Genomic DNA, 129,277 nt, shown 5'->3' on the forward strand with positions numbered 1-129,277 from the left:
TTAATCAGAAAAGCATCCTATGAATTTTAAATCCATCTCTGTTATTTCCTACTGGACATAGTGTACCTCAAAGCTTGACAAGGTGATGATCCCAGCCCCCAAACAGATGGTTTTTCGAAAGTTTCCACAGATCTTCTCTCCTAAGGAATCTTTAGAACCCTGCAGGACTTGTAACAAATCTCTTCATACATATGAAAAGGAAGATGTTCATTCTGAATTCTTCTTAGCTCTGGCACATAAACAACTCTTTGCTACATCTTGCCTTGTGATGTGTTATCAGAGATACATCTGGTGCTGTAAGATTGTCTTTAAAGTTGAACTTAGCCCTACTTGGGGAAGCTTACAAAATTCCCTGTGCCCATTTCTCCCCAGATACTGGGCTTCTAAATTACCTGTGCTGATACAGAGCAGCACCAGTGTGTTCACAATCCGCCCTTCTTCCATTTTTTATTTCTCTGGATGTTGTTCAAGCTGCTGCAGGTGCACTTATTCCAAGTTTATGCCTTTCCCCCTCCAGCCAGTGTGCATGTGTGTTGCTTTTTAAAATTGCAGATAATGGATTTTTAATGAGATTGCACTTCCTTTTTGCACTGTGACTTAAAGAGGGGAGGGGCCAAGTGAAGAGAAACATGCAGCAAACTTTGCACATTCCAATACCGAAGCTGATTTTAGAAAATGTCCATATTAAACCGGAAGGCATGTGGAGCAGAGCACATGGTGAGGTCAACTCAGAGAACAACAAAACAAGAGAAGGTAAAATTCAGTCAGCCCAGCCCTACTGTGCAACTACTCTATTCTGAACTTAAAAATGGAAAGCATAATGCTGGTGGTGAGCAAAAGAGGCTTAAAGACTGTCTCAAGGCAAATCTTTAAAAATGTAGTATAAACACAGACAATTGGGAAACACTGACCTGCGAGCGCTCCAGTTGGTGTCATGGGCCTTGAAAGGTGTCATGGGAGAAACGTGATGAGAGGAAGGCACACTTGGCAAATCCACACCGTGTTCAACTCTCGCCCGGAAACCAATGTCCCCACTGTGGAAGGATGTGTGGATCCAGAATTGGCCTCCACAGTCACTTACGGACTCATTGTTAAAACCGTGTTTATGGAAGACAATCTTACTTGGCTACGAGTGATCGCCAAAGAAGAAGAAGAAGACGACTGGGTGGGGGTATTTTTCTGCATTAACAATTCTATTTTCACTAGTGCCTAAAGCATGATTCTATATCCTCATTATTCACCTTGTTGAGAACCACCTGGTTAACAGGATGGATCTGGTACCAATTTGGGCTATGCTCCCAGGCATCAGTTTGGTAATGGTTTGAATTGTTGCAATTAAGGCCAAAAGGGTTGGTGGGGCTAAGTACAAGCTGAATAGTGACTAGTATAACATAATCTCTACAAGGACAGTTGTCTCCTACCCAGGCATAACAATTCTTGACAAGGAATGGGGGAGAAAATTGGTTTGGTTGCATTTTAAATGCAATTTGCACTTCCTGACACAATAAACAAACTGAAATACAACTATCATTTGAAATGTACACTTCTCGGAACTTTGCAGAACAGCTCTCCCATGAAAAACTAAGCACAAAACTGCTAACGGTAGGAGAAAGTGTGTATAAAAATCCATATATCAGTGAAAATCACATCTATCACATATATCATTATATTAGGCAAAACTGCATAGAAATGTTTTTAATAGAAGTTACGTGCACTAAAGTGCAGACAAAATTTAATCAGGATTTTTAAAAAAACAACAACTACAACAAAAACAAATTTAAGATTGGAAAAAAGAGAAACTTAAATTTGACTGAATCATCTCTCTACTCTCTTTCTCAACTATCCAGGGCTGATGGAGTGCCTGTGTTTCCAAAAGACTAAAATTAATTTCTCACTGCTTTATGACCTACCCTCAGTGGTGGAGGAAGGGGGGGGTTCAGGGGTGCAGGCTGCCCTGGGGGGGTGACAAAATGACAAAAATGTGAGTTTGGAAAAAAATGGGCTGAACTTTTTAGTTCAGTCAACAAAAATAATGAAACGCGGCTGGCGCTGGGTACCACACCGCGGGGGCCGGCAATTACCGCAGGGCCTGCAGTGTGGCTGAGCCACACTGGCGTCTCTCCTGGGAGTAACATGGTGGCTTGGGCACCTGCGGGCTCCGCGCAGCCTGAATTGCCGGTGTGGGGCTTGTGCCTGCCCACTGCCCCTCACTCAGCCGCCCTACAGCTGAGGGGAAGGCGGCGGAGAGGCTCCACGCAGCGCGCCCCACCCCCATGGGCGGCTCGCCCTGCCCCCGGCTGCAGGACGCACAAGCCGCACCAGGAACCCGATCACCTAGCTACGCCACTGCCTGCCCTGCTTGGACCACTGGCAGGTCAGTAGTGAGAGGGGTGTTTCCATGGAGGGCCAGCTCAGGCCTGGTCACATGGCTTGCTAATTTAAGGCAAGTGACATGGTCACAGTCCCCTTGGCACATGTAGGGGTGGGTGGGTGTTTATAGAAAAGCCAAGATCAGAACAGGAGTCCATCTTGGGTGCCAAGGCATGACCCTAACAAGGGAGGTGGTAAGAGACAATATGTTCCAAGCAGTGCCGCTAACTAGGATTTTGAGAGCCAACAAGGATGTGATATTTTTTACATTGTGCAAGGCCATGGGGGGCAGACTTTAAGCTTTTGTCCCTGCTGCAGTCCCAGTCTGAGTCATAGGCAGGGCACACCAACTATTTGCAATGAAAGGAAAGCTTTCATTGTGGGTGCAGTTTGCTTTTCTGTGTACCTCAGGTATTTATATTTGGGTAATAGGCAGTGTTCTCCAAAGCTCGTTTCACAATAGGAATGTGTCCATAGGGGGCAGAGGACTTGAATGCAACCTGAGAAGATGCTGCGGACAGTGGCGTAGCGTGGGGGGTGCAGGGGGGCCGGCCGCACCGGGCACAACATCTGGGGGTTAGGGTTAGGGGGCGCAAATCCACGGGTTAGGGGGCGCAAATTACTTGCCTTGCCCCGGGTGCTGACAACCCACGCTACACTACTGGCTGCGGACAGTTCCGGTTCCAACCATGTAGCCCCAGTGATGGTGACATTTGCCAGGCCCAAGTACACCCTTTGCTGTTTCTCCTGCTTCTGATGAAAGTTGCAAAGTACAAGAAGGGTCCCCATTTGGTCTACCAGTAAATCCAGGTCACAAGAAAAGGAAAAGGGAATGTTGATGCTTTGCTTCTAGTCCATGCCCTTCCATCGGCTATCCTTCCTCAAGGGTAGGGAGGGAGACACCTGGCTGATTGTGCTGCAAACATGCACAGGCTATCTGCTGCCTGTGGCTTCAGTCACTTGTGCTCTTCTTACTTGTGCTCAAGGCTGGATGTTTTTCTGCCAGCCAAATTCTCATTTTCTCATCTTGTCTAGAAATAAGAGGGATTTAATTCCAGTGGGACAGAACTCTTGTCTCCTATCCCTTTCTCTGTTCAATCCAATAGTGAAGGACCTCCAGCCAACAGGCCTCTCCATTTGAACAAACCACACCCACCTGCCAATCACCTGTCATTGTATCATGTGAGGTGCAGGACAATTAAAGGGATCTCTCATCACCAGTCTAAGCGACACAGCAGTAAGTTTGGAGATAAGCCCCCTCTGAGAGTAAACTACAGCCGAGGGATCTCCTATCATTGGAATTTCCTGGACATAGCCAATATTCAGCCCTCAATCGCTGAAATGTCCAGGAAAATCTCAACAACTTTGGCAAAGCAAAGCACAACAACTTTGTGAAATATGGCAACCCTATGCTAAGTGCCACAGAACTAACATCAGATACAACCCCTCTGCCTGCTCTTTAATAGCAAAAGGGCTGCCTTCTTCCCCACTCCTACTCCAGTACTGGTTTGAGGGTGAGTGTAAATGCTTACTTTTACTCTCAGAGCAGGCAGAATGATCTCCTAACCCTGAGCTTATTGTTGAGCACCACAGCACTAAGATCTTTGAGCAGGCAGAGTTCATCTTAGTGCTGTGGCACGTAGTACTAAAATGGGGAGATAAAATCCCTCTTCTTCTTCTTCAGTTCTTTCAGGCCACTTCCATTCCAGCACTGGAATAGATATGCTAGAAATGTTGTGTGTGTGTGTGTGTGTGTGTGTGCGCGCGCGCGCGCGCGCGCCTGCCAAACTGGTGCGAGAGGGCATATGTATGTGTGTGTAACTGGATGTATGTATGCATGACAGAGACAGGGCAAGTGTCCCTGACATCTGGTGCATGTATCTCTAACAATGAGAAGGGTTTTTTTCTTTTTTTTCTTTTTGTGGGGAGCTATTGTTGTTTCTTTTGCCCCAGACACCATTGGAATCCAGCCTCCAGATGGCTGGGCAACTTCTAAATGCTGGCTTTGGGCTGAAATAGTCTCCTCACCCCTGCTGATGACAGGTTAGGGGCTGAAGGCGCAAATATTAATAAACTGAAAGTTTAAATTTTTCGCCTTACATGTATATGGACCATGTTGTTCTTTATGGCTCTGGTCTACTCATTAATCTTGATTTGGAGCCTTGTGTTTTCTGCAAGTTATATTTTGTTTTCTTTACTTCCATCATTAAAAGAAAACCAGAAAAAATCTCCCTCCAATTTTAAAAATATTAAGCTATCTTCAAGATCGTTTCAATTCAATAGTATACATAAGTATATTTGCAAACCTTTTCTGATATATGTGTTATAGCATAAATCTTATAACAAAAAGCAACAGGAAAAAATGGAGATCAGAATTCATACATGGTATAATTCTGCTAAAGCAAAAGGGAGTAAAACAAGGGATTAATTTGGCTTTTGTTTTGTGCCAAGACGGCACATTCATGCTCACTAATGCTAAATGAGCTTACAAAAATCCTTTTCGTCTCTGAAGTGGAATCTTTCCCCCACTGTGTCTGAATCCAATGCATTTGCTTTCTGAGGCCCACAGAACCAATTTTATGTTCGTGCCTGAAAACCTCTGCCTCAACCAGATTAACAGAATAAAAAGAAAATCCTCTGTGGGTTGAAGGCCAATTGCCAAACACTTTTTACCATGAAAGCTATAGCTGTAAAGTTTAAAAGAGTTCACTTCCTATTCTAGAGAGAAGGATTTCAGTTGTTGTTGTTGTTGTTGTTGTTGTTGTTATTATTATTATTATTATTATTATTATTATTATTATTATTATTAAAATTTATATACTTCCCTCCTTACAAAGATCACAGAACAGTTTACAGGTTTTATAAAATTATAGGTTTATTAAATTTATTGCTTTGCAGTTACAAAAAAAAGTCTTCAAGCAATTTACAACCAAAGTTAGAAAATGCAATAATAAAATCACATAAACAGTATTAAAACAGATTTAACATTATAATATAGTGCACTGAGGAACAATGACAAGGTTGGCGTCCCTGGGGAGAGCGTTCCTGTTGTTGCCACACTCTGGACTTCGGGAAAGGCATTCTTAAGTACCGTAGTTCTGAGGCAGACAAGAGTTTTGTCTCTTTGGAGTTTGTGAAAGGAGTGTGGCCATCTTTGTCCTCACAAATATTCACAGATTATTTCAGATCTCCATGGAATGGGGCTCTTTGTAAAACCCAGCTCAGAGAGTGCGCTGGCATGGAATTAAGTAGACTTAGAGATGTCTAGCCAATATACACACAGTTCTGCACACATTGTTTAATTCACTGCACACACATTTGTTTAACTCAGCCACTTCCTTCAAAAGAAAGACCCACCGTCAGCACATTATCTTTTGGTATATACTGGCGTCCCTGAAAGAGCACAATCCACTTTTTCTGTTGTCACACAGTGACTAAAAATGTGAGTGGTAAGTTGGGAAGTAGCCACCAGTTCAAGTCTCACTTCAGCCACACCTACGAAGAAAGTGGCGAAGACAATTGTTTTCAGTTGGATTCCTGCCTGTTGCCGGGATTGGAATAACAACACACTCTATTATTCAAACACATCTTCCCATATACATACAAATGCAAGACAGGCATCACTCAGCCCCTGTTATAGGATATTTAGTGCAGCATCACAGTCCTGGGTGTGGTAGGGGAGGAAAAGGGAAGGCAAGCTGCACAACACCAGTGTCTGCAGCATGGGAGTAAGGGGGGAAAGTGGTGGTTTAAGGTTTCATAAGACGACAGAGGTTGCAAAGAATTGTAGAGTTGGAAGGAAACCCAAGGGTCACCCAGTCCAACTGTCACGGTCCGGTTCACAGGTGATTGAAGTCCCGGCTGGGGACGTTGGGACGTGGGATGGGAGCGGGAACGGGAGTCCAGAAGCCAGGAGTCAGGAAGCCAAGGGTCCGAGGGTCCGAGGGTCAGGAGGCAAGGAGTCATGAAGTCAGGGGTCCGAGGATCAAGAAGCCAGGAGCCAAACGCAGCAAGTCAGGGAACGTGTTGTTGTGGCCAAGAGCCGAAGGGAAATGCTGACCTTATATCCCTTCCCAGCTCTTGCCACCAAGTGCTGTGAGTTACCAGTCAGCCTCACCTGTGCGGCTGCACCTTGCCTCTTCAGAACAAACTTAGGAAGGCCCCAGTCCTGCAAAGTTCTGTTGGTCACAGGGCCTGGCTCCTGCACACACACTTGACACAAACACCTGCAATGCAGGAATCCTACCATCCCTGGATGGGCTCAAACCACCAATCTTTTGGTTAACAGCCGGGTGCACTGACCCATTGCACCACAGCTCAGACTTCACCAGTGCCTCAACTGTCAGGATGCTGTCAGCATCTCCCAGCGGGTTGCCCAGGAAAGTATAAAGACAAGGAAAAGTTTCTTACTGTCCTTTTTTATTTCAGTCTTTACGGAGGCTATAGAACCCAGCCTCTTGAATAATGGCATCGTCCCGAGTGACTATCCACCCCCTTCTCTCCCACTTCCTCATCCGTCACTTCTGTGGGTGCTGCTACGTGCCCTCTGTCTTTGAGCTCTTGGCTCTCCTACTTTTAAGGCTCGCCGGGTTCTGGGAGATAGAGGCTCTGGAATGCTTTTTAAAGCCAACATGTCAGCTTGGTGTTGTTCTGGCTCTCCCATGATTTCCCAACTTTCCCCCTCATCTGCCTCTGAGCTGCGACCTCCCTCAACCCCCTGTTGTAAATCTATATTGTCTTCTTCTTCCTCCCCCCTGGAAGGGTCAGGCTGGGGAGGCAGTCTCCACCATTCCGCCTCTGCCCAGTCCCTGACATCAACCCAGCCTGCTCCAGCAGTAGGAAGACTGGTGTCAAGAGGGCAGGCTTTGCCCATGCACCGTTGCTAGAAACCTGGTGAGCTGTTGATGGGATAAAGAGTCTTAGTCCTCCATGCTGAGCAGTGGGAGTGAAGGCCACACTGGGGAGGAGTCACAAAAATGGGGCTGGCAAGGGAGTGGGCGGGGCTTTGGAAAAGAGGCTGGTGGGTTGGCTAGAGGGGTCCTGCATCGAGCCCATGGGCTGGAGGTTCCCCAGCCAACAGATAAGGTAGAGCAATCAATGGACAACAATCCTCTTTCTACTCCTGCAACTGGGGATAGAAGGAAAAGCACCATGTGCATGTAAGGAAAGAGAACATTGATTCTGTAAAGTATCACTGCTAAATGGATGACCTTTCCTTCATCATTATGTTAAAACTATGCCATAGCTGAATGACAGTAGCAAAACTATCATTACTCCATACAACCGCTAGGCCTGCTACAAGGCTGACACCTACGGCTTTTTTTCAGCCAGAACTCACTGGAATTTAGTTCTGGCATCTCTCAGGTGGGTGCCATTGCCATTATAAGAGAACAAGGGAGGTATTCATGGTGAGTTCCAGCACTTCTTTTTCTGGAGAAATAGCACTGTTGACACCCAGCCTCTGTAGCGCCTCCTTCTCTGCTAACATAGTTGAAATCCTGTCCTACGGTGGGTTTTATGGAAGGAGTGACAATCTAACCTAGGTTAGTAGGAAGTCAGTGTAGGGAATATCTTGGGGATGTTTGATTGGTGAACACTATGACTTCTTCAAACAACTAGTCAAGTACAGGAGCTGGTACAAGGCCTTCTGCTAGAGCAGGCTTCCTCAACCTTGTCCCTCCAGATGTTTTTGGCCTACAACTCCCATGACCCCTAGCTAGCAGGACCAGTGGTCAGGGATGATGGGAATTGTAGTCTCAAAACATCTGGAGGGCCGAGGTTGAGGAAGCCTGTGCTAAAAGAACCTGGAGCAAGCAGTGGCTAACTTTAATGTGGCAAAGGAGAACAAAATAATAAGATTTGGCTTGCACAATATGTGGACAAACAAGACACTGTTTCTTTTTTGTTTACGTAGGGTTTCACTATGGAGGCAGTACAATAAATTGCCCTGTCTAGTTAACAGGATATGGTACTCAAGTGTTAGGGAAAAGTGTGTACAACTCCATTAATACATTGGCATTCATACTAAGATTCCAACAAACATAGCATGCTTAAATGTTTTTTTAGTACTGGGTGGTTTTGATCTATGAACCACACAAAAGAAATGAATTCAGCTGTGACTGTGTCAGTTTTGTAAGGATGAATATTTGCAGTTCCATCTATGCAAGGAATCTGCCATCATGTGGCTTCTGAAAGGGAGAACAAAGCAATTTTGGGGAGTTCTTTTGAGAGAATGTGTGCAAAGAATAGTAATATGGTGAGCAAGGATTTTAAAAAAATAATAAGATGGGTAAAGTCAGAGATGTTCCCGAGGAGAGTGAAGAATAAGGTTATAAAAGGATATGAACTGCACAGCACACCATGTCGAGAGCTAAATGAAATACCAAGTTTTTGTAGATAACAATTCGAATTGCAGACCCCCTTGTGTCATTTCTTTTCTGAGTGTTTGAGTTTAAATTAAATGGCTGGGAATAATAGGATTTGTTATAAGAATACCCCAAGGACATCCTTTTCTTAACAAAGTTTTCAAAATGATGCTTGATCTCTTTGTGACTCCCAGCTTTCATTTTTGACAGTGAATGTTGGAGAGGTGAAATCCTGATTATTGTAAGTCATACAACATGAATTGATGTGCAGCACTCGGGGGGGGGGGGAACATTCTCCTGGGATAAGCTGTGTGTTAATGGGTAGGAGTGCAATAGTTTCAAAATCCAGTAATACAATTTGCCACTGATCTGCTGTAATAATAATAATAATAATAATAATAATAATAATAATAATAATAATAATAAAGGTTGCTCCAGACTTCTTATATCTGCCAGTGCAGGATTGGGACAGAACCTAGATGAAACACTGAGGCCAAAGGTATATTGTCCATCCTCTCTCCCCCTCCCCCTGCCCTGTCAGAGGTGGATTTAGGGCAGTGGCCTGGTTCCACAGGGCGTCACAACTATGACGTAGTGAATTGAGCAGAACAGAAGGTGGGAGGCAGAGGAGTGCCAAATTTGGAGCTCACACAGGGCACTACTGAAATCTGAAAGACCAAAGTCTGCCCCTGGCCATGTTCCCCATAGACCTCTCTTCTTCTTCCCTCTGCTCCAGCTAGTCTTCTGGAAAAGACAGAGAATGGGATTTATATTAGAATTAGTCTCTGTTTAAAAGTCTCTAACAAAGGCGATCCCGCCAAGTTCTAAGAGAGCCTGTCAGGAAATTCTTCCTAATGTTTAGTCTACATTGGAGGTGAACAGTGGATTGGGACAAATCTCAAACCAAACCAGGCTGCTTCAGATAGATGGAGGACTTGTTGGGAAGCAGGATCTCTCCTGAACCAAAGTTGGGCTCTCCAAAGCAATGTGGGATGATTCAAAGATTCAGCTGTGAGTTGTTCAACAACTGTGCAGACAGTGGGTGTGCAACAATTGAAACATTTCTCCCCAGACTTCCCATATAAGAAAAAATGCCATTGGGTGGGCTGGGGTGGAGAGCTTGTTTGTTCCTGACAAGTCCAGCTTCCACTCAGAATGATTTTACCTGGGCTCTCAAATCACAGTGCTTTGGGAAAATGATGCTAATGCAACACTTTGCTCTTTTCTTTGCTAGTTCTGGGAGTGGTGCTTGCTTGGAAAGGCAGATGACAGCCAGGTACCGTGACAGAATGGAGAGGGCTGGGACAAGGAAGCAGTCTGAGTAAGCAGCCATGGTAGGATCCCATCCGTTTAGAGAAGCTCCTTAGCAGAGCAAGGACAGCATCACATGTGGAGGCACATAGAGGAGGAGGAGCAAGGAGGGAGAAACAGGCGGTTGTGTCTGGGCTAAATGACTGCTGGGGTGTCAGTGGAAGGCCTGCGGGGGAGATCTGACTTCCCCCTTTTCCAGACATCAATCTCTAGCTTCGTGTTTCAACCATCCTCCCCTGGGACATTGTGCTCACCTCTCACAAGAGGGATGCTCAGAGAGCTAGGATCTTCCTGCCTTTCCTAGTGGTTGCTATGGGTACCACATCTCCTCTTGCTGAAAATGCTACACCTGACTAATCAAACTCTGTCTTCTAGGTACTGTACCACCATTTAAAATCCTGAAACTCGCGTGGTTGTACCCCTTATACTTTGCATATACAGTGGTACCTCTAGTTACGAACTTAATTCCTTCTGGAGGTCCGTTCTTAACCCGAAACTGTTCTTAACTAGAGGCGTGCTTTCGCTAATGGGGCCTCTTGCTGCTGCTGTGCCACTGGCACACAATTTCCGTTCTCATCCTGGGGCAAAGTTCTCAGATCGGGGTAACTCTTCCAGGTTGGCGGAGTTTGTAACCTGAAACGTTTGTAACCTGAGGTGTTTGTAACTCGAGGTACCACTGTACCTTACTCTTTTCACCTTTTCTATGCAAAGAATATGACATTTCATTCTTTGGGAGCATCATTAAAATTCTTTGCTTCTTACGTTGCTTCCTTCATAAACATCCAAATCATAAATTCACAAATACAGTGGTACCTTGGTTCCCGAATGGCTTAGTTGACAAACAAATCGGCTCCCGAATGCCACAAAGCCGGAAGTAAGTGTCCCTGTTTGCGAACGTTTTTCAGAAGCCGAATGTCCCTTTCAGCTGTTGGCATTGTTTCCAGGGCCAGTCAGCCAATCAGAAGCTGCGCCTTGGTTTTCGAATGCTTTGGAAGTCGAACAGACATCCAGAACGGATTGAGTTTGAGAACCAAGGTACCACTGTACAGACTAGCTTTGTACAAATAATGCCTTGCTACTTGTATTGTTCCTAGATACATTAACCCTTCAGTCTCCCACCTCTCTTTTATCAGTACAACACATATTAATTGAAGGCTGTTGCTTAAACCCCCTTCCCCTGAACCCCCCCCAGTCACTTACCACAGACAAAACCCTCTTCCTGGACCTACCATCTTCCCTCCCTCCCATAGTTCCAATGATTCCTCCAAATGCACCCTCTTGCTAATCACCAACACTACAAATGTCCTCTTTACCCCAAGGCACTTCCCCTTGCCCTCTTCCCAGTTCCTCCTCCTTTCCAGCTTCTCCCATGTCATCACAGCCCTAAAACCATCTCTTCACTCCCTCACACAACTCCCTCCCTCCCATTGGGCCCCTCATTCCTCCAGGCACCACCACCTTAACTACCAGGCATTTCCATGGGCCCCTGCCCCAACTCCTGCCCCGTCACCCAGAGGACAGAGACGGTCCCACTCAGAAAGCTTGGCACCTGACAGCTTTGGTGTTGAATTGCTTATACCTGCACACATGCTTCTTAATATGGTAGGGTGGCCCCTCTTGCTCCACTGAGGGGAGGGGAAGAGAGATTGTAAGTTTTGATCATCATTTTGATGTCTCTAATGTCATCAGAACCATCACCATCAGAACTATCCCCTCGCCAAGCCATTTTTGTGCTTGAGGCAGAAAATCAAAATGGCAACCCCTCCAACTAATTAATATGGGTCAGAATCTACTGGGAATACCTCTTGCCACATTGAAATTAGTGGGAACTGCCCGTGCTCTTACACAACCCCAGTAGATTTCAGTGAGGTTACGCTTCACTGGGTTAGATCTGTCTGTCACTCTCTCATCTTTTAATGGAATCCTAAACCTGCCTCAGGGCAGGACTGCTTCTGTCCCAGACTGGGGGGAAATGTGCTGGATAAGCTGTTCTTCAGATTGCTAAGTGCCTCTGAATGAACATGGGCCTTTATTCCATTGTTGCCATACCATACACTGCAAAAAGAATTTGGTTCAAGCTCTCAGGCAAAAGCTTTCAGCCTGAAAGACACTTGGTGTTGATGCTGCTGCTTCCCTGGATCTCAGTATTAAAATAACTTATACTTTTCTCTCTCTTTTTTTGCAAAATTGACATATTGGTTTGAAGTATTGCAGATCTCTAGGCTTACATTATATGTATCTTTTTAAATTTAAATTGCCATCTGGTATGCCAACAGGAAAAATAACTAGGTGCTATACAATGGATGAACAGAAGTGTAATACCAATTAAGACATTTAACTAAGCTGTAATACTGTGCTATGCATGCCAAGAACTGAGGATATTGATACAGATATTAATCAAGGTTAAAAGCTCAGTACCTACTAAATCAAACCTGAACAGATTATGGCCCCTTTGGAGAAATTTATACAGATCTAAGCTACTTATTTTATGCAGTTAAAATTCATGAATATAAAGCCTCCACTTTTCTGTTTCATATGAAGCTATTGCAATTGAAGAAATTATTTTATGACCTTCTAGCAACAGTAGTACATTTCAAGCTGATCTCATCTCAGGTTTTACTCTGCATAAAAAAGGGAGACATTTGCAGGGGTTTATTATTACAATGCTACTGTGAATTTATAATTCAGTCTTTGCTAATGCACAACTCTCTACTTGGAATTATATACTTACAGTGTTTGCTTATAGCCGATAGACCTATGTGCCACAGCAGGGACTTAGTCCACAAAAAGTCAGACATCACCAATTGTAAGCAATTGAAAGTCACAAATTAACTAAGTTCAGTTTATTCAATGAGAGGTGTGACAATAGCCCTGTTTGATTATTCTTAATCCCCCACCCATGTGAGAGAGAATGGGGTCAAGCATAAAAACTCTGTCCCTGTCACCATCACTGTCTAATAACTTGGAGGGTGAACATCTGTAGCAGGGAGCACCCTACACTTACAGAAGCTCCCTGTACAATTTAGAATGCTGTAGGGTTCTAAACTACACAGAAAACATCCATGAGTGCAGGGGCTCCTTGCTTCAATTCATGGAAGAGGATGGCAGGTGGAAGTTAGCACACTCATACCTGCTCACATAGAATCATAGAACCCTAGAGTTGGAAGGGACCATAACGGCAATGCAAGACTATTTCACCCAAGGTGGGGCTCAAACCCACAACCCTCAGGACTCCCAGGGGTGACTGGGTTCTTGGAAGGGGGAGACCATGTCCTGAAGAGCATAGTATCAAGGTTGGCTATGCGGGATCACAATATCAGGACCCTGGACAGTGGTGATCTGAAACTTCCAGTGATCTGTTGTCTCATCTGCATGTTCGCTCTTCTGGACCTCCTGTTATCATCTCAAGAAGCTGTTTCTTAAAGGCTCACTGCCTGGTTCTGCAGCCACTGGGTCCTAAAGTATGGGTGAGGTGAAGACTGCATCTGGGGGTGGCGTGTCCTCTTAGTCTGAGGTATCAGATACAGCTACAACCTCTGACCTGGAAGGTCCTGAAGTTAGGGGCAACGGCTCCCCATGTGATGCTTCCTCCCCATCTGAGTTTTCCTTTGAGTCATGGAGAATGGCTGAGGCCAAAGAACATGACAAGTCCCTGTCAATAACCCTCTTTGGATGTTAAGCTCCAGAGTAAGGAAATTGTGTGAAGGAGATGGATGAGCATGGTGACTCCGCCCATCATCATTTCTGTCATCTTCAACTCACAGAAGCTGTGGTTGGAGACCTCCTGTATCTTTGGAGATTCCCAGCCCAGGAAAGTGTTTGCATTCTGTTTGGCTACAATACCTATAAGATGGAAATATGAAGTTGGCTGATGGTGTGCAGCCTTGCATAGCCCTTTCCAATTTGAATCTCATGGCACTTCCATTGTCATTAATAGCCTAAAGGCAAAATAATGACCTTTCAGTTCCTCAAACGCATGCATGCCTACACACATGGCCATGTTCACATTTCACCCCAATAGTTAATCAACTAATGCTTTAGTTGATTAATCTCCTACTTACATAATTTAAGTCTTGTGCCCTAGTAATTCATTGAAATCATGATTATTATCCTTAGAAGTCGTGGTAGTAGTTGCAGTAGTATTCCTAACCATCCAAAGACCTCTCCATCTCCCCAGTTCAGTCTGGTACTGAGTGGTGGGGCATTGTTGCAACTGGGAGAGAAGGGAGGTGGGACATACGTTGTACAGTGTATAGGCACATATCATGCCAGGCATGCAGAAGAGGTGGTGCTGTGCCATCAACCCCCTCCCAGTTTGGATTTCTGGCACCTGGGATGTGGTGCTTCAGAAACAGTCAAAGGATGGGGGGGCATTTTTCTCAAGTCCCTTGATTTAATTTATTGGGTCTACTCAGAAGATATGGGATTTGTATGAGTGGCATAAGGCAAAGTCTTAGGGGGTGGGTAGCCTTCAACACCTCAATACAATGGGACAAAAAGAGCCAAACCCACAGCTGCAATTTATGACACTGGCTTAGCCAGTTCAGGGAAACAGCTAATAGTGGTCACATCTTGACTAATCCCACAACACATCTTGTTCCCATAGACCCATGGGGCAGCGGGTTCAAAACTTGTTTTGTTGAGAGCATGGTTTTGGGGGCTTACTGAGTGCTGGTGTCAGTTTTGCCATGAGTGGAAGCCCTCATTAACGAGAATGTGGCAAGGGGGATGGGTCAGGAAACCTTATTGAAATTTTCTACTCACTGGAAGCATCATGTTCCTTTCAAGCTGAAATTTATCTGTGTGAAAATTTCACATGTGGTTTTCACATTCTGCATCAAGGGCTCTCCAGGGCAACTTTGAGACAATCTTAAATCTGCTATAGGGACTGGAGCAGGTGGCTAATGACAAATTTGATAAGGACATTTGGGAAGGCAGAGTCCTGGGACTGTTTCTGTCTCTTCCTTTGCCAACTTTGTGGGTATATCTGTTGGGCGCTGCGCCCAAAAAAGCACAAGGGCAGCCTAATTCACCATCTCTCATACCTCCATGGGGACCCTATCAATGATGCTATCCCTTATGCCTCTTTTGACAGCTTCATCCAGATGGTTTGGCCCGATTTCTTATGGGTAAAGGCAACATCAAGTTGGCTCTCTGTTTCCTCCTGATCCATTGAGAAGTCTTTGACCTGTTAGGCTTTGCCTTTCAATGTCGTTTTTACATCACTTGGGGCCCACCCATTGGGTTAATCATTTGAATGTTGCGGTTCTATTCTGGAATGGGCTACACATTGCCACATTAATTATAAACAGATTTAATTCATGGCACCACCTCTAAGACATCATTAAGTCCTTCTGGGAGACCTTCTTCCTCTGTATTCTGGCAGGTCTGCTCCCTGCCTCTCAGGCCTTTCCCACCTGGCCTGATTGAGCAGGGCCCTGACTGACTCCAGCTACATGAAGCTGAGGTGGCCAAACAGACCCTTGTTTAGAGGGTTTTGTTGGGGGATTCTGCTGCTCTTTTTATTGCTCTGTCTAAAATGTTTTTAATTGTTTTTTACTGCTTTTGACTTGTGTGCTTTTAATTTTGAGTTTTTTGTTGTTTTTAAATTAAGGGACATAGGATGTGCCTGGGAAGAGAGGAGCCGTTGAGAGCAGTTAGTAACTGTGCCATGTGCCAGACTCTTCTCCAGTCTGTGGTTATCCTATCTGCCAGTTGTGAATGTCACATTGGCTCAGAGTAAGACCTCCTTCATTGTGGATGTGGCGGCCAAACTGGTCTGTATCACTGAGAGCTGGGTGGGTGAGCAGGGTAGAGTTGGTCTCACCCAGCTGTGCCCACTTGGGTACTTGGTGAAGGCAGCCCTGTTTAGGGAAGTTTTTTAATGACTGATGTTTTAATGTATTTTTAATCTCCTGTTGGAAGGTGCTCAGAGTGGCTGGGGAAACCCAGCCAGATGGGTGGGGTATAAGTAATAAATTAGTCGGGGAGGGGGTGGTGTTGCTGTGGTCTGTGGATATTATCCCTCTCTCTAGCTCTATGCCCAGTTGTGGGGTGGATCTAGAGGTAAGCAACCGCAGGTCCCCCGAAACCAACATGAGCTGCCCCCTAAGCACAACATGCATACATTTAGAAGAAATTCTGTCCAGAGTTTGTGCATATAAAAAGTAGGATCCTTGCTTGCATAGAGAAAGCCCATGACATGCTAATATACAAGTTGTATGCGAGCAAGCTCTGTGGCTGGCCTCACACTGAAAACAGGGAGGTTAGGAGTGTGACCCACTGCTGTGATGCTACGTCTGTTGGTCAACTGAACAGTACAAATGTAATCTGCTACAGCAAGATCTCATCCTATGTGCGGATTGTGTTCCTGGCTACCGTGTGTCTAAGAAAATCTCACAAAGCCATAATAACCCCCAGAACAGTCCCATGTGATTATCCCCAGCTCTCTGTAGCTGGTAGGAGCAGCCTCTCCCTCCCGCACCCTGCCCCCCGCCCCCCACCCTGCATGCAAGGGTTTTATTTTACAAGTTCATTCACACAAATAATATTCTTGCAAATATTCAAATTAAAACAAGATTCTTCCGAATCTTAGGACTTCCCTCCCCCCCCTCCGTGGGTTCTTTAAATACCTTTGTCAACTGCATATTATAAATTCATCCAAATTTCAGTCCTCCATTATATCCAAAGTCTTTGTGACATTGCAAGAGTTATTTAAAGCATGCCAAAGAGTTCAAGTGTTTACAGTGTTATTTTAGATACAGTCTATATTTGTCCCATTCTATACTGAAGTTTTGATCTATCTATCTATCTATCTATCTATCTATCTATCTATCTATCATCTATCTATCTATCTATCTATCTATCTATCTATCTATCTGTCTGTCCAGTAGCACCTTAGAGACCAACTAAGTTTGGTTGGTCTCTAAGGTGCTACTGGACATATACACATATATTGACTCCGTCAGATCAACATGGCTACCTACCTGACTTTGCTATAGTTCAGTGTCCACATACCTGTGAATAAGCCCTTTTCAAATAGGATTTACTTTTGAATAAACGTGTGCTATAAGAATCGTATGGTGGAGCAGAGCCGCTAGTCCAGCACCTGCCAACCCAACAGTGGCCATGTACGGGGTGGGTTTTGCTTTTCCTTTTCCTTTTCCTTTTCCAATAAATACTGTTTCAATGTGTCAATAAAAGCAAAGTGTTTTATCAGGAATATCGGGCGGTAACAAGAAATGATGATAGAATGTTAAAACTAGGAGAATCTTATATCATGGGACGGGTGGGTATTCTCATGAGCCTAATCCCTGCTCCTTGCACTGGAAGCCAAATCGCAGATGGGAAAATTTATATTTGATTGTAATATACCATATAATAAAAAGAAAACTCAAACATTTGTGGCATATTAAAATTCTGTATCTTTGCTTTCCTTGACTGCAATGTGATTCACTAAATCACCTATAAACACTCTGATAAAAATTTAATTAATTTCCAAAGACCAGACCAAAGCACTTGTCTGGTCTCCTTATAAATATTAATCAACACTGGTGATTCTTAAATCCCAGAATAAACACTGATTCCTTTAATCCAACTGTGTACCTGAATTACACATTCCCTCCTAAAAAACAACTCGGTACAATTAAATCCTGCTACTAATTAAATTTGGTACAATTAAAAATAGAATGAAATGCAATCACTACTTCCACAGAACAATGCACAGTTCAAAAAGATGAAAAATATTTTCAGTGAGGGCACTTAACTGGGGTTTTTTGTTGTTGTTTTTTTATGAAGATACTTCTCTCAGAAGAAAGAGATAGGCCCCAAAGGGGCAATGAAAATTATTTATTTGGCAAAGGCTCTTGTTTAGAGGCAACAGGTTGAACCCAAATGATAGCTCAAGCAGTCCTCTAAACATCTCAGAAATGTTTTTTTCAATACATTGAGGAAGGAGATGAAAGCTAGAATGTTTCCTTCTTCTAATAAAGCTCTGAGGGAGAGCTACCAAGAGCTGATTTGCATTTAACACTGAAGACTTTTAGGAGAAAAGTTGAGGGTTTTTATGGTGGCAGAATCAGCAATGTGTTTAAGGTATATTTCATGCCAGTTTCTCTGCCAGACTCAGACCACATCTTCTGTATTTAGTTATAATCCGGAGGTCACTATAACTAATGGTATTCCAGTTTGGTAGCAGTGTTTGTGGCACATTTACTTGGCCTCATGTGTACGGCCATCTTTAGCTACTATCAGCATGCTGGCGAGTCAGACAAGAGAGAAAAACTGGGAGGAGGAAATCAAGGTTTCTCGTGGGAAAGTGCTCTGAAAAACATGACAGTCGTGGCGGCTGCTGCTCTTTGAAAGGCAGGAGGCAGCAAACATCAGACTTTTGTATCCTTCCTTGGTTCTTTAGGTCTCTAAGCAGCTACAGCCATCTGCTTCCCACATGAGCACATATAACGTGGTCAAACGCTTAGGAATGAAGTGAAAATGCCCACTGTGCCAATTTCATTTATACTAGTTCATGAGCATTATGCTTTACTTCTCAAAATCTGCTAACTGAAGGAAATCATTTAAGGGTGGATTGACACTCGTGGGTTCGACACACAGGCACCCCTAAACTCGGCCCTCCAGATGTTTTGGGACTACAATTCCCATCATCCCTGACCACTGGTCCTGTTAGCTAGGGAAGAGGGAAGTTGTAGTCCCAAAACATCTGGAGGGCTGAGTTTGGGGATGCCTGGTTTAACATTAAGGAAGGGTTAAGGAATGGTTTTGATAATGTATGACATCCTATTTTTAATGCTCATTATGCGTTATTAAAATGTGACACCAAAGGGCACAGGAGAGCAATCAGAGATAGCCATTTGATGGGGGGGGGGAAACAAGGTAAAAAATGCTTTAATTAAAAAGTATGTCCTGTGATGTTTTATCTAATATCATTCTAATAGTGTTAAACAGGTCAGTGTAGATGCAGCCTAAGTCTTTTGTCAGCAACTAGAAGAACTGTCAGCTACTCAGATTTTATTAAGAAGGGTTTTTGACTATAAAAAATCCAAACACTGAGACTGCTTCCAGCCATCAAATGTGCAAAGTTCAGAACCAGTTTTGTGGCCATGAGCTTCTGTTTTCAAGGGCACACTAACACAACACTTACGGAACCATTTTGCTGAAAGGGATATGGCAAGAAGCCAGCTGTCCTGTGGCAGATTCAGGACACCTGTCAGTGGACTCAAGGAAATGGTTACGTAACAGCGCTGTTTATTATAAAAAAGGGAGGAAACGAACAATAGCATGGAACAAAAACAAGAGGTGAAAGCCATTTTGTAAGGAGAATAAAAGGGCAGGAATGAAAAGAAACTCCAACCTTTACGATTTTCTAAGCTATCAAAGTTAATTTGCTAGTTTCTTTTGAAAGAAGAAAGAGAGCTTTTAAAAAAAATTCTAGGGACTTAATGCCAAAAAGGAAAATCAACTCTTTTTGCATTTTAAGAACATTTAATTACCTAAAGTGAGACAAAATGTTCCACTTCTTAGACTTAAAAAGTTTCCCCAGCAGGCCCATAAGTCCTTAAATATACCAGAAAGTGAACCATCTATAGTCCACCATGACACTTTTGCACCTGTCTGAGTGTCACATTCCAAAGACATAGAATAATAGAGTGGGAAGGAACCCCCCAAGGGCCATCTAGTCCAACCCCCCTGCAGGTGTGGGAATGAGTTCACTGTCCACCAATAGCTCAGCTGTTTAGAGCCTGGTGCTGACAATGCCAGGGTTGCAGGTTCAATCCTCATAAGCGACAGCTGCATATTCCTGAATTGGAGGGGGTTGGACTAGATGACCCTCAGGGTCCCTTCCAACTCTAGAATTCTATTATTTTAAGCTGCGAATATGAACATACCCTAAATCCGTGGGGAAACGTAGCAAGACAAAAGAGACTCCTTTTAGGACTGAATGCTGGCATAGGCAAGAGTGAGCAAGGAAACAAAAGGACAAGGTTTCCATTGTCCTGATAAAAATTTCCCTGTTCCTTTCTCCATTCTCCTTTCTTCTTTTGCCTGCTCGTTTATGACCACTCCCATTGCCTCTTTATTTCAACTACTTCTGCATATTAAAATACGGAATACCATTATGCTGATGCCAAAGTACAGCAAAATTCTAGAGGGCAAGAAGTGGCAGAATAGAAGACTCCAAGCTCATATAATAGCAGCACTGATGAAGAATATTTAAATTCAGATAATGTGCGCTAGCAGTTCCAGGCCTTTTTGCTTCACATGCAATAATTAATAAGTTTCTTTGTTCCTTTCTCCCTCTGTTTGTCTGCTTTTAGGGAACTAGAGGCAGACAAAAGCTGTCATCTGCCATCACCACTTAAACCCCCTTTTTCATCATGGCAGAAAGATCACAGGGCTAACCCTTAGCCCTAAGCGTTGTCTTTGAACAAAGTTAAAAACAAGGAATTATTACAGGCCGTTATATATTTAGATGTGTGTTAGTTATTACTATGCAGAGGAGTTTCCCTTAAGTTTATTCACTCTCCGTGGTCTCCTGTGGCTGCATGTCCACTTGCTTTTAGCAGCAGAAGGAAAGGCCAGCCGCATTCACATATATGCCAAACTGAAAGGTCCCATTTTCAAAGTTGCTGCATCCCTGGACTTCTAAAGCAAATTCTGAGGAAGATACTCATTAGTGGACCAATCTAGCACCAGGCTCCCTGTTTGCTGTTGTACAATTTTTTCCTCAGAGACAAATAGGTGGGGAGGGGGGTGGGGAGGGTATAAGATTGGAACAGGTAGAAATAGTATCTTGGGAACTGGCATGCCAGCAGAAGCAGACTTAGTAGCAGTCTCGTCCATGTCCATTTGGTATAAAATTGAGCACAGAAGTGCCTACAGAACTGTTCAGATTGAGTAAATGAGTGAGCAAATATGGCTGACTTTGTGTTGCTTTTATTTTTGAGGTTGTGGTATTTGTTGGGATATTCCATTCTCTCCCCACCCTGTGTGTGTGTGTGTGTCTGTCTGTCTCTCTCCACACACACACACACACACACACACACATTTCTAGAAAAAGAGATGCTGAAACTCACCATGAACACCTCCCTTGCTCTCTCGTAATGGCAATGGCACCCACCTGAGTTCTGGCAAGTTCTGACTGAAAAAAGCTCTCTCTGTGTGTGTGTGTGTCTATGGTTGTCATTGCACACCCGCTGGAAGATTTGTGGTGCTGGAAGTTGTGTCGTCTGTATGCATAGAACTGTAGAGTTGGAAGAGATCCAGAGGTTTATCTAATCTAACCCCCTGCGATGCAGGAATCTCAAGCATCCCTGAGTTGAGGAAAAAGAAGAGGAAATGGAGCACTTGAAAGGGGTTGCAAAATGTGAGGGGAATAACAGGGGTTGGCAAGTGGAGCCAGCAGGAATGCAGCCACAGGTACTGCACTGTCCATATAAGAGAAGAGAAAAAGCACTGGGTCTAGTGGAATTGGGTAAACAAACTTTTTGGGCATTCAACCTCTTAAACAAACTTTTTGGGCATTCACACTGAGAGCCAGTGTGGTGTAGTGGTTCAGAGCGGTAGTCTCGTAATCTGGTGAACCGGGTTCGCTTCCCCGCTCCTCCACCTGCAGCTGCTGGGTGACCTTGGGCCAGTCACACTTCTCTGAAGTCTCTCAGCCCCACTCACCTCACAGAGTGTTTGTTGTGGGAGAGGAAGGGAAAGGAGAATGTCAGCCGCTTTGAGACTCCTTTGGGTAGTGATAAAGCGGAATATCAAATCCAAACTCCTCTTCTTCTTCTTAATTGTTTCCAGTAATGTTTTGCTGACTGGCTTTGCCACCAACCTCTCTGTTCCTCTGGCATTTACAGCATATAGATACAGTTATGTGCTTTCTATTTATTCTGTTCATTATCACTGGAGTGATGTACCACCTGACCATACTTCACAGCTGCTTGCCCTTGTCATCAATATCAGAATCATTGATATCACATTTACCATTCAGTATATATAATACAAGTGGTAAGAAGGGTTTCACCACACATCAGGTAAAATTATTTGGCAATATGGGTGATAAATAAAAATATAATTCCATGTGTGTTTCTAATTCTGGAAACCAAGTTTTACAAGGAACGGTTAAAGGAGTTGGGCATGGGTAGCCTGGAAAAGAGGAGAGTGAGAGGAGATACGATAGCCATCTTCAAATATCTAAAGGGCTGCCCCAAGGAAGAGGGAACAAGCTTGTTTTCTCCTGCTCTGGAGGGTAGACCCCAAACCAATGGATTCAAGTTGCAAGAAAGGAGATGATGATGATGATGATGATAATTTTATTTATACCCCGCGCTCCCTAGCCAAGACCGGGCTCAGGGCAGCTAGCACCAGGTATAAAAACAATTGATTAAAATACAACTTAAAAACAATATTAAAATACATTAAAATGCAGCCTCATTTCAGAAGAAACTCAGATCAAAAACTTTTTGAGGATGAAAATGTCAAATCTTCACCAATGCCAACTATACAGACTGGTCCTACATGGGCCAGAAACAAGCCAGGGAAGTCCCCAAATGGGAGTTCCATCACAGAAGGAGAAAGGAGAAAGGAAATTCCAACTCAACACTGAGAATGGACTCCCTTGGGAAGTTGTGGCCTCTCCTTCCTTGGAGGTTTTTAAGCAGAGGTTGGATGGTCATCTGTCATGGATGCTTAATTGGGATTCCTGAATTGTAGAGAGTTGGACTAGATGACTCTTGGGTCCCTTCCAACTCTACAATTCAGTTATTCCATTTCAGCTTTTTCTATAGCCCTCCTGTGGCCCTTACTAAATAGTTAAGGAAGGTCTTATGCCTCCATTATATTAGCACTGGCAAAGAAGCAGTTGGACTTGGTAGAATCATGAATTGTGGATTACAAGTGGTATAGCCACAGCAACCAGTAGAGGCCCCCTGACCTGCCTTTCTTAATTACAACGAAGCTGGAAGATTTAGGAGAGATGCAAGATAAGAGAAAGACCTTCTTCACGCAGCACCTAGTCCATCTATGAAACTTGCTCCCCCAGGAGGCAGGGCTGGCTACCCATTAGGATGGCTTTAATGGAGGGCTAGAGAAATTCACGGAAGGGAGGGGTGTCGATGACTCCCAGCCCTGATGGCAGAAATGCTTCTGAATGCCAGTTGTTGGAAACCACAAGAAGGGAGGATGCTTTTCTGCTCATGTTCTGCTCCCTGGGTTCCCTTGAGGGCATCTGGTGGGCCACTGTGAGAACAGGAGGCTGGACTAGAGGGGTCACCGGCCTGGTCCAGCAGGACAATTCTTGTGTTATTACAAGTCCAGCAGGTGGACTCATCAGCCTATCAGCTTCCTTGTGCAACTCAACATGGAACAGAATGGGAACAAAAGTGGAATGAGCTTCCTCTGCCTGTCACTCACTCTGGCCATGCCAATTGTGAGTCTCCCTGCCTTCCATCCTACCAGTCTCAATGAGCGTCAGCCAGCACTACAAGCAGCCAAATTAAATGGATACACACACATCCTTTCTGACACTGATTTTCCATTGCTGGCCCCGTCATTCTTTGCATTGCCTCCTTGGAACTCTCCGCCATGAGGAGGAGCTTCCTCCATTACTTCCTTTCCGCCTTAGGCAGTCCTCCCTTGAGCAGAGAACTCTGCTTTGGTGGAAGCTGGGTGCACCTAGCTGTGTGCACAAAGGTGCAATTGCATCAGGCCCATATTATTTTAAAGCCATCGCTTGCAACAACGCCTGTAATGATATGTCATTTGAATAATTTGCATGGATAATTTGCACTCTATATTAATTTGAACTCTATACATTATCCCCCTGGCAGAATCAAAGCTCCAGTACATTATCTGAAACTGAGGTGGAATATAGACCTATTTTATTAGCTGAATATATTTGCCCTTCATTTTATGTTCTCATTTCAAATCTCCTTTTTGGAAATTTGAAAGCATAGTAATGGAACATTTTGAGGAAGAGAAATCTAATATAATCTCTGTTCAGCATATCAATTAAAACTGTTTGTGATTCAAGAAAGCAAAGAGTTGCCTACGGTTTAAATAAATTTCAGTTTTTTCTTCTCAGCCATGGGAGCAGGAAACCGCATTCATCCTTACAAAAAAAGCCAATGTACTTGATTCGCTGCAAGTATTCCAAATCAGTTTAGGCCGAAGGACCACCAACCAACCAACCAACCAATCAACCCAGACCCCGTGATCATCATCTGAGGCCCTTCTCCATGGCCTCCTCCACAAGAGATCTGGAGGGTGTCTACACCAGAATGGGCCTTTTCTGTGCTGGCTCCCCATTTGTGGAATGCCCTCCCCAGGGAGGCTTGCCTGGCACCTTCCTTATACACCTTTAGCCGCCAGGAAAAACCGTTCCTCTTCAACCAGGCCTTGGGCTGACTATCATCCTGTATTCTTTAAAATGTTTTTATTTGGGGGGGGTGTCAGGTTATTGGTTTGTTTTGTTCTTGCATTGCTGGGGGTTGGACTAGATGACCCTTGTGATCCCTTCCAACTTTACAGTTCTATCTCTATGTATTTGTGTTTTTACCTTATATTTTTATGCTGTGAACTGCCCTGAGATCTTTGGATGAAGGTGGGTATGCAGATTTAATAAATAATAATGGGCAATAAAGTGAAGATGGATGAACGCACGACAGAATCCTAATTGTCAGGTCTGAGTACCTGATTCACCTCACAGAGTGGGATTCATAGCACCTCATACACAGGGAGAGCAGCTTCCCTGATACTGCTGGCTTTGGTTTTTGCTGTTCTTTTATGTCTTCGAGTATAAAAATAGTACATGTCGCTTTACTCATCCTCAGTAGAACGCTTCCCTGTTGATGCAGTTCATTGCCAGGTTCTCTGTGGAAATCTGTTCAGGAAGTGTCTCTGTTTGGCATCTCTGAAATTTTAATTTAGCAGTCATGCAGATTCATTAATTTGTGCTATATTTGTGTTGCTCGGGACAGCAGGGTCACTTGAAATCAGGGCAGCTGCGAGAGGCACTTATTACATCCCTGTCAGCGGACTGGTTCGCACATGCAAGTTCACCCCTTGAGAACCAAAACATCCCGTGGCGACTGCCATTTGCGTCTTGAGGTATCATTTCAGTGCGATGTGGTAGCGAAGAGAATCCTGGCATTTGACCAAGGATTGTGAGCTCAAACCCCCGTCAGCGGGGAAAGGGGAAGCCATGTCCAAGTAAGGATGGGTTAAACATGTAAAAAATAAATCTCACACTATAGTGCAATGCTTTTTTTAACAGACTCTGCGGCAAATAACCAAGTGCTTAGAAACCACGTGTGAACTGGCCCAGTGAGTTTGTGTGCTCATGTAGAATGAGGAATCGAGCTTGAACTAAAAGCAAGAGTTTGATCAGCTCAGAGATGTGCTATCAACGCCTGTTAATGTGACCTTACAAAGTGCCAACAGCTTCTCCTTTTCCACCACAAGATGGCAGTACCTTCGAAATAATTTCCTCTACAGTAATGGGAAACACAAGCAGCTGAGTATCTATGTGGAAGTGAGGGGGGGGGGTTAGGCAGCAAGTTTCTACACCCCTGCCATGCAGAGGTAGTCATTTGTGAATTAAAAGAAAAGCTTCAAAAAAAAAAGGTTCCTGACAAAGATCTGGCGGGCTTGTGCCGTAATCAATTCACTAATCTCTAAATGCCACAAGACTGCATTGTTTTGGCTGCAGCTCACTGACAGGGTGACCCTTCTGGAAACTGAGCTCAGATAATGTTGATAACAGTTGCAAAATGATGGCAAAACTTCACCAACAAGTGGGGTTATTTAAAGCGGGAGAAAGTGTTCCCAATGTGTTCCCCATTGGGCTCAGTTTGAATGTACAGTGATACCTCAGGTTACAGACACTTCAGGTTATAGACTCCATTAACCCAGAAATAGTATCTCGGGTTAATAACTTTGCTTCAGGATGAAAACAGAAATCGCGCAGTGGCAGTGGGAGGCCCCATTAGCTAAAGTGGTGCTTCAGGTTAAGAACAATTTCAGGTTAAGAATGGATCTCCATAATGAATTAAGTTCTTAACCCAAGGTACCACTGTTCTGGAAAGCCGCCTTGGCATATAGCTGGGGGCGGGCATGCTTCAAAATGACCCAGCAAGCTTTTATCCCAAACCTCTGAAGCTGACACTCCCCTCAAACTGCCTCAGAATATTGACAGCAGAGAGCAACACATGTGTGGCCCTTTCATAGCCAGCCAGGGCTGGAATGAGGCAGAAGAGAAGGAAGTACAGTGGTACCTCGGGTTACATACGCTTCAGGTTACATATGCTTCAGGTTACACACTCTGCTAACCCAGAAATAGTACCTCGGGTTAAGAACTTTACTTCAGGATGAGAACAGAAATCTTGCTCCGGCTGCGCGGCAGCAGCAGGAGGCCCCATTAGCTAAAGTGGTGCTTCAGGTTAAGAACAGTTTCAGGTTAAGTACCGACCTCCAGATTGAATTAAGTACTTAACCCAAGGTACGACTGTAACTGCAATGATTTGAGTTCAAGGGATGGATGTAGTTTGCTGCATTCATGCCTAAAGTCAGGGAAATAGTTTCTGGTTACAGGGAGAGACCTAGATCCATCCTCTCTCTCACTCTCTCTCTCTCTCACTCTCTCACACACACACATACACATAAAACAAAACAAAAACCCACCAGAAACTGCAGATAATAGTTCCGGTTGGTGGTTGGTTGGTTGGTTGGTGCATGATGTACAGTATAATCTTATTCATATTTACTCTGAATTCAGTAGAACTTATTTCTATGGGGCATCCTCCCAGGTAAATGTGTATAGAGTAGCAGCCTATTTACTATTATTATTATTATTAATTAAATTTGTATACTGCCCTTCATCCAAAGATCACAGGGCTGTTCAAATCGTAAATATGCAAATATACAAAACTAACCTTGAGTGGACTTCAATAGAGCTACTCTATTTACAATAGGGTAATACATCAATTTGAGATTATGCTCAAATATTCTCCGCCTTCCCTATAAACCGTGGCACATGCAAAGCTGGAAAGGTGTGCTATAAATGAATCCAAAGCGCCATCTGCTGGCTCCTGAAACAGAAACAGTTTCTTTCTTACTTGGAAAAGGAACTCTAAAAGTTCAGAATGAAAATTTCTGATAAAAGAACTAACTTGCAGCCTTGAACCTGCTATAGCCTGGAAATTCCAAGAAGGCAAAATCACTGTAATTTTGAAAAGTTCAGTCTGCCATCTAGACTCTAAATGGTGCCTGGTTGTATCACAGCACAGACAAAAGCCTGGTCCTTGATCCTGGGAACCATCATACAAAATTTGGTTACGATATCTTAAGAGGTGTCTAAATGCATAGCCAATGAAGGCTTCGCTTCCAAAATTTGAATGCATGCACGTATGGTAGACCGAAGGGACGCGGGTGGCACTGTGGGTTAAACCACAGAGCCTAGGGCTTGCCGATCAAAAGGTTGGTGGTTCGAATCCCCGCGACGGGGTGAGCTCCCATTGCTCGGTCCCTGCTCCTGCCAACCTAGCAGTTCGAAAGCACGTCAAAGTGCAAGTAGATAAATAGGTACCGCTCCGGCAGGGAGGTAAATGGCGTTTCCGTGTGCTGCTCTGGTTCACCAGAAGCAGCTTTGTCATGCTGGCCACATGACCCGGAAGCTGTACATCGACTCCCTCGGCCAGTAAAGTGAGATGAGCGCCGCAACCCCAGAGTCATCCGCGACTGGACCTAATGGTCAGGGGTCCCTTTACCCTTTATGGTAGACAGAAGAAGCAGGCAGTAGGTGCTGATACAACCAGACATTTCCTCTCCCACCTCCCCAATGCCCATGAATAGAATTTGCTAACATTTATTTCCTACTGATTTTCTATATTTATACCCCACTCTTTCTTGGTAGCACATGTTGGAGTACCTGCCCAGGGTGAAGCAACTTGCTTCATGCAGAACCATGAGATGGAGGGGAAGTAGAAGAAGGGAGGTGCTCTGTCTTGGTGGCTCAGCAAGTCTTTTTAAAGTGTTGGGCTTGGCAGGGAAGGGAGCATCATTTACTCAGAAAAATAGCTTGGGCTGGAACATGTCTGTCCACAAATGGCTTGATCTCAGAAATGATCTCAGAATTGCATTAGGATGCCAGTAGGAAGAGGATTGAGATGATAAGGAAAACGACGACTTCCAGAGCAGCGCGCTAGAGAGACGGGTGGAGATCCGCGCTCCTGCAATCTCGAGGCGGACCTGGTGCCAGAGAGGGAGAAACGAGGGACTAGGCGTAAGTTACCTCGACCTCAGGGGGGGGGGACCTGAGGGCGGAAGCCTAAGGCAGCGCAAAAGAAGAGGTTTCCCAATATTATAGAACAAAGAAACTGAAATAGAAAGACGAGGGGAAGACCTTTGCGCAAAGAGGCAAAACCACTCTCTGGTACAAACGCTCCAATTCCCCGGCACGGCAGCGCTGAACTCTCCTATAAAAAGGAGGCTGTGAAAAGCAAATGCCTCCCCCCTAAATAACTGAAAGAGAAGATAATAATTGGAAAACCTCTGCCTGTTTAGTGGAGGGAGGGGGAGGCAGGAAGAAACAGTTTGTAAAGAGAACTACAGAACTGAGCAGATAACAGAGAAGGGGGCCGTGTGCCTCATGCGAACAACCCTCTGTTAATAACTGCACAAGGCGTTTTAAGAAAAGCGTGTCTAGGTACACCAGATTGAGCAAAAATAACGAAGTGAAACTAGAAATTAGAAAAATTAGGAAAAACTAGAAGAGTGAACTACTGGAGGACTTTATAATGGACTAAAAACTGTAGTGGAAATAAACGACTAAAAAACAGACCCACTGTGGAAAAATAACCTGAGAAATCTGACATACCTGAAAGAGGGGGGAGAGAGAGGTGTGGGTTGTGAGTCACGGGAGCCCTCCGCCCTTGACGGAGACTGCTAGAGGCAAGGACAGGAAGAGAAGACAGGGAGGAGTCTCTAAAGATCCCAGAAAGAGTTTCTAAAGGTTCCAGAAAGAGAAACTCAGGGGAGGAAAGAAGATATAGTGACAAGTGTGGCTGGTAAGGGCAATTACAACCAGAAAAACACACTAATAGAGAATAAAGCACCACCTATTGGATATAATAGAGACTACAGCACCACCTATTGGATATAAATAGAAAGACACGCACAATTTTAATCCTGAGGAAACTATCAATTCATTTTATAACCAAAGGGACATAAAACGAAATGGACACATAAATAAAAAATTAAGGGAATTCCCAGGAAAGAAAATGCTGAGACAAGGAAACTATAAAGAAAGGAAGAATAAAATAATAATAATAACACAACAGCCTGATGGGATCAAAGAAAATATCAAATTTGAGTGGTGCCAGCACATCGCAAAGTTACCAAAGAAGAATATCACTAGTAGAAAGTGAAAGTCACATGGACATGAAAGAAATATTAGCAGCAATGGAAAGAATGTAGAAAAATCTAGGAGAAAAAATAACAGCTTTGGACGGAAATATAAGAATGCTTGATGGGAAGATGGGAAGTATGGGGGCGAAAATAGAAGAGAATTCTAAAGTGATAATGGACCTCTCAACCCAAGTGAACCAACTGACAGTGAAACACCAAAATCTCGATTTAACAGTCCAGGAGACCAAAATAAAAGTACAGAAACAGGATGAAAGTATGAAAAAGAGCTTGCAAGAACAAAGAGAAATGAAAAGACACCAAGAAAAAAACAAAGAAGAAATAGATGAACTGAGGAAGATTCAGGAAGACACTTGGGATTCCTTGGCCATCTTACAGATGAAACAAAAAGAAATGATTCTTCGAGTGCGCGGTGTCAAAGAAAACCAAGATGAAGACATATTTACAAAACTGACAAAGGCAATAGCAGAATGGCTGGGGGTCCAAGAACAAGAGATGATATTGGACATTGAAAAAATATTTAGAATAAAGGTGGACAAGACCAAAACAAGGAAAGGACCTGGAGACTGCTTGATGTTTTTAAATTCAAGACTGCTTAGAGAAAAACTACTATTGAAAGGGATGACAGATCCACTCTGTATGGAAGGGAGGGAGGTAGAATTTATGAGAGAAATTCCAGCACGCCTGTTGAGGCGAAGAGACAATTATAGATTTATGACATCAGCGCTAAAGAAAAACAAAATAAGGTTCAAATGGGAATTCCCAGAGGGATTGTCATTTACATATAAAGACAGGAGGAGATCCTTCAGATCAGTAGAAGATACAAAAATCTTCTGGAGGAAGTACTGGGAGGGATTGGGAGGAGAAAAACTGGTAGAGTGAAGCAAGAAGGACAAGACTGAAACTTTCATTTCCTTCTCAACGTGACCTTAGGACAATAGCATATTCTGGACTATAACTACATAATAACAGTAAAGTTGTGAGTATTTTAAACAAATAAAGGATTATGAGACTGAAATGTATTTCATGGAATATTAATAGATTATGCAGTAAATTTCGGAGAAATTGATTAGAATGTATATTAAAGAAGAAAAAATGGGATGTCAAATGTATACAAGAAACACATATATCCAAAACTCATGTAAGGGTGTTAAAAAATACGAGACTAGGACAGGAATATATAGCATCTGCAATGGAAAGAAAGAGGGGAGTGGTCATCTATGTAAATACAATGTTGAAATCCCAAATGTTATTCCAAGATGATGAAGGTAGAGTACTTGGGGTAGAAATACAAACAAAAGAAGGAAAAATCATAGTGGTAGGAATATATGCTCCGAATAGCGAAAAGGATGACTTAATTAAAACAGGAAAAGAAAATTCAAAAATACCTATCAGAAAGTAGACTACCAGATATAGAAGAAGAAGAATATGCAATATTAAATTCAAATACTGAACTTGAAGAGATTAAAAAGGTGATTAAAAATATGAAGGAGGGGAAATCGCCTGGACCAGACGGAATCTCAGTAACATATTATAAAAAATTAGAGGAAATAATAACACCCAAACTGCAAATAATTATGAATGAAATTTTAGATAAAGGAAAAATACCTAACTCGTGGCAAGAAGCATTAATAACCCTTATCCCAAAGCAAGGTACAGATTTGAGACTTATAAAAAACTACAGGCCAATATCTTTATTGAATATAGACTACAAAATATTTACTGGAGTCCTTGCAAATAGAATGAAAACTCTGCTAAAAAAAACCCTCTGTATCTGAAGAAGTGTGCATGCACACGAAAGCTCATACCAAGAACTAACTTAGTTGGTCTTTAAGGTGCTACTGGAAGGAATTTTTTTATTCTGCTAAAAAGGATAATTAAAAAAGATCAGGCAGGATTTTTACCAGCCAGACAAATAAAGGACAACACTAGAATAATTATAGACTTAATAGAATAGGCTGGAATGAATCCAAGTAAAGAAATTTCAATGCTTTTAGTAGACGCTGAAAAGGCATTTGACAGTGTCTCTTGGAAATTTATGATCAAAACATATGAAAGCTTAAATTTAGGTAAAAAAATTATGAATGGAATTCAAGCAATCTACAAAAAACAAACAGCTAAATTAATCCTAAACAATGAAATTACAGAAGAATTCAACATCGAGAGAGGGACGCGACAGGGATGTCCTTTATCCCCACTCCTATTTATAACAATATTAGAAACTCTATTAATAGCTTTGAGGAAGGATGAAAAAATAAAGGGCATATGTCTTGGGACACAGTGTTATAAAGTAAGAGCATTTGCAGACGATGTGATCATTACAACCGAAACATCAAAAGAAAGTATAAATAAAGCATTAGAAAGAATGAACCAAAGTCCCAGGAGATTTTGAGAGAAATAAAATTATATCAAGTACAATATATGGAAATGATGAATCAGGAAATAGAATGGAAAATTAAACAAATGAGACAAAAAACATTTGAATCACCCAACAAATGTGGGAAACTGCTGGCCTGGCAAATGAAAAAGAGACAAAAATTAAACACTATTACAAACTTAGAAGTGGAAGGGAAGAGTATACACAACCCAATTGAGATTAGAAACTGTTTCCAGAGGTACTTTAAAAAATTATATACACAAGGGCCACAGAAAGAAACGGACATAGACCAATTTTTAAAGACATATGGATTACAAAAAAATTCCCAAGAAAGTAAATTAATGCTGAACTACAAAATATCTGAACAGGAAGTAGAAGGTGTCATTCAAAACATGCAATTGGGCAAATCTCCAGGACTGGATGGGCTGACTTCTAGATACTATAGATCTCTGAAAGAGTGGTTACTGCAACCTTTGAAGGAAGTCTGCAATGAAATACTGGAAGGGAAAAGGGCACCAGAGTCGTGGAAAGATGCGTATATTACACTTATACCGAAAATAGAGACTGAAAAGACTCAGTTGAAGAACTACTGCCCTATATTGTTACTTAATGTGGATTACAAAATTTTTGCAGATATTTTGGCCAAGAGATTGAAAGTTCTGGAAGCCCTGCTCTCTGCCATGCAAACCTTTATCTACCTGGCCTGGGGGGACGGGGCCAGACTGACTCCAGCTACAAAAGCTGACTCTTGGGCTGGAATATTCTTTAGGTGGTTTTGATAGGGGGAGAGGTTTGTTGTCATTATTGATATTAATTTCTTGTCTATTTTTAGATTGTATTACAATTTATGGGGAAATTTGTTGCACACTTTTTTGATGTGTTTTATTTATAGCTTATGACTACTTTTGCAATTATGTAAATCTTCTCACATTGTAAGCCACCTTGACCAATGCTATTTTTCTAGAAGAAGAGGTGCCAGAACTCATCATGTTCTCTCAGAATGGCAATGGCACCCACTTGAGAGGTGCCGAACTGAGTTCTGGTGAGTTCCAGATGGGGAAAAAACACCCTGGTTTTAACTAGGGAAAGGTGGCATACAAATAAGATGGTGATGAAAGAATCGCACAAGACCAGCAATAATTGTTTGTTTATTTATTTATTTTCTGTGGCAGATGACTTAATTTCAAGCCACAAGGCAGCTGTGGTTTCCCTCCATTTAAAGAGACAAAGTTTTGTCACTTTCTTGAAGTGCTGGCAGAGCCGCAAGTGGCTGGTCACTGGCCCAAGGGGATGAGTTCCTGAGCGGCAGAGAGACTCCTCCAGCTTGGCTCACCAAGTGTTTTTTGGCCTATCCCCAGTGGCGCTCGTAACATAAAGCAGACTTGCTGGATCCCAATGACACCAGTTCATTCCTTTTTGTGAGAGTAGGTAGCCTAAGGACCCTAAAGGAAGTAGTGGAGATTCAACTCCTTTAATAATAATAATAATAAGTAACCCAAAGATTGTTTGAACCACCAGGCAGTTGCAAATAGGGGCACCATATGGGGCAAGGAGCCTCCCCCCCCAAAAAAAAAAAATTTCAAGGAGGGAGCCAGGCCCCCTCAATATTCTGTGGCAACGTGCACACACCATGTGACATGCTCATGTCAAACACATAAACCACCCTTCTCTCAACTTCTATTTTATGTCCACGTTTCTGTAGGTCTTTTAGAATAATTAGGGAAAACTCTTTAACTAAGGTGTGTATGTATTGTAAATTTGCTACCTGCTACTACTGTAACTGCTGCCTAAAGCAGCATTTTAATATATTCTGTCACTCCTTTTTAATATAATAAGCCAACCTTTCTTTATTTCTTTGTGTGAGAGTTTCTTGTGGGCATAACGTTAAGGGTTAACACCTCCATAAGAAGCACACGCCATAACTCCAGCAAAAGAATGGAAACCTCTCAGCAATATGTATATGAACACACTGGCTGTGCACATGGGAGTCCAAGTACACACTCGTAACAGAATGACGCTGGTTATCTGGATCTGTTTTTCAGAAACAGCACTTTCAGGAGCAAGTGTTGAGAGGGAGCGAATGTGCAGAAGAAACACAGTTTGGAGCCTCAATGCAGAGCAGAAGCCTGTTCCAGATCAGAGGCCAGGAGCTATGGTACTTTTCATTCTAAAGAAAAAGGTGCCAGTTTAAAAGACCCTTTAAAGGTGTGGTTTGCCCGTAGAACTATCCTCCTTCGCTCAATCTCCAACTGCCTGAAATGTAAAACTTTCCACAAATTAATTTTCTATTGTTAATAACTTAAAATCCTGAGAAATGACTGCTAGGTTTTGGTAGCAGACTTCTTTAAGATTCTGGACACATCACGGGTGAGAAAAATAATAAACGGACAGAAGCAAACAGAGATAAAACATAATGAAATTCATTTTCTGTACGCACAGCAAGACTGTGATAGACTCGACAGGAAGAGATCCAACAGGAAGATTATGACACAGCCCTTTCACCATCCTCAAATACTTTTTCATCTAATAGGGAGGCACTAGATCATCTTCTCAACAATGGCATTTTTGCTTTTCCTTAAAGTACCTTTTTATGTTAGTGACAGGGAACAGTGGGTGGCTGATCATGGCGTTGGCATCATGCAAGACTTAACTGCTGTTCCAATGGCAAAAAGCATCCGTTTTTGTAAGCAACTGGGGTTGTTATCCTAGTCTTCCATTTGAGAGAAGAGTTAAACCACTTAGAAATTCATGCAGGCATGGTACAGCTTGGAAACAGCAAGTTAAGGCATCAGTCTAACTTCTATGCAATGTAAACAGGCAACAAATTGTGCTTACTTACAATTGCGCCTCCAGACACCCACTCTTTCCCTTTTCTTTCCATTCAGTTCTGCAGGTTGGCCTGCAGAGCTGCCCAATTATTACATAGGTTAGAGCAGGGGTCGGCAACCTAAGGCCCGGGGGCCGGATGCAGCCCAATCGCCTTCTCAATCCGGCCCACAGACGGTCTGGGAATCAGCGTGTTTTTACATGAGTAGAATGTGTCCTTTTATTTAAGATGCATCTCTGGGTTATTTGGGGGGCATAGAAATTCGTTCATATTTTTTTTTTCAAAATATAGTCCAGCCCCCCACAAGGTCTGAGGGATGGTGGACCGGCCCACGGCTGAAAAAAGTTTCTGACCCCTGGGTTAGAGGCTCTTCTGCAAATCATCCCACCTTCTGAGGTGGGAATATGGGTGGTAACCAGAAAAAATGCCTCTGCATTGTGGTATCCGATCTGTACAGGTCTGCCTGCCTGGCACCATCTGCAATGTCTTCAAGTGCGATGAAAATACCCTTTTATTTGCCCAGGCCTCACATCCACCCCAAGCCAAACTGGGGCCAGCGAGTGCACTATCCCACTTAGAGGACCCTGTTTTAGCTAAACACAGACAGTAAACCCGAACAAAACATATTGTAGTTTGCAGCATACAATGACTCTTCCTTAACAGTAGAATTACAAAACTGTGGCTTGTGTATCAAATATAAAACCTGCAATGTTCACATCAAGGAAAATGCTCCCAGAAACAGGTCTGAATTCCTCCTGTTCCTGGGAGCAAGTTATGACCCATAACCCGGCAGGACATAAGAGAACCACTGGCCAGGACAGGGGAGAAGTGTACAGTTCCTTCTAGCACATACCTGGCATTTGGATTGGGAAACTGCTCTAAGCAGATGTTGTAGCTGACACTGAAACCCTGCTCTCCACCCTCCTATAGAGTTATATGACATCTGGGTGCACACAAAATCATCAGATATGCCTGGGAATGCTTGAGTCCCCACTCACCCCCAGTCCCCAAAACCAAGAACTTCTACAAGGTCAACACTCACCTTCTTCCTCAGATTGCATCTTCTTCTTCTTTTTTAAATGATATTTATTAAAGTTTCAAAAAAGGTTACAAAAATAAGAAACAGGGGGGGAAAGAAAGGAAAAGAAAAAGTACAAAATACAGAAAAATAAAAACATTTAAAAATAAATCAAACTTTACATGTCTTGTCTTTCATTTACTTGTTTCCCTGACCTCCTCACACCTCCCTTTTTTGTATTCCAGTTCAGTTAGTTAATTCAGCAAATCCTTTCCCTCTTTGTTTTTATCCTAATCCTTTAACTTAATATATTGTAACTTTGGATTCTCACCTGTTAACAAACAATTTTTACATACTCCTTAGTAACAGTGGGACGCGGGTGGCGCTGTGGGTAAAAGCCTCAGCGCCTAGGGCTTGCCGATCGAAAGGTCGGCGGTTCGAATCCCCGCGGCGGGGTGCGCTCCCGCTGCTCGGTCCCAGCGCCTGCCAACCTAGCAGTTCGAAAGCACCCTCGGGTGCAAGTAGATAAATAGGGACCGCTTACTAGCGGGAAGCTAAACGCCGTTTCCGTGTGCGGCTCTGGCTCGCCAGAGCAGCTTCGTCACGCTGGCCACGTGACCCGGAAGTGTCTCCGGACAGCGCTGGCCCCCGGCCTCTTGAGTGAGATGGGCGCACAACCCCAGAGTCTGTCAAGACTGGCCCGTATGGGCAGGGGTACCTTTACCTTTTACCTTTAGTAACAGTACGTACTGCTAAAACCACTTAACTTCATTCTGACATCATTCTAGCATTCATTAATTTTGCAATATTTCTGTAAATAGTCTTTAAATTTCTTCCAATCTTCTTCCACCGACTCTTCTCCCTGGTCTCGAGTTCTGCCAGTCATTTCTGCCAGTTCCATGTAGTCCATCACCTTCATCTGCCATTCTTCCAGTGTGGGTAAATCTTGTGTCTTCCAATACTTTGCAATCAATATTCTTGCTGCTGTTGTTGCATACATAAAAAAAGTTCTGTCCTTCTTTGGCACCAATTGGCCGACTATGCCCAGGAGAAAGGCCTCTGGTTTCTTCAGAAAGGTATACTTAAATACCTTTTTCAGTTCATTATAGATCATTTCCCAGAACGCCTTAATCCTTGGGCACATCCACCAAAGGTGAAAGAATGTGCCTTCAGTTTCTTTACATTTCCAACATTTATTATCGGGCAAATGATAGATTTTTGCAAGCTTGACTGGTGTCATGTACCACCTGTATATCATTTTCATAATATTCTCTCTTAAGGCCTCAGATTGCATCTTCTTTGGCAGACAGGGGAGGCTATAGCAACCTGTCTGCTTTGGAGATTGGAGGGACACTCTCTTCTATAGTGGTGATCTCTGCCTCTTTGTGCCCTAAATCAAATTTACTATTACTATGTATTCATTTTTATTAGTAAATGCCAAACTCCGGTGCCTTGGAGAAGAATCACTGAAACTGCCTGCTACCCACAATGCACTATAGTAGGTGCTCTCTTTTTTGTAATCTTTTAAGATGTGGCAGACACAGCCAGGACTCACCAGTGCCTAGTCCCAGAAGCACAGCCCAATTCTGACAATCATATTGCAGTCTTTGCTTCCTCAAAGTAGCATCCAAGTCAAACAAGATATGGAAAGAGAACTGACTCTAGTGCTTCTGACAGCAGGCGCCTCAGAATATCAAAATATATCAAAAGTGGATGACGGATGAACCCTTCAGTGGATTAGGGCCGACACAGGCAAATACAAAAAACCAAGTGCAACTGGCACTTTTCAGGGTGGTCTATGCATGTATGCAATGCAGAAGCAGCTGTGCTTTTCCCTCCACCCATCACACAGAGCAGACACGGACATCACAACCAGCAATATTCTTCATGCACTGCTTAGGTCCCCACCCATGTACTGTATGGGTTTGCACTGTTGCTGCTGTTTTTCCAGCAGAGGAAGGGGTAACGGAAGAACCCCACATGCAGCAAAGTTTAATAGAAAAGCAGATATTGACAAGGCAAAGCAGAAGACTCCCAAGAAACCAAGGGAACATCTTTTGCACAAGTAGAGCTCCAGATTACACTGTGTAAGGCATGGCAAGAGAAACACAGCCATAATCTGACTAGGCCTAGTGGAAGCATTTCTAGCAGAGCTCCTCTCCGTCAGGATGTTGTCAGCGGCTCCTGGCTGGTTGCTCAGGAAAGTATAAGTATAAAAGTTTCTTACCGTCCTGTTTTATTTCAGTCTTTACAGAGAGAGGCTATAGAACCCAGCCTCTTGGATAATGGCGTTGTCCCGAGTGAATCTCCACACACACACACACACCTACCTCTCCCACTTCCTCATTCGTCTCCTCTACGGTTGCTGCTACGTGCCCTCTGTCTGTCAGCTCTTTGCTCTCCTACCTTTAAGGCTCACCAGGTTCTGGGAGATGGAGGGTCTGGAATGCTTTCTAAAGACACCGTGTCAGCCAGCTGTTGTTCTGGCTCTCCAATTATTTCCCAACTTTCCCCCTCACCTGCCTCTGAGCTGCTACCTCTCTCAAACCCCTGCTATTAATCTATATTGTCGTCCTCTTCCTCCTCCCTGGAAAGGTCAGGATGGGGAGACGGTCTCCACCATTCCTCCTTTGCCCAGTCCCAGACACTCTCCCTGTGAATAACTTGACACAGAACTAGCTCCAGTTCATTGGATGGGAGTCCTTTAACTGTTGAGCGGGAAGAGAAGCAAGGCATAGCCAGGCAGAGGCTCAGTTAAAGTGGCAACGTAACATTTGCTGGGGTCAGCCCCCCGACCCATGAAGTGGTGGAATCCCGCAGTGAAATCTTGCTGGAAGAAGTGGCTGCCACATGATCCCGGTAAGTGATGCTTCTGCAGGGATGGAATGGTGGCAGCGGGGCACCTTCGCATTTTGCTTCAGGCTGTGAAATGGGATGAGCCGCCCCTGCCATTGGCTGTAATGGGCCAGTGTAGCTTTATCTGCAAAGGTTGCTGGGCACTCAATTCCAGCTTAGAAAATCTCCTATGACCAGGGTGTAAGAATCAAATGCATACTGTGGGCTTGGCCAGTTATCTGCAGAACCAACACTGCACTCATTCACTGCACATCCAAATTCAAAATACTAACCCATTTTTCAAGTGAATGGCGATAACAAGAAATAGATTTCTTTCAAACATACTAGGTTGAATATGTTAGCTTTCTACATGTCTAGGGAGCCCTTCCCCGCAATAACGCATAAGGAGAGCCTTGCTGATTCAGACAGAAAACATTTCTGTTTCCATTGTGGCCAACCATATATCACAGGGAAGCCCATGAGCAGTACATGAGCATGTTAGTACATTCCTGCTCATCTTCTCCAGCAACTGTGGTTCTGTCTGCACTAAAGCAGCATCACTGAACAGTCATGGTTTCTAACAAAGAACCCTGGGAACTGTAGTTTGCTAAGGGTGCTGAGAGTTGTTAGGAGAAACATATTCACCCTGGAAAGTTCACTTCCTCATGAGAGTTGTTCATCCATCTCTAAGGCTTATGGCATCCCGCAGATGCTGCAACTAAGATTCCAGTGCCTTCTACCACCTGCCCAACCACATCTGGATAAACGAGACTTAATGGAACATTGGTTCTTTTCAAAAAGCAGCATTTGGAGTACACTGGAAAAGGAATTACCATGAAACTTGCAATACAATTAGCAATTTACTAAAAGTTAGCCTTTTAAAATAAAACAGTGTCTATATTATCAACAATATACAATTTAGAGGAACTAATCATATGGCTATACTGTACAAAGTGTTCTGTTTACAGGATCCTCTGGAGACAAAACATTACAATATTTCCTAGGGACGCAGGTGGTGTTATGGTCTAAACCACCGAGCATCTTGGGCTTGCTTATCGTAAGGTGGGCAGTTCAAATCCACACGACAGGGTGAGCTCCTGTTGCTCTGTCCCAGCTTCTGTCAAACTAGGAATTTGAAAGCATACCAGCACAAAATAGATAAATAGGTACTACTGCAGCGGGAAGGTAAACGGCATTTCCGTGCACTCTGGTTTCCACATGGTGTCCTGTTGCACCAGAAGCAGTTTAGTCATGCTGGCCACATGACCTGGAAAGCTGTCCCTCGGCCTGAAAGTGGAGATAAGTACTGCACCCCATAGTCAAATTTGACTGGACTTAACTGTCCAGGGGTCCTTTACCTTTACAATATTTATGCCATATCTAATGTGCTTATAAAGCTGTACAGGTTTCAAACCCTCCATTTTTGCTGCGCCAGTCCATTCCAAAGAATATTTCTTCCTGATGCCAAATCAGACAAGACAATATTCACACAATGGACAGTTTCACTTTTTAAAAGCCATCCATATTTTTCCTAATGGCAAGAGCGGTTTCTCGTCTGTTCTGCCCCTTAGGTTGCAATCTTATGCACTTTTCTGGGAACAAAGACCACCAAATAACATGACTTGGTTCTGAACAAACATGCATGGTAGTACCGTGGAATATGAATGCCCTAGTTGTTCCAGCCAGTATCACACATGTAAAGATGAAGTTTTGTTCATCTTGTTCTAATTAAAAGGTTATAGGACTGTTGAAACAACCTGGAATAAAAAAAAGAAGCAATTGCTAGCCTGTGAGGTACTAACACAGATGAGGTTAAATTTCATGCAAGTTGCTCATGAACCTTGAAATTCAGATCTCAGAACTGAGGCTCTGCTGCCCCAGACTAAGGCAGGCAAGACTTTTTAAAGGAATAAAGGAGGAAATAAGCAAGTGACAGCCAAAAAGGGCTTTGCCAATCTGCATATCCAAGGTTGCTATGAAACCAGAGAATATCAACCATGAAATCAGGCACTGAAAGAGGTTAGAGGTGGGTGCAGGCAGGTTTAACCACATTCAGGACCCATTGCACTATTACAGCCTTAGCTGCTAACTGACCAAGCAAAACAGGCAAAACTTTAGTTCTTGCCATCCTTTTCAGTCACTGAAATACATCAGATTCTTACAACTTTTCAAGTACTTGCAGTGGTGTGAAAGGCAGAAATGGGAATTGACCCGTTTCAGCCATAACTGAAAGGGAAGAGGGGAAGAGAAGAGTCTGGTAAAGAACTTCTACTGAATTGATCAACAGATACTGTGATTGAACCAGACATTCAGTTTTAACACTGTATTACAAAGAGTTTAATTTTTAAAAGACCAGTCATAAAATGTGCTTTGTGAAAGTTTCAGAAGATAAAATATTTAGAGTCCAGAAGCACAAAAATATACCCCAACTTAAATACATTAGAAAAGATGTCAAAATAGCAACCACCTCAAATATTCCATTTTTCATGTTGTGACTGAAGTCCAAACATGTAATAGCTTCTTTCTTTCCTTCCTTCCTTCCTTCCTTCTTTTTTTCTTTCTTTCTTTCCAAGTAGAGTAGAGTGGTTGTTGAAATGTGCTCATCATTCTTAATACGAGAGTTGAGGCTGAACTTTCTTTTGTGACAAGGCAATTTTTTAAAAAATGCCTTCTTCTATTGGGATTTTATTTCAAAGTCTTGATTGCCAATCTCTTTAATTGTCAGAAAGTCCTCTATATTCAGGCCTTGGCACAACTGCACTGCTTTACGAACTAGACCAAAAAGAGTAAGAAGTTCTCCTGCTCAAGTTCTATGGAAATGAATGAGAGCTGTGCAAGAGCACTGTCTTCTTGCAGTGCTTCTTCACACAAGGCACTTTCCTGAGCTGTTTAAACAGATGATGAAAAAAGAAAACAGATAAATGAAACCTGAATTGATAGTGGCAAAGCGATTATTATATACTTACATTTCCCTGAACAGGCTGAAGCTTTTGCATAGATGCTGCCTGGTCACTGTCCTTCCTAATGAACAAAATGGATACCAGCAAATGGTTACCAATAAGCAGACCTTGATTCCCTAAGATCAGAGGACTGTTCCAAAAGAATGTCTCTGAACAACGCAAACAGCAAATGTAGAACAATGTAAAGCAGTGCACACTGGGACCAAACATCTTAGCTTCACAAATAGCACCAATGTGGTCCCAAACTTGCAGTAATCTGTCAGAAAAGAATACAGTGGTACCTTGGATCTCAAACAGCCTAGTTCACGAACAACTTAGAACCCAAACGTCGCAAACCCAGAAGTGAGCGTTCCAGTTCTCGAATTTTTGGGGGAAGTTTTTTTTTTTAAGAATTGTATTGAACATAACAACATACTATTTTAATAATAAAAGATATTATCCAAAAAAATTCCCCTAATTCTTTCCTCCCCCTCCCAAAAAACCCCTTCCCTACCCCCCTGGACTTCCCTCAGCTCCTCTCTCTGGTTTTTCCATACTTATAATTCTCTGCATATTGTAAAACTGTAAAGATCCTTAACTTATCTGTCTATGTGTTATTAATAATACATTTGTGAGTGTTTATTCAAACCTGCCAAGGAGTCCAATTATAATTTTTTTAATTATTATTTTATTGGAAGTTTAACATGTCCTGAGCTTCCGTTTTTAGTGTTGCATTTCCATTTTTAGAGAAATCACGCTGGTTGGGCCAGCGAGGAAAAGCATCCCGGCAGTGCTCTGAAGCCCAGGCGCTTTGACATGAGAGAGAGAGATCAAAATATTGCACTGATTGGGGCGGTATGGAAAAGCATTTTAGGGGTAGTTTTTCAAAAACCTGGAACAGATTAATCCATTTTGCATTACTTTCTATGGTAAAGCACGCCTTGGTTTTGGAATGTTTTGGTTTTGGAACAGACTTCCGGAACAGATTAAGTTCGAGAATCAAGGTACAGTACCACTGTAACAGAATTGCAACAGAGAGCTGCCCTCAGACCTGATCCAGCCATTCCTGAAAACCTATTCTCTCAGTTTCCTGCTTCATGGCAACTAACCACAGAGCATGCCACACATTCCACATTGGCCAAGCATCAGATCTGATGCTCAAAGGGACTTGAAGATCTGCATGTCAAGATAAAAATGATGACAGGAGGGAATGGCACAGAAAAACAGGTCCTTTAAATTTCACCTGGCATGCCAAAGGGGTGAGAAAATTATACAGAAGAGCTCTGTTGGAGCAGACCAAAGCCCCATCTAGTCCAGCGTTCTGTTTTCACAGTGACTGACCAGAATGAATGAATGAATGGGGAAGACTGTGTGCATGCGAATGAATGGCCCTCGACTCTGAAAAGGCTGACTAAATGCACGCTGAAAAACTTTCAGCATCCAACAACCTGAGGTGAAATACTACAACATTTTACTAAAAGCATTTGTTTTCAGTTCTTTTCTACTAGATCAGTTTCCTTATCGCACATAGTCAACCTTCTCTTTGCTCCAACATTTTCCTGCCCTCCCTCCCTGGCTCACGCTTCTTGACTGTAGTTCAGTTTCTAATCTCACAGGGTTACTTATGCTGGTCCCACTTCATTAACACAGGATCACATTTCTACCATCAACACTAGCAGAATACTAGAGCAACCATCTTTCTTTCTTCTATGACTAAAATGCTGGCCTAGAACAAACAGTTACAGTACACGGGCACCGACACGTGATTCTACTGGGCTGAATTGTACTAAATTGTTCCGAGACTGCTCTGCAAAATAGGAGACACTAGAATTTGTAATCAGTGTTTCTCACTTTTCACTTTCTAATGAAAATGAAAGGATGTCCCACCCTTTTGTGGCTTCCAGTAAATGTTTCTGCCCATGATTTATCCATTCTTCTTGCTCAGCGTACACCCTACTACAAAACCAACATTTAAACATTTGTTTTGATGCTTCCGCTATTGACAAATCCACCTCCTTGCAGTTATTTTTGTGCACCTTCTTTCGTGTCATTCTTACTTTTTTCTGTTGTTTCACTTGAGATGATCTATCAAAAGTCTGAAAAGTCAGTCTTTTATAATGTCGTTTCACACTGAGGCAGCTAATAGTTCTTTCTGATAAGATTGCTTTCAGGACATTGCCTTTGTACTTGTTGATAACCTTCATGATATTAAATATTTCTGGTGAATCAACATCAGGGTGGTTTAAGACAACTACTGGCTGGTTACGATGAGGGCATTTTATTAGCTGATCACTTTTGAATGCTACAAGCCTAAGGCATCTCATGAGAGTGGGCACCACCTTAAGGAAGCGTTCCTCTTGAGCTGCGAGTCTCTTCTGGGGCAAAGTGTTTGCAGGATGTGCTCGCTTAGCTTTGTGCTGGGGCTCCTCTTCACCTTTCATGGCCCTTTTGCTTAGCCCACTTGGACTGCTATCTTTTTGACATGACAACATACCATTTTGTTGGCCATAACTTGGCACAGAACTAAGAGAGTGGCAAGTGTGACTATGTGACACACAGAGATTTCTAGAAGCCTCATTAACTTCATTCTCAGCTGGCAAAGTTGGACCTTTGTCAAGTCTGGCAGAAACACAGCAAGGAACTGGCCTTGGGATAAACATTTTGTTGCAATATCGAGAAGGGGAAGGTGACATTTCATCACCATTTTGTTTTTCAGTTGGGGCCTCAGAACTACTGCAGTTTAGCACTCTCAGTACAGTTCCTTGAGGAATGAAAGCCGGAGAAACAGTGTTTGTTTTTGTAATCACCCTGGTTTTAGTTTTAGTCTCTTTAAGTGTTTCCAAGGGTTGTTCTTGCTTATTAGAACACTCATTAGAAAAAGTGGCGCCCTTTGGTCTCCGAGGAGAAGGCAAAAGTTCTTGTTCAGATATCATATTTGAGCTAGTTTTTTCACTCTTTTTTTCTGGCGATAACACTTTCTCCTTAGAGGCTTGGCTGTTACTGTGTCTTAATGAAGCAGCTAATTGAGATTTCACATTCGATTCAACAGCAGACATCAGCTGAGCAATCTTTCTGCACAACAACGATGTGGACCTTTTCTTCTGTAATGTATCATCCCACTTAATGCCTTCCGGGATATTTACAGCGCCAGAGCTGAGGGAAAACACAGATGAGATCACCGGACCATCTACTGAATCACCTTCATATTTTATACTGTGTGCTTCCAATTCCATATTATCTTTCTTTCTTTTCACATTAATTCCATTTATCACACCTAAGACGTTCTCAGACTCCTCTGAAGCTAGAGACTTATTCTGCTGTGACACTGCAGCTCTTTCAAAAGGGTGAAACAAATGGGAATCAAACAAATGTGTTTTTGCAGCTACTCTAAACTCATTCCATTGTTCTTCTTTGGCATTGGTTAAAGCGAAGCGCATGTTACCGAATACCGAGGAAGACGGTAAACTATTGTTTTTCTGGACAGTAGCTAACAAATCATTTTGGGACTTGTTCTTATCTTCAGAAGAGGGAGTTGCTAGGCATATGGCTGAATCTGAACTGGAAGTTGTATGTTTATTTTCTGAACCTTTTCCCTTTTGAAAGAGTTCTGGGCAATTTGTTTTTTCAGAAGAAAACTCTGCTAAAGGTGGTAGAAGATCATATTCTCTCTGTGTGTTTTCTTTGCAAATAGCATTTTCCTCCTGGGTATTTATCAAGCTGCAGTTCAAAGTAGTGGAACTGGCAGAATGCAGAGAGTTCTTGTCATTCTTGTTATCTAAAGCACAGGACTCAAGAGTTGGGGGCACACAGTTATTTATTGTTTTTTCTTCTTGTTCTGCACACTGGTTTCCAGATTCTACTTTTTTAGAATTCATAGCTTCAGAGGTAGTTCCTTTCGGAGGAATGAGTTTAAGAATCAACTGCTGTGTACCATTATTTCTTTTAATTTCTACTATTTGTGCCAAACAATTATGTGGAACACAAAATTTGGCAGGTGCAACCACTGTTAATGGCATTCCAGGGGTTATAGGCCCTTTTTTTGGAGAATAAACTTCAACTTCCATCAATACATCTTCATTTTTATGGATTCTGACATCAGATAGTTTATTTACATTTTTATCTTGTATGAAGGCTATACTTTGACTACATTCATCATAAACTGATGATGAATCACTTTCAGGTATTTCATCTTTAATCCCACAAATCTGAGATAAACTTGAAGGTGTGGACTGCAGAGAAGCTTCCAGGGCATGTTTCTTCCACTCCAAATTATGCTCTGGTGAACAATTTCGTTTTTGATCAACTTTTGCAACTGAAATCATTTCTTGCTTCTCAGTTGCGTGTAATCTTTTTGTGTGTTTGACAATATAATCATGCCTAACTGCACCATAGTCACAGTATTTGCACTGATATGGAAATCTCCCAGTATGTTTCACTGTATGCCTTTGGAATTCCCCTTTGGTGTAAGACACCCAATCGCACTGGGAACAAATAAATTTGATCTTTTCATGTTGAGCTACATGTTTCTTATGTTGTAAGAGATCCTTTGTAGAAAATCGGCATTTGTCACAATAATATTTGTCTGGCTGAAAGTTTTTTACTTTGAAGGCTCTTCGAGGTTTACTGGGGGACATTTTCTCTTGGGCTTCAGTGTCCAATGCAACTGCAGGCGCAATCTGAAAATTGAGAGTGGACAGCACACTCAACGGGCCCTTGCTACAGACTTGGTAGTCATCTTCAATATCTTGGCATTTCTGCTGATGCAACTGTAGTGCCAAAACGTCTTGCACACATCTACACTTAATACAACTTATTGGATACAATTCACTTCCCTCAGCTTCTTTATATGCAAAATTGCAGTTTTCATCATTTGCCTTTATTGTATTTGCTTTATCAACATTTGTTTGCTTTGGCAATGTGGTCAATGACCTAGGCCCTTTGTTCCCTTGGCTGGCAGTTAATATTGGTAAGACCTTTCTTGTTTTCTTCAGCTGCATTTCAAAAGCTGATCTTGCACCGATTCACCTGCTTCAGATGTCATAGCCGCTCACATGTGACGTTCATCCCACAGCTGCTGCAAAGGAAGCATATGAAGAAGAGTTTATAAATAAGTATATGCAACTCCTCACATTTTAATTCAACAACAATACTCACTCGCAAGCACTTTGCATGGAAAGAAGTCCCATGGGTTTCAATGGAAAATCCTTCCAAGTAAGCGTGCTTGGATCAGTCTTTAAAAACTGCTGAATGAACATAGGGCTCTTCCTTATGATTGGGAACCCTGTTTGGATTTTTTTTTAATGAATTGCTTCCCATGAAGCATCCTGAAGCAATTAATAATAAATAAATATAAAAGCACCATTTCAAATTGTATACAGATGCAGGCAGAAATAAGAATCTCCACTTAATACATGAACATGCCCATATATATCTTCTGCAATCTTCTCCAAGTCTTTGGCATGGTTTAAGATACAAATGGGGGGGGGGCTGTGGCTTGGATCCAGAGGTCCTGCCAAGCAAACTATGGGTGGGTTGTTGCCCATTTCCCCCCTATAGGCTGCCCTGTTTCCCCCAAAAGCATTTTGGAAGGCACCCTAACTCGCTGAAGCAAGTTTGCAGGTGAAACGGAGGAGGGTGTAGACTGGGATGGGGAGGTCTTTGATACACAACCACCCCACAAGCAGAAGTGTCTTTTGTTAACATGACAAGGTCTTCAAATTCAGCTCATTCAGAGGTCTGCAAAATTCCTGCTGAAATCCTGTTTTAGTATTACTGTGAATGTGCTGTGCAGAAAGGGAACTGACACTCAGCAGTAACATATTCAAATTAGGAACACTAAATAAACTTGTGCAAGTGTGCAAATTTATTATTGAAGCCCATCCTACGCATGTTTACACAATCCTTCCAAGTTCAATTGATCTTAAGTGCATAAGATGGCAGCTTCAAAAGTTGAGGAAAAGACCAAATGATAATTGTATCTGGTCATAGTGAGAGAAAATAAAGTTTTGTCATATTATTGGAGCACAATACTGAAGCCAAAGAATGAAGTATTTTGAATGTAAAGCCAAATTAGATATATTGCCATGAAGCCACCAAGAAAATAATAGGTGTAAAAACCTCCCCCCACATTCGAAAGATATGAAATAATCATTTGCCCTGGATGTGATGTGTGCACTGCATCAGATCTAGGGAAGTGCAGACAATTCATCCCCCCTCCCAAGCGGAGGGGGTACAAAATAAAGAAAAATCAACTGTACCAAAAGGAAAGAGCCTGAAAAGAAGAAATATTTAAGCGCGGGGGGGGGGGGTGTGCCAAATGTTCGACTTTGCCAAAGTCCATCCTTGTTGGCAAATTATCTTGCAGAGGCAAAAAACCAGGTACCTTATGTAAGAAGTTATGTAAATATACATGCTCACCTGGAAGTTAATTTCATCGGGGACGGCGGGGCTTACATCCAAATAAAGAGTCTGCATCTGTGAGTGGACCTCTCTGGCGCCAGCTCTGTGCCTCCCCGTGGACCTGACCATGGAAAGGCGCGGGCGCGGATCCAGTCCAGCGCAGACTTCTGGGGACTTGAGCTCCGGTGCAGGAGGACCGGCTGCTTCCCAGATTCCTCCTCCTCCTCCTCCGCTCTTCTCCCAAGGACACGAGATGCCGCGCTCCTCCGAAATGGCGCAGGGACGCGCGCGGCGCTCGTAGCTCCGCCGGGAGAGGGCAGCTCCGCCGCGCGCGCGCGCGCTCCGAGCATCCGCTTCCCCGGCTTGGTGACCGGGCGCGCACGGGATGGCGAGGGCTCCGAGGAGAGAAAGGGGCTGGCGGGGAGGGAGGGGGACAGGAACCCGGCCGAGAGAGAAAGAGAGAGAAAAGAAAGAAAGAGGGAGGTTAGGCAGCCCTGGCGAGGCGGAGCTGCAGCGGGAGAAGCGGCTGGGCCGGCGAGGCTGGAGGGAGGCTCTCCGCCCAAGCGCCCGGCCAAGAGGCGCCTCCGTCCCTTCTGGCGGCGCGGCGGAGGAACTGACCTCAGCTCCCCGCCTCCAGCTGCTCGCTCCCCGCGGGCTGGCGAGGCGCGGGGGCGCGCCGGGAATCTCCTGCCATTCATGGAATCCGAGCGTTGGAAGGGAGCCCGAGGGTCATCTAGTCCAGCCCCCGGCAAAGCATGAATCTGCAGCTGCCCCTTGCCGGGATCAACCTGCCTGCAGCCTTGGCGCTCTCAGGATGATGATGCGTTGCTGAGATCTCCTGCGCTGCCTGGAGCCTTTCCCCCACTTACGTAGGAGCAGCGCTTTTTTTCTTTAAAAACATGTTTAGGGGTACTCTCACTTTCCTACTCATATTGAAATACTTCCCCTCAATGAGGCCAAACTTAGATTCACCAAATGTTTAGGGGCATGCGTCCCCCTGCGTCCCCCCCCCCCCCAGAAAAAAGCACTGCTTGGGAGCAACACGGTGGGGCTTCCTTTGGGAGAGGGTCTCCAGGGCTTCACGCTCCTACCCATGTGCGGAGCCAGTGGGGGGCAGAGAGGAGGTAGCTGCCCCCCATCAAGTAAATAAATAAAAATACCCATCTAAAAGTAGAAATTGGAGAAAGTTTGACCCTTTCTTTGAGCACTTGGGGTCAAAAGAAAGTAATTTAAAGCAACTGTTGAGACATTTCATTCCGAATCTGCAGAGCCAGACAGGGGATGATGACAGGTGGGTTAGGTTTTAGTAGTACTGTAGCTAGGCTTACATATGCTGGTCTTTATACAAGGTATTGGGAGCACAGGGTGTCTCCTCAGTGCCTTCCAGGATATGTTTCTGAGATAGGATCTCAGAATGTGGATCTCCTGTCATATTAAGTAATGCTAACCTTCTTGGTCATGCCATGATTGACAGCAAAGGTTCCCAAACTTACAGTGGCGAAGCTGCATGCTCCACTACCAGGGGGGAGAGCAGGGAGGGGCGTGGACATTCCTCCGCCACTGCAAACTTATTAGGCCTAACACCCACTTTTCAGGGGGGGAAATACTCAGCGCCCCTCTGGAAATCTCCCTTCTTTAACTTGTTAGGACCTGTTGGCGGACTTTACTACCCATCGGTTATAAATTGCATTTTGTGTGTTTATTTGGAAAATAAAGTAATCACTAGTCTATGTTACATTGGTAAACATCATTATACAACAGATGAAACATGTACAAACAGTTTTTCAGAATTGGACAAAGAGGTGGACTAGGACCCGGGATTAAAATCCAATGGGGCAGATGCAACTACTGTGCTTGCTAGATCTTGCTGAAAAGAAGTGCCACAGACAGACTAGAGGGCTGTAGATTATTGTGGGAGAAATCAGTAGAGTGAAATCAATATAAGAAATCAAGCAGGGGCATCTGGAGAAATAATTATTTTTCAGTTTTCCTGTATTGCACAAAACACAGCTGCAGAACTCATCTACTGCTGAAACAGAACTGGGGTTTGAAGGATGTAGGGGGCATGGAAAGGTGAGTAGTGGAAATCAATGCTTTATCTACCTCCAAGGTGTGTGGGGGGGAGACCAAGGCAATGTACCTGCTGTCTTGAGTGGAGCAATTTCCCCAAACTTATCATATTATCAAGGAAATCCATTTTTGCAGGGGTAAATCAGCAGGGTAGGAGCTGTTTGAATGGGATGCAGCACTATTTTTTCAAGATAAAGAGGTACTGGGACTCACCATGAACGCCTCCCTTGTTCTCTTATAATGCCAATTGTGAGGTGACTGCTTCAAGTGGCAGGATCCACAGCAGCAGCAGATCCGACCTCCAAAGAATGCATCTGCCACCACTGCTGCTGCCACTCACTCCTTGGAGGCTGGATCTGCTTGCTCCCCACCCACCCCCACCTCTACAACCTCTCAGTCAATAGGAGGGGCTCCTGGTCTCTTCCCACCCACAGGGAGAAAATGACAGAGGCTGCCCTCTGGGGTCTTGTAGCCATGATTCAGAGCAGGTGTCTCCCCATCCTCCATGATGGCCTTTGATTCCTGCTTCAGCCATTGGGCATGGATGACCTGATTCCCTCCCTTGTTCCTGATGTAGATCTTCACTCACTTCTTCTTCCTTGGCAGAGGTGCCATTTTGTGGTTCGCCTTAGGTGCCAAAATGTCTTAGACCAGCCCTGGTGACACTACTTAACTGGAAATGCAAGCAGCTTCAATTGAACATTTATGATGTGGTGTGGTATGGTATGGCTAAGCCCTAAGAGAAGACAGAACATCTCTGGAGGTCTCACGTGGTGCATTGGATTTGGCCGTTGGAGTGCTTCCAACTATGCTCAACCTATATATCTATATTTATTCTATATTCTGGGAAATGGTTTGTCTGATTGTTTGTTCTCTGTGCATTTGGACTTACCAAGCCATATCTTCCAGGCCCCTGGCTGAGTTGCTGCTGCAGCTTCTTTGACTTTCTTCTCCTGTTGGCATCTCCTCATCTGAGGGTGTTTCTGCTGCTTTTGCAATCCCTGCTTCCTTACCTCCCTGCTATGCTCTTTAGACAAGACAGAGAGGATGTCACTCCAGCTACTCTCCCCGTTTCTAGGCAGCCACACATCTTCCAAGCTACCTTGGTCCTTTCTTCAGGCCTCCACCCTGCATTTTCTTTGGCAGTAGGTGGGCCAGTTGCACCCATCCAGCTGCCACATCTTCAGAGCAGCAAGAATCTGATATGAGAGAATAAATCCTTCAGAATATAGTACTATTTACTTCTGTGTAAGCATGCATAGGATTGAGCCATTTTACCTCTCTTGGGCTGAAGTCGATGGTCTTTTGATTGAGCTTCAATCATTAAGATTTCTACAGTTATTTGGTATGACGTTCTGTCAAAAGGAAGGTAAAATAAGCAAAGTAATGTAAAATATGGATATACAGCTAGATGCTGCAGTGGCATTTCTGAAAAGTAACCGTGACTATATGACTTGATTGCTGCAACATTTGATAATCCCAGTGAGGTAACATTCCCTGAGCAGCATGTGAGACAGAAAAGCAGATTTTCCCTAGAGGGAAATTCTTGAACCAAAACACACATTTCATATAGAAATTTTCGATGTTGTGGTGGTTGAAACAATTGCTCACACAGAAGACAAACAGTGCCTTTTAAAGACGAGTATGGTTTGGGTTCAGCAGCTTTGTGGACACTGCACTGGGGTTATGCAGCTCTGGAGTCAAAATTGCTGCATAATCCACAGTGCTGTTGATCACAATGACAGGACGCTGCCCCAGCCCAGTGCTCTCCGCTTTTAATGCCACCAGTGGGGGGGGGTCTGAGGGCGGTGCAACATTCTGAGCCCAGAAATTCATGCAAAACAGAGTTGCAGCAAATTGCCTCCCCTCTCACAGTGCTCTCAGTTGCAACGGAGACCTTCCTTGTGCTGATGACTTGCATGCTTTTAAAGGTTGGTTTTTTATTTGTTTGCTTTTTTTCCATAATCCCTGCCTCGCGTGCATTCGTTGGAAGAGAAAGCGAGCACAGATTTCTTCCACCTTCCCAGGGGAGCAAGAGAGAGAAATTTACAGCAAGAAAAGCAATCCGGCCCATGCACCCCTCTTGCTCTTTTCCCCGCGCCGTATCTCTGCGCGCCCGTCGCCCGATCAGGCCACGCACGCCACGCACGCGGTGACGCCAGCCCGCCGCGCAGGTCTGGCTCCGGAGGGGGCGGGGCTTGGCGGGCTTGGGCGCCTCCCGCTCGGCGGCATTTCCGGGTCGGGCGGGCTCTAGCAGCAGCGTCGCCGTCAGCTGGAAGCCGCTCCTCCCCGCGCGCGGCGCCGCGGCTCGAGCAGAGTTGACTATATATGGTCAAAGCCAGGGGGAGAGGGCGAAAAGCTGCGCGGGCGGGCGGGCGCTTCCTGGTTCGTGCAGCTGGGAGGGGACGTCGCCGCCGCCGCCGCCGCGGGAGGGAATTTGCAGCGCTGCGAAGCGGATTGTGCGCCCCCCTCTTGCCCGCCCGCCCCCCCCCCCACCTTGGCCCTTCGCGGATCCGAGGCAGCAGCAGCAGCGATGCCACATGAGCTGAGTGAGTAGACAGAGAGACCCCCCCCCGCCCGTGTGCAATGCCTGCAAGCGGCGCTGCTGCAGCTGCTGCTGCTTCCTCCTGCTGCTGCTCCTCGCGAGGAGGAGGGCGAGGAGCAGCGCCCATTTGCCCGCGCGGTGCCTGGGCTCGCTTTTTCTCCTGTCATTCGGGGCCACGTTGCTGCAGCCTCCCCGGGCGGGAGGGGGGGGGTCGAGGGAGAGGAGGGGGGCATTTACCCCGGAGGAGGGGCGCCATCCAGCCCCTCGCAGGCAAAGCGCCTTCGCAAGCAGCGGCGGTGCCCAGGGCATTTTTCTCCTTGCAACCTTCCCTTTGCAGTTGACCAAGTTAGGAGGCGGGGGGTCTTTTATCTGGTCGGGGAGTCTTCCCCCCCCCCCAGTCTCCCCCCCCCAGTGCAATTTCCCCACTTAGCATTCAGCAACAGGTCAAATAGCAAATGTATATCTGGAGTTGTTTGCGCTCTTGTTTCTTGCTGGCCTCCCGTTGTTAATAGGTGTGTCTTTTTCTCTCCCCCCCCCCCCATTTGTAGAAAAAGTGTTCGCCAGTCTCCCGCAGGTTGAGAGAGGCGTCTCCAAGATCATTGGGGGAGATCCAAAGGGCAATAACTTTCTGTACACGAATGGAAAATGTGTCATCATCCGCAACATTGATGTAATGTACCCTCATTTTTACATTGATTCTTACTGATGGTTTTCTTTTCAAGCCTTAATGCTTCTCCTTTGCTGTTCTATTGAGGTCAGGGATCTGTGACAATTTAGGAGGGCATTGGAGTGAAAGCAGAATGACTCACAGGAGCTGAGAATAACCAGAGAGATGTTGAGGCTGCATGTGGAAACGCCCTGAAATCTAACATGATAAAGGGCAGCATGTTTAAATAAACAAGAAATCCCTTAAAATACAAATAAAAGTGGTGTGGGGGGAAGAGATCAGTGAAGTATTTTTCAGTACCGAAGTAAATATGGAAAGCTTATAGAATGTTGAATGTATGAAAACATCCTATAGAAATTAAAGGGTATTTCTTTTCTCCTGTTGTGTTTTCCCTAATCTGGTGAACAGCATCACTCAAATCCAATGTGTCTCTTTGCTTCATGGGAATATCTGTGATTTGTATGAGAATATTTTCATATTTGGAACCTAATTAGTAGTCAAAAATCACTCCCTTTTTAAGTTATAACCATGAGGTAGGACTATAGTTGCAAAATACTTTCTTTGCTTACTGTCTTAGGACAGGATTGTAGTAAGCAGTTCTGGATACCTTAGAGCTATGATTAAAAGTAGAGCATTTGTGTTGTAGTACCTACAATGTGGAATTGTCTTTCAGAGCTTTTCACAGTCTACTGAGATCTATCTCTTACATATTTATTGGCGCTTTAATACTTCTGTGTGACAGATCTTGAATATGGTGAACCAAACTTTTTAGTTTTGGTAACAAATGGGGAAATTCATCTTTCTCTCTTGTATCACTGAAAACAATGTAGCAATTTGTTACACTGGAGTTTTTAATGTGGTTTGGATTACTGGTACAGAACTCATGTGGGGAGTTGGACATGTGATTGCTTATATTTCCTGTTTTAGGAAAAACACTAGTCATGGGAGTCACTTTAATTTCAAGTGTTGGCATCCACATTCTAGAAACTAGAAATACATTAGGCAAAACTTTTAAGATATGGCCATAAGAACATAAGGAGAGACCTACTGAGCCAGACCAAAGGCCGATCTAGTCTGGTGTGCTGTTTTGGTGGTCAGATGGATGCCTATGGGAGGCTGGTGGAACATGAGCACAGCAGCGCTCTTCCCAGTTGTTCCCCAGCAACAGGTGAAGTGTGGCATCAGACAAGACCCTGCAAACCCCCTGTAGGAGGAGGGCTGTGGTGCTGGTCATCAAAAATCTTGGCTCACTACAAAATCTAGGGGTGGGGAGGGGGAATTGTTGACCAGTTGAAACCACTGCCTAATAAACATGAGTGGCCAGACATATAACTTGGGCAACAGATGTTTGTATTGTGCATAGATAGGAGCAGGAGGGCCTGGTTGTGACATAATTGAGGCTACATGCCTGAGGATTCGTGGACCAGACCCTCCCCAGAACATGGAGAATTTTATCTCTATTATACTTTGCAACAGGTGGGTCTCCTGGCACAGCTAGCTAGTGACACAGATGAGGATCATGCAGGAATAAGAGTTGTGTTACTCATTACATTTCACATTTATTTTGTATACAGCCTTTCTATGTTGCTATACACAAGGCGATTTACAGCAACAAAACATGCAACAAAGAACACACACCTTATAATAATGTGATCCAATACAAAAAGTCATAATAAAACATAACTTTAAAATAGATTGTTGAATATCACTTTATTTGATGTAAGTCATTCTATTAGAATATAATAGTACACAATAAAATTAACCCTCAGCAAATAATAATTAAACAAATTCACTCTCAACAATTACAATAATTATTGAACTGTGATCAATAAAAATAAGTGCAAGTCAAAATGCATAAAATACCACAATACATACAAAACCACATAAAAGGATCAAATTGAGAAACAAAGACACAGAACTTATAAAATGGTTTTTTTAAAATCCCTGAACTCTTCTTCTCTCTTCCCAGCTGGGAGAGGCTACTTGCTCAGCTGGACTTGATTGAGGCTGGGGAAGGCGAGGCTCTTTCTCCCTTCTTTGCACTTCCTCGCTGAGGAAGCTGATTTCTGCTAAATTATTTTAGAGTCTTTCTGTAGGTTTTCTTTTGGTGGGACTTTTCCAAACAACTTCCAGCCAGGAGCACTGTGGACTTTTGTTCTTTTAGTAAAGAACTTATTCGTTACTTAACCTATGGTAGCTATCTGAGAATGTGGAAGAAGAGGCATTCTGCCTACAGTTGACTGCTAAGCCAGTATCTCTTCTTAAGCCAACAAATCCATAAAATTCTCCTTGCGTGCAACAATGCCATGTTTTAAGGTGCGTCCTCTCTATTCTCCCATACCTTCCTTCCTTCTGACTTACTGTCAGGCCCTCCCTCCCACTTGAATCGATAGGCTGAGCAAACCTCTTGCTGGATTTGGTCTAGAAGAGAAGCTGAATAGTTTCCTCATTGCTCATCTCTCAGCTTCCCAGAATGTGCTCAAAGGGCTTTACTGTGTGTTGGCAACTTGTCCCAGAAGCCTAGTGCAATGAAACCCATTGGCTTTGCTGGGGACGCTGTTTCTCAAAGCCACCTGGGCGCAGAAGACTAACTATAGAATGTGTTTCTTCCCCTTTGTCTTTCACCTATGGCTGCCAACAGAAGCTACAAGCCTTTCCTACTACTCATAGTTTACCTGGATTTGTAATGTTGGTTTATTCTTCTTTTCCCTCTGGTCTCTTTGACTTCTTCCCAATGAAACCCTTTTAAATTTTGCAGGCTGAGTGTATTTGTGGTATGCTCAAGTGATTGGGTTCCTCTCACATACCTAGGTTACTTCGTAATGCAAGACACAGACGTGTCTTGGGGTCTTCAAGGAATGGATGCTCCTTCACCCTGAGGAGCTCACTGGCTTGTATGCTGTGACCCGTTGCTCCTAGCCAGGGTCTGCAGACTGGCACCTCCTGAGCATACATATGTCAAAGGGCACAGGTTTGGGGACCCCAGAAGAAAAACATTCAGGAAATCTTAGAATGTTGAGTCATTCCACTAACAGAGAGTGGCAGATTATAAACTATCATAAGCAAGTTTTCAGCTTGATAACCATCAAGCTCCTTATGCTTTCGTCTCTTCCATAATCAACAATTCAGATGTTTCTGTGCACCCCATTAAAGTTCTAAAAGAGTACTAGAAAGCTCCATGAGGGCAACTGTAACACTGGAGTTCCCAGTTGCATGAATATTTTACTTCTGTGGCCTCCTCTGCCTGCACTAAGTTACAGAGCCAGTCGCTGGCTGTTGCAGGTATCTCTGGTTTCAGTCTTCCAAAAGAATAGACTGCGAATTGGAGGACTCCATAGCAGGATGTGTGTTCTAGGATTCAGCTAATCTTTTTTTCTTTTCATAAGAATCCTAACTATTGCTTTCAGAGAGTTCCTGGTATCTTAACTGGTTTCGGTGACTTGTAAAGTGGGATTCTCTTGCATGTGCTTGTGTGCTGCCTCTTGCTCAACAGAAAGAGGACATTATTGTAGCCTTAATACTAGCCTTCAAATAAGGTGTTGACTTAAACAACAAAGAAGATATTTCACTTCTTAGAAGTCTTGGCCTAATCAGTAATATTTTCTTTTTCTCCTTCTGGAAACGGCAGCTATGGTAGGATAGGATAGGTGGAAATTTTGCTAGGGTATTTGTTTGTAGTCCTTCGTGGTCAGTTGGTGTTTCTTATGAAAGCTCACGGGTAGATGGTTTTAAGATGTGGAGATCTCATGAATGTTTTGAATCCATTGGCTCCCCTTCCCGCTTCTAAGGAGAGGTGGTCAGAGGCAAAGGGGAGTGGGGGGAGAAGAAGTCGTTCGACAAGTCTGAGGCAGAGAGGGGGATCCTGGTTCAGATCATCACCCTGAGCAGTGGTTAAGGTGCTCAAAAATGACTTGTGTTGGACTTAGGAGTTTTTGTACCACATATGAGAAGAGGACAGTGAAAACTTCCACTGTGACTTCAGAAAAGGCTTCAGCTGCACATTAATCTGTGGTTCTAACCATTAATTCAACTCTACGGTTCTTTGAGTCTATAAGTAAGCCAGATTCTAAAACCATGGTTTGAGCCTGGTTTGTTTGAAAGGTAAACTGCTGCCCCTTCCCCACAAAAAAAACTTATCTGGAAGCTTTAAGCATCCTCCCCTCAAGTGTGGAGCGCTGGGTGCAGGATTTCTTCTCTGCTTTACATCTGCATCTGAACTAGGTCAGAGTAGATGATGACTAACCAAGGTTGGAAGTGCATGCATCTAATAGCAGAGACAGCAGTCAAATGCTGAGCTCCTCTCCCCGCCCATGCTGCATTTCAGAGTTTCTTTACTTCTGAATCCAGACAAATTGTGGTTAGTTTAGAATTGTAGGATTGTAAGCATTGGAAGAGCCCCCAGGGTCATCTAGCCCAGCCCCCTGTAATACAGGAATCTCAGCTCAAGCATCCATGACAGGTGGCCATCCAATCTCTGCTTAAAAACCTCCAGGGATGGAGAGTCCACCACCTCCCCAGGGAGTCCATTGCACTGCCGGACAGCTCTTACTGTTAGAAAGTCTTTCCTGATGTTTAGTCAGAATCTCATTTCTTGTAACTTGAAGCCGCTGGTTCAAGTCCTACCCTCCAGAGCAGGAAAAAACAAGCCTGCTTTTGTGCAGGTGGTTCTTCCTGCCTAAATGTCCCTATTGAAATTCATTTTGTTAGTTTGGGCCCAGTTCTCCATCTGATAAGTTCATCTTGAGTCACGATTCTGTCTTCCGTGGCTTCCTCTTTGGCGACCACTCGTAGCCAAGTAAGAGTGTCTTCCATGAACACGATCTTAGCGGTGTGTCCGTGGATGACTGTGGAGGCCAGTTCTGGATCCACAAGTCCTTCCACAGTGGGAACATTGGTTTCCAGGTGGGAGTTGATGTTGGTGAGGTTTGCCAAACATGCCCTCCTCTTAACCAGTTTCTCCCTTTTGTCCTGAGTTTGATTGTCTTCAAAGTCCATGACACCTTTTATAAAGACTTCAACTGGAGCACTCACAGACTAGGGTTTCCCAATTATTGGTGCTTATACTACATTTTTTTAGATTTACCTTGAGAGAGTCTTTAAACCTCTTTTGTGTCAACACCAGCATTACGCTTTCCATTTTTAAGTTCAGAATAGAGTAATTGCTTTGGAAGACGATAATCAGGCATCCAAACAAGTTGATGTTGATACTGAAGAATCACTGCTTCGACACTGGTGATCTTTGCTTCTTCCAGTACACTGACATTTGACTGTCTTCCCAAGTGATATGTAAAAAATTTTGGAGACACCGTTAATGGAATCTTTCGAAGAGTTGGAGATGGCATAGGTAGTCTGTGCTTCACAAGCAAAACAGTAAGGTTGGTAGTACAATAGTTTACAAAGGTAAACAAGCATTTTGGTTTCCCTGTGAATGTCCCAGTCCTCAAACACTCTGCACTCTTGCAGAGCTCAAGCAGTGCTGGATTTCGGCATCAGTGATGGCCCTTGTGGAAAGATAACTGCCCAGGTACGAGAAGTGATCAACAGTTTCCAACGTTACACCATTGAGTTTGATTTGTGGTGCTGCAGAGGGCTTTTGTGCTTGTTGGTGCAGCACTTTGGTTTTTTGGATGTTGAGCGATAGGCCTAGCTGTAAGTTTCTGCGAAGAATATGTGGCATTAGCTACCCCTTCCTGTTTGGTTTCCTCTGCTGCATTGATGAGCTTCCCCTCAATTCCTCCATCCGAGTCAGCCATGCTGTCTGGGTTCAGTGTGAGTTGGAAGGTCCAACAGCATCTGAAGTAGCCACCACTGCTGTAGAGAAACAAGCCAACTTGGCAAGTTATAGCCATGACCGTGACTTGTTTCCCTTAACCATGTCCCCATGTTCTTTCTTGGGCTCCTCTCCACTTTTCCCCCGAGGCTGCCTGCCCCTTTCTCCTTGGGACATTAACGCTTCCTGTGGGTGAACTCTTTATTTTATTGATTTACTTTTTTATAATATTTTATTAAGTTTTGACAATAAAAACTTTAGAAAAATAGAAAAAGCAAAAAAACATAAAAGATACAAAGTTATAAAATACAAAAATACAGACATTAAACACACAAAAAGAAATAGGAAAAAACACGTATGAAAGAAAAAGGAAAAAAAGATAAAAATTCCCTCGTTCTTGATTTCTCCTCTTTAGTTAACTTATTTTCCTGACTTCCTCACGTCTCCCACTTTTGTATCCCTTTTAGAAGTTGGTTCAGCAAATTCATGTCCTATTAATCTATTATTAATCCAATCTTACATTTTACCTTGTTGCTATAACCCCTGCGATTCATTTCAATGTCCTCAACATTCAAAAATTTTACAATATTTCTGCAAATAAATTTTAAATTTCCTCCAATCTTCTTCCACCGACTCTTCTCCCTGGTCTCGGATTCTGCCAGTCATTTCCGCCATCTCCATATAGTCTATTAACTGCATCTGCCATTCTTCCAAGGTGGGTAGGTCTTGTGTCTTCCAATGCTTTGCGATGAGAATTCTTGCTGCTGCTGTAGCATACATAAAATAAGTTCTATCCTTCTTTGACACCGATTGGCCAACTATGCCCAGGAGAAAGGCCTCTAGTTTCTTCGGGAAAGTATATTTAAATACCTTTTTCAGTTCATTATATATCATTTCCCAGAAGGCCTTAATCCTTGGGCACGTCCACCAAAGGTGAAAGAATGTACCTTCAGTTTCTTTACATTTCCAGCATTTGTTATCGGGCAGATGATATATTTTTGCAAACTTGACTGGAGTCATGTACCACCTGTACATCATTTTCATAATATTCTCTCTTAGGGCATTACATGCCGTAAATTTAATCCCGGTGGTCCACAACTTCTCTCAGTCAGCAAACATAATATTATGTCCTATATCTTGTGCCCATTTTATCATTGCAGATTTTACCGTTTCTTCCTCAGTATTCCATTTCAACAGCAGATTATACATTTTTGAAAGTATCTTAGCCTTGGGTTCTAACAATTCTGTTTCTAACTTTGATTTTTCCACCTGGAAACCAATTTTTTTGTCCAAGTTATAAACCTCTCTTATTTGAAAATAATGTAACCAGTCTCGCACCTTCTCTTTAAGTTTGTCATAACTCTGCAATTTCAATTTGTCACCTTCCTGTTCTAAATTTTCCCAGTATTTTGGCCATTTAGCCTCCATGTTGAGTTTTTTCAAAGCTTTCGCTTCCATAGGTGATAGCCACCTTGGGGTTTTACTCTCCAGAAAGTCTTTGTACCTTGTCCAGACATTAAACAGTGCTTTCCTAACAATATGGTTTTTAAATGCCTTATGTGCTTTTACCTTGCCATACCATAAATATGCATGCCACCCAAATATGTTGTCATACCCTTCAAGATCCAAAACATCTGTATTCTCAAGAAGTAGCCATTCCTTCAGCCAGCAAAAAGCTGCTGCCTCATAATAAAGTTTTAAGTCTGGCAGGGCAAACCCCCCTCTGTCTTTAGCATCCGTAAGAATCTTAAATTTTATTCTGGGCTTTTTGCCCTGCCAGACAAATCTAGATATATCTCTTTGCCACTTCTTGAAGCAGTCCATCTTATCAATGATTTGCAACAATTGGAATAAAAATAACATTCTCGGCAATACATTCATCTTAATGACAGCAATTCGACCCAGCAAGGAAAGCTTCAGATTCGTCCAAATTTCTAGATCTTTTTTCATCTCTGACCAGCATTTCTCATAATTATCTTTAAATAAGTTCACATTCTTGGATGTCATATTCACCCCCAAGTATTTTACCTTCTTTACTAATGTTAAGTCTGTCTCTTTCTGAAATCTCTCTTTCTCTATCGGCGTCAAATTTTTCTCCAAAACCTTAGTTTTCAATTTATTCAATTTAAAGCCTGCCACTTGACCAAAATCCTGGATTACTTCTAGGGCCCTCTTGGTGCTTAATATTGGCTCCTGTAATGTCATAACGATATTTATTTTATTGATTTACAACCAGCTTTTATGAAGATCTTCCCAAAGTGGTTTACAAAATGCAGACAAATATAATTTAAAACAAATAAAGCATTCATGTCATGTGAATATTACAGTCAGCACAGAAATAACACAATAACCTAGCATAAGTTTAAACAAAACCAAACCCAGATCACAACATCATTTCTACAGCTCAATGTATAATTAACCACTGAAGGCTGCAGCAGAGAAGTGGGTCATCAAGACCAGGGCTTTTTTCAGCCAGAACTCGCTGAAACTCAGTTCCAGCACCTCTCAGGTGGGCGCCATTGCCGTTATAAGAGAACAAGTTCATGGTGAGTTCTGGCACCTCTTTTTCTATGACAATAGCACTGAGCAAGACCCATTTTAAAAGTACTGTATCGAGTCATGGGGCTTGTCTGATATTACATGGAATTGCATCCAGAAATGTTTTAATATTTTGGCAGCCTGAGCTTTGGCTTGGTGTGATCTGGTGCCCAAATCCAATGCATTCATTTGATTTGATAATGACAGTAGACTTGTCACTGTGCGTCATCAAACCACAGATTTGTCCCCTCTTGCCTCAGCAAATCCTTCTCTTCCTCTGACTGTCAACTTAACTGCTCACTAAACTGAGAACTAAAGGGTGGTATATACCAGTAAGTCTAATAAATAAAATAAGATAATTGTTCCATACAGAGATGTAAAGCATCATTATTTGAAATTGATAGCGGCATATATTATAGCAATAGAACTTGGGTATCTTTGTTATATAGCTAGCAAGCTGTGTGTGTGGACTGGGCAGATTGTGTTAAATTTCCATACGTGAACCTTGAGAGATACTCAGCACTGTGCTGCTGATTCATTGGAATTCTGACTCCATTTCCTCATATTAAAAACAAAAGGAACATGAAGATGTTGGTGACAACTGTGCTTTAGAGATGTGATTCCTGCTGAGACTGCTTTTCTGCCTGTAGTTCTGTCAGTTCTTACAATGCTAGGCATTATTAATAAATTTGATTAGAAAACCTATTTTTATAAAGCAGTTTTAGCAGTTCCAACTCCTGCATTTCGGGGGTTGGATGATGACCCTGGGGGTCCCTTCCAACTCTACAATTTCATGATTCTGTACTTTGCACCTGTTGAAGATTCATATGTGCCTCATACTGGGCCGGCCCACCCGTGAGGCAAGGTGAGGCAACTGCCTCAGGCAGCAGGATCGACCAGGGTAGCAGATCCCAATGTCAATATTTCTCCCCCCCTCCCCTCCCCCTGTTCCTCACCCCTTCTTTCCTTCCGCCTTTTTGGGGTCCATCTCGGGTGCCAAATATTTTTGGCCGACTCCAGCCTCATATGCTGGGCAGTGGGCTTGCTTTACGTCTGCAGAAAGCAGCCAGATGCTGCCTGCAGTCCAGACAGTAGTATTGGGACTGTGCTTGTAATTGCTTCCTTCCTTTGTAATGGCTACTTACAATACATCTGTGAAATATCATAATTTTTATAAATTGGGAAATTGCTCTTTCCTGTGGCGGGGCTATGTTTGATTTCAGCACAGCGGGCCAGTAGTTTCCTTGCTTTTCTCTCTTCTGTAGTTGAGACTTAAAAAAAATAATCAATGCCTGCCTCAATTTTTAAATCAGAGGTTTAAAATACCTTTGGTCTTCCAAATGATGTTGGATTTCAACTCTCATCATCCCTGATCATTGGCCAATCTGGCTGGGCCTCTTGGGTGCTGCATCCTCACAGCATCTGGAGGTCCACAGCTTAGCCACCTGTGTTTAAAAACAATTTCTGAGGAGGCTTGGTGGATGGGAGACCCTGTCAAACAGAATCCTCTCAATTGTGAATGGTTTGATAAATCTGGACTGTTTTGGAAGACTTGGGTGTTCGAACTTCAGTCATAGATTGCTGAACCACAATACACAGTTGGCAGCTCTCATTGGTGAGATTGTGACTGTTGTTTGGCTTCAGTGATGTGGGTTTTCTCGAAGACTTTGAAAAGGGAAGTATGACGAAGCCATGCACTTCTGAAACTGGAAAATGTTCTTCGGAAAAGCACAGCAGTGGGAAATTCTCTGGAAAATTTCCACCCCATATCACTGGCTAGTCAGTCAAATTTTCTGTGACACAGGTGGCAATATTGGAACCTTCCTTCCTCTATTTGAGCTCCTAGGCTGCATTTCTGTCTGTGCTGCCTATTGTGCATGTTCCCTGTTCTCCATTTCTTCAGCGTACTAATTCCATATTTGGAGCCCAGGCACGCTGCAGAGTTTGGACAAAGGCCACTGTACCGTCTGGTGTAGTGAGGGGCCAGAGAGAGCAGTCACAATTTGTCACTGCATGTAGCCAATGTTTCTTGCACAAGGCTTATGCTTCCTTCTAGGAAGGCAGAAGGGGTGTCAACACTGTGACATTGGCTTAACCAATTTGCAATCCTGTTTAATTAAGCAGGAGAGTGGTTAGTCATTCAGAAGCACTGGCATTGGTACTGCACTCTCAGACCTGTCAGTCCAACATTTAATCTCTGTATGGCACTGAGACTGTAGCCTTGACCAAGAAACTCAAAGTCGGAAAAACATTGTCCTGATAATCTTGCTAGATCTTGACGCATCCCCTAGTACCATTAATCGTGAGGTGTTGGTGACATGGCAGCTCTCCGTGGGGCTGTGTTCCAGTAATCTGGCTTCTGATTGGAAGGGAGTTCCCAGAGCTGAAAATGGATGCTTGCCGGTTGTTCTTTTGGACCAACCTCTGGGCTTCTGCTGAAGTCCATCGTGTTTCAACCCTTCTCTCAACATGGTAGTAGCAGATAATTTTTCTGACTTCTCTATCAGTTGAGAGGGACTAGGAGCAACAGATGGGAAGCTTCCTTGAATACTTACTTGAAAATATAACTCTCTTATAGAATCCAGCGATTGCTGACATCTACACTGAACATGCTCATCAAGTTGTTGTTGCCAAGTATGCTCCCAGCGGCTTCTACATTGCATCTGGAGGTATGGTATTCTACTAGTATCCATGTCTGCATAGAGCAATCTTGCTATTACCAATTTTACTCCACATGGGGTCCATTTATAATCTGTGGTGGAAATCCTATGCCATTTTGGGATTTCAGTGGGCTGAAGTGTACCTACCTCAGTATTGGCTTGTGGTCTACAATATTGCTTAATTATTGGCATTGAATGTGCCTCTCTTAAGAGGGTACTATGAGGGCTAAGAGACTGAGGCATGAATCTGGAAGTCTCTGGTTTGAATCGTGAGTCTGCCACAAATTCACCCGATAGTTGTAGGCAGGCCACAGCACCCACCTGCAATCTGCAATATTGGGATAGTGAGACATAACCGTCTTACAAGATTGATACAGTATAAGGATTTCAAGAAGAGAATGTATTTCAAGTCCTTTGAAAACACTATAAAGCAGGCATGGCCAAACTTGGCCCTCCAGCTGTTTTGGGGCTACAACTGCCATCATCCCTAGCTAACAGGACCAGTGGTCAAGGAGGATGGGAGTTATAGTCCCAAAACAGCTGGAGGGCCAAGCTTGGCTACCACTGCTCTAAAGCAACACATAAATATTTGCGCCTTGAAATGGTTATGCACTTGTTTCCAGATAGAACTTGTTTCTTCTAAAACTGAGGTCACTTTTCAAAAGCTACAGCAGTTTTCCATTTTCCGCCATGAATGTGAGTTTTAAACCCTGCAAAGTGTTTTTGCATATAGTTTCAGGAATTCTTCTCCTTGCCCCATCTATTTCCCCAGGAGTGCAATACTCTCAGCTGTTCTGCCTCAGATGTTGTGAATATAGCCATAGCTGTGCTGGGCACACTCAGCATTAAAAATGGATTCTGTGAGCGCTATAAATTATGCAAATTAAGCAGCTGGTCATGGGGGAGGAACAGGGCACCCAAGCTCCACCTCCTACAAGTTAGAGTTGTTGCTTGCTCCCCTTGGCTAGTAAGCCAGTGCTGCCAATATACCTTTTAAGTCTCATATTCCCAACCACAATGGCTAGAAGTTTGCTTTTATGGAAAGGCCAACTTTCAAAAGAGAACATGGTTCACACATTTTGCAGTTGTGTAGAATCACAGAGCACACAATACCCAGGATATAGTTAATTTTAAATTCAATACTCTGGGGACGGGAGACGTAATTTCAAGAGACGTGGTCTCTTGCGCTTCTTAATACTAGCTTGCTCTTTACTTGATCTGCATCTTAACTCTCTCTAGACCTAAATTTGAGGCTTAGTTAATAATAACCCTGTGCATGGTGATTTTCAGTGGAAAGCAAAAGTAGATGAATCCCTGTGCTGAAGGTACTTGCAGTCTAAATTCTCAGAAAAATAACTTGAGGAAGAAGCAAGCTTTGGGGGGGAGAATGCATTTTCCATGTCAAAGATAGTTGTACGCTAAAACTGTATGAATGTTTAGAAGCATGTGAACATGGTAAGAAAGCTTTGAGCTGGCCTCGTTCCCATCAGCAATATTTGACTTTGTATTATCACAGACTTTAATCAGTGATACGTGGTTTCTTATGAATTCCTTTGAAGTCCATAAAGAAGTAGCATTTTTCCAAAAATAGTATATTGGTTTTTACTGAGTTTCCTCTGAACAAGCACAATCCTAGGGACCAACAGACATTGAGAATAGAAAGTGTGATTTTGCCCAAACTCCATACATTTCACAACTTCCGGTAGGACAACTGTATCAAGAAGAGGAATTGCCTTCCAGCAATGATCTCCAGCCTACACTGATGTCACTGGAAGTCACACTAGCAGTTAAAGGCGCTTTGCTGCTTTCCAACAGCATTGAGAACATGAAGAGTTTGACTCCTCTTATTCCTGGCAAGTGCAAATGCCTTGGCTGGTTATGCTATTGTGAGATGCCTTTGAATATGGCTGTACATAGAGAATTTTGTTTGTTTGCTATCTTTCCACAGTTAAAACCATGCTCAAGGCAGCTTGCAACATGAAAAAAAATGTAAAATTAGAAACTTAACAAGTAGTCATAAACAAAAAAATGTATCAAAAAGTACACAACGCAAAGTTGAGCCATTTCAACATAAATTGTTAAGAAGATCTAAAAATAAAGATTAAAAAATTAATATCAACAACAGCAGCAAAAGCCCTCTAAAAACAGTACTCCAGTCCAAGAGTCTGTTCAGCAGCCTCGGCTTTTGTAGCTGGAGTCAGTCCAGGCCAGGTGGAAAAAGGCCTGCAAGGCAGGGATCAGGCTTTCCAGGACTCTCAGCCAAGGTCTAAACAAGATTTAAACATGGCTGTAGCATGCAAGACTTCATACATGTGCACCTCCACTCCATTGGACGGAGGAGGATTGTGTCCATTCTTCTGGGATTCTGTCTTGGCTTACTGGCATTTGCAGCCCCATTGTCTAACTTAAACCTAAAATCAGAAGATTTGGCTATTTTAAATGTGGAGGTTATTCTTGAATAGTATGAATTTGTGCAACCAGTGATTAATGGGAAACACAATATCTTGGTAGATACTGTTCTTTGCAGGCACTGCTGCCTTTCTCTACTGAGCTCCAAACCGTGAGAGAGATAGAAATGACTCTTATTTATTGAGTATTCTTTCAAGCTCCCTGGAGAGCTTGGAGACCACCTCCTTATTAGACTTCAAGATGCTGCCTGCACAGGGATATGGAAATGAGAACCTTGGTTTCACGAACAAGTGCCGTGGCCTCCATTTTAGCAGACAGCTCTTGCATAGACCAGGAAACCCAAGGAGGAGGTTAAGCAAGCTACTGTCAAACAAGAAAGATACTGTGTTGAATTGCAATGGCTCTTCCGGGTTTTTTGCAGAGGCCTTTGGACAATCAAGCACATTTTGGTTACTCGGTGCATGATTTTAGAAATAATAGTCCCAATGAGGTTTTGAAAGGGGACTTTAGAAATGAAGAAATGCATGCATGCCCTATGAACAATGCAAACACAAATGAACACTTCTTAAAAAATAGAGGTAAAAAGCAATTGAAAATTAGATAATACAGCTTAGCATCTTGATTCGGGTATAAAGATATAAGTCAGGTATAAAGATGGAGGGTTGGATGGATTGGAATTTATCTTGTCCTTCTGTGTAAGGGAGGGGCTGAGATTCAGTGGAGGCAGAAGGTGAGGAAGGTGAGGAAGGAAAGATAATTCTTGCCAAGCTCTTCCTGCAGTCAAGTTTTCAGGAGAAGGTATAGAAAATCTCCTAGGCAAAACCAAGAGCAGTGGTGTGCACCTAAGCCCTGCCTGAGTGTCCCTAGGTGCGCAGGCTGCTTTTCAGATCTTTGTGCAATAAGTGCAAAGGTCTGAAGAGGATTTTAAAGTCTCCCAGTAATCCCCTAATAAGTCAGGGTCCCCACTCACAGAGAGGCCTCTAAGTGGTTCAGTCGAACATGCTTAAATCCTCTTAAGGTTTTCTGTGCTAATCACATGCCAGGAAGTGTTGCAGGCGAGACCTCTGCCACATCCTTGGTTTTGCTTATTGCATGTTCAGGCAACACAATCAAACACCTGCAGTTTCTCCACAAAACATTTATAATAGTTGCCATGTCATTGTCACTGTGGTTTGCAGAAAGAGTTTAGCATTCCTAACATGCACACTGGTAAGTTCTCGCATGCCTGAAGATTTGAATGTGGCAAAGTGATGGCCGTGCGGCAACTACATCTTGCTGGAATGGTGACTGTGTGTATTGCTGTGCTGTGACAGATATTTCCGGGAAGCTAAGGATTTGGGACACCACACAGAAGGAACATCTATTGAAGTATGAATACCAGCCATTTGCAGGAAAAATAAAAGACATTGCATGGACAGAAGATAGCAAGAGGCTTGCTGCTGTTGGGGAAGGAAGGGAAAAGTGAGTAGAGAATCAAAGTATATGTTTTTTGCTCATTCCTGCAGGAGAACTTGGCTTATTCTTGTGTTTTAATTTCCAGATTCACAGTTGATAGCTGATCATTTAACAGCTAGAGATCTTTTAATAGCTCACATTCTTGGAAACCATTTCCGCAAGGAAGCCAGAGGGTTTTTAAATGGCCTTGAGCAGCAGTAGCAAGAGTTTTACACGTGTAGTGGTCCTAGTGTTATAGTCTTGGACACAGTAAAGGATCCCACAGTCCAAGGAAACCTGCATTCAAGCACCTCCTACTGAAAGGGCTTCTTAAAATTATTCTCCAAAGCCCTGGAATGCAGCACGAGAAGGGAAGCGTTGGCATGAAAACTGCTTAAAAGGTACAAGCATCATTGCCGCCGCTTTTTAAGCTCAGCCTGATCCTTAAAGAGCATTTAAGATTATTAACATTGATAATCTTGATGGAGAATGGCCAGTTTGTAGAGCTTCTCCCTGGAATGAAAGGCTGCTACTGCCGCCGCCGCAGGCATCTCACGGCACAGAACAAAACAGAGAGTCAGTTCTATAGAAATAAATGCCCCTCAGCCCACACTTCAGCAAAGCTCCAGCCAACCACTTCTTCAGAGATCTTTCACCTTCATGGTTGCAGTTCTGCCGCAGAGTAGTCTGAGGTGAATATATTTACACTGTGTTTCATCCCATGCCTTGGGATGGCATAAAACCTCTTTCTTCCCTTCAGTGGAGCCTCACAATGTAATGCAAATAATAACACCTTGGAGATCCCGGGCCTCGACCAGGGCCAGGGCCTTTTTGGCCTTGGCCCCGGGCTGATGGAATGCTCTGCCACAAGAGATCAGGGCCCTGCGGGATTTGACATCTTTCCACAGGGCCTGCAAGACGGAGTTGTTCCGCCAGGCTCAGCCTGACTCCCCTTTTCTTTTTGTATAAGAACTAATATGAAAGAAGCCTCCCAGCATTCTCACAGGCCCATATATGATCAGCGTAAACAGTTGGGCCGATGAGCACTTACTGATCCCAACCCTAACCCTGCGGAAAGCCATCTAATTAGACTTTAATTTGATTTTGACCTTTTTTAAGGAGGTAATTCAATTATTGTTTGATTTTATACCAATGTTATATATCTAATGTTAGCCGCCCTGAGCCTGACTTCGGCCAGGGAGGGCGGGATATAAATAAAAGTTTATTATATCCTTTTCCTCAGAATATTTGTATGGCACTTAGAGTTCACGCATAACTAGAACAGCAGTTTGTTCTTACAGTCAGTATAGATGGAGGGAACGCACTGAAAATAAGGCCCATTACTGCTTATTTGGCAGTGCAGTCGTACCTTGATTCTCAGACAGAATCCATTCCGGAAGTCAGTTCAACTTCTGAAAACGTTCGGAAACCAAAGTGCGGCTTCCGATTATCTGCAGGAGCTTCCTGCGCTCAATAGGAAGCTGTGTCGGACGTTCGGCTTCCAAAAATAGTTTGCAAACCGGAACAGTCACTTCCGAGTTTATGGCATTCGGGAGCTAAAACATTTGAGCTGTTCAAAAACCAAGATATGACTATAAATAAAACTCTTGCCAGTTCAGCTCTTGTATGACATGGCTTGTGTGTTCAAATGATAGGAATAGTCTCTATAATTCAAAGTAGCTTCAGATGACTGATTTTTATTATATTTTTGTTATTTCAGTTGTTACAATTGTGTTTTAATTGTTGGTATATTGCATTTTACCTTATGTGCACTGCTCTGCATGAGGGAAAGGAGTATATAAATAAAAATACTACAGTGTGTTGCTCCTTTATCTATCAGTACATGAAGCAAGTGCCCTATTTCGTTACATTATTTGTTTATGCATAATGGGCAAAGGATTTGAATGCCATAGGGAATGAAGCTAAAACTGCACAAGATTAACTGGGCGGTCGAATTTCTGTTGTGTAAATCCACTCAACGTGCTGGCTGTGCTCAATACGTTAAGTCCTATATATAGTCCTCATTCTATGTGTCTTGATTTGTTTCTTCTTACTAGATTTGGGGCTGTGTTTCTGTGGGATACCGGCTCTTCAGTAGGCGAGATCACCGGCCACAACAAAGTGATCAATAGTGTGGATATTAAACAGACCAGGCCATACCGCCTCGTGACTGGCAGTGATGACAATTGTGCTGCTTTCTTTGAAGGACCACCGTTCAAATTCAAGTTTACAATAAGTGTGAGTTGTCATTCTTTGCCACCTGTGTGCCGTCTGTCTTTGAGATCCAGCTCTCTCCCCGTTCCTGCACAAGCAGAGAGCAGCCTCTTCCTCTTCCTCTTCCTCTTCCTCTTTCTCTTTCTCTTTCTCTTTCTCTTGTGTTTTGGGGAATAGGCAGCATTGCATTTCAGCCCTTTGCACTTCATGGTGGTGTTGGAAAGTGGGAGCTTAAAATCCTCATGTGCAAGCATAAGATCACCTTTGCTATCATGGAGCCAGCACAGTATTTTTCAGAATTACAGCAGGTCTAAAGTCTTGGGACTCTAGAGCTTTCTCTGCAATTAAAGCAGGATTGCTTATCTGCCCAGGGAGAATGTTAAATATTTTAATAGTTGCAAGCAGTTGTCTTTGCAGTGCAGGCTAACTAGTGCACAGACCATAGCAGATTGCATTCTTACTTACACCTTCCTTAGCCCCTTTGCCTGTTATTTGCATGAAGGGGTTTCCACCAGTCAAGGGCAGTGGAGGCACACAGCTTCCCCTCATGGGTCCCAAAGAAGCCTGTCCACCTAGTGAGCTATGAATATAGGCTTTCCTTCTCTAGACCACCATAATTTGTAGGCATCAGGGAAGGGTCTGGGGAAAAGCTGTGCAGCCCACTGCCCCTTGACTACATGAGCCCTGCTTCAAACAGGCAACGTGTCTGTTGCTACTTATATTATTTTCACGCACACTGTTTAAGAGTACAAAGATGAAATACATTGAAAGATAGCTCTGTATTATTTTGCCCTATACAGATGTAGCTTTAGTCATATTCAGTGGGGCCAGTGATCTGGATTATAACTGCATATCCAGATCCACATAAGCTATGTGCACTGAAAGTCATCTTCTAGGAAAGGCCTATATACCTGCACACTCATTATTTTTAAATGCAAAATTGGTGCAGAGATGTTAGTGCTTCAGGACCACCTCTCTTCCTGTGAGCCATCCAGGACTTTGCCTCGTATACTGTTTTTTAATTTGGCATTTGATTGCTTTTGCATTTTGTCTTCAGTCTTTTGGAGGCATTTTCTGTATAATGTGAGCAACAAATACTGCTGTTATAGTTACAGGTCAGGGGTGGGGAAACCTGTGGACCAAACTTGGCCCTCCAAGCATCCCCATTTCGTCCACAAGACAATTTTCAGAAAGCCTTGTGCAGATGTGATTTAAGTCTATGGACAGTGGCTGAAGTAATCTCTTAGAGACACACCCAGAGAAGGGCCACTCGTTGACTTAGGGCAGTGATGGCCAAACTTGGCCCTCCAGCTGTTTTGGGACTACAATTCCCATCATCCCTGACCACTGGTCCTGTTAGCTAGGAATGATGGGAGTTGTAGTCCCAAAACAGCTGGAGGGCCCAGTTTGGCCATCACTGACTTAGGGTCTTTGTTGCCTCATGTCAGCAGAGGGGTTCTGTCAGGTATTGGGAGTCCTGAGCCACATAAGTCTTTATAGCTTAAAACAAGCACTTAGAAATGGGCTTGGGAACACGTGCAGTTGTGCTGAGACTGCTGTTACACAGTACTTGAAGTAGGAAGGCTTTGAGCTGCTTGCACAACCCACAGCAGGCTAATGGTGGAGACCAACGAGCAGCACAAAATCAGCTGAAGTAATCCGTTTGGGAATTGACATCCTTTTATATATATAAATATGTTTCTCCTATAGGATCACAGCCGGTTTGTTAACTGTGTGAGATTTTCTCCAGATGGAAATAGGTTTGCTACAGCCAGTGCAGATGGCCAGGTAAAATCAAGCCATTTCTTACCTTTTTTTTGGAGGGGGGGCAGATATGCCTCTAGCTAAATGGAGGATCTGCTTTGAGTGTCAAAGGTCCCAGGAAGGTCCCAGGATCAGTCCCTGGTATCTCCAGTTGAAGATCTCGCCTTGGAACACCAGGAACCTAGGAGTGTCATTGCTGGTCATAAGAGATAATGTGGATCCGGATGGACCAGTGGCCTGGTTCTTCATAAGATATTTTTCCTCTGGAGCTTGCACAGCAGTAACCGTGCCAATATTTGTGGCACGTTAGGTTCTAAGCAAAAAGGGGTTGCCTCTCAGGAACTGGTGTTCCAGAATCAATGCTGGAGAAGGCAACAGAGGAAGGAGAGGGTGAATAAGGCAAAAATTAAGATTGGCCTCAAAGTCAGACAAGTATAAAAGTATTGGCTCAAAGGGGGGCAAAATCCATAGTATAGTAATAGTAATAATAATAATTAATAATAATTTATTTGTACCCCGCCCATCTGGCTGGGTTTCCCCAGCCACTCTGGGCAGCTTCCAACAAAGATTAAAAATACATTAAAATGTCACACATTGAAAACTTCCCTAAACAGGGCTGCCTTCAGATGTCTTCTAAATGTCAGGTAGTTGTTTATCTCTTTGACATCTGATGGGAGGGTGTTCCACAGGGCGGGTGCCACCACTGAGAAGGTCCTCTGCATGGTTCCCTGTAGCTTTGCTTCTTGCAGTGAGGGAACCACCAGAAGGCCCTCGGCGCTGGACCTCAGTGTCTGGACAGAACGATGGGGGTGGAGATGCTCCTTCAAGTATACTGGGCCGAGGCTGTTTAGGGCTTTAAAGGTCGGCATCAACAGTATAGGGCAATAAAATTATCAAGGTCAACCAAGATGTCACAAAATAGTGTGCAGACTTTTGACTACCAGCCTAAGAGTTGTAGAGATGAAAGATGGGGGAAGGTAAAATGTGGATTGGTGTTCAAGCCATGAAATCTGCCTCAGTTGGGATGCTGGAGGAGGTAGCAGAGGCTCTGTTAAATGCTATGTAGGTTTCAGATTACAACCGTTGGAAGAAAGAGCACACAATGGGTGAACCTTCATATTGGAGAGCATTAAAAAAATATTCTCAGATATGGAGGGTCAGCCATCTTAGGTTCCTTTTGCTTTTACTGGCCAGAATTATAGACTTGATTGTAATGCAAACTACTTCCTGAAGGTAAAGAAGCAAGCATGACATTGATTGCCTTAACCCAGAGGCAACGCCAAGCATAGCATTTTCCTATATTTCAGATGTTTGGATCCTTTGGTAACTGTGTTTCATTAAACACATTCCATTGCTTTCTGATGTCCGGAGTACACTGTTTGAATTTGATACTTAAATATCTGCCTACTTTAAAGAAACTGCTGGTATTTCAATATGGGGGGGGGGTTAAGTATGTTTAACTGCTGCCAAAAACCCCAAACCACTTAACTGATACTTTGTCTCATTTTCGGTTTTGAAAAGATATATATTTACGATGGCAAAACTGGAGAGAAAGTTGGTGCGCTAGGAGGAAATAAGGCACATGATGGAGGCATTTATGCAGTAAGTATATTGGGGCTTCCTCCTCTCTCTCTTTGACCAGACTGTTAGGTTATGTTGATTTCCACAGGCATCATATGGATCTGCTTTTCTTGCAACAGCATGAATCGTGTCTGGCTCCACTGCAGGCATGAAGGAGTTTCTTAATTGAAAAACCCAAGAGGTGTTGTGCCAACATTCACTTTCTTTTTGGGGTTAAAGCTTGAACCCCCAGCCATGCCAAGAGCAATGGGCATTCTTGGCAACGGTGCTGCTGGAGGATGCAGCTGGGTTCAGGGCCAGCAAAACGCTGTGAGTAGCTGTACAAGCTCTGATTCCTGGGCAGTCCCTCTAGATTTTAATGCAGGCTTGTTAAAAAATTGGTTCCAGTTTTAGTCTGTGGTATTTCATTGACTTGAGTTAGATGGACGGCTTAAAAGCCTCTTGATCAATAAAAGTTGTCCCAAGTAATCAGGGAGGCAGGTTTGTCCCTTAAAAAAAAAAAAAAAGATACAAGTACTTTGAAAAACCAAGGGCAGAGGAAGCCACCTTTGAATAAAGATTCTGCCTTCTTTCCCCAAGGAGGGGGTGACTAAGATGATGCAGCACTATGTGGGGTTGTTGTTTTTTAAGTAGCAGACGTTCTGAAAGTGATGCTTTTCATTGTAAGATTTCTTTGGGATGCTTGTGGAATCTTCTTCTGCTTGATTAATTCATGAAATGCTTTTGAGTTCAGCTTTGCATTCCAGAATGGACTCAATTCATTTCTGATTCTTTGTTTCTCCCAGAGCTGTATTTACAGAATTAAAAATAAGCTGTAATCATTACAGGAATAGCTTTTTAAAAATACATATTCATAATCCTCCCTCCAGAGCACAATAATAGATTGTGCTAGAAGAAGAAAAAAATGATATTAATAATAATAATATCAGTTATTTCCTCTTGAAGTTCTTCTTTAGCAAATACCCATTCTGCTAGAGTACAATTGAAAGCAAAATAATAAACATTAAAATAAATGGAACAGTCTCATATTGGCGAGTCAGCTTGTCTGCATGACGTCTTCAAACTCGCCATCTGGGGAAATGTGCATGGGAAACAAATATAGGCTATCTCTGGTATTTAGGGCGAGCCTATACCTCTAAATCCCTTTGTTTCCTTCCAACAGATTAGTTGGAGTCCAGATGGCAATCGCCTGCTTTCTGCTTCTGGAGACAAGACAGCTAAGATCTGGGATGTTGGTGCTAATAGCGTTGTGAATACCTTTAACATGGGATCAAATGTTTTGGATCAGCAGCTGGGTTGTCTGTGGCAAAAGGGGCACCTGTTGACCGTCTCCCTCTCTGGCTACATCAACTATCTGGATGAGAACAATCCGGAGAAGCCCCTTCGTGTCATCAAGGTCTGTGGAATCATTGAGCCGGCTCTTTCGTGTTTCCTAATCATGCACTGCTAGCATTATCCGTCTGTTTCCAACAGAAATGAGTGTGGTTGTGAAGACCCATTTAACAGAAAGGCTGCTTGAGCTACATTGTGGGTGCTCTTGTTCGGTTGGCTACACTGTTTTGTAGTAGTACTACAGTGGCACCTCGGGATGCGAACAGGATACGTTCTGGAGCCTCATTCGCATCCTGAACGCAATGTAAGACACATCTGTGCGTGCGCGGGTTGCGTTTCGCCGCTTCCACGCATGTGCATGATGTCATTTTGAGCATCTGCGCATGCGTGAGCGGCAAAACCCGGAGGTAACGCACTCTGTTACTTCCGGGTTGCCGCAGAGTGCAACTCAAATGCACTCAACCCGAAGCACATTCAACCCGAGGTATGACTGTAGTAGTAGTAGTAGTAATTGGAATAATAGTATTTTATTTTATTATTTATTTTATTTATTATTCGTACCCCACCCATCTGATTGGGTTGCCCCAGCCACTCTGGGTGGCAAACGAGAAGTGACTTTACTTAATCCAAACCAGCCAGTTCTGAACAATATGTTCAGTGCTTGCCAGGTGGGAGGATTCCTGGTTAAATCAGAACAGAATCAACACTTGTAAGATCTCTTAGTTTGGGGAAAATGTGGTCTAAGTGCAGTAAGACAATTGCCTCTAAATACTGGGGGGGGGGGCATTTCAGGCAGTAGCTAGCTGTGCATCTGCTTCTGAATGCCAAGCCTAAACAGCAGTCTGCCTCCCCCCCCCCCAAATTGCCACAAGGACAACCCTCTTTTAAAAACTGGTGGAAAGTTCTGTTGCAGTCACATCTCATGGGCGTGTATTGTTTCAAGGGAAGGGAAAGCCCCTTGGAGTTGGCATGCAGAACATCCCAGTGTATGTCTGCCTGACACCCCACCATTCTTGGCCACCTGAAAATAGCCCTTAATCTTAAATGGCTCTGTCCCCCTCCTGTCCCTCCCCTTTCATATTAGACTGCTTACATCATTCCACCTCTTTCTCCCCTTTGCAGCCTTTGGCACAGTCTTAGTCTCCTACATAGAAACTAAGCCAAAATATTTGTAGCTGAACAGGGTGCATAGTCTTCCTTCCCTTCCCTCTGTTGTCTACTTTCTCCCACATCATAATTTGCATTGTAAGCTTCTCGGGGCCTGTAGTATATAATAGGATAATATTTGCCCTGTGTTTTTGTTTTTAATAGACTATTTTAAGGCTAAGACAACGGCTTGGAACCAATTCCTCTTCTTCCCCTGCCCCAGAAGCGCATAGCAGAGGGTTTGTGGGCTTGTCAGCTTTCCCCTTTGTCTATTATCAGAGGAGTTTGAGGTTAGGTGAAGCTTTCCGGGGGGGGGGGTGTTCTTCCCAAAATCTGTGCAAAGAAGCCCAGATTTGGGCAGGAAGAAACAAGTGCGCACAACGTGCTGTGAGTAACTTGAGCTGCTGTCTGTGTAAGTGTAAGAGTTTGTGTTAATTATGTGTGCTTTCTTTCAGGGTCACAGTAAATCAATACAATGTCTTACGGTGCATAAAAATGGGGGGAAATCCTATATCTACTCTGGAAGCCATGATGGGCATATTAATATCCTTTGAGTAACCAAGCAATGTTTTTTTGCAGATGAAAACTCCCTAGTGCTTTGCTGCTATATATGGCTGTCTTTCTTCCCTTTCTCGTAATATTTGCTACTCACTGAAGCATTCTTGGCATGCAGGGTAGTATTAGAGCACAGTTCTCATTTGAACTGCTAAATGAAAGCCTTACGGTTATCCATCTCGCCCACTGAGGCTGCTGTTTTCAGTATAAGTGTCAGTGCAATTCTTTGATTTGGTTGGCATTTTGAACAAAAACTGCCCCACACAAAGGTGGCAGCTGTTCTGTCTCACTGATTTTCACATTGCCTTTTTTGTGCCATCACCCAAGATACTGTGCTGGCTAGTTTCAGCCGAGGCATCTTCAGAAAGTTCTACAGCAGGGTTGCGTGCAAGTTGCAGCTGGGAAGAATTCTCTGTTTCTTTGCAAGCCATGCAGTTTAGTGATATGTGTGCTGTCCTAAGCATAGCACAACTTAGGAATTGAGTCGGTTTGATTGTTCCTTGCAATAAATGTTGGGTGTCACGCTCATCCTGAAGAAAATTTCCTTAATATTTTGCTCACATTATTGGGATTCTGAGACAGGAGAAAATGACAGCTTTTCTGGGAAAGGACACACAAACCAGGTTTCACGAATGGCTGTGGATGAGTCGGAGCAGCTGGTCAGCTGCAGCATGGATGATACCGTGCGGTACACCAGTCTGAGCAAAAAAGACACCAGGTAATGTGTGTGTCAACCTCCACACAAATAATTTACTTTTAGCGTAACACAAAATGACCGTGCCAAAGTTTCAGGCCATCTAATTCTGCTGTGTTAAAGCACTATATCAGAAAACCAGATATCACAAGCGACTTCGGTTGTTCTTTCTGCAACCAACATTATCCTTGGTCGGCGCTATAAAAAAGCACCAGTTTTACACTGCTGAGCAGATGGGATTGATAATGCGCAATGGACAGTTGTGTTTCTCATCTTATATAGCAAGTTAAAATATCAATGCAATGTAGGAAAATAAATATGAAGTGTCTGAGAATAAAATATTCTCCACCAAATGTGTAAGAAAAATATAAGCTGCTGCTCAAAATATGTGGGATGTGCAAAATGTTCTCGGTTGCCCTTTAATGTGCTCTAAGTACCAAACGCTAGTTCATTTTTTTAATTGGTGAAGTATATTGCACCTTGACTACTATAGCTTTCCGTTGTCCCACCTTGGTCCTTTACATCTACCCTGCTGCCCAAATTGCCCATCTTCCTGATAACAAAGTACCACTCCTTAAATCTCCATGCTTCGTATCTGCTCTCAGGTCCTTTGGCTCTATTCTTGCCAGTGATTTCAGCTCCTTCAGCTAAGGAAAAAATTCTCTCCTTTTTCCCTTTCCTTTTTCAGTGGCCAGGATGTTATTAAAATGGAAGTTCAGCCCAAATGCATTGCAGTTGGACCTGGTGGGTACGCCGTGGTGATATGCATTGGAGAGGTGCGTATCAGGGAAAAGGGATTAGGACTGTAATGCAATATAGGACTGTCATCCTAACCCCACTTACCTGGGAGTAAGACCCATTGACTTCCATAGGACTTACTTCCGAGTAGATGTGGTTTGGATTGCATAATAAGTTTCTTAACCATAATTCACACATTGCACTTCAAACAATAAAACTTGTTTTGAAAGTGTAGCAGGTTATTTCTACCTGGATTTCTCATGGTGCTCTTTAAAGTGATATTTGGTAACTAGTGAGCACAGGCTGATGACATTATTACTGAGGCGGGCGGGGGGGAGAGTTTATGCTATTTTACACGGATGTAAATGCAAGCCAACTTCTTTCCTTTTTTGAGGGGTGAACAAACTCTTGCTGCTGGGCTTACTCTGTCGTGGCAACACACAGAAACACACACACGCTCTCTGCCACACCCATTGAGCTCTTACATTTGCCTCTAGGCAAATCAAGGTTGTGGGTGGCTGTGTCTCATTGGCACTGTGGTTTGCAGTGTGTTAACAGGGGCTGCAGGAATCGAGAGAAACATTGGCTGGCTTCACAGTTTTCTCACACTGTGATTTTTGCATATTGCGCAATCAGATACACACACACATCATGCGTCACAATATATTGCCAGGTCAAAAATTATGAACCCAATATAACGATATGGAGTATGATATATCTATATATTGCCCAGCCCTATAAGGCAGCAATAAGCAATGCCTCCCATTTGCAAGTGTCTCTCACTGCTCTGGACATGTGAAGGGGTCCTTTGGACCGAGGAGGGAAGCTTCCTGTAGCATGTAGTGGAAGTACCTCAGTGTGATTTGACTACTCCTCGGATTACAGATCGTTCTGATGAAGGACAAGAAGAAGTGCTTTGCAATTGATAACCCTGGCTTTGAACCAGAAGTGGTAGCAGTTCATCCTGGAGGCGGCATGGCAGCCGTCGGAGGAACAGTAAGGGTTTTATTTTCATCTTTAAGGTAGCCTTTTCTGCTCATTAAGCACTTGGCAGCTCCCACAGTGTGGCAACACTTGTGGAAACATTTTCAGTATGGCAATTTCAGATGTTCTCATAGCTTCAGCTCTAATTATCCTGTAAATTGCTTCTGCCATTTGCCCTCCTCTTTCTCTCCAGTAAATGTGCTGTTCCTATACCTTAATAACGGATGCAAAAGCAGCAATTGGGTGTGAACTGTTTCTGGTGCAAGGCTTGAGAGAGGTTTCTCACCCATGGCAGTAAAAGATCTGAAAGCCAGCAAGGCCGCTCTGGGCACTCTGAGGAGAGCTTGACTCTTGCGCATATCTTAACTTCCAGGATGGAAAAGTGTACCTGTATGCAATCCAGGGGACTTCTTTAAAGAAAGAGGAAAAGACTCTGGAAGCGAAAGGTCCTGTGACTGACTTGGCGTATTCTCATGATGGTGCCTTTCTGGCAGTGACGGATGCAAGCAAGGCGGTCACGGTGTTTAGCGTTGCCGATGACTATGCGGTAAGCAGGACTTAGTTCTGTTTTTTGTATACTGTATTGTTTTATTGCTGTGGCCGATGGCTGACACAAATAAAGATTCCTTCATTCATTCAGTGTAGAAACCTTGCACATAGATCAAATATCCCTCATGGGCAGGTTTATTTAGTCATAAAAATGCTGTTGAAGCAAGACTTAACACTTTGCGGGGTCTTGCAAATACAAATGGAAAACGTCTTAGTAAGTGGCAGTGGAAGAACTGAGTGCTGTCCTAATTAATTTATATTATTAAAGCCTCTCTTGGAATCTGTTGCCCCTCTTTAGATTGAATTGGAATTTATTCAGTAGTTCTTGCATTGGGTTTTATTAGTTTCTGTGCAATTAGAACATAAAGAGCTTCGATTTTTTTACCAATGGTTAATTCATTTTTAGGATTAAAAATCAGTGATTGTCTTACTTTCACTTTCTCAATAGGAGCATAATATTTTCTATGGACACCATGCGAAGATTGTTTGTATTGCCTGGTCACCAGATAACGAGCACTTTGCTTCTGGAGGAATGGATATGATGGTTTATGTTTGGACAGTGAGTGACCCAGAGACTCGAGTTAAAATACAAGGTAACAGTATAGCCTTCTCATTACGGAGAAATCTAAAGTGCTGTGTTCATCGTTCATTGCATTCTTGGAATAACAGAAGTTGGGGAATAGTGTTTTTGAGGGAAATCACGGGGCTAAAATTATCCTGAAGGATGGAGACTTGTAAACAGGTTTTTCAACATCAAGGCCGCAATTCTGCCTGATACAGAGCGGCTGCTGTTAAGCCCTTAGTGTCGCCACTTCTTCCCCTGTCATGTGTGCTGACAGCTCCTTCCAGCGGCTCTTGCCTATATGTCGGGGTCTCCCAACAGAAGTGAAGTCATGCCTAGGGGCTGAGTGAGGGGGTTGTGCAGGTTTGTGAGACTGGAAGGTGAGTCTAGAAGAGCCTTGAGTAGAAATTAAAGACCTGACCAGTGTGTTGCCATCACACTGCGCGCAAGAATGGCGCAGGGGCCCCAGGTGAGCAAACATCAAGGGTGCTGGGAGGGGAGTTCATGCACAAGCCCTGGTATGAAAGGTACATTTCTGCTAAACTTTTTAAGAGCAAATTTGGAAAGAGGTTGGTTGCATCAATTTACATTTTCTGTTCCTTCTGTCAGATGCCCACAGATTACATCATGTAAGCAGCTTGGCGTGGCTGGACGAACATACCTTGGTAACAACATCTCACGATGCATCTGTCAAAGAGTGGTCCATTTCCTACAAATAAAATGCCTTCAATCAGGAGAAGCTCATCAGGGACTAGAACTACTGGAGTGGAATATAGCATTTCTCTTCCTTAAAAATATACAAATCTGTCACGACCTCCAGGGTCCTATAGCATATTCTCATATCTTTGCAGAGGATGTTCGTATCTGTAATTAAATGACCTTTGAAAAGCTTTAGTCGGTAATGCTTTGCACTTGAGAAGCACTTAAATTATGTCTGGAGCTTGCAAAATCTTTTGTGTGCTGAACATTCCAGGGTCTGCAACCTAGCAGGTCGGCATAAAAGAGTTTAAATTGATTTGGTTCCTTAATTTTTAATATCTGTCACACACACATACTTGCACATGGTATTGTACAGCATGAGAGTATTCTCATTTTTTTCTAACTGCAGAACATTTCTGTACTAACAGTCATAGTAAAGAATGCTAGTTGTGATCCAAAAATGAATTGTGGTGTGCAGCTACTGTATATTGGCTTGTCTGTAATGCACCAAATTGTTGCCTCAGATTTCCTTCACCAGATAACAAAGTGGGGTACGTCCATAATAAACCTTTTCTGTATTTCCTGTCCAGATTTGTAGTTATTTTTAAGATGGAAATGTGGGGTTTTGATGTATTTTGCCATTCTTTTAGTAATTAAAGTTTACAGATAAACGTCAAAGGCATTTTTTTCGGATATACCTTTGTTACCTTTTTGAACAAATGAGAATACTTGATCATGGTTTGTTGTTTGGAAATGAATGCTTCTAGATCTGCTTTAAATATACCTTCTTTCCTAAGGAGAAATATGTCTATGTAAGAACATTTGCAGTAATTATGAAAACGCCTTTTTCAGTACAGGAATTAAAGTAAAGTAAAGCAATTACTGTGAGTTGAACTGATCATTACAACAAACAGCAATCTCTAACACTGTAGAAACAGAAATATTTCTTCTGAAGAGACCTTTCTCCCAATAAAGAACTTCTGTATGTTTTATCTCCTGCTTAATACAGTTTGTGGGGTCACATTTATTTCAGTGGCGAAAATGAGATTTCTAGGACTGTATAAACCTCCCTTCAATCTTTCTCACATGTTTGCATGTGCTTGCAAGTCATGCGAAACCATGGTTTAGCCTAGGACTGGGGAGCCAGTGGTTTTCCATTCATGGTTTACTGCTGCATGAATGAGCCCTTCCTTCATAAGCCTGAGCAAAGCCTTGACTTGCAAGGTCTCCTCTGCGCCACAGGCCAAGTACAGTTTTGCCTTCTATAAATCCCAGAGCTTTAGGAGCCAGGGAATTCTGCTTTACAACAAGCAGTGATTTGTTTCTGTACATGCCAGCTTCAAAACATGGGTTGTGAAGCTGGCTCATTAAACAACCACAGAGTGAGTCCATTTTGGATATTTTTCTTCTGCTTCTGAAAGCTGGGTGGGTAAAGACTTGGGGTTCCCCACTTTCCCCGGGCAGAAAATGCATGGTCAAGAGGGAAAAACAGGTAATTGCAATCAACATCAACCAGAAACTGTCTGGTTGGGAGTGGGATAGGATAGGACAAGAAAGTATAGAGCCCATTCCCCCATTCAGACACTTGAAGTTAAGGAACTCTTATAGGGGGGGGGGAGCCGTGTGAGAGAGATTTGGCTACTGCATGAGAAACTAAACTAAGGAGGAAGGAAAATTTCTTACGGGGAGCATTTTGAAATTGTGGCATCATTGTGAGGAAGTTTAACTGCAAGATTCCTTGTTTCTAAAGCCAGTTGTAGCAGCCTGCCACACGCTTCTATGCTGGCTCGTTTCAAGCTACTAAAATTCTGCTAATATTTCCAGATGTGCAACCTGTCCAGCTTCACCAGACTGCCTTTCATGCCTCCATCTTCCTTGTGAAAACAATGCAGCTGTCTAGGAATGGTGGCATTTTGCATTCCCGATGGGTGTACCTTTTTTTGATACAAGTGTTTCCAAATTACTGGTGTCATACTCCCTTTCAAGTTTACAGCTTGTGCATACCTATCCAAGGCAAGTATCTCCTTGGAGGATACATATTTCATGATAATTCATCAATATTTAGTCTTTTCTCAGATTTTCATATCACAAACACATTTCCTTAAATGCAGCGTCAGTTGGTGGCTCTCATCAGAGGCTGCCAATGCAGGGAAAAGGGCATTCTTCAGAGACTGATCTTCCAGATGCTACTTGCATTTCAAGCTAGCTGTTTTCTAAAATGAGGTGAATTAAAACTCACATGGGAGACAGGTTTGAGAAGTGCAACCGAGTGAATTGCTGACCCACTGAACTTAGTGCTATTATACCACTTCAAACAGCCCTGGCTTTCCACAAAGAATTGTGAGAAGTTAAGGGGGTTGATGATGATGATAATAACAATAGTTGTTGGGCTACTCCTCTTCCTCTCTGGTTTACAATTGTGAGTGGTTTAATCTCTTCACAGGGAACCCTGGGAATTGCAGCTCTGAAAGAAGAACAGGCTTCTCCCAACAACTTCTGTCATAATCTGCTATCAAAGCCAGAACACACTTCCCCCCCCCCCCAGACTCAGACTAACATAGCTACATGTATACACTTTGTGTAAACCATGGGTAGGCAAACTATGGCCCGGTGGCTGGATCCGGCCTAATCGCCTTCTAACTCTGGCCCGCAGACAGTCCAGGAATAAGCGTGTTTTTACGTGAGTAGAATGTGCCCTTTTATTTAAAATGCATCTCTGGGTTATTTGTGGGGCATAGGAATTCGTTCATTATTATTTTTTCAAAATATAGTCCAGCCCCCCTGCTGAAAATGTTTGCTGACCCCTGGTGTAGACTCCTTGCATGACAAAACCATGCCTTGCACATTGGACGAGCGTATTGTGGTACACGGGTCTGGCACGAAACGAGGAGTGTGTCTTGCCCCTTAGGCCCAAGCTCCATGTTATGGGGAGTCATGTCATCCCTGGCAGGTCTCTGCAATGAGGGAGGAAGAAACTGGGAACAGGATGGGGCAGCTTTTCTTTCCAGAGGGGAAGGGAGATAATATCCCGTAGCCAACCAGGGGGTAAGTTTGAAGGGGCAAACGGCAGGGAAGAAATGAGGTAAGCAATCACTGTCCTCTTCTGGTCCACTGTCACCTCTTCTACATACAGTGGTATGTAAACTTAATCTGTTCCGGAAGTCCATTCTTAAACCGAAACCGTTCTTAAACCAAGGTGCGCTTTCCCTAATGAGGCCTCCCGCTGCCAGTGCCCTTCCACTGTTCGGCTTCCATTCTTAGACTGAGGTAATGTTCTCAAACCGGGACACTACTTCCGGTTTTGCGGAGTTTGTAAACCGAATCGTTCGTAGACAGGACTGTTCTTAAACCAAGGTACCACTGTACTGTAGTGACTTACGTATGTTGGCATCCCACCACCAGATGGCGCATTGGTTCCACTTGGTTTAACCCTCTTGCACTGCAAGAATTTGAAAGAACAGACCTAGTGAGTCCTCATAATAATTGTGCGGCAGTACAGTTCTGAGTTCGTTATGTTCTTGGTTTTAGCAACCTGAGTTGCCCTGTGGTTTTGTTGCTTAACTAAATAGCTCCATTCATTGACCAACCTTGTTATACCTGCCCCCATACATATAGCATAATTACCTACATCCTGATTAAATGATCCCAATAAAACACGGGATTCTGTCTCAATGGCAATAATCTGTTTGCTGTTCCAGTTCTTAAGCAGGGTCACATGTCTTTTCCGATGTGACTCCACTTGTCCCTGCAGTAATCTCCCAGCATCCTATCACAGCTTTTCCTCTGCGCTTTGTCGGTGGCTGAAAATGATTGTTTCCAATAATGCCGTGTTGAAGTTCTGCTGTTATAGAGACACACTCTTAGGTTTCCCATTCTTCTTTATTTCTTCCCTCCAGTGTTTCTTGCCCACATAAGTAGGGTTTATTTGTGCCCACAAAGAGAAAAGCAGTAACAACAACAAAGTTCAACACAGGGAGCTTTTGTTAAAAGTAAAAAAAAGAGGGGGGAAAGCAGAGGTGAATGAATACAATTAGAAAATTATAAATGGGGTATAAAAATCACAACTTGGCCTTGTACAATGAAATAGAAAGGAAAAAGTCTTGCCTATTTATAGACGAGCCCAAATAAAATCAGAGGGATTTGCTACCTATGTGGCTAAGTTGTCATTCCACCAGGTGGAATCAGAAGGATCAGCTACACTTAAAAAAAACACCCAAACTACAACAAAGTTTGCAGTGGTACACAACTATTAAAAGGTGATTAGAGCAGGGCTGGATTAAATATAATCATAAGATGTATCTCCAGCCCAGTTGGGACTTCTGCTTCAGGTTTAGTTTATTGATACTGTATTTCCTAATATGAAGTGTGTGTGTTGTGTGTGTGTGTGTGTGTGTGTGTGTGTGTGTGTGTGTGTGTTGCGTGTTGCTGCCTACAATGACCATCTTAAAATGGTCCTGTGATTCTTTACATGATGTTGAATTCCAGCTATCATCACCCGCAGCCAATATTTATTATTGATTTAACGAATCACTATCCATAAAACTTCCTGAAGTGATTTGACAATAAAAACAAGTTCAAAGCTGATGCAGATGTGGGGGGGGGGGACACAGGAGCGGTTGCCACAGGTGCAAAATTGTTAATGGGTACAAAATTTCAAAACCTGGTGCCGCCTCAATACAGTGGTGTGCTTCTGTCACTGGGCTCCATTGAAAACAGCTTCTCCATGAGAGCCAGGAAGTTACCTCTCCAGACAATGGAATGACTCTTCTTATCTCTGTGGCTGCCATCTCCTGGGTGATGTGGACACTGTCAGGCAGTTGAATGTGCATGTGTACTCTGTTCCCCAAATCCATGTGGCCCCAGGCACTGGCAACACATGCTATGCTACTGGTGCCAGGCAAATATGTTTTTGTTCTCCCAGGCCTTTGGGTGACACCAATCATTGGACTATGTTTTTAATATGTATATATATGTGTGTATATATATATATATATATGCAGGTTTTGGTGTCTTCGGGTGTCTTCCCGTGTAAGAGTCGGGGTGTCTGTGCGACGTTTCGACGAGGTCTCACTCGTCATCTTCAGTAACAAGAAGCCGAAAGCACCAGCCTGAAGATGACGAGTGAGACCTCGTCGAAACGTCGCACAGACACCCCGACTCTTACACGGGAAGACACCCGAAGACACCAAAACCTGCATTCCTGTACCCGTGAAAATCTACGAAAGCAAATTATATATATATATATATATATATATATATATATATATATATATATATGCAGGTTTTGGTGTCTTCGGGTGTCTTCCCGTGTAAGAGTCGGGGTGTCTGGGCGACGTTTCGACGAGGTCTCACTCGTCATCTTCAGGCTGGTGCTTTCGGCTTCTTGTTACTGGAACAGAGCAGAATCTGGTGTTTGAGTTCCTATAAATACTGTTGAGGGGTGTGGTGTATAGCCTCCAACGTTCTGGGCAGAGAGGAAGTTCCTAGATTAGTGTGCCTTTTCTTCTTTTGTTCATTAATTACTTGAGGGATATCTTGAGTGATTTCATGAGTGATATTCTGAATACCACTGGGTGGGTCATTAAGTGTAGATTAGTTGCTAAAGCTTTCGTGTCTTGACCTCTTGAGCTTGTGAAGAGTTTTTCTGAGAAGATGGCTGTGCTGCATTTAGTTGTGCTCTGGCTTGGCTTCGTGTATAGGGGCGAGCTGTAATTTTGTGCCTTGTGCCAGCCAGATCTGTGTAGGGATTGCAGGGGGGTGCAGCATCCGGAGGTGCCACTATAGTTTGGCTACTGGATGGAGTCTGTAATATGTCTGTGGAGAGGGTCTGGGTTTGGGTCTGGTGTGGTTGATTGGTGACGGCGTTCTGTGTGCCTCTGGTTCTGGTGTCGGTTTTTGTGGGGAGGGCTAATTTCCAGATGTCAGGCAGGCGGGACGTGTCGTCACGCTTGTTCATGTTGTGAGGGTGTTTCTCTATCTCGATGGCTTCCATGATTATTCTCTTGTGGTGATGTTCCATGTTAAAGAGCAATTTGGAATCTGCAAAATTAATTTCGTGTCCTGTTTCTTTCATGTGTTGGAAAAGAGAGGAAGTTTTTTCTTCTTTTTTGACGGCATTCTTGTGTTCTGCGATACGTGCATTTATTCGTCTGTTTGTTTGTCCAATGTACGTGGCTGGGCAGACTTTGCAGGGTATTTCATAGACCCCTTGGTTTTCGAGCTGGATTTTGTCTTTTGGGTTTCTGAGGATATTGGCTATTTTTTGGTTGGTGCAGAAGGCTGTTTTGATATTGTGTTTATGGAGGATTTTGCTAATTTTGTCTGTAGTGCCCTTGATATAAGGAAGGAGGGCCATGCCATTGTTTTCTTCTGTGTCTTGGTTTTTGGGGGGTGTTTCTTTTTGGATTAGCTTCGTAACCTTGTTTTTCTGGTATCCATTGGCGATTAACACATTTGAGAGATTCTGTAACTCAGTTGTCAAGTGGTCTTTGTCAGCCAGGCGTTTGGTTCTGGAGATGAGAGTCTTGGCTACGGAGTTTATTTGTGCAGGGTGGTGGTGTGATTGTGCATGTAAGTAGCGGTTGGTGTGTGTTTTTTTCCGGTAGATAGTGTGTCCTAGGGAGCCATCAGGTTTTTTGTAGATTAGGACGTCAAGAAAGGGGAGTTGGTTGTTGTCTTCTATTTCCATAGTGAATTGTATTTTGGGGTGTAGGCTGTTGAGATGTGTGAGGAAGCTATCTAGTTTTTCTTTCCCGTGTGGCCAAATTACAAAGGTGTCGTCAACATATCTGAGCCAAAGTTTGGGTTTGTGTTCTGACTTGTCTAAAGCATTGGTTTCAAAGTGTTCCATGTACAAATTTGCGATGACCGGTGAGAGGGGTGATCCCATAGGTGCTCCTTCTATCTGTTTGTATCTTTGTCCATTGTGGATGAAGTACGTGTTGGTTAGGCAGTGGTTGGTCAGGTCCAGAATGTATTTGGGGGGATTGTATTTGTTTTGAATGGCTGTCAAGGCTTCATTAATGGGCACTTGAGTGAAGAGAGATACAACATCGAAGCTCACAAGTAGGTCATCGGGATGTAGGTATTGCTTCTTTATTGTTTCTATGAACTGGAAGGAGTTAGTAACGTGTGAAGCGATGTTGTATCTCTCTTCACTCAAGTGCCCATTAATGAAGCCTTGACAGCCATTCAAAACAAATACAATCCCCCCAAATACATTCTGGACCTGACCAACCACTGCCTAACCAACACGTACTTCATCCACAATGGACAAAGATACAAACAGATAGAAGGAGCACCTATGGGATCACCCCTCTCACCGGTCATCGCAAATTTGTACATGGAACACTTTGAAACCAATGCTTTAGACAAGTCAGAACACAAACCCAAACTTTGGCTCAGATATGTTGACGACACCTTTGTAATTTGGCCACACGGGAAAGAAAAACTAGATAGCTTCCTCACACATCTCAACAGCCTACACCCCAAAATACAATTCACTATGGAAATAGAAGACAACAACCAACTCCCCTTTCTTGACGTCCTAATCTACAAAAAACCTGATGGCTCCCTAGGACACACTATCTACCGAAAAAAACACACACCAACCGCTACTTACATGCACAATCACACCACCACCCTGCACAAATAAACTCCGTAGCCAAGACTCTCATCTCCAGAACCAAACGCCTGGCTGACAAAGACCACTTGACAACTGAGTTACAGAATCTCTCAAATGTGTTAATCGCCAATGGATACCAGAAAAACAAGGTTACGAAGCTAATCCAAAAAGAAACACCCCCCAAAAACCAAGACACAGAAGAAAACAATGGCATGGCCCTCCTTCCTTATATCAAGGGCACTACAGACAAAATTAGCAAAATCCTCCATAAACACAATATCAAAACAGCCTTCTGCACCAACCAAAAAATAGCCAATATCCTCAGAAACCCAAAAGACAAAATCCAGCTCGAAAACCAAGGGGTCTATGAAATACCCTGCAAAGTCTGCCCAGCCACGTACATTGGACAAACAAACAGACGAATAAATGCACGTATCGCAGAACACAAGAATGCCGTCAAAAAAGAAGAAAAAACTTCCTCTCTTTTCCAACACATGAAAGAAACAGGACACGAAATTAATTTTGCAGATTCCAAATTGCTCTTTAACATGGAACATCACCACAAGAGAATAATCATGGAAGCCATCGAGATAGAGAAACACCCTCACAACATGAACAAGCGTGACGACACGTCCCGCCTGCCTGACATCTGGAAATTAGCCCTCCCCACAAAAACCGACACCAGAACCAGAGGCACACAGAACGCCGTCACCAATCAACCACACCAGACCCAAACCCAGACCCTCTCCACAGACATATTACAGACTCCATCCAGTAGCCAAACTATAGTGGCACCTCCGGATGCTGCACCCCCCTGCAATCCCTACACAGATCTGGCTGGCACAAGGCACAAAATTACAGCTCGCCCCTATACACGAAGCCAAGCCAGAGCACAACTAAATGCAGCACAGCCATCTTCTCAGAAAAACTCTTCACAAGCTCAAGAGGTCAAGACACGAAAGCTTTAGCAACTAATCTACACTTAATGACCCACCCAGTGGTATTCAGAATATCACTCATGAAATCACTCAAGATATCCCTCAAGTAATTAATGAACAAAAGAAGAAAAGGCACACTAATCTAGGAACTTCCTCTCTGCCCAGAACGTTGGAGGCTATACACCACACCCCTCAACAGTATTTATAGGAACTCAAACACCAGATTCTGCTCTGTTCCAGTAACAAGAAGCCGAAAGCACCAGCCTGAAGATGACGAGTGAGACCTCGTCGAAACGTCGCCCAGACACCCCGACTCTTACACGGGAAGACACCCGAAGACACCAAAACCTGCATTCCTGTACCCGTGAAAATCTACGAAAGCATATATATATATATATATATATATATGTGTGTGTGTGTGTGTGTGTGTGTGTGTGTGTGTGTGTGTGTGTTTTGTTGCATTTTATACTTGCATATCACTTTGGGACCGTTCCTTGTGGGAAGTGATTCATAAATACAGTAGACCTAAACCGAAACCTGCTTGAGCTGAATGCAGGGCAGCCTGAATGTAGCAGAACATTATTGGTAGTGATTGGAATTCAGAGGAGGATGGGTGGAACAGGCATGTGGGACGCTGTTGGTGTGTCCTCTTGTAAAACGCTGGCTGGTTGGACTTTCTAATAAGCAAACATTATAATTTCTTCCATTACAAAACAATGTCTTTATCCTCTTCTTATCTTTGACATCTAAGAAATTCCGGCCCTATGATCTTTTCCCATGACCAGCCCAGCTTTGCTATAAAATGCTGTGAATAGGCACATTGTTAAGACATATTGACAGTCTTTACAAATTGCAACAATAAAATGCTATCCGTGTCTTGTTGAAATTCCAAAGCCTTGCCCAAGCGAAAACAAAAACAAAGCTCCCGCCCATTTTAGAGGACTTTTATCAGATTATAGATTATTATCTTGAGCCTAATGCAGAAACGGAGTCACAGCTATATCAAACCCATGAGAGTCCCCTGTTTCAGGTGGTTCAGATGTATAACATGTAGCAAGAGGCCATAGGAGCCAACTCCTAGGGGCTGAGATCCCTTCTGCCGCCCCAAAAAAAAATATTTGAGGGGAGCGCCCTTGTCAAGTTTATGGCCATTGCCATTCAAATGGTATGTGTATGCTGTGTCCTACGTTCTGCTGCATTCTGCCAGGAAAAGAAGGCGCTGTCTCCACCCTTTGTGCAACTGCAGCAAGACCTGGTAGCTATTTGGTGGACCTCTGACAATAGCATGAGAGGCTTGGCTCAAAAGCCCAACAGCGTTCAGTATCTTTCAATGTTTATGTGCAAAGAGTATTTAGGGGAAAGATTGACGGGCTCTGCGCCAGCATCTGGCATCCTTAGGCAGCTTCTGGCTCTTTCGGTGCCCATCACGAATGCCCTTAAAATGGCACCAGCCATTTTAATAACCCATAATGTTCCCCTGACATAGCAGTGTTCTGGGGCTGTGTGGTAAGTTTAAATAGTGACTAGACGCAACTGGCAGTGCTATTTGGGTCACTAATGTCACCAGGTAAACCTGCCAAGACCCATCAATAGGGGATTTTGACCAGGGTCTCTCAAACCAAATGATGGGCCTCTTCAGAGGCCTGCATCAAACTCTCCCTGCATAAAATCGTGCAATTCATCTAGGTCAGCAGGTAACTTCTTTGCTGCCATTCGTCAAATGGTAGCAAATCCCTTTCATATCCATATTTTGTTACAGAAGTTTTATTGTGCATGCCTTATCAGTCACGATGATTGTTTGATTTGGAAAGAGATTATTCTGCAGATAGCATCCATTTTCTGTGTAATTATGGTTTTCTCTGTGCAATAAACTAAATTGCAGATTAATGCTTCCAGAGTTCTCCAGGTAGAATTGCCAGTGATTTATAAAGTGCTCACTGTCCAGAGCGTACTAGCTCCTTTCCAGCTTTCACACAACAAATTAGTCCAAATACTGTCCCCATACAACACAAAGGATGCCTTATCTGGCAGCGGTCACTCAGGAATTGTTCTGAGGAGGACAAAATTATGTGTGGCATCAAACGCCTCTTTGAACTGAGCATGCAGCTTCTAAAATGCAGTTACATTAACTGGCTGGGGGTGAGGGGAATTAATGAAATCAGTTCAGGGATTACTATTTGATCCCAAATAATAATCAGTTCCCATGCCCAAGCTATACCTTCTCCTGCCTATAAACACTGGAACTGATGTAAAAATAGAGACAGAGTCATGGTAACTCCATGCTATAGGTTCATTCAAACACATATTGACACCATCCTACAATATCTGGCAGCGGTCACTCAGGAATTGTTCTGAGGACAAAATTATGTGTGGCATCAAACGCCTCTTTGAACTGAGCATGCAGCTTCTAAAATGCAGTTACATTAACTGGCTGGGGGTGCGGGGAATTAATGAAATCAGTTCAGGGATTACTATTTGATCCCAAATAATAATCAGTTCCCATGCCCAAGCTAGGGATAAGCTGATTGTTGTTTTTGCTGTTGTTGTTGTCGTTTAGTCATGTCCGACTCTTTGTGACCCCATGGACCAGAGCACGCCAGGCACTCCTGTCTTCCACTGCCTCCCACAGTTTGGTCAAACTCATGTTGGTAGTTTCAAGAACACTGTCCAGCCATCTTGTCCTCTGTCATTCCCTTCTCCTTGTGCCCTCCATATTTCCCAACATCAGGGTCTTTTCCACAGAGTCTTCTCTTCTCATCAGGTGGCCAAAGTATTGGAGTCTCAGCTTCAGGATCTGTCCTTCCAGTGAACACTCAAGGCTGATTTCCTTCAGAATTGAGAGGTTTGATCTTCTTGCAGTTCATGGGCACCATAATTCAAAAGCATCAATTTTTCGGCGATCAGCCTTCTTCATGGTCCAGCTAAGGACTAATATGATAGTCTAAGGACTATTATATCCGTAACTATGCCATGTCTTCCTCCCACTCAGGGGGGAATATGTTAGAACCAGACTTTCCCACACCCAGGCTCTCCCCACAGATCAGGGTCACAAATCTGTTCTCCGGGACATGGCTAACAATTCAGTTCCTAACTGATGGGGGGGGGTCCTTATGCCTCACCAAAGTAGCAGTCAGGACCATATTAAGACCTTTGCAGGCCCTAAGAAAATATTTTGGTGCCCCCATATATATCTAATTCAAAATATAAACAACAATAAACCATAAAATATTGTCTTCTGCAATTATTTGTATAAAGTTCAGCATGACTGAATCTTGTTTTTACATTTTTTGTTGCACTGAACTCATGACACACATATTGTGGGAGCCTTTTTTTGTGGAACCTGTTTCCGCTGCACCACAGGGTCCATGGTAAATCCGGCAATGGGAGATTTCTGTGGTGCCCCCCTTCCCTTGATGCCCTAAGCACATGCTTATTTTGCTCAGTGGTTCAGCCACACAGGTAGCAGTCCAAGGGGGTAAGTTCTGTTGGTGTCTCCCCACTTTTGGTTTAACCTTGCTGTACCCCCACTGGCCTGCTCTTATATCAGCCAACTGAAGTTGGGACACTGGTCCACATGTAGAAAAACTTCCCCACACCAGCTGCAAGTAATTAAAACTGTCAGACTGAAGTAATATGGGCAAACACTCTAGCAAGCAAGCAAACAAGCAGTATCACATTCAAGTTACCTGACAGGCGGATGGATAAAACCCATCTTTACCAATACAACAGGAGCAGCTCAAGCTGAGGGGCTGGGATGGAAGCTGCAATTTTCCCCTTCTTAGTCCTTTCTTCTTCTGGTCATGCCCCCAAAGCACACTCACAGACAACATACTTGAACGCTAGTTTCACAAAAGAATAATTCTTAGTGACATATTGTGGCAAGAAAGTATATTTTTCTTGGTACCTCTTGAATTCTGCACATGTGGTAATAACTCCTGCCACACGTCCCTTCTCGTGAAGCCCTCTGATGGGAGAAAATTCATGGGGTCCCTTTTACCATTAGGACTTCACAAAAAAATGGCAGTTAGAAAAATGTGCCTTTTGCTCTCTTCTACTTTAATTTTAAATAGCCAAAAGATTTAGAGGAACATTCATACTTACAGCCCAATTTATTACCCAGTCATATAAACACTGAAGTATTTCAAACAGATATAAATATTTAAATCCAAGGATAATGATTTAACTAGATCATGAATCAGGCTGCTAATCACATAGCTGGCTGCCAGTGTGTGGGTGCTTGTGAACCTTGCATGCTTCCGATGCATTAGTAATAAACGTATTTCCATCAATGGAAACTGTGAAGTGATGTCAACTAGAGATTAAGTGAGAACTGACGCAGCAGTGGGGGCATATCCTGGACATACCTTGTAACAGGAGCGGGAAACCTGTTTTGGAAAGTGTATTAAATTGAATTACCGTACTTTGGTTTGCTTTGTAATAATTTGGAAAGGAAATAAAAAATAATTGGCATGGTGTCTTTTCCATCAACATTTCTGTTACAGCAATTAAGAGAAGATTTCTCAAGTATATTTCTTTAACCTGTCATTGTAAGGCAAGTTTCATTAGCATATCCATTATCAATAAGAACTTGATTGCGCAGAAAAAATAATTAGCTCCAAAGAGTAGCCTAATTTATCAGCTTTATAAGCAGGTCAACTAAAATAACAGCCCATTGCTTCTCACTTAATGTTTGACCTAAAGAATAAATGACTGGATGAGCGATGAATTTTTATTTTTAAAGTTCTGTTAACTCAATGTAACAATTTGACAGTTGCTTAGCTCCAAGCTGAGGCGAAATTTTTCTTGGCCCTTCCTGAACACGTGCAGGATTGGGAACCACTCCATACCCTCCAAGCTTCCATCAAATCCATCTAGATAAACGCATTGTCAAAGCGCCTTGGATGGAGTGCGTGCAGTTCCATAGTTTAGTCTAACCCTGGGGCAAAAGTAGGTATGATGTGGGAGATCATCTTCAAGCTGCTGGTGGGGTAAAGGTTTTTCATTAATTAGCCGTCCCAACTGGTTACTATAAAGTTTGAAGAAGCAGCATTCAGAGAAGAATAACCAGCTTCCACACCATTTCATCAAAATAAATCACTCCTGTCCCCCTCCTGGAACGGCTGATAGCTACACAGTGGAAAACATATGTCCTATACAGTATTGCTTTGTTTTTCTTTGCAATCTACACTGGGGAAATGGCATAAGAGAAAATGGTTAGTGCTCCTTTCCCAAGTACATTTGCTTGATTTTTAAAGCAGCAGTATGGGCAAGGGCAATGCCCATTTGAGGCCACTTTTTCCTAATCAACTCCCTGCAACACCAGTTTCTCCCACTGTGTTCTGCCATTCCTTCTTTCCTTCCCCAGTGCTCCACCAACCACTTCTATTCCCTCACTGCCCTTGGGTGCCCCACCCCTCCCCCATCACTCTAGTGACTCTATTTTCCTTCTTCCTCTCCTATTTTATCAGGTGATTCCATTTTCCATTTTTAAACATTTATTTTGGGTGCTCCGTGTAGTGAAATGCCTGCTGCCAAGGTTCCAGTCATGGCCACCATCTGTACTTCTCTGTTTAAAAGCATGTCAGAGAGCAATCTGGACTCTGAAGGGCTGTTCAATCCAAAGACAAAGAACCATAAACTTGGAGAGAATGGACCTTAAGGAGACACATTGCAGATTTTATACAGATAATTTTAAATACCATTTATATTAGCAATGAAACAAGGAAGCCATTAGCAATTATATCTCCTGACTCTGCCAAAGCTTTTGATAGTGTAGAACGGAATTTCCTGCTAGAGTTATGTAAAAGTATGCAGATGGATAATCTGTTTAAACCTCTACTTAAACAACTGTACAAGGATAGTATGATGGTGGTGTAGACAAATGATCTGGACTTAACACCTGAGGTGGGAAACAAAACAGGGCTGTCTATTATCTCCACTGCATTTTCAAGGAAACCATTAGCAAACATTATAAGAGGTACTAGAGGGATAAAGAAATACAGATAGAGAATACACAATAGATATTGAATCTGTGGATGACATTGCTTTAACGTTCTTAAGTCTGGAAAAGGCCAAAGTGTAATGTCAAAATGGGAGGACTTTGCATTGCTTTCTGGACTTCATATTAATTATGAAATGTGTTTGAACATGAGAAAGGAGGCAGTGCAGTTGCTTCAATAAAAAAAAGATAAAAGGTTGGAAACATACAGTGAATTGGTAGCAACTTTAATAATAATAATAACAACAACAATAACAATTTTTATTCATACCCCGCCCTCCCCAGCCAAGGCTGGGCTCAGGGCTGCTAACAAGCAATAATAAAAACAAGTTGAATGAATACAACTTAAAAACAAGATTAAAATACAACATTAAAATATTGAAACATTGAAATATTAAAATGCAGCCTCATCACAGGAGGAGAAAGGAAAAAGGAAAAAGAAAGAGGGGGAGGGAATCAAATTGGCTCCAAGCCAAAGGCCAGGCGGAACAACTCTGTCTTACAGGCCCTGCGGAAAGAAATCAGATCCTGCAGGGCCCTGGTCTCATGAGACAGAGCGTTCCACCAAGTTGGGGCCAGTGCTGAAAAGGCCCTGGCTCTGGTTGAAGCCAATCTAACTTCCTTAGGGCCCGGGACCACTAGGGTGTTGCTATTTATGGACCTTGAGGCTCTCCGTGGGGCATACCGGGAGAGGCGGTCCCGCAGGTACAAGGGTCCTAGGCCGTGAAGGGCTTTAAAGATCAAAACCAGCACCTTAAATCTGACCCTGTACTCCACCGGGAGCCAGTGCAGTTTGAAAAGCACTGGGTGAATATGCTCCCTGTGAGGAGCCTCGCTGCTGCATTCTGCACCCGCTGGAGTTTCTTTGGCGAAGAACTTAAAAAAATTAAAGAACATGAATTTTGGGGCAATTATAAAAAAGCAATTATACAAAAACTAAAGCAATTGAATACTTTGATGACTGATCCCTGAGGTGTTATGCCTGTTGCATGTATTTCCTATGAATATTCCAAGGAAAACTATGGAAACATTGTCCAACTTTTTCATTCACTAGGGAAACAAAAGAAGGGAAATAAAAGTGGAGCAAAGAGGGCTTGGGGATCTCTAACAAAATACAGTATCGTCACTCTTCCCAGCTCATGTAAATTTATTACCAACTTTAACGCATATAAAAATAAACCATAGCTAGTTTTGGGGTATCCTAAATATGTGAGAAGTAAGGTCAGGACTAAATCATTCTTGATGGTGAAAGGCAGAACCAGTAGGGTGATAGGAGAACCCTTTTCTAAAAGTTACTTTTTGTGTGCAGATTTAAAGGCCGGAGAAATTGGCCCCACAAAGGTCCCCAATGCAAACTTTCCTACACCATAAACTGTTTTAAGCGAGAGAGCCGTGTCAGTAAAGGAAATGGCATTGTTCATCTCTCTTGAGACCATTTAAAGGATAAAATGGAGCAAGAGCCAGTCAGCTGAAGGCAAACACATCAGGCCATACATTTTATTAGAAACCCATTCATAAATATCAGGCAGGCCAACCATTAACAACCATTTTGGGAATCTACAGAGACACTAGCAGGGCTAACAACTGTATAGGGGTAAAGTTTGGGTTCCAAAACTGAGGAACAGCAGTGAAACAGAATCTTGATTAGAAGCCATTAGGATCTATCATAGTAAGCTTATAGGAAAATCCATAAAGATTTTGCAAAAGCCTTTGCAAATAGGAGGCATCTTCACAAGACCAAAAATGTTGGAGGCATATGATTCTGCAGGCTGACATTTCCACAAACAGTACTCTTTGGAGTAAGGATGTCAACAAATAACTTTTCAACTTATATACATATTTATAAGGATCCAAAAACAACACTGTTCTTGGCTTCTTTGAAGGAGACAATGAAAATTTAATGATTGTATTTTTCCTAGAAGGAAAATTATTGGTGGCAAAGGCATGGAGGAATTCTACAGCTTTGGAAAAAAAACAGCTTTGGAACTTGGATTCATTTGAGAAACTTTAACAGCACAGATATAAAAGCCTAAACAACACACACACACACACACACACACACACACACACAAACACACACACAGTAGATGAGTTGGAAGTGTCTTGGTATATATTTCTGTCCCTCTTTCCTTCAGACTGAGAAAGGCAATGAAAATCTTGAGATCAGCAAATATCTGGACTAATAAACTGAATATTAATTTAGACAAGATAGCAGTACCATTGGCTGGGACTGAGCCAGGTTTGGATAAAGATGGGGGAGAAATAAGATTCACTTTGCATTTAAAAGTGAAGCTACCTTATTTGTACTTTCTGAAATAATAATATGCAAACCAAAACGCAGCCACCCTTCAAATATTGGACTTCTCTGAATTTTGCAATGGAGCTGTCCAACCTAGTAACGTGTACAAAAATGAACATGCTAGCAGGAAAATGTCCATTAAAACACATTTATTCATTATGACAACATACAAAAATGTATTATATTAGAGGACATTGCTTTGCAAAAAGAAGAAGTGTGTATTAGGCAAAAATGCATAGAAATATGCAATAGTGGGAAGGATTAGCTGATTAATTTTCTTGGGGACTATTTCTAAAAATTGCAAACTGGTGCTAAAATATGAAGAACTGTACTTCAGATTGGAAAAAGGAGAAAGTGAGGGAAATTGAAATGTTGCCCTTTCCTCATTCTGTATCAAGGCTGTTCTGGACGGAGTTTCACTTCCCTTGAAGCCTGGGAGTTATTCTGGGTCTGCCTCTGCTGCTGGAGGAGGCAGTCAAGACACAAGAGTGCCTTTTAACTGCTTATTCTTCATCTGAATCGTTTGTGGGGTGAGTTCTGACCTGACCACAGTCAGGCATCCTTTGGTAATATCCAGATTAGATTTTCCCTTAATATGTTCTACCTAATCCCCACCACCACACACACACACTTTTTTTTAAAGTTTTCAATATAACAGAATAAAGATTCAACCAACATAACATATACAAACAATGGATAAGGAAAGCATGCATGGTATTGCACAATGAAATACATCTATATGATGGGGTCTATGAATGTGCCAAATTTTACACTGGCCTAGTAAAAATGCCACTGGAAAAACAATTTTTAAAGTGCTGAAAATTGGCGCATTGACACTATAATTTTCACAAAGGCACACTGTATATTCTTTTCCAAATTTGGAGAAAACTACTGATGGGCTTAATTCAGGCTTGTTGAGGAAGGTACACTTTCATTGGTTTGCGCATATTTAAAATTATGAGGTGGAAAAAATGCCCACAGGGGAAACCACCTAGTGGATACTATGTGCAATGCCTTTCTCTTTGACAGTGGGATAATATGACAGTGTGGTGCAATGGTTGGATGAGGAATGACCAACCTTTTGTGGTCCATGTGCCCATTTGGATACCTGAGAATCTGTTGTGGGAAACTACATCTCGCAACCGCATGCGCCCCCACGCCCATCAACCACCAGCTTGTGCCATATTGCAGCTCTGTCCCCAACACACACACCCAACCCTAAGTGTGTTAAAAACTTGCTTCGTTCTTTTTCATGACTAGTATCATCATTAATTTCAATACAGCTAAACACAGCACACCAAGCCACTAGCACCCCTGGCACCACCACTCTCACCCCACCTGCAACAAAGGGGATCCCCTGAGCCCTGCATATTTCCCACCTGTTAAGCCATCCTGCCAGCTACTGATGTGAGCAACAAACAGGTATGGCACAACTCACAAGAGAATCCCTCTGGCAATGTTGGAAGACCACTGCTTTTTTCCCTGGGGGTACTCAAGGGTACACAGTACCGGCACCTTTTTTCTAGAAGAAAAGCACTGAGGAAGACCATGATGCAGTATAAGGTAAAGGTAAAGGTACCCCTGCCCGAACGGGCCAGTCTTGACAGACTCTGGGGTTTGTGCGCCCATCTCACTCAAGAGGCCGGGGGCCAGCGCTGTCCGGAGACACTTCCGGGTCACGTGGCCAGCGTGACAAAGCTGCATCTGGCGAGCCAGCACAGCACACGGAACGCCGTTTACCTTCCCGCTGGTAAGCGGTACCTATTTATCTACTTGCACCCGGGGGGGCTTTCGAACTGCTAGGTTGGCAGGCGCTGGGACCGAGCAGTGGGAGCGCACCCCGCCGCGGGGATTCGAACCGCCGATCTTTCGATCGGCAAGCCCTAGGCGCTGAGGCTTTTACCCACAGCGCCACCCGCCACAATGATGCAGTATAGGACCAGGATAATATGGGGCATATTTGCTGGATCCAAGTGCTTCATCCTCCCTATCTGGCTATGAGCTTAAAATGTGATGCCAAATTATGCGTGCATGGAGAAATAAGTTGTAAGCTAGCACATCTACAGCATTGCACAAAATTAGTGAGGACCGTGGGGTATATCTGAGGGACACAGGTGGCGCTGTGGTCTAAACCACTGAGCCTCTTGGGCTTGCTTATCAGAAGGTCAGTGGTTCAAATCCCCGTGACGGGATGAGCTCCTGTTGCTCGGTCCCTGCTCTTGCTAACCCAGCAGTTCAAAAGCACTCCAGTGCAAGTAGATAAATAGGTACCGCTCCGGTGGGAAGGTAAATGGTGTTTCCGTGCGCTCTGGTTTCCATCACAGTGTCCAGTTGCACCAGAAGCAGTGTAGTCATGCTGGCCACATGACCCGGAAAGCTGTTCGTGGACAAACGCCGGTTTTCTTGGCTTGAAAGCAAGATGAGCGCCACACCCCATAGTTGCCTTGGACTGGACTTAACCATCCACGGGTCCTTCACCTTTTACCTTTTTATATCTGCTAAAGCAGATATAAAACTGGCTTCCAAGTTCCCCTTTTTTGCGGTGCTTCAGCCAACATTAAATTGGCAGGGGGGGTTTTAATTATTGAATTATGCATGCTGGACATCAGCCCCTTTTGGGAGGATACTACAATAATATCTCTTCAACCTTTATGTAAGATCCATAAATATTGGGATTCCTGTCATTTATAAATGTACAAGTTTTATACTGTTGGCATGGATTAATTTTATACTGCTGATTAAAGTGAGCATTGTCCCTGAAATGTCACTTTTTTAAAGAAATGTCAATTTTTTAAAGAAACAAATTTGGAGGTTTCTCCTCAGGTAAAATATCTGAATAAAGTTTCGAGATCCTGGACTGATACTGCCTTTGATAGAAACTTGCAACATTTAGAGGTGGGGTGTCCTAAAGTTAAGAAAACCTGTCTCTACCTAAACTTTATACACTCTAATTACATAATACAAAACATTGCATTGTTCTCAGCAGGGATGGGTTCATGGTTTGAGAATCAAACCAGTAATTGGTGAAATTTATATCAATGGGAAAATTGCCAAGAACATATCATTGATATTGTTTTTTTCTTTAAAAAAATGTTGAATGACTGTAGGAGAGCTATTCAAACGGGTAGTAAATCAGTCTTTAATAACTGATTTGTCTTGTCTCTACTGAGCCGCCTCCCAAGTCCTCATACCTCAGGCCCAAGAAAAATGACCTTTAGATGATGTGACGGCTTCTAGGTGAAATAAAGGTGAAAGATTAAGCATTTCCAGTTTTTGAAATTGGAAATGTTCATGTTCATGTTCTGAGAATTAAGTCAGTCCCTGGTAAAAATAATATCAACTGGAAAATTACCTAGAACATATAGAATACACACAACTTGTTTTACTTTCTTTAAAAATGTAAAGAATGTAAGAGTGCTATCCAGTTGGGTGAATAATGAACCAATCTCCTGTAATGAATTTGTCTTCTCACAGCTGAGCCAACTTCCTCGTATATCCATGCCAAGCAACACAAGAAAAAATGTTTCTAGGATACGTGATCTACTTCTAGGAGAAAAGAATCTGAGAGTAGAAGTGACTCTTGAAACTAGTGCTTGTGGGTCAAGGAACACTGAGCCAAAGAGACTTCTGTCTCCATTTCATAAAACCATGGAATTGTAGATTTGGAAGGGACCCCGTGGTCATCTAGTCCAACCCCTCCTATGCAGGAATCTCAGCTGAAGCGTCCATGGCAGATGGCCATCCAACCCCTGATAAAAACCTCAAATGAAAGATTTGTCCTTGGAGAAAGAGAATGTGGGCGTATTGCATTGCTCAGCCAACCAGGTCACTGAAATTAAGGTCATTTAACCCTCTGAGGAGAGATGTATAAAAGAGCGTGACACATCTTGGGAAGAATGGCAGAGAGACTTTTGTCTGAAGAACAAGGGATGCAAAGGAACAAGGACTGAAAAATAAAAAGTAAGTGCTGGAAAGTATGCAGTCTGTCAGACTTCAATTCTACTAAATTCCTGTTTTTATTTCTCATTATTACAGTGGGTGGGGCTTCTGTGTGGGGCTAAGGCTTGCAGATTGCCAGGGGTGAGATGTGCCTTGCTTGCAGTTCCCTTTCTGTGAGGGCTGCCTGCATTTTCTCAGCAATGGGTGAAGCATGTCATCATTTCCCCATATATATTCATGGCAGCCATTCATTCACAAGGACACATTCAGAGACACAGTTTGGAAATATCTCCACTTGGGGGCCAAATGTGCTCTCCGCCCCTTAAGAATAAGCCTCTTCCTTTCTGTATCAGCTCGTCTTTTCATCTGTTCCCATGTTGGGTTCTTGGTCACCCTAAAACGGAACATTATGGGAGGAAACAACTTCACGTTATGCGAAGAAATTTTAAGTGATCTGATGAAAATGTTAAGCAATAACTGCTTTTTAAACCTTTGCTCAATAATCTTGTGTTTAGGTTTCTGTCTATCCTCCTTTCCCTTTGTTTAGCAATGCTGTATTTACCAATCCTTCAAATTTTGTGGTCTTTTTCTATTTCAATAATCGATTTGTTCTATTAGTATTGGTACATGTTACAATTAATGTCAAATTTAGATCCTGCCATGCCTGATAAGTTTATGGTACCATGTCAGTTAAATTAAAGGGATGCATTTTTAGTCTCTTTCAGTTTTTACTTTTGTTAAAAAATATATAATTTTAGTAGCTTGTACATATTGTAGCTAAAAAGCATTCTAAGTCCAAACAGCCCTTACCTTTACTGATATAAGCATAACCTCCTATTTGACGTCCTATTTCAGTGTTTCCCAAACTTTTTTGGGCAACGGCACACCTGTTTACTGAAAAAAAATCTCGCGGCACACCACCATTAAAGCCCCGCCCCGTGACGTCAGCGCGCAGCGTCACGCCGGGAGGGACGCACGAAAGTGAAAGTTTTTTCCCTCCCCCTTGCCGGGGAACCTCCAAGCTTTGGGGGTGGGAGGAGGCAGCAGAGCGAGGGACTGAGGGACGGCGGCAACTGAGGCGGCGGCGGCTGTTGTGGTGGTGGCGGCGATAGCGGGCGGAGGAGGGGGCGGCGGCGGGGCTTGAGGAGCCGTCGCCGGGAGTTGCTGCTGCTGTTGTTGCTGCTGCTGCCCGGACATGCCGGCCTCCTCCTCCTCCGCTGTCTTGCGCCCCCGGCTCGACGCGGATTCTCGCCGCCACCGCCTCTCACCGCCCGACTCGCCCGCCTCCCTCCCACGGCACACCAGCCAATGTCTCACGGCACAGTAGTGTGCCGCGGAACACCGGTTGGGAAACACTGTCCTATTTGATTGTCTTCAACAATATTGGAGAAAATCAAACCATAAATTCGGGGGGGGGGGGTGTTTATGGTAAAATCAAGCTATAAAGTCTCTTACCACAATCCTCGCCTCCATAAAAACATCCAGCTTCCCTACCATAAGCAATCTTACAACCCAATTTGTAAAGAATTTTTTTCTTGGTCAATATTAATCTGCTTAACTTGTATGGGTGATATCTGTGGAATCTTAGAACCACACTTTGCCTCAGCAACCATAGAAGCTCCATAAGACACATAAATGCCTAAAGATCAGTTAATTGGTATGGGCTGGTGACATCCAGGAAGGGACAGTTAATGAGCACATTCTGTCTAATAGCCTGTTGGTAAATTCAGACATCATTAAAATTAATTGACTGTTTACAGTCCTATTGGTTTTGTTGACAGCCAAATCCCTGCCCAATGCAAGCCTCTTTTAAATGCAGTGGCTTATCAAATTAGCCCTTTTATCATACCAGATAAAGGGGAATGAGGGGACCATTTCACCATCAAAAGTGGGACTATGTGTGGGGACCCTGAAACACACCCTAATTTCCATAAACAAACTCCCATGGCTCATCAGATGTGCCTCAGTTTCCAGTCTTTACAGAGCGCTCTTGCAGAAATCTATGCCAGCCTTTGCTACTCACCTGAGGCGCTGGGAGGTGCCCCTACCAGAAATATCTATAGCCCTGCACTAAATAGCTGTTGCTCTTGGCTGCTGCTGCATTCAATTCAGTGTGTTCCAGAACAGCCTGGAATTATAATTTCATTGTATTTATTTTAAACATATTCTGCTCTACAGATAGCCCTAGCAGTGCCAGAAACAATAGACAAGTATGACCAGTTCCATTTACCAGAACTGTTGACCTCTTTTATAACGGTCCATACATTTTTCCAAAAGTAAAAAGGTCTTTGCATTTCTTTGCGGCATAGTACCGTAAATGTTTGCCACTGGTCACGTCACTCCACCCTGGTTAAAAAATAATGTGTAGCACCTTATCTGAGCACTATGGGAAAACGTTAATTTGCCTCCCTTTGATTTTTCTGGTTTAAACCCAACCCGATTTGGATCTTGATTTTGTGTCTTTGGCTGTTGTCTACATTTTCCTCTGCCATCCTTTTTTTTTTTTTTAAAGAAAAAATTGGGTGTGGGCTGCAACTTGCAGTGCAATGCCATTACTGTATTAACATAGTGTGATGGGTGGTCCTCCTTTCATCTGCCAGATAAAACTCTTTTGTGCTGAGTGGCAGTTTGCTGAAGTCATGCTAAAAAGACACCAGATCAGTTGCTTAGATAAGTAACATATCAGCAAATCATGAATATTGTCACATAGAGGAGGGAGAAAGGTTGTTTTCTGCTGCTCCAGAGAAGCGGACACGGAGCAATGGATCCAAACTACAAGAAAGAAGATTCCACCTAAACATTAGGAAGAACTTCCTGACAGTAAGAGCTGTTTGACAGTGGAATTTGCTGCCAAGGAGTGTGGTGGAGTCTCCTACTTTGGAGGTCTTTAAGCAGAGGCTTGACAACCATATGTCAGGAGTGCTCTGATGATGTTTCCTGCTTGGCAGGGGGTTGGACTCGATGGCCCATGCGGTCTCTTCCAACTCTATGATTCTATGATTCTATTTGGGAAAAATCTTCTCTAGAAATATAGACTTTTTATAAAAAGTGTCACTTTGCTTGCAGAATAAGCCGAATCGTGTTTTTTTAAGTTACACGGAATGCAAAGGAGACCAGTACTGCAATCTTCCATGTACACACACTTCCCCAGTGGGTCTTACTTCTGAGCAGACATGGCCATGATTGTATTGTAACCCTTGGGCTTACAATACTTTTTAATGCAAAGGGGACTTAAAGCAGTCCTTTAGAGATGTATTTTGACGAAGCTGTGTCTCTTGAAGGCAGGACAGATTGACTGAGCACTAGCCACTATAGCTGGAAGCTCATTAATTAAGTACATTAACTAAGTGGGCAGAAATTCCCCCACCTAGGGAAAATTGTTTAGGTCTGCACAAATTATTTTATTAAAGGAAATTATAATTAGGCATTGGGCATTATGGACATTGAACTTTTTATTTTCACTTAAGGAACTGAAATGAATGACTGTTGGGACTGAAGGGACTGAAATGAATGAATGCTTTAAGTTAGAGAAAATGTGTCTGACAGAAAGTGGAGTAGACAGACGTTCGTATTGACCAATGGTTCCAATGACATGAACCCAATGGAAAATCGGAAGTACCTCTTTTGGAAATTGTGTTAATGCTTAACCACTTCAGCTTCCTTTGCTTCCCCTCCCCCCCCATTTCTCCCTTCTCTCTCCGTATCTCTATTGTTTCTTTCTCTTTCTCTTTTGCTTTTTCATCTCGATTTTTTGTATTGTGTGTGATCCCCAACCCAGGCTTAAGGCCTGGTTAACATGCAGATGGAGGTGATGAAGGACCTTGTGTGAGAGGCAGGGAAGGGAAGAACTCCCAGGCTGGGAGGAGAAGGGAAGGCTCTCAGGTGAGAGCTGGGAGGGCTCACCTTTCTCTGTGTGAGACAAGCGAAGATCTACCTGTGAAGGAGGACTTTATATCCTTCTTCTTTTTTCTCTTTCTCTCTTGATTCTTTGTTTTTGTTTAGTTTGTTCTTTTATTCTAATGTATTACGAAAAGTCTTAATAATATATATTAAATAACCATAATACATTGTCCTAGGCACACACACACACCCCAGCCAAGGAAGACACACGCCTGACAGTTAATTCTTTATCAACGAAAGTCTGCCCTCACAGCAACTCCTGCACTGCCCTGGACACACATGCAAGACTCTCCTAGCCTCTAGGCAGCTGTTCCCAGGTCTGTGCTCTGCAGAGCAGCTGCAGCATCAGTGGGACTGCAACCTCCCACCGCAGCATATTTACCTTTGTGATAAGAATTTTTAGGATATATATATGTGTGTGTGTATATATATATATATATATATATATATATATATATATATATGCTTTCGTAGATTTTCACGGGTACAGGAATGCAGGTTTTGGTGTCTTCGGGTGTCTTCCCGTGTAAGAGTCGGGGTGTCTGTGCGACGTTTCGACGAGGTCTCACTCGTCATCTTCAGGCTGGTGCTTTCGGCTTCTTGTTACTGGAACAGAGCAGAGTCTGGTGTTTGAGTTCCTATAAATACTGTTGAGGGGTGTGGTGTATAGCCTCCAACGTTCTGGATTACCTGGGGAGTCTGGCTATTCTTTTGTAATGATAATACTTAATTCCTGAGCCAGGTCACAGGTTCACCCTATTCACACCTTAAGGCAGGATTTGTGAGGACAGAGACAATGGGGAGGTTTCTGCATTTCCTTCGACCTTGTAGAGAAATATTTGAGGTGACTGAAAGAGTCAAAACGGCTTTAGGACTTTTCCTATGGGTTTCGGACATGTGGTTCATATATTTATATATGTGTTTGCTTGGTACATTTATGAAGGAATATATATATATATATATATATATATATATTCCTTCATAAATGTACCAAGCAAACACATATATAAATATATGAACCACATGTCCGAAACCCATAGGAAAAGTCCTAAAGCCGTTTTGACTCTTTCAGTCACCTCAAATATTTCTCTACAAGGTCGAAGGAAATGCAGAAACCTCCCCATTGTCTCTGTCCTCACAAATCCTGCCTTAAGGTGTGAATAGGGTGAACCTGTGACCTGGCTCAGGAATTAAGTATTATCATTACAAAAGAATAGCCAGACTCCCCAGGTAATCCAGTCAAGTGACCATTAACAGGTAACCTGGCAGACAGGGTAAAAACAACGCACTCAGATTTCTGTTGTAGACCGCCTTTTCTGTGATGAAGGTATGACGTATCTGGGGGGTGGTCTTGGGCTACACCCCTTCTGTGAGGTATGTATGATGTTTCTGGGGGTGGTCTTGGACTCCAGGGTGGGCAATTTAAAATGTCTATATAAGGGCGGGCACACCTTTGTTCTAGGTCCTCCTCCTTTCCTGCGTGTGAGGGAATCACCCTGTTGCAACAGTTAATAAAGATGAGGCTTACTAGCTGCTTTGCTTCTCAATATTCTCTGGTTGGTCTCTGTTATTTTCTCCTACTGATAGAGAACCTACAGAAGGACTCTATATGGGCTCTTGGCACCCCATAAGGGAAAAGGAGCAGTTTTCTTTACTCATATCACCTTCATCTGATGGGGTGTGCTTGTGCAACCTGAGGCTTCTCTTCCATGAAAGCCATCACTGCTCTTCCCTCTCCAAGCCCCTCCTGGTTCTAGGACACAGGCTGGCAAAGATTCGACCGGCCTGTGCCTTGCTTGAAGGCCTCTTCTTCCAATGCATCTTGCACATCCATCTCCAGCTGTGGCAGCTGTGGCCATTCCTCCCCTCCCCACATCCCGGCTCCTGCCTTGCAGGTGGCAGCAAGCCCCATAATCGCTGGCCCCATCTCCTGGGTCAAACCCCTCCGCCACACATTTGCCAAGGCCTCCCCACCAGGCCCTGACATCTGTTAAGGCTTGCAGGAACTGCTGCGAGGTTCTTTGAAGGAGGAATGGGGTGTGGGTATAATGAACACGTCAATTAAATTATTGTTTCAGCCATGCAGGTTCTGATTATAGTCTCTGCACCAAAATAAATAGGGAGAGGCAAGAACGATTCCCAAACAGCAGCTAGTTCTAGAGGATGATATGGAGAGTTGGCAGAAAGCATGGTGGCAACATTCGTGCTACAGCGTTGCTGAATGGCTGGTTTAATGGGAAGGCCTTGTATTCTTGTTCCAGTAAATATGCTACTTACTTTGAGTGCCCATTAAAACCAGGAGCTCTAGTATGTATTGGATTGAAGCCACATGAGTGGTACAGTCATTCCCTTTTCAGACATGCCCTGAGTTATCAAACTTTAATCCTTCATATCTTGTTTGCTAGTCCAAAATGTTTTGCAGGCTGAAAGTGCCATCTTGAAGGGACCATATTTCTCATGCTAATATAAATACTTCTTACTTCTAATATGAACAGCATTTGAAGACTCTGAAAGCATATTTTTCAGTGGAGCACTAAATAAAAATTGCAAGACTGTTGTCAAATCTAGGGCCGGCCCACCCAAGAGGCAAGGTGAGGCAACCAAACCACCTTAGGTGGCAGGATCAACAGGGGTAGCATATCTGGTCCCTGCCAAATGCAATGACGTCTGTGGCACATTCCTAGGTAGTTGCATCTGCCACCTTCTGGATGGGGCAGCTGGTCTCCTCCCACCCCTGGGAAGGAAATGACGGAGGCTGCCCCCTGGTGTCTCTTGGAGTCTTCACCTGACCAACGTGATTCAGACTGGACTCCTTCTCCTTCCCTGGAAGGTTGATTTGATTCTCTGCCTTGTTCCCAACATAGATCTTCACTCACCTCTCCTTCTCTGGCAGCCCCCCTGCCGCCATTTTGTGGTTCACCTTGTGCCAAAATGCTTTGGGCTGGCCCCCTTCAAATCTAAAAGTATGGGGCAGATAAAAGCTCTGCAGAGCACCATTGCCATTATCTTCCCATCTTTTGTGCTGCCTTTGTGGACTGCACTGTGGCTGGCTGCCAATTTATTATCATTTCTAATTTAGCCTCCAAGACCCTGTGGATACTGTCATAGTGAACTGCAACTCATAAATCGAATAGTTTTAAACTTCTTGAAATATATGGATCCCAAGGTTCAGCTAAGCTAAGGATGGTGAAGCTGTGTTGACCAAAATGATGAGGATTTTCACAAAACATTTTAGTAGTCTAGGTCCCAAAATTCATAATGTTTGTCAACAGGGGGTTTGGCAGGGGGTTGGACTCGATGGCCCTTGTGGTCTCTTCCAACTCTATGATTCTATGATTCTAAAAATTTCTCTCCACAATTTCAGTGTGTGGTGTGGATGGTGAAGTTTAAGGAATTTTTAAATATTTCTGAGCCTATAACCTAAATGAGGGTGTGATTCTTCAGTAGTGTTTCCTTTATTGATTGTGGAAAGGGTTTCTGAAGGTAGCTGAACATTCCTTAAAGCTGCTAGGAAGGTATGAGTGAATGATGGCTGTTATGCCCAGTAGGGGAATTGGAAAATAATTGCCAAAAAGGCTTCTGAAAGGCAGAAAGGAGGAAAGAGGAGCAATAGGATGCATTTTCTTTTCTCAAATGCTATTAGCAACACTCATGTGATCAGAATTATAGCAGTTGAGAGCTTCCCAGGCATATTTCATTTCTGAAGAGTTACTTATGTATTCTGTTCTCGGCCTTATAAGGTAAGAATGGTTAAAATATTATATGTAAATATGAATGTATGGATGAGAATGTGTGTCTACAGTCATATAAATGTGAATAAATAAAACAACTATATCTTCTTACTATAAATAAGTTAAAGTAAAACTGATATTTCATCAGATTAAAAAAAAGCTATGTTTAAAATTTGATATGCAGTTACTTGGCAATATGTCCTTACTGAACTCAGTAAGGCTTACTTCTGAGTAAACACATATAGAACCAGGCTGCCTGTGAGTTTCTTCAGGGATGTGTTCAAGAGTTTACAAAATGTTACTTTATCCTTTTAAGTGCAGCTAAATTTGCAAAGACAGAATAGGAGATATGCTGTTCTTTCATCATCTTCCCGTCATAATATCCCTGTACAGTATGGGACTTGCAACACCAATAAGTAGCACAAAATAAAATAATGGAGCTTGCAGATCTTTTAACACTTTAAGAGTTACTTCAGTTTAGTTCTAGTTTCTTTAATACTTCTTCAGGGGGAAAGTTGATAGCCATCCCGGTTGATTGATTTCCCATCGCCGTTCTCAGAGTTTCAGAATCTCAGAATCAGAATTCAAGATAGCCTTAACATATTGGTTGTCAACCAGTGTGCCGTGGCGCCCTGGGGAGACTTGAGGAGCATCCAAGGGAGCCCCGGGGTCAGAGGCATCCTTTCATTAACTTGCAGCCCATATATTCCTGCATTATCTCTCTCCCTTTCTCTCCAAGGAACATTCAGAGGCGCCTGTGTCTTTACCTTGCAGTGGTCTTGCTTCCTAGAGTCCTCCTCTTCATCACTGCCTCCCAGTCCCAGATTCCTAGATTCCTAGTCTCTCCCCTCCCCCTGCTCTCCATTTCTGGTGCACTTACATAGAGGCTCCTTCCACAAGCTCAGAGTGAGGTAGAGCACAAGCGTGTCCCGTAGAAGGGGAAAGTATGCCTCTGCTGATGTCCCTAAACAGAGATTTGGCTGCCCTTGTCTGTTGTTAATGTGTGGGTAAGCCAGAAATTTTCAGTGTCTTCTTGTTTCTCAGAGGCTTTTTGCCTTTTTGATCTGCTGCTGTTTGGCTGCTTGGGCTGGGTCAGGCCAGCTGATAGTGATTGCTGGGGGGAAGGGAGTGTTAATGGTGCCCCTTTGATCTGCTGCTTGAGGGGGCATAATGGAGAAAAAAGGCTTTGACTTGGGAGTAAATCTGCACCTCAGAGAGCCTGTGCTGGGTGTGAAGGGGTCACTGCTGTGGGAAGAGGGGTGCAGGTTGAGATCTCTCCAGTGAGGGGGGGAGAAGTGGCTTGTGTGCGCCATTTTGGGGGGAGGTGGTTGTTTCCATGCCTGATCTGGTGCCTGCATTGCTTGGGTTCCTGTCAGCATGTGCGTTCCCACTTACATGCACGCCAAAAGCGGCATCGGAGTGGGGTGGGACGGGGCAGGGCAGGGCAGAGGTGAGGGGGAACGGGAGAATCCCCACTTGTGTGCATCCTGTAATGAAACCCCTAGTTTAAGTGGTTCCCCCAGTGGAGCCACAGAAAGAATGTGGTTGGTCAAGGAAGCCATGGACTCAAAAAGCTGGAAAACCACTGCCTTAACAGATTGGAGAACTGTGCCCAAACTAACAAAATAAAATTTCAATAGGGACAAGTAAGTTTTTACACTTCGACAGGAAGAACCAGCTTTACAAATATAACATGGGGGACACCTGGCTTGCCAGTAGTACATGTGAGAAGAATCTAGGCATCTTAGTAGACCACAAGTTTAACATGACTCAACAGTGAGATGTAGCAGAGAGAAAAAAGCTCATGCTATTCTAGGCTGCATCAACAGAAGTATGGTGTCCAGAACAAGGGAAGTCATTGTACCACTCTATTCTGCCTTGGTCAGACCACATCTGGAATACTGTGTCCAGTTCTGGGCACCACAATTGAAGAATGATATTGACAAGCTGGAATGTGTGCAGAGGAGGGTGACCAAGATGATCAAGGGTCTGGAAACCAAGCCTTATGAGAAACAGTTGAGGGAGTTCAGTATGTTTAGCCTGGAAAGGAGGAGACAGAGGAGATACTATGGTCATATTCAAGTACCTAAAGGACTGTCACATGGAAGATGGAACAAGCTTGTTTTCTCCTCAAACCAGTGGATTCAAGCTACAAGAAAGACATTACCCATTAAGCATTGGGAAGAACTTTCTGACAATAAGAGTTGTTTGACAGTGGAACAGACTCCCTCAGAAGGTTGTGGACTCTCCTCATGGGAGGTTTTGAAGCAGAAGTTGGTTGGCCATCTGTAATGGATGCTTTGAGATTCTTGCATTGCAGGGGGTTGAACTAGATTATCCTCGATGTCCCTTCCAACTCTTTAGTTCTGTGATTCTATGAACAATGGATCCCGTTCTGCATCTTTAAAAGTAGAGCAGGTGAGGCATATCAATTTTGGGGACAACTCCTGGTCCCTTCCAGCTCTACAATTCTATGAATTTATTTCACTATTCTTACTGCATCTGTCATGAATGCAGTAGGGTTCTTTTGTGGCCTGCATGGATGAATCATAGAATCATAGAATCATAGAATCATAGAATCATAGAGTTGGAAGAGACCACAAGGGCCATCGAGTCCAACCCCCTGCCAAGCAGGAAACACCATCAGAGCACTCCTGACATATGGTTGTCAAGCCTCTGCTTAAAGACCTCTAAAGAAGGAGACTCCACCACACTCCTTGGCAGCAAATTCCACTGTCAAACAGCTCTTACTGTCAGGAAGTTCTTCCTAATGTTTAGGTGGAATCTTCTTTCTTGTAGTTTGGATCCATTGCTCCGTGTCCGCTTCTCTGGAGCAGCAGAAAACAACCTTTCTCCCTCCTCTATGTGACATCCTTTTATATATTTGAACATGGCTATCATATCACCCCTTAACCTCCTCTTCTGCAGGCTAAACATGCCCAGCTCCCTTAGCCGTTCCTCATAAGGCATCGTTTCCAGGCCTTTGACCATTTTGGTTGCCCTCCTCTGGACACGTTCCAGTTTGTCAGTGTCCCTCTTGAATTGTGGTGCCCAGAACTGGACACAGTACTCCAGGTGTGGTCTGACCAGAGCAGAATACAGTGGCACTATTACTTCCCTTGATCTAGATGCTATACTCCTATTGATGCAGCCCAGAATTGCATTGGCTTTTTTAGCTGCCGCGTCACACTGTTGGCTCATGTCAAGTTTGTGGTCAACCAAGACTCCTAGATCCTTTTCACATGTACTGCTCTCAAGCCAGGTGTCACCCATCTTGTATTTGTGCCTCTCATTTTTTTTGCCCAAGTGCAATACTTTACATTTCTCCCTGTTAAAATTCATCTTGTTTGTTTTTGCCCAGTTCTCTAATCTGTCAAGGTCGTTTTGAAGTGTGATCCTGTCCTCTGGGGTGTTAGCCACCCCTCCCAGTTTGGTGTCATCTGCAAATTTGATCAGGATGCCCTTGAGTCCATCATCCAAGTCGTTGATAAAGATGTTGAATAAGACCGGGCCCAAGACAGAACCCTGTGGCACCCCACTAGTCACTCTTCTCCAGGATGAAGAGGAACCATTGATGAGTACCCTTTGGGTTCGGTCAGTCAGCCAGTTACAAATCCACTGAGTGGTAGCATAGTCAAGACCGCATTTTACCAGCTTCTTTACAAGAATATCATGGGGCACCTTGTCAAATGCCTTGCTGAAATCAAGGTAGGCTACATCCACTGCGTTCCCTTCATCTACCAGGCTTGTAATTCTGTCAAAAAACGAGATCAGGTTAGTCTGACATGACTTATTTTTCAGAAATCCATGCTGACTATTGGTGATCACAGCATTCCTTTCTAGGTGCTCACAGACTGTTTGCTTAATGATCTGCTCCAGAATCTTCCCTGGTATTGATGTCAGACTGACTGGGCGGTAATTATTTGGGTCCTCTCTTTTCCCCTTTTTGAAAATAGGGACAACATTTGCCCTCCTCCAGTCTGCCGGGACTTCGCCTGTTCTCCAGGAATTCTCAAAGATGACTGCCAGTGGTTCTGAGATCACATCTGCCAGTTCTTTTAATACTCTTGGATGCAGTTCATCTGGCCCTGGAGACTTGAATACATCTAAACTAGCCAAATATTCTTGTACTATCTCCTTAGTTATTCTGGGCTGTGTTTCCTTTGCTGAATCATTTGCTCCAAATTCTTCAGGTCGGGCATTGTTTTCTTTATCGGAGAAGACTGAGGCAAAGAAGGCATTGAGTAGTTCAGCCCTTTCTGTGTCCCCTGTTTGCATTTCACCATCTTCTCCTCTGAGTGACCCCACAGTTTCTTTGTTCTTCCTTTTGCTACGAACATACCCATAAAAGCCTTTTTTGTTGCTTTTAACCTCTCTAGCAAGCCTGAGTTCATTCTGTGCTTTAGCTTTTCTGACTTTGTGTCTACACGTGCTGGCTATTTGTTTGAATTCCTCTTTGGTGGTTTCCCCCCTTTTCCATTTTTTGTACACATCCTTTTTTAATCTTAATTCAGTTAAAAGTTCTTTAGATAGCCACCCTGGCTTCTTTAGGCACCTTCCATGTTTCCGTCTCATTGGTATTGCCTGTCGTTGTGCTTTTATTATCTCCCTCTTAACAAACTCCCAGCCATCATGAACTCCCTTTCCTTTAAGTATTGCTGTCCATGGGATCTCACCCAGCACTTCCCTAAGTTTTATGAAGTCGGCTTTCTTAAAGTCAAGAAATTGAGTCCTAGTATGCTTGGCTGCTCCTTTCCGCTGTATAGTAAACTTCAGAAGAGCATGATCACTCGCGCCTAATGATCCTTCCACATCTACCCCACTAACCAGGTCATCAACATTGGTTAGGACCAGATCTAAAATGGCTGTTCCTCTTGTTGCTTCTCCCACTTTCTGGACAATGAAGTTGTCTGCAAGGCCAGTGAGGAATCTGTTTGACCTTATGCTCTTGGCTGAGTTTGACGTCCAACAAATATCCGGGTAATTGAAGTCCCCCATTACTACTATCTCCCTTCCTTTTGCATGCTTGGCCATCTGTTCCAGGAAGGCATCATCTATGTCCTCCGTTTGGCTTGGGGATCTATAGTAAACTCCCACAATGAGGTCTCTGTTATTCTTCTCTCCCTTAATTTTGACCCAAATGCTCTCACTTTGGCTTTGAGGTTCTAAATCTTGGATCTCTTCACAGGTATACACATCCCTGACATATAACGCCACTCCTCCTCCTTTCTTGTCTGGTCTGTTTCTCTGAAATAGATTGTATCCCCCCATTATTACATTCCAATCGTGGGACTTATCCCACCAGGTTTCAGTGATGCCTATTATGTCATATTTAGTTTGCTGTACCAAGAGCTCAAGCTCATCTTGTTTATTTCCCATGCTTTGCGCATTAGTGTACAGACATTGAAGTCCATTAATCATTCCCCCGTGTCTCTTATTTAAGGATTTTTTCCTCCCACCACTAGGTCCGCGTGCTGTTTGCTCCATTTGGTCTATGACATTTGGATGATCATCTTCATTAATTGATAGACTCCTACCTTCAGGAGCATTGTCTCCCTCCCCCACATTAGTCAGTTTAAAGCCCTCCTGATGAGGTTTCTGAGATTTTTGGCAAAAACATTTCTCCCAACCGTTGTGAGGTGCAGCCCATCGCTTGCCAGAAGTCCATCTTCAAGAAACTGCAGTCCGTGATCTAAGAATCCAAACCGTTCCTGTTTACACCATTTGCGAAGCCAGCTGTTCACTTCCACTATTTTCCCCTCTCTCCCTGGGCCACGTCGTTCAACTGGGAGGACAGACGAGATGACAGATGAGATGAATTTATGAACATTTCTGTGTTGCCCCCAAAGTGAAGTTCTGTGGGCGGCTTTCTCCTAGGTAGGAGCTTCTATGGAATATGGTCTCTGGATGCTTCAGCCGCAGCCGCAGCAAATGATGGGAACTGGGTGTGGGGAAATGCAGAATGCTGTAACATCAGCAGTAGGTTAAGTTGGGGTGGGGAAATTCTCTGCAGATGTTGTGGGTGGCAATCTTATGGCAGTGTCTAAGTTAAGGAGTTTCTTCCCCACAGAGGTGTGTCTGCAACTTTCATTGTGTATTTTTTTGCCCTATGCGGAAGATGCACCTCTTTATTGTGGCCTTGGACACTTGATATATTAGGACCCACCTATTCTTGGCTGTAAAATTCTACAAGGCAGGCTCAAGCAGTACATGGACTGAGATTTCCCAGAAGTGCAACCTGGATTTAGAAGAGGCAGAGGAACCAGAGACCAAATTGCAAACATGTGCTGGATTATGGAGAAAGCTAGAGAGTTCCAGAAAGACATCTACTTCTGATGCAAAAGCCTTTGACTCTGTCGACCACAGCAAACTATGGCAAGTTCTTAAAGAAATGGGAGTGCCTGATCACTTCATCTGTCTCCTGAGAAATCTCTATGTGGGACAAGAAGCTATAGTTAGAACTGGATATGGAACAACTGTTTGGCTCAAAATTGGGAAAGGAGTACGACAAGGCTGTATATTGTCTCCCTGCTTATTTAACTTATATGCAGAATTCATCATGCGAAAGGCTGGGCTGGATGAATCCCAAGCCAGAATTAAGATTGCCGGAAGAAATATCAACAGCCTCAGATATGCAGATGACACAACACTGATGGCAGAAAGTGAGGAGGAATTAAAGAACCTTTTAATGAGGGTGAAAGAGGAGAGTGCAAAATATGGTTTGAAGCTCAACATCAAAAAAACGAAGATCATGGCCACTGGTCCCATCACCTCCTGGCAAATAGAAGGGGAAGAAATGGAGGCAGTGAGAGATTTTACTTTCTTGGGCTCCATGATCACTGCAGATGGTGACAGCACCCACGAAAGTAAAGGACGCCTGCTTCTTGGGAGAAAATCAATGACAAACCTAGACAGCATCTTAAAAAGCAGAGACATCACCTTGCCAACAAAGGTCCGTATAGTTAAAGCTATGGTTTTCCCAGTAGTGATGTATGGAAGTGAGAGCTGGACCATAAAGAAGGCTGATCGCTGAAGAATTGATGCTTTTGAATTATGGTGCTGGAGGAGACTCTTGAGAGTCCCATGGACTGCAAGAAGATCAAACCTCTCCATTCTTAAGGAAATCAGCCCTGAGTGCTCACTGGAAGGACAGATCCTGAAGCTGAGACTCCAATACTTTGGCCACCTCATGAGAAGAGAAGACTCCCTGGAAAAGACCCTGATGTTGGGAAAGATGGAGGGCACAAGGAGAAGGGGACGACAGAGGACGAAACGGTTGGATAGTGTTCTCGAAGCTACCAGCATGAGTCTGACCAAACTGCGGGAGGCAGTGGAAGACAGGAGGGCCTGGCGTGCTCTGGCCATGGAGTCACGAAGAGTCGGACACGACTAAATGACTAAACAACAACAACAGCATTCTTGACTGTAATTTGTTTGAATCTTATCTTCAAAGCCCAGACCACAGAGATGCTTACTTCAAAGTAAAGTAGTAAACTTTTATTGCAGCAGTTTAACAGTTCAAAAACTCAGTGGCAAAGTAAATGAAAATTCTAGGGATAGTGCTCTTACAAGGCAGAAGAGTAACACCAGTAAATCTGGACCAAGAACAAAGACCAAGGTTCAAGAGTTCACGAGTAGTAGCAAGACTCCAGGAATGCATGGAAGACACCGAGTTGTTCCAACAAGTTTCCCCACCTACTCATCAAACTTTAAAGCAGAGCTGGGGATTGCTCAATTACTCATGAGAGCCCCCCCCCTTGCAGGAATTCCTGGCCTGAAGACAGGCACTTCTCTTGGGGTGGGGTTCTCTCTTCTCTTCTCTTCAGGGATCTCTTAAGAAGCCTCCTCCCTCTGGAAGACATCGCCAGGTGCATCTCCTCTTCCTCCTCTTGCTCTGCCACAGCCTCTGGGCGCTGCTCATTCTCCACAGGCTGGGAGGGGGGAGCCTCCGGGTCTCCCACCTCATCAGGGCTCATTCCCCCCTCCGAGTCCTCAAGTGATCCTCATTCTTTGCCCGAATCAGAGAAGAAAGAGGGAACCACAGCCTGTATGGTGAAGGAAATCAAATAAATCATCAGCCACATTTTTTTTAAAAAAAACTTTAAAAACATTTTAGTTATTTTTATGGTACATATGTAAATTGCCTTGAGAGGCATGTAGAAGGTAGTTGAATGAGACTTACTTCCAGGTGACTGTGTTTAGGGTTGTGGTCTAAGTTCCGATCTACCCATTGGTCTAGGCCAGGAGTTGCAGATCAGGGCAGTTGCAGACATTGGGACTCACAAAGACTGAGTTTCTCAATGAACCCATTGAATATTGAATTTAGCATTCTGTATGTCTGGTTCAGAGTCAACAATGTTCTGTGTTGTACACACAGTACATACTCAGTTAAATTCAACAGTTTATTGTCTTTTCTCCTAGTTAGACTCCTAGGGACTTAACTGTTCTTGACAGCAAACAGTTCTCTGTCCCTTTTCTTGAATTAGGAACCAAAGGAAACTCAGTTAGGATATATTATCTATCTCTACATATGCTTGCAGGAAATAAAATCACAAGCTGCACAATTAGATATAATAAAGTTATGGGCATGTAATGCTAGGGTAGCCTGCAATAAATCGTTAAACAAGATAAAGTCATTTATCATGTGTGCTGGCCTTCTTCCACAACATAAGCAAAGATTCTTCAGGCACACAACAGCAAGTTCTGTGCTCTGCTTTACTTGTTCACTTTACAGCAGAAAACTTCCTGTTTTTAGTGTCTTGCTTCTTTTGCTCCATATTTGCATGTTTACATTGCTTGACATGCACACTTCTTCTTTTAAGTACTGCATCATATAATTCAGTGACTCTCTGGTGGCCGGCCTGCGAGGCAAATTATTAGGACATATTTACACTACAAAATTTAAGTTGAGTTGGATCAAGATTTAGTTATGCTTAGAGCAGACCTGTTGAAATCAACAGGACGTAAGTCTATCATGGCTAGCGTAGCAATGGAATGTCTGTTAAGTAGGACTAAGTCCATATCCAATTTATTGTCCCTCATAAATACCAATGAGTTTAGACCGGCTTGCATTTTTCCAAATATAATAAAATCAGTATGGTTAAGTCCAGTCAAAGGCGACTATGGGGTTGCAGTGCTCATCTCACTTTCAGGCCTAGGGAGCTGACGTTTGTCCACAGACAGTTTTCCGGGTCATGTGGCCAGCATGACTAAAACGCTTCTGGTGCACGGAGGACCATGACGAGTGCCAGAGCGCACGGAAAAGCCATTTACCTTTCCACAGCAGCAGTACCTATTTTTCTACATGTTTTTGAATTGCTAGGTTGGCAGGAGCTGGGACAGAGCAAGGGGAGCTCACTCCATTGCAGGACCTTCCAATCACTGCCAACCTTCCAATCAGCAAGCCCTAGAGGCTCAGTGGTTTAGACCACAGCACCACCCACATCCCTATAAAATCAGTAGTGGATGGTGCCCAATGGGAGCCCAACAGTAGGTGGCACTAGAGTCAATGGCAGGCGGAGCCAACATATTCTCATTTTGCCCTCATCTTTCTTTCTACTGAATTCTATAAAGGAAAAGCCAAGACTAAGGAGGGATAGCCGATGGGCAGTGCCCCACTTGCCCTTACCCAGGCTTCCTCAAACTTGGCCCTCTGGATGTTTTTGGCCTACAACTCCCATGATCCCCAGCTAGCAGGACCAGTGGTCAGGGATGATGGGAACTGTAGTCTCAAAACATCTGGGGGGCTGAGTTTGAGGAAGCCTGCCCTAATGGATCTGCTTCACTGCATTAAGGTAAAAGTGGATCTTTTTTGTTTTCATTTGTGCTGTTGGACCACTTCCTCTTTTGTTACTGTCTATCCTGAAGCCTAAATGCTCTCCATTTGGAGATCTGCTCTGACTGGGGATATGGCAAACTCAGGAGCTTCTGTGCCTTCAGGCTTAGCCATCTGCTTGTGCAACAAGACTGTGAGACAAGACCGAAGGGGAGACCAAGGAAAGTAACCCAGTACACTTCCCAGGTGTTTCCTCCAGAAAGAAATACAGTGGTACCTCGGGTTAAGTACTTAATTCATTCCAGAGGTCCGTTCTTAACCTGAAACTGTTCTTAACCTGAAGCACCACTTTAGCTAATGGGGCTTCCTGCTGCTGCCGCGCTGCTGGAGCTCGATTTCTGTTCTCATCCTGAAGCAAAGTTCTCAACCCGGGGTACTATTTCTGGGTTAGCAGAGTCTGTAACCTGAAGCGTATGTGTCAGGGGTTCAGGAGCAGAGGCACAGGAAAGGGAGGAAACAGCGAGCGAGGGGGAGGAATCCGAAGGAAATATGAGCGATGACAGCGGCCCGAGATCTCTGAGTCTTTCCAGTGAATCGGAAGATTCACAGAAAGGAGCGCCAGTGGTCAGAGCAAGGGGGGCGCCTAGGGGGACACCCCAGAAAGAAGGGACCAGAGGGGACTCAGAGAGCAGCAGTTGGAAATTGGGGCCAGCTTCCCCACCAGAGCGCAGTAGGGAGGAGGGGTCCCAGGTATCGGGATCTGGCGGCTCGCCGCAAGCGGGAGGGCATGAGTCAGGATTGGCCACACCTCCATCGGGGAGCGAGGAAACGGTCAAGAGGAAGGTTGAAGGTTGGGCGCGCGCGCCAAGTTCAAATGCACAGGAAGGCGGCACAGTAAGCAGCCCGGATAGGGAGCCAGGTCCTAAAGCCCGCCGCAAGGAGGGAGAAGAGTCCGGGGGGGTCAGCGTCAGAAGAGTCCAGGAAGGAAGAGACCACGGGGGGCAGAGGGACCCAGAGAAGGAAGGAAAGACGGAAGAGGTGGAGTAAGGCTAGAGTATTAAGTTGGTGTACAGGAGGTGGAGACTCAGACGGAGCTTCGCCGGTCTAGCTTCTAAGACGTAGACCTGCGCGCTGCAGCTTGAAAATGGAAACTGTAACTCAATAAAGACTTTTGTACAGTGTTGCCGGCTAGCGTGGTCCTCTGTGAGCTGGGATCTGGAAGCAGCTCTGACAGTATGTAACCTGAGGTACCACTGTAGTGGCAGCACTTACCAGTTAAAAGGAGGTAGAAAAGGAGAGTTAGACTAGAACCTGCTTCACAGTTTATCCAAATCCTTCAGAGGGACGGGGATACATGGAACATGATGGTGTCTCAGCATGCATTCCTTTTTCTAAACATTACCAGCGGGAGGAGAAGATGTGGGTAATGGCACTCAAGAGTCTTACTAAAAGCCATTTTTCAAAGAGTTGTTCTGGAGGGAATAAAAACATGTTATGCTTGAATGAAGATGTCACAAACAGCACTAGAGAAGTCTTCTGTGGTGGATTTCCCCAGGATTTCTCTGCATCATGAAAACAAAAGCATTTTTGACAGCAGCTTTTCTTTTTCCTCACCATTTCTATTTTCTGTAAAAAAATAATTAAGGAATAAATAGTAGAAAGAAGAGAGAAGGGAGTATTATATATTAAGATTTGCTTTGTAGCCAAGAATAAGGTTGATCTGTTCTGACAAGCTAGGAAAACCAGCGTCAGCCTTGGCACATTTAGGATGCAACTCTAAGATTGCTTCAGGTCACAAGTGGGAATCGGGGTTTCTAATTTTCTCTCGCACTAAGCAAAGAACATGCAAGCAGAAAGCTAGCAGAGCAAGGAGTAGCTTAAAGGAAAATATTTCTCCTTGAAGTGTGAGCTGTTTTGTTTCGCCTTTCGAACTTGCAAGAAACCCTGTGAGCTGCAGGCACCGTCCACAGTACCTTCTCATGTTCCCTACTTCATTCTGCTGCACATGCAGAACAGGGCCAGTGAAGGGGGCGGCAGGCACAAATGTCCACCACCCCCCCCGACATAAATTTAGAGTAACTCCTGAGCAGTCCTGCTTGAGCTTTACTTGCACATGGCTGCTTTCAAGAAGGGTATTAGGTAACCAGGCTCTCGTTTGATAATTCCTCCTCTCACCTTGCAAATCATTCAGAAGACATCATCTTTTGATATTTCACAGTCCCACCAAATAAATAATCATGTGGCCCCACCCACACTCTTTAAAAAAATCCATACACTCAACAAAGGGAAAAGCAAACAAAGTGTGCATTGGTGCCAAGCTTGCTTGCTCTTTCCCTCTCTCCCTCCTTCTCTCCTTCCTTCCTTCCTTCCTTCCTTCCTTCCTTCCTTCCTTCCTTCCTTCCTTCCTTCCTTCCTTCCTTCCGCACTGGTGCTGGAATTAGGGTGGTGCGGCTGCTACACACCTGCACAGGGTGCCAAGCTAAGGGAGCAGTCCGAGGCCTACCTACGGACGACAAGGCACCTCATGGTCAGAGCTGGTGCAGCTGCTCCGGTCACTGCTGCTTCTTCCTCCTCCTCCTCCTGCTCTCTCGGGGTCTCTGCTACAGCCAGGAGACTTGTTTTCCTGGACCGGGCTCAGGTGCCACTTGAGGGAGCTGCAGCCACCAGGGAGGTCCCAATCCTGGGGGTGCTTCCACAGGTGAAGGGATGGCATGGGCAGCAGCGGAGCAAGCCGATTGGGTATCCTGTGCCCAGGGGCAGGGCCAGCCGCCTGTGGGGCAGGACGAGCCGGGGAAGGACACTCCATGGGGCCTCCGAGGAGTCTGCCTGCCTCCTCCCACTCAGCCACCCTACAGCTGAGGGTGAGGCAGTGGGCGGACCGTTTGGGGCAGCACAGAGCCTGTGGGCACCCAATCCACCGCGTCACTCCAAGGAGAGAGACGTGGCTTGGGCGCGCTGCAGGCCCCAGAGTGAGTGCTGCTTGGCATTTTGTCAGCCCCCTCAGTGGTGACACCTGGGCAAACCGCCCCCACCCCCCCTTCCTCCTCCACTGAGCATTGGAGGCAAGTGCCAGGCCCCCACTGAAGAGGATTGTGAGGTGCAGCCAGGAGGGCCCTTCCCGGACCCCAGTTTGTGTGCCCTGGGCACCTCAGGGCTGGAGGGGCCCCTTGGAATCTCCTTGTGTGCCCCGGGTGGCTGGACTGGGTAGGCAGCTCTCCTCCGTGCCACTACAGTAACACCTCCAAGTAGACAACTTTGTACTTCCCCAGCCCCACTGGAACCACTGCAATGTGTGTGTGTGTGTGTGAGTGAGTGAGTGCGCGCACCCCCCCCCCAATTTTTCCTCACTCGGATACCATATTAGCAAAGTTCCCCCTTGCTTCCTTCCATATGTGTGAATGGGTTTGGCTTTCTTTAATTCTGACCAACGGGGGGGGGGGAAATCCATGAAAAAAGTTAGGAGGGGGGAAATTGCATATTGACAGCGACTGACTGATCATTTGACAGGAAGCAAGAGAAGGTGCTATTAAAGTAAAAGACCAGCACTTAGGGATCCATTGAGGAATTGCTTCATATTTCCTGTTTACTGTTTACTTTCCTACAGCCAGGCAGAACATGTGTCTTAATCCTTAGCTCAGTTGTGTCTAATTAGATACCAGGAAAGGTCGTAATTATTTTATGGAATTTCATCACAGGAACAAACTGATCAATATAAACTTTATGAGGCTTTGCAATGAGAAGTGGGTAGCCAGATCCTTTCAGTGCAATCTTCTGGCAGGGTAAGAACAAAGAGTCCTAGGGTAATTTTGGGCTGTGATAACTGTCATGATTCAAAAGGCTGTTTGAGGTCATAGCTAGGCAGCAGATGCAGCTGGTGATCTCTGCCCAAGTTTCTGCTTGTCACTGTCAGGTCTGTTTTGGTTTGAGTTTTCAGCCTAAAAACAGATTTCAGGCTGACACTATTAATAATAATAATAATAATAATTTTATTTATTAGCTACTTTTGGGGGGTAAAGGTGAAACTCAAAGCCACTTAAAAAGAGAGATAATTAGAATAAAAGATAAACAATCTAAACTTGCACACAACCTAAAATACTCCCCCAGTCTCTCTTCTGACAAAGGCCATCATACAGGGTGCCCAAGCATAGCTGTCAACTTACAGATTTGAAAATAAGGGACCAGCAGCCTTGAAAATAAGGGATCAGCAGCCAAAATAAGGGATTTTCCAGGAACAGGTATGTTCAACTTCTGAGCTCCTCCAATCCAAAGGCAGAAAGCAGCCAAACAAAGCTTCAAGCGGTGGTTCCCACAGCGCAGCAACCCGGCAAAGGGGATGCAGCAAGGAAAACCACCGCTGGGAAGCACTGAGCAAAGGCGAGTCCCCAGGCAACACGGCCGATTTGATCGGCACAAGGCAGGCAAGCTCCACCCCCCAGTCGTTCTTAGACTCCTTATTGGGTGAGCAACGCAGCCAAGCAACACAGTCGGAGCCTCCCTCCTCCCTGGCCGGCAGGGAGGGAGGGAGAGGAGCTGCTTCCTTTGAAACCCGGGAAATTTAAGGGACATCATCAATAAGGGACAGCAGCGGGACACGGCGCTGGGATAAGGGACTTTCCCGCCAAATAAGGGACGGTTGACAGCTATGTGCCCAAGGCAGTTTCAGTACCAAAATTGGACCTAGGAACTATGGAGCTAGAACACCGGTTTCATCCAGGAAAGCATTACTTGGTACTTAAAGCAGCTAGCAAGATCTCACCCCTTTCTCCCTCCTCAGGCAGGTAGGGCCTCTCAGCCGCAGAACAGTCAGAAGTAAAACTGATATAGTACACAACGTTCTTACTTAACCCATGTGACTTTCCAACTATTTCCCTCCAGACAGAGGGGATGAGTCTCCCTACTCCACCCCACCTGGCTAGAGGCGACGTCCTTTTAGGGGCAGGAGAGCAATGGGTCAGGGTCTCAGCAGAGACTGTGCAGAAACCAAACCCATGGCTTTGAGGGGGCCTCTCTGGAAACCTAATGAGGAACCAAGATACTTTGGCATGTTAACGCTGTAAGCCCTGCCATCTGATGCTCAGGATGTAGATGTGTGTAAATTAAACCATCGATCATAAGTCACCACAGTCTCCAGTGACCTTGATTTCAAGGAAACTGAAGGCTGGGTCAGTACTGGCACCCCTGAAGTCTCTCACCGCTCAGAGATTCACATAACAATATCTCATGCACCTACTTACTCCTTCCCCTTCTCAGTTTATTTGACTTTGTGGCCTGTCAAATCACATCCGGGACACTTGACTTTGTTTGAGGTTTTCTAGTTAACTGGAAAATATACATGCAAATGAATCAGAGAAGAATGCAGTCAGAAAAGAGAGTTGTTAAATGTGATAACACAATCAAGTGCAGCAATATTTTAAGGTGGGCATGAAAGTGAATAATAATTAATTAATAGGCTCCCACTGTTTTCTATAGATGGACATTTTGGATCAGTTGTGGGAAACCTGTGTCCTCCACCAAATGTTGTGGCCTACATACAACTCCAGCCATTCCTGACCATTTGGTGAAGTTAACTGGACTCAGGGGGACCAGCTGGAATAGTGCGGTGTGCACACACCATTTGAATGGCAATGCCCAGCAACTTTTGGGTGCTGCCCCCTCAAATATATTATTGGGGAGGGCGAAGGGGCCTCAGCCCCCACACGTTGGCTCCTATGACCGGACCTGATGGGAACTGCAGTTCAACAAGACCTAGAGGGCCACATAAATGATAAATCATAAATGTTTGATCTCATCTAGGCCAAGATGGAGAGGTATATTAGTTTACAGGGCAGGTGCCTACTTTGCACATCACGCGCCAGCAAGCCATGGCTTAGCACAAAGGTGTAGTCCCCAAGAGGAGAAATCACATCTGCTTGACTCCCACCCAGCTCTTTTGCTGCCGCACTGTTCTGAGCTAGGCTATGGTTTGGCTCGTGGTCCAGCTATTCCAGGCAGAGTGAGCCGTAAACTATAGGGCAAGGTGTGGTTACAGAGTGTGATTAGTCTGGAGAGAATTAAACCATGAGCTTTGATTTCACACAATACACTAGATCAAAGCATGGCTTCGTTTGGTGTGACACAGCAGCAAAATGCCCTGTGAGGAGCGCAGGCGTTGTAACCTGCTCTCCAGGCGCCCACATGACCATGTGCTCATGCCAATGGATAGTATGTGTCTGGATGGCTACAGAATGCATTTCCCTTCACAGTAACTGAATCTGGCTGCAGTTTTTTCTATGTTGAACTCTCCATGCAATTGCAAGCAGATAACCATCCTCCAGTTCATGCTGGTTCACTTCCATGTGCAAATTTTAGTGTTGTTAGCGGGTAGCCTAGGGGGCTCAGGCCTGTTACCCTGGTTCCCGGATCTCCTGCCTCCTCCCCATTTTATTTTTGATATCTATTTTTACTTTGTGTGCAAAGTGGCTGAGCAAAGTATTCCCCCAGCCACAGGTCATTTTAATTTTCCCAGAAGCAAATGTCTTTCATGGGCCTGTGCTTTGCATTCTTTTTAATACCTGGCGGCAGTGGCATTGCTAATGATGGAAAGCAAAAGATGAACTCCATCTCTTGCTTTCAGTCACGCTCTGTTCTTTCTGAAAGAAAGAAATCAAAGCCTTGCTTCATGTATAACTGGGGTCTGATTTAAGGTGGAAGAATCAGGTGTTTACATGGTGTACCCAACTGCCCAGTAACATTTTTGCAAGCAATTTGCCCAATATTTTTGTATATTGCTTTACTAGGATATGCATTTTTTAAGGAATACTTTACCTCAATATATGCGTTTTTGAACACATTCTTTTGATTGAAGAACTGCATCATAAACTTTGGATAAGTGCATATTTTGAAGGATGGCTGTGTTCCAGTTTTCATATTGCTTTGGGAAGTGCAGAATAAGTTGATTTGCATTAACGTGAAGTGAACCAAATTTCTCCTTCATCCCTAGCTGGAAATGGCTTGAGATGTGCCAAGGCAATTTCTCTGGCCTTTGGTGCTATGCTGAAAAGAGGAAGCTATGTAATAAAATATTCCTCCTTGCGATTCTGTGGTTGGTGTGGGGTGAAAATTGGTAGGCAGGTCGTCACATACAGTTGGAGGAATCCAGTGAGGTAATGCAGTATTTAGACATCAGAACTGTAGGATGAAATCACCCGAGTGTGCAATACTTCAAAAACATCTATGTTACTCAGAAGACAGGAATCATGAAATCAGCAACCACAAGTATGGAAGAGGTTAATAATTAACTGATTTTAACCACACTTCCATGAAATGCAAAATACATTGCTAAACTTTACCACTGATATATTCCCCAAACAAACATTTAGATTTCCTTTTCCGCAATCTTGCTAGAGAAGCTGTTTGAAGCAACTGCAATAACTAATGAAATTAATATTTAAGGCTGCTATTCTAGGCACATTTAAGGAGTAGGTAGCACTCATTGGGCCTCACTTCAGAATAGTCATTCCTAGTATTGCTCTACATGACTGCAAAGTCATTTTATGGTTTTAAGGAGACCAATGTGATGAAATTGAGGAGACGACATAATCTGCTCTTTGCAATGTTTTGTGTAAAATTTCCAGAATAGATTGGACTTTTGCCTATTAATTGGCCAGCATAACCTTCAACATTTCTATGATGAAAAACATGGATGTTCTATTCCATAATAATATTACTTTAATTTTACTATTTATACCCCACCCATCTGACAAGGTTGCCCCAGCCACTCTGGGCGGTTTCCAACATATATAAAAGGATAATAAAACATTAAACATTAAAAAACTTCCTTATACAGGGCTGCCCTCAGATGGCTCCAGGGGTCACATAACTCCATACCCTGCAACATTTCTCTGATGAAAATAGGGATGTCCTAAGGAAAAGCAGGGGGGACGTGGGTGGCGCTGTGGTCTAAACCACAGAACCTAGGGCTTGCCAATCAGAAGGTTGGCAGTTCGAATCCCCGCAACGGGGTGAGCTCCTGTCGCTCAGTCCCAGCTCCTGCCAACCTAGCAGTTGGAAAGCACGTCAAGTGCAAGTAGATAAATAGGTACCGCTCCGGCAGGAAGGTAAACAGCGTTTCCATGCGCTGCTCTGGTTCGCCAGAAGCCGCTTAGTCATGCTGGCCACAAGACCCGGAAGCTCCCTCAGCCAATAAAGCGAGATGAGCACCGCAACCCCAGAGTCGTCTGCGACTGGACCTAACGGTCAGGGGTACCTTTACCTTTAAGGAAAAGCAGGGCATTCCAGGATCAAATCAGAAACTGGGACGGCTTCTATAAATCCTGATCTGTCCCTAGAAAATAGGGGCACTTGGAGGGTCTGGGCCAGTGATCTTTGCAACTGCCTAGATGTGGCAATGGAATCAGCACATGGCAACTTTGAAGGAAGGCTGCTGTTGGAAAAGTGGCCAGAACCTCCACTGGCCTTGGTGAGGGAGGATGACAAATTCATCAGGTCCGTCTTGTGAGTGTTTTTGTTGTTGTTTAGTCGTTCAGTCGTGTCTGACCCCAGGCACCAGAGCACGCCAGGCACTCTTGTCTACCTGAGTATTCTAACGGCCGTCAAATCAGCTGACTGGTATCACAGCTGATAGCAGCAACAGCCCTGCCCTGCCCACCTGACACAGACATTCCAACCTGGGGCAAGGAGTTGCTCATTGTCCCCACCTCCCACGGAGGCCACAAAAGCCAGAGCAGGAGTCTCTTCCTTTGTTCCAGCATGGATCCAGATGCAGAACCCCATCTCTGCTGAGAATGTAAAAAAAAAAAACCCCAACTTTATTCAAACCTGCTTGCAAGTCACCTTTGTAAACCACTGTTATGTACTGAGTTGAATAGGATCCAAACTGCAGCAGTCTGATTGGTCCTAGAACAATAGGATCCAAATTGCAGCAGTCTGATTGGTCCTAGAACAGGGGTCTGCAACCCCCGGCTCTGGAGCCGCATGTGGCTCTTTTACACCTTTGCCGCGGCTCCGGGGCGGATACTAGAGAGGGGAGGAGGCGCATTGTGCGCCCCGAGATTCCCCACTGTGGCGGGCGCTGTACTGGCTGTGACGTCGCATGGGGGCGGTGCGTGCGTTAGTCATGCACCGTCCTGACATCACCTTCCTGCCCGCTGTCAGATCGCGGCTCCAGAGATATATTTGTTTTAAATGTCGCAATGGTTTTGCGGCTCCCAGTTGTTTTTTCCTTCGGAAACGGGTCCAAGTGGCTCTTTTTGTCTTAAAGGTTGCAGACCCCTGTCCTAGAACAATGCAGCAGTATGATTGGTTGGCAGGAACCACCCAATCATGCTCCAGATATAAGTGAATCCATAAGTGAATGCAACAGTCTGATTGGTCCTAGAACAATGCAGCAGTATGATTGGTTGGCAGGAACCACCCAATCCTGCTCCAGATATAAGTGAATCCACAACCTGATTGGCTTACAGTAGAATTCCAGAATTAGCCAATCATGTGCAGCCCATTGTGTAAATAATGAATATAAAGCAGATACTTTGAGGGGACTGGCATTCATTCCTCCTCACCACTATGAGCTGAATAAAGAGCATGAAATCACTCTGCGACTCTGAGTATATTTCAACCACTTTGAAAACTTTGGGTTGGAAAATGGTATGCAAGTATTCCAATAAATAAATACATGTGCATAGCCATTGTGGGTAGATATACATCTGGGTGTGCATGTCCAGTGCTATTTTTATAGGAAAGCGGGTGCTGGAACTCACCCTGAATGCCTCTCTTGTTCTCTTATCATACAATGACACCCCCCTGAGAGGTGCCAGAACTGTGTGTCCTTATTCATTTGGATCTCTTAGTGGCATTCAGACTCATCACCCAAAGTTTCCTATCAGGATGGGAACTGGAGGCACTGCTTTGTAGTGGTCCTGTTCCTATCTTGATTATCAGCAGGGTTCCAATATGACACTGAATTCCTCCATCCCATGGCAGTTATCTTATAATCAGTGGCGTAGCGTGGGTTGTCAGCACCCGGGGCAAGGCAAGTAATTTGCGCCCCCTAACCCGTGGATTTGCGCCCCCTAACCCTAACCCCCAGATGTTGCACCCGGTGCGGCCGGCCCCCCCTGCACCCCCCACGCTATGCCACTGCTTATAATGTTCCACAGCATTCTGGCTTGACTCCCGTGCTATTTCCCATCTCCATGAAGCCCCTCATTAAGGTCATCCAACGATCTGGAGGAAAGAGCCATCAGTATTCTGCAGAAACACACCACTATTTCTTTCTCTCTCTTTTACTTTCTC

At 43.8% G+C, this 129,277-nt stretch overlaps 2 protein-coding genes and 3 long non-coding RNA genes across 5 annotated transcripts; 3 read left to right on the top strand and 2 right to left on the bottom strand.

Annotated features, from left to right (window-relative positions):
* Positions 1 to 32,997: 32,997 nt before the first annotated feature.
* LOC309540590 lies at positions 32,998 to 35,744 on the bottom strand. Its single transcript, XR_014223373.1, has 2 exons — positions 34,439 to 35,744; positions 32,998 to 33,296 (listed from the first exon to the last, which is right to left on the bottom strand). It is a non-coding gene; the product is annotated as an uncharacterized lncRNA (long non-coding RNA).
* Positions 35,745 to 37,082: 1,338 nt separating this feature from the next.
* On the top strand, positions 37,083 to 41,857 carry LOC309541155. The gene is made up of 2 exons (XR_014223648.1): positions 37,083 to 38,481; positions 39,189 to 41,857. It is a non-coding gene; the product is annotated as an uncharacterized lncRNA (long non-coding RNA).
* ZNF518B (zinc finger protein 518B) lies at positions 39,382 to 48,157 on the bottom strand. Its single transcript, XM_082238515.1, is given in 4 exon segments — positions 39,382 to 41,538; positions 41,540 to 41,555; positions 43,361 to 46,547; positions 47,891 to 48,157. Coding segments are annotated over 3 exon segments (3,168 nt in total). The 5' UTR covers positions 46,471 to 46,547; positions 47,891 to 48,157; the 3' UTR covers positions 39,382 to 41,496.
* Positions 48,158 to 52,339: 4,182 nt separating this feature from the next.
* On the top strand, positions 52,340 to 81,787 carry WDR1 (WD repeat domain 1). Its single transcript, XM_082238548.1, has 15 exons — positions 52,340 to 52,491; positions 53,036 to 53,157; positions 64,041 to 64,131; positions 67,845 to 67,992; positions 70,023 to 70,203; positions 71,890 to 71,967; positions 73,465 to 73,545; positions 74,687 to 74,920; positions 76,458 to 76,545; positions 77,119 to 77,275; positions 77,940 to 78,027; positions 78,875 to 78,985; positions 79,347 to 79,520; positions 79,971 to 80,115; positions 80,694 to 81,787. Exons 1-15 carry the CDS (start codon positions 52,476 to 52,478, stop codon positions 80,801 to 80,803), a joined length of 1,824 nt encoding a protein of 607 aa, XP_082094674.1. The 5' UTR covers positions 52,340 to 52,475; the 3' UTR covers positions 80,804 to 81,787.
* LOC309541161 lies at positions 75,013 to 75,672 on the top strand. The gene is made up of 2 exons (XR_014223655.1): positions 75,013 to 75,080; positions 75,341 to 75,672. It is a non-coding gene; the product is annotated as an uncharacterized lncRNA (long non-coding RNA).
* Positions 81,788 to 129,277: the final 47,490 nt, after the last annotated feature.

Source organism: Podarcis vaucheri (assembly GCF_965113315.1).
Source record: "Podarcis vaucheri genome assembly, chromosome: 9".
NCBI lineage: Eukaryota > Metazoa > Chordata > Lepidosauria > Squamata > Lacertidae > Podarcis > Podarcis vaucheri.

Bases quoted from the DNA above. Each gene is read 5' to 3' on its own strand.
- WDR1 (XM_082238548.1), top strand. The intron at 70,204-71,889 runs GTGAGTTGTCAT...TTTCTCCTATAG, and splicing joins AATTCAAGTTTACAATAAGT to GATCACAGCCGGTTTGTTAA. The intron at 77,276-77,939 runs GTAATGTGTGTG...TTCCTTTTTCAG, and splicing joins CTGAGCAAAAAAGACACCAG to TGGCCAGGATGTTATTAAAA.